Source organism: Solanum lycopersicum, chromosome 11, assembly GCF_036512215.1.
Source record: "Solanum lycopersicum chromosome 11, SLM_r2.1".
NCBI classification, from domain to species: domain Eukaryota; kingdom Viridiplantae; phylum Streptophyta; class Magnoliopsida; order Solanales; family Solanaceae; genus Solanum; species Solanum lycopersicum.
This window is the reverse complement of record NC_090810.1, coordinates 2,957,920-3,060,148: the sequence shown is the minus strand read 5'-3', so window position 1 is coordinate 3,060,148 and position 102,229 is coordinate 2,957,920. Positions and strand designations below refer to the sequence as shown.

Sequence of the window (102,229 nt, the reverse complement as noted above, 5' to 3'; positions counted from 1 at the left end):
AAGAGAGGGTATATAATTTAATTTTAAAAATAAGTTAAAATTGACTATTAAAAAACGTAATATAACGACTAGAATGAAACAAAAACTTAGTTTGTTTGACCAAAAATTATTTCTCCATTCACTGAATTAATATAATCTTTGACTATTTAAGTCACTGGATTACATAACATTTTTTTTCTCCTTTATATATTGCAAATCATGGAAAAACAATTTACAAGCATATTAATATTCAAATTCGAAGTATTTATAAATGGCAAAAATTTCAGCCTACTATTCATGTCTCCTAATTATCATTCTGTATGTTTCTGCATTTAAACTCTCCTATTTTATTTTTTAAAGTTATTATTTTTCATAAGTTATACTTTATATATTTATTTTATTATTCATTTGATTCTCATCCGAACGCAAGTACTATGTATTTGTTCAACCGATGTAAAAATAGCCATTACTATAAATTTAATTATATTTTATGGCTATAATTTGCTAATTACGATTCTTAGTTAGAGGAAGGAGAAAGGTGAGCGAGATTGAGAGAAGCGAGAGAAGACCGAGAGAGAAAAAAGGTGAATTTAATATGTATATCTGTCAAATAATTTTATATATACAACCGATATACATATATGTATTTGTATACCTAGTGATCGAGATTGGGAGAGGATGAGCTGAGATATAAGCGCGAGAGGACAGGGAGTGGATGTGTGTATATATATATATATATATATATATATATATATATGTATTATTTGTATTTCTATATGATAAAAGAGGAGAGAAACGAGAGAGAGAGGAAGAGAGGAAAGAGGCGGTGTAATTATAGTTTAATGATAATAAATGACAATTAGAGTTATATTAGCTAATTAACTAGTATATATTTATTTATCTGCGTAACTTCTCAAAAAAGAAAAACTACAAATTATTTGTTTTCTTGAATTTGATTTCTTCATTAGTTTTTTTTTAATAATAATAATAATATATATATTTTTTATTGTTGTAGTTGTTGACCCAACAATGGCTGAACGTAGGGTATGCCGTAACGATTATCACATGGTAAAATGTACTTTGAAAGAAGAATGCAGCTATATTTGCCTCAGAAAATATAAAAGAAATTTAGTTTATTCAGATTGTATCATTAAGAAAACTGTTCGTCTTGGTCATTGTGTTTGTTGGTACTATTGTTAAATAAATCGGAATATTTTCTGTATCGAGAGATAAAATTTAATCGAAAGATATGTCATTTTTCTTGATCGATCGAATTATAAGTAATGGTTGATTCAAGATTTTATGAAGGGCTTTTAAAAAGTGTAGTGCCTATGATATGAATTCTTTTTATTATTCTGTCAACCTTTAATTTTGTGTTTTGGGATTAAAAAAATAAAAATATATGTATTGTAATTTATTGTTAAAATGTGTAATATTTTATGCATCGACAAATTACTCGTTCTTCGTTTCTATTGAAGTGACAATAATAATGTTTCTCTTTAGATTTTATTTAAATATAACAAGATTTATCATTTTAAAAAAAGATGTTTATATAAATGATTAATGAATTAAATTGATTATTGAAAAAACGTAATATAATAACTAAAAAAGAAATAAAAGAATTTGTTTGTTGACCAATCAATAGCTGAATAACTTACAAGTGTAAATTTTTTATAAAAATGAAAGTTATTACGATTATATTCACTGAATTAACATAATCTTTTGACTCATTTAATTCACTTGGATTATATGACATTTTTTTTCTCCTTTATATATTGCATATCATGGCAGAACAATTCACAATATTCTCTCAAAAATACAAGCATAATTATTCAAAGTATATAAAAATGGCAAAAAATTAAGTCTTTTATTCATGTCTCATCCTAATTATCATTCTTAAAACTTTCCTATTTTATTTCTCATTATTTTTTTATTTCTAGTTATAATTTGGTAATTACGTTTCTTAGCTACATGTTAGAGGGAGGTCAGCGAGATTGAGAGAGGGCAGAGAGTGGAGAGAGCTAGAGGTGAATTTAATATGTATATCTGTCGAATAATTGTATATATGCAACTGATATACATATATATTTATATATATAGCGAACAAGAATAAAAGAGGAGGAGAGAGGGAAACGATAGAGGCTAATTTTATTCGTATATCTGTCATATAATTGTGTATATATCTGTATAATTTGTATCTATATGTATAAAAGAGGAGAGAGGCGACATAATTATAACTAAAATTAAGCTGTGAATGATAATTTATATAAACTATAGCTAGTGTTTGCTAGTTAACTACTAGTATATGTTTACTTATCCGCGTATTTTTTTAAAAAAAATTACAAATTTATTTTTATTTTCTTAAATTTGATTTCTTATTTTTTAATATTTATATATATTTTTTCTAATTTTTGTAGTTATTGGCCCAACAAAGGCTCAACGTAAGGAATGTAGTAAGGATTTTGACAATGTAACATGTGCTGTTAATGAAGATTGCACCCCTCTTTGCCAATCAACATATATATATATATATATATATATATATCAAAACCTGGATTTGGTTTTGCGGATTTTTAGAAAACAGTCTCGCTACTTCTACGGATAGTGATAAGGTTTGCATACATTTTATCCTCCTCACACCTAACTTGTAAAATTTTACTGGTATGTTGTTGTTATATTAGAATTTACCAAAATGTATGTTAATCTTGTTGTTACAAACATATAATGTGGAAAATTAAAATTAAAAAATTGCTAATTCTTTTTTAAATAGATTAAAAAGAAAAAAATAACAAACAAATTGAAAACGAAGAAGTATTATCTTTTTCTTCAATCAAGAATGCTTCCAAAAAACCATTTTAGTACATGACTTTTTTATTGATAAGTAATTTTTAATTTTCTTAATTCGACATCTATTAGATATAATCTCTATATTTTACAAAGATACTGGTGATGAGACATCCTCTTCCGACCTCATTTGTAAATTGTAATTATAAAATTATACTGAATATGTTATTATTGTTATATTGATCCATGAGAAAGACATTAGAAATCAATTTACAATATAATATTATCTTTTTAACATAATTTTGTTCTTAGATACATTTGAGTTATGATTTCATAGGCAAAAATATATATGTTAATTGTTAATATAAGAATTTTGTGAAATATAAGTAAAACTTCACTTTTCTTTTCATCATATAATATTTGGTTATAATCAAATCAAAATAATTTAAAAATAAGTATTTTCTTTGAGTCAAACTTTAGATTTACACAACAGTTTGAGTAACGTTTTAAATAAGATAAAATAAAAAAAGTAATAAAATCTACATAATTAAAATATAAACCTCACCTAAAACATATTTTGACAAAAAATATTTAATGTTACTTTCCTGAACATTTTATAGGAATAATAAAATGGACTAAATGTAATAACTCTATCTTAATCCTAATTAAATCATAAAACTACCCAATTTTTTTTTTATATAAATATTATAACCATGGCTAGATAATTCATAACATTTTCTCAAAAACACAGACTCAATATATAATCAAAATATAAAAAATGGCAAAAGTTTCAATTTACTACTGTTTTCTTCTTATTATCACATTTTTGTCAGGTTTGTGCATTTACACTCAATTTTTTAAAAGAAAAAATATATTTTTGGTTTTACATTTTATCTATTTAATTATTAATATTACATTAATTGAAAAGTTAGTACTATCTTTTGGAGATTTATTTATGTTGTTTTTATTACACATATTATTTTCTTGAGTTGAATTCTTTAATTGATTTTTTTTTTTGGTCATATAGTTCTTAACATGACAATTGCTCAAGAGCATCAAATTAAAGATTTGCAATGTGCTACTCCAATTTACGATATAACATGCAAGGTGGATGAAGATTGTATGCCTAGTTGTAAGGATAAATATAAAGATAGATTCATGAGCGCGGGTTGTATATTAAGTCCAGATAAATCTGATCGTATCTGTCTCTGCGGTTACTATTGTTGAATGTGACCAATAATAAGGGTTTATGTAGCCAAAATAATATAATGGGAATCAATTTAAACAATATAAAATAATAAAAAATTATATCGTATTTGTCTTTGTGGCTACTATAATTGAGTAAGGGTTCGTATAGCCAAAAATATAATGGGGAATCGGTTAAAATAATAAAGAGGTATATATGTTATTAAATTATTTATATTTTATAATTAATATGGACTATAAGCAGGGGCGGAGCTACATTCCATGAAGGGGGTTCTCCTTCGACGAAAAATTATATTATTCATATAAGATTAAATAAGTTTATAAGTATATATAATAGATGTCGAACCTCTTTCAGCTATCGATTTCTACATATTATGAACCCTCTTATTCTGAAAATTTTGACTCCGTCTCTAACTATAAGTGTTTATTTTATATATATATTTAACAAATAACTGATATATTTGTATGATCCAATGCAATTGTATTCTTTTTTTTCCATCACTAGTAAAGGAATTATGATCCAATACAACCATGTTTGATCGAATACTTATTTATATATACATAGAGAGAGAGGTGCTTAATTAGAATAAACAATAATTCGAGTGTTTAATTAATAAAATTTATTGACAAGTTTATTTAAAGGATTTCGCCGAATCATTATTATTGAATTGACAAGAATGCTTTGATTATAATGAAAGACAATAACTAATATATATATATATATATATATATATGGAACAATTAATGTATATAACATCCTCTCTTTTTTTTTTTCAAAATCAGAAAATTACGTATATAAATTAAAAGAAAAAAATTTAAAGACAAAATAATTACATAAAAATCAACATTAGCTCTAGACTCAACAATAAAACTCAAAACCCTAAGATAAAAAAAAGTAATTAATTAATTAAAAGAAAAAATATGTCTTTTATATAAAAATCACAAGTAAAACTTGAAACATAATTCTTATAACTTATAATTATACCAGTTATAGGTGTCCAAAATAAAATATAAACTTAATCATAATGAAAGACAATAACTAAAACTTAATTTCAAACCTAAACATTTTATTCTATATCTTTTGAGATATTTTTTTAAAAAAATTGTTAATGGAACAATTAATGTATATAACCTCCTCTTTTTTTTTTTTTTCAAATTACGTATATAAATTAAAAAACAAAAATTTTAAAGACAAAATAATTACATAAAAATCAACATTAGCTCTAGACTCAACAATAAAACTCAAAACCCTAAGATCAAAAAAAAAATTAATTAATTAAATAAAACCTAAAAAAATCTAATCAAGAGATTCATCAATGTCTTCTCCTTCATAAGCCCAATTATATTCTTGACGATGCATTTTTTCTTCCTCCGGCGTATAATCACTCACCACACCCAATATCTGACGCATAGCATTTAAAGACTTGTTCTTAATTCTATCGGCTATCGTCTGGCACAACAAATCATTCAAATCGCTAATATCAAGATATTTTACCGCAGTTACAAGTTCAAACATGTTTTGATAGCTCTTACCCTTCAAAAGTTGCTTATCAAATTCCTTAATTTCTTCTTCGTTTGAATCCGTCTTCTCTCCATGCTTCTTCATGTACTCGATAATTAAAATTAGGTTTTGAGTATTCACGTTAGGCAATGGGACGAGGGTATAACCGTCCTCGATAATATATTTTATCGTTCCAGATTGAACCGCAATCGATTCTTCAATCTCAAATTCATCACCATCCGATGATTTCAAGGTCAATTTTTTTGAAGCCATTGAACTTTTGGAGAATAAAAAATTTAATTAAATTGTGTAGAGAAAAGGCTGTGTGTATTGGTGTATTTATAGGGGTGATTTTTTAATTATTTTGGTTTACTACTTACCTTTTTTTAATTGGTTTATAAAAAAACAAAAGGAATCCTTATAGAATTTGTATTAATTAATTAATAAAGTTTAGGCGGTAGAGTAAAATTTATTCAATAATTCAATTTGGTTTAGGGAACCGAATTTATTGGTTTTGCATATTCAAGTATAACAATAAAATATATTTGAACTTCTATTTACTAAGTAACGTAAAATAATCTTTATATTTTATTGCAATTATTGTTTATTTTTAGGAGTGTTTTTACAAAATAGCTTTTCATAAAAGTGATTTGAAAAAAAATAATGTGTTTGATAAATTCATTTGAAAAGTATTTTTGATAGGTAATTTGTGTTTGACTAATTTTTTTTTAAAAAAATTGAGAGTCAAATTATGAAAAGGGCAAGTATTAATGTGTTTTTAATATTAAAATTATTTTATATAGAGAAACTATTTTAAACATCTAATAAGTAAACTTTAATTATATTTTTAATTTGATTATTTAAAATGTATGTATTCAAATTTTCAATCAGTATTATTTACATAGATTAATATTGTTGAAAATATTGAAAAGAATAATTATTTGTTATTTGTTTCCTATTTTTTGGGTTCAATCTTAGCTATTATCCTTCTTTTGGTTATAATACTCCAAAGTATTTAAAAATATAAATAAAATAAAATAATACGTAAATTAAGAAAAGAAAAAAAAATATTTGTTATATCTTTGGGAGGTCTAAATCTTTAATTCTTACTTCTTGCTTAATCCTACAAAAATATTTCTGTAAAATAATACTAAAGTAATTTATACAATATAATATATAAATAATATGAAACATAATGCAATAATTTTTTTATTATATAAAAAAGATCTCGAATAAATCTCTGTCCTCTCGCGCTCGCCTCTTTCCTTTGTCTCTCACTCTGCTAGCCTCTTTCCTCCCTTGCCCAAACTCGCTCTTCAGATATAAAGTACATATGTATATCAATTACATGTATATAATTATTGAAAGATATACACATACAATTCGTGTCTCTCCACTCTCTGCCCTCACTCACTCGTCTCGCTCATCTCTCTAACATGTAGCTATGAATCATAACTAGCAAACTATAGCTATGAAGTATAATTAAATTATTTTTGAGTGGCTATATAAGTATACGGAGAGAATCGAAGACCATAAAAAATAAAGTTTTTTCATAAATAACTTTGCATTTCAAAACAAAAAAATCTTTGACATGAGGCTACTAATTAGCTATGCACTTACTAACCTAATAAACTTTCAAGAAAAAAAAGATGTGTAATCGCTAAAAACAACAATATCATAATGTTAGAAAATGAAATTTAATCCGCTTATTATTGTCATTATTAAGAGCAATGAATGTGTATATATTAGTTACATATATATAATTATTTGACAGATATATACACACATTAATTCACATCTCTTCACTTTCTGTCTTTTCTCTCCTCCCTCTAACATTTAACTGAGAATCGTAATTAACAAAATATAGTGATGAATCTCTTAAATATTTTTTAATATAAATCATAAATAAAACTTAAAACGCAATTCTTATAAGTATATTAGTGATAGATGTCTAATCATTAAAGGGATAAAAACAATTAAATCCAACTTAATTTCAAACCCACACATTTTTCACACACATAAATACAATTCGATTTTTTTTAAATCAGAATTAATTTAAAATTTGATTTGATTTAATCCGAATAATACACACCCCTACATTAAATTTTTAAGCGTATATTCTTGAGTTAAAATCGTAAATTCTTGAGTTTAAATTTTAAATCTTAAATTGAATTCTTATACTTATATACTTGAATTGTAATTTACGTTCTTAATTGCTTTCCAACTCACATATTTATTTATGCACGTATAAAACAAGGAAGTGATTAATCAATATCCATAAAATAATAAAGTCATTAATTAACGAAGCATGAGAAAGGCTGAGATAATTTTTTTAAATTGTTAATGGGACAGTATTATATATATATTTTTTTAATTTTCGAAATCAGAAATTATGTATAGATATTAAAACACAAAATAATTAATAAAAATCTAACAATAGCTTAAAGCTGAAAACCCTAGACCCAAAAAAAATAAACAATAGTTAAACCCACTAAATTAAATCAAACCTAAAAATCATAAACAAATCTAATCAAGAGATTCATCAATTTCTTCTCCTTCATGTGCCCACTTATTTTCTTCACGAATATTTTCTTCTTCCTCTGAAGTAAAATCATTGGTAATACCAAATATCTGACGAATAGCAATTACAGACTTGTGCTTAATTCGATCGGCTATCGTTTGGCATATCAAATTCATCAAATCGATAATGTGAAGATAATTTGCCGCAACGATAAGATCAAACATGTCATTGTATCTCTTATCCTTCAAAAATTCCTTATCAAATTCCTTAATTTCTTCTTCGTTTGAATCCGTCTTCTCTCCATGCTTTTTCATGTACTCGATAATTAGAATTAGTTTTTGAGTATTCACATTAGGCAATGGGATGAGGGTATAATCGTCCTCAACCATATTTTTTATCGTTCCAGATTGAACCGCAATCGATTCTTCAATCTCAAATTCATCACCATCTGATGATTTCAAGATCAATTTTTTTGAAGCCATTGATATTTTGCAGAATAAAAATTTAACTAAATTGTCAAGAAAATAATAGAATGTGTTAGCAAAAGTAGTGTATTTATAGGGTGATTATAAATTTTTTGGTTTACCACTTCCCTTTTTTTAATTGGTTTATTAAAAAAAAAAAAAAGAATCTTTATAGAATTGGTACTTGTTAAACTTAGGCGGTAGAGTAAAATTTTACGTGTAGTTATTCAATTTGGTTTAGGAAAAACTACCTAATTATATATTTATTAATTTTTCTTGTAATTAGAAATAATTACATATTATCATAACTTAATAATTATATAAAATATGTTAAGTTAGAAATATTTATATACATATATTTTTGCTATCGAATATAGGGAGAAGGACGAGTGAGATAGTAGGGACACTACGTCAAAATGACTTTTAGAGACAATTAGTACTCGTTGTAAATTTCTCTAAAGTTTATAGCGACACGAGATCAAATGAAAATTAACTAATGTCAGTAAATTGTTTTAGCACTCTGTTAACGAGTCTATTTATTGTCATTTAAAGTTATTTTTGTTATAGTGGTCGGAGGCGAACGAGGTCCGTAGATACATGTGAATCATCTCCTAATGTATAAAACAACACTGAATAGAGATACCAGACATGAAGAGAGGCAGTGTGAGAGAGGAATGACGAGTGAGATAGGAGAGAGGAGAGTGAGACAACCATATACATGTGCATTCACTTAAATACAATATATTGAGTAAATTATATTTAATTTTGACTCTATGGATCTGAAATAAACGTATATGAACGCACCAAATCTATACGGGATTACACTCTGATTGGACGCACCTAAATGGAAGAAAATCCCCAAAATTAGTGTAATTCTTTTGGTACTTTTTGTACCACATCGATGGCTAACACTAAGAAATTTATATATTTATATAAATTATTATAATTTCATTTGCTAACCCATTATACTAATATAAAAACCAAAGATTAATATGTCTAGAATGAATTTTAGATCGGTCCGATTTTGTTTTTATTTTTATGGGATAGAGATCATGTTTTCAATAAATCCTCACCTAAAAAAAATATTTCGATAAACACATAAAATACAATAAATGACAAAAATACATCTAACAACAAAAATGAAACAATATATATATATATATATATATATATATATATATATATATATATATATATATATATTTGTGTCATAAATCACAAGATACCATATGTTACATTCTATAAGGCACAACAAGTTATGAAATAATTCAATTCCTATGAAACTTATGCCACAAGAGGCAAAAGTTCAATTAAAATTTCACAAATTATGTCCTAATAGACATTATTTAATTATTAATAAATTTATAAAATGCTCTAAATTTTTGTCCAGTGAATTATGTTAAAAAATACCTCACAACTCATGTTGCATATAAATTTACAGAACTTATATCGGTTAAGACTAAAGTACTCTAAACTTATATCAAGCAAATATAATTGGGGTCATAAATAAGAAAACTTTAATTTACAATTTTTATTGAATAAATATAAAATACAAAAACTAAAAAAGGAAAAATAGTAAAGACCCCCCCCCCCCCCAAAAAAAAAATTAAAAAAAATTGGGTCAACCCATGGAAAAACTTCAATATTTTCTTGCACAATTAAAGTTTGATATCTAGTTTAAATGATATCCAATAAAAAAAATTTAATCTCTATTGGTCAATGGTCATAGGTAATTAACATCAAATATATTAGAAACTAACTAGTTATTTTCTTATTTAATAGAAGATTGTTTTCTTAAATTCATAAAATAATGTAATATTGACTGGATTATCATAATAATTATTTTTACTCCTATATATAGATTGCAACCATGGCTATACAATTCATTCAACATTCTCTTTATAATATAATAATTATCAAGTAGAAATGGCAAAAGTTTTAGTTTACTACTATCTCCTTCTTGTCATCACATATTTCTCTGGTTTGTACATCAAAACTCCTTTTTTTACAAGTTTTATATTTAAATTTAAATTACTTTCTGTTTATATTTTATCTATTTTATCATTAACATGATTTTCAGAATATCTTATTAGATAAATTTTATCTGTATAAATACTACTTATATTTAAATATAATCACAATTTAATGAGCGTTTGAATATAAAAATCATAAAATCCGAAGAAAATATATCCTGATATTTGTTTTCAACCTAAGTGGAAAATGATATTCGAAAATCAGAGTAGATTGGATTTTAGCGAGTGATTTCGATCGTGAAAACAAACTCTTTTGGGGTTTTTCAACCTTTTAAAAATTCTAAAAACTTATAACAATTCTATATTCAAAACAACTTTTCGTAACAAAAAATTGGAAAAAAAGTAAAAAACTATTTTATTTGTAATACTACTTGTGTAATACAATCACAATTTCTTCATAGATAGAATGCTTGTGTCTACATTATTTTGTGCACGTTTAATACTGAAAGTCATAAATCTCAGACAATGTTAAATGATATATTTATGTATTCTGACGTTTTTTTTTTGTTTTTTTTTTTTTAGTTCTCAACCCTACTATTGCTAAGGAATGTGATACACCAGTTTATGACATACAATGCAAAGACACCAAGGATTGTGTGCCAATTTGTGATGAGAGATTTCCTGGTCCAGTATTTCCCAAATCTTGTATGGGGGGTGGTTCAGTTTGTATTTGTGCCTATAATTGTTAAAAAGGCTTATTTTAAGTGGATGAATTATTCAAAATATTATAAAACTCATCATTTATTTGATTTAATAAATTATAAGGTTAATGTTTTATGATCAAAGTTTATTATTATTTAATTTTACAACAAGTTATACATCATACTATTGTTATCTTCTTATTAATTGATGGATGTAGTGTATTGGGTGTAAATTTTTGATATATGAATATTTTGGTTCGAATTTATGGAAATTCAGTAGAAATCTCTATTTATAGTAAGAAATTATAAAATACATTGTACATTAACAACTAAATTTAATGGAAATTAAAGAAAAATAATCTTTAAATTTATTTGTTGTTAATGTAAATAATTATATTTGCACTTACTTACCTTTTACTACTATACTATTTTGTTTAATTAATTTAAGCCTCTCAATTTTATTTTTTATTAGACAATAGCATTTTAATTAACATATTCAAAATGATTTAATATGATGAGTTTGCAGCAAAAAGTGAAGCTTTGACCAATACAAAAGTAAAATAAGAGGTAAAAATATCCCTAACATTGAAAATCAAACCATTTTTATGAGTCATTCATAGATATATCACATGTTATATTGTATTTCAAAACTCATAAATTATATTAATTTATGAGGCATAATTAAACGATAAAATTTATAAAGTTTTCTAAACTTATGACGATCTAAATAATTGTGCAAGCAAATTAGAGTTATAGATCACTTTTAAAATGTTTTCTTGTCTCTATTGTTTTCACAAGTTTCACACTTCTCAAGTCGTCTATGACACCAAAATGCTCTAAAAATATTTTTAGTTCACAAATATTTATTAAATAAGCAATAGATACAAAAATCAAAGCTTATGATATTTAAGGAAAAATATTAAACACCACCAAAAATTGGGTCAATCCGCGGAAGAACTTCAATATTTTCTTTCACAATTAAAGAAAAACTTCAATATTTTCTTGCACAATTAAAGAAAAATTTCAATATTTTCTTGCAAAATTAGAAAAACTTCAATATTTTCTCATACAATTATAGAAAAACTTCAATATTTTCTTGCACAATTAAAGTTTGATATCTAGTAAAACAATGTGACTTTGACCGAATTATACTCATCCCGTCCATTTTTATTTGTCTGTTGCTCTTTTTCAAAGTAAATTTGACTAATTTTCAAAGTTAAATTAGATTACATTAATTTGATATTTTAAACAAAAAATTTAAATATTCAAAAACTATATAAAAGTACTATAAATTGCAATATTCTTTATATCAACATCATGAAAAAATACATCTTAATTAAACTGTTGGTCAAAGTTCTTATAGTTTGACTCTAAAAATAGACAAATAATAGTGGACGGAGGAGGGTGTAACAATTTGATTAGTTTAACACTATATAAATAGTATATATATTAGAACCATGGCCAAATAATTCATAATATCCTCTCCAAAAGCAAAAGCACAATTAATCAAAGCATAAAATATGGCAAAAGTTTCAGTCTACTACTCTCTTCTTCTTATCATCATGTTTTTGTTAGGTTTGTTCATTAACTCTCTCATTTTTATTTTTATTTTTTAAAAATATTTTATCATTTATATTTTAGCTATTTTTTGAGTCGAACGTTTATCAAAATTGGATTTTCTTTAATTGATTCGATAATATTTTTTTTTTGTTATAGTCCTTGACGGGACGATTGCTCAAGACCATCAAGTTAAAGATTTGCAATGTGCTTCTCCAATCTTCAACATAAAATGCAAGGTGGATGAAGATTGTATGCCTAGTTGCAAGGATAAATATAAAGATAGATTAATTAACGCAGGTTGTATACTGAGTCCAGATAAACCTGATCGTATTTGTCTTTGTGGCTACTATTGTAGAAGGCTTTTGAGAAATTAAGAATCCAAATGTTCAAAACACATATGAAACAACATAAATGTTACAATAGTTTCTTTCATCAAAATGTCAAAATGAATACATTACTAATTTAATTGCATGCAAATGCTCTTGGTATTATCCTCCTTTTATTTAGTGAATGTGGAGCATGCTCTTTTCATTTTATTTTTGTTTTAAAAAAAGTTAGGGATGTTAAATAAACGGATTTACGAATCAAAATATGTTTTTGAGTTAATAATTGGCTAGTCATTCTTTCACTTAGAAATTATGAGGAAGGATTTACGAATCAAAATATGTTTTTGAGTTAATAATTGGCTAGTCATTCTTTCACTTAGAAATTATGAGGAATTATCTAATCGTACAGATATTTTTATCATATTTAATAATTCTTCCTATAATTTGAAATAATTACATTTTATCTCTTTAATTAAACTTCATAACATATTCAGTAGACAAATACATCAATATATATATATATATATATATATATATATAAGGAGCCGAGCAAGATTTATTTATCTATCTGAGATACATGTGAATTATACTATATATACATTAGATACATATACGAGATACATGTAAGTTATACTACATATGTATTAGATACACATCGAAAAAAGCAAATTGTTGATACAATATAACCACTCCAAAAATATACTTAATCATAATGGTGTAATAGCATAATTTAATTTGAGGGTGTACACTTCTACTTTGAACAAACGATTTGTATATTTTTAATATTACTTTACTGATGATATGTTACTATATTTAATAATGTCAAATAGATGTTAACGAATGCCATTATTTTAAGTTAAAATTGCTAATTAAAATATTGAGTTTAAAATATGCCAATTCTAAATAACAGATGTATGTTCATGTCAATCTTTCACCTTATACAAAACGAGTTTAAAAAAAGAAAAAAGAAAAACGGGTCACAAAAAATGTTCGATTCTTGAATTAACAAAATATTTATTGGAATTTCGTCATGAATAAAGTTGAATTTTGATCACGATCGTAAATATATAAAACCCCTTTATATAGGTATATATCGTGACTTGGAGGTATTTTGGTTTCCAAGTAATTCTAGTGGATCGTAAACTTGAAGAAAATTGATTGAACCTCTCTTGTCAACTTAACATACTAATTCGAATATAATAAGACAGATCTAAGTCATATAATTTTAATTTAAACATTAACTCAATTCTATTAACCAATAATTTGACCAGACTAATATTCACAAATTCATAATTTAATATAGATTATGATAAATATTTGATGAAGTTAAACAATATATTTATCCTAGATCTTGTATGGGAGGTGGTTCTGTTTGTATTTGTGCCTATAAATGTTAAGTGAATTAATTCAACAAAATGTTACTAAACTAATTATTAGTATCATATTATAAAGTTGATGTCCTATGGTTAAAATGACTATTATTATTATTTAATCTATTGTTATCTTCTTATTTATTAGTGGACGTAGTTTTCAGAAAAACCACTAATTTTTTATAAGTAGAATAATTCAGTTGGAATAGAAAAAGGGGATTAATTAGGTTTGAAAAAAATAACCTGTATTATTTAAAAATTACATAAGAAACATATACTATAAATCACAAACAATAGAAATGTAATTGACTTTTGAAATTAATATAATTGACTTTTGAAATTGTATTAATGCCACATAAACTAAAAAGATAAAACATTATTTCTTGAAAATTATGTAAAGAGTGTTATAAAATCACAATAATTAATAATTTAAAATATTTTTATAAATTATATAAATATTTAGATAACTTACAAAATTTTATTTGTGTCACATAAATTAAAATAAACAATGTAATAAGTACTCTCTATGTCTCAATTTATACGACACATTTCATTTTTCGTGAATCAATTAATTTAAATTTGACCAGGAATTTGCGCATAAAATGTCCTTCTTTTTGCAATACATTGAAAACTACAGAAAAAAAATGCATTAGTCACAATAATAGACAATTCTAAATATTTAAAAACTCATAAAAAATAAAATTTATTATTTTATTTATCAAATGTAAATTTGTTTAAAACATAAAATTCAAAATATTTTATATAAATTATATCAAAAAAATAACATATATTAAATTCGTAATAATATATCATGTCTTATCTTAACTATAGGAAAACAAACACTAAGTATGCCTACCACATAATAAAAATTTGAGACCATAGTATATACAGACATTTTTATTTTTCAAATAATATTTGATACTCGATATTCGACATTCATATCGAAAACTCGAAAAGGTTAAAAAGGAAACACCAAAGTAAGAATAGGGTTTTGTGAAGAACCCCACACAGCGAAAAAAATTGAAGCAGTTCATTTGCAATAGAGAACCCAGGTATATATATATATATATATCTTCGTGCGTAATTGGAGTTAGATTTTTGTTCAATTTCAGCTCAATTGATTTCTAGGGTTTTAATTTTTCTGTTAAAAATGGTATCTTTTGTTCAATTTCAGAAAAATGTCAGGAAAAGACCATGATTATCGTATATTTGTTGGAGGTTTAGCTTGGGATGTTACAGACCGTCAACTCGAAGGAGCTTTTGGCCGTTACGGCAAAATTATCGATTGTCAGGTTCGTAGTTTTCATAAGATTCAGTTTTCATTGTAATTTATGCGAAAAAAATGCAATTTTTAAAGGATTTATTTGTCTATGTATGTGTACTGTGTGTTCTTATGCTGATTTAGATCTTTTGATGATGTTTTTGTAGATTTTTTTTTATGTATACACATTTTTTTTCAAATTTATTGTAGTTTTTTAGGTTCTTTTTCCTGCATTTTTTGTTAAAAAAATCATGTATATCGGAAACTGCCTTTCTACCTTTATAAGTTGGTGTAAGTTTGTGTATGCACGTCCCTCTTCAGGCCCGACCTTGTGTGATTTCGTAGGTTATGTGGTAATGTTGTTGTTGTACTTTTTTATGCATTTTGAGCAAGTTTGGGAAAATAAACTACCTTTGGGTTTTTCTATGAAGATTATGACCTTTTGGTCTAGTATGCAGGGGTTATTTTTCCTGAAAATGAACTTCAAACATAATTTTTCCGGAAAAGAACTCCTTTTTCGTAAAGCTTGGAACGAACAATGTTAAGATAATAAAATCTTACTAGTTTGTCTAAAAGAAAATAATTTGTATGTATTGTAGGAACCCTGAACAGGTATTTGTGGAATGATTGCAAACTTTGTTTGTCTGAAGTTTGATGTATACATGAACTTAAGCACTAAAGATAGTTTTGTGTTTTTCTCTCTTCATATGCTTTGTGGTGCTATGCTTTATGGGGGAGTTTGTTGGGTTAATCTTCAACTTTGCAAATCAATTGTATTGCTTCAAGTTGATGTTTACTCATGTCTATTTCCAACTTTTCATTTCATTTTAATCATTTATTAATTAATTTTTTCCTTTAATATTTCTGGATCTGGTTATGCCAGTTAATGGATTTGAGGTGCTTTAGATGGAATTGTATGAGGAAGGATTTTTGTTCATTGGAATGTGAAGTTGCTGGACATAAATACTTGATTCCTTCAGCAGCTTGATTTTGAGGTTTCACTTGCTAGACTATCCGAAAATGCTTAGATCAGCTGCATGTTAACAACGTGAAGCACTATTGGTTTCTATTGCAGCAGTGATTTGCTCAGAAATGCGTCTCTATGTTGAGTGCTGCTGATTCACAATTCTGCTCTGGTTCAGCCATTAGCTAATTGTATGGTGTAGTAATTTCAAGGGACATTTGTGTTTTGGACTTCATGGAAAATGATTGGAATATGTGGAGACTGAGTGCGCATCATAGGTGGTCTGTTTGGTGGAAGCACCATTAATTTTAAGACTTTTTCCTCAATTAATGTTAAACATATAGGCATAGCATTCAAGTGGCAGTAACTATCCTCTAAATATGTTTAATTTCGTGACACATGTCAAATGGGGGCATAGAGGAGGTAAGTTAGCTCTTGATGTAAGGTGCTTAAATTATAAGAGGCAAGTTAGCTCTTGACACGTATCAGTTGCAAGCAACGGTGGCATTCCTGCTAATAAGAGGTTAAACTAAGAGATGAATTTTGAATATGCAATTTAGCTCAGAGTCTAGTTCCCATATTTCTTCAAGTTAAATTGGTTGACAGTTTCTGTGAACGGGGCATGTTGTTCTTGAAAGCTAGCAGGACCAGTCTGATCGAAGGTTAATGACATTCTCTTACTAGAATTTCTATGTCAATTGTTATGATGAGCGCCCACCAGATATATAAGCCCCCAAGTGCCTTTGCATGGTAGCAGCACTTTCTTTTTTAGTCAATCTTCCAACTACGGTTTGCTACGTTGTTTCTAATTCGTGATCTGTGAGGTGTATTTGTAACAGTAAGACGTTCTTTTGAATGGTCAGTGGCATACATGAGATAATAGCTTGGGTACTGGAATTCATGAGAGAAACACAACAACCTTCTTGTGTTTCCTGTAAAATTACTGGAATGTTAAACTTCTACTTTCCCATTTATAACTACGACAGTCGACGGATCTGTATTAGACGACATCCAGCGGTACCTGTTCTTTGCTCTACAGAAGTTTCAGGGAAAGAGGTGAGAGCTATGTGGTACTTAGCTGATCTCCTGCCTTCACGCGAGCCACTTTCAAGATTGAACTTGATTCTCTATCCATTTGAAGACCTTTCGAAGCTGGTGTACACAGAATCTTGATGCACTTCTGTTTCATTCCCTCTTGATTGCTCATTCTGTTTCACTTGGTGGTTTGCCACTGTCAGGATTGAATGTGATTCTTGATTTCTTGACCTTCTTGAAGCCCTTTAGAAGCTGTTGCGTGCAGTATCTGGATTCACTTCTGTTTCATTCTCCATGTAGCTAGCTCTTTCTGTTTTATTTGGTTGTTGAATGATCGGTTTGCTCTTGTGAGATGTTCTTCTCTTGAGCAACTGCATTGTCTTCCATATCGTGGACCACCAGATGACGCCTCTGAAGACTCAGGAGTTGCGTTGCTCAGCCAAGTTAGCAGCTTCAGAGTGTTAAGTTTCATGGATTATTGCTATAGATTAGTTTATTAAGATTTTGCCCTGTTCCCCCTGAAATGCATTTCAAAGGCTCAAAGTGGGATTAGTTCTTTTGAGTTAGCTTTATCTGCTTTGATGCCTTGCTAGCAGATGGCGTAAGTGGGAAGGTAAAAAGTTTCTAGTAGGGTTCTCCTAATCAGGATTAATTGAGGCTTGTGCTGGAAAGGATAGCTGAATGAAGATCAGTATTTTGAACAGTTACTGAACAAAAAAACAAATGATGTTCATGAGAAGTTTTCCCAAGGAAACTTTTGCAATATGCTTTGTCAGGATGGTCAACTCTTTGAGTGGTAAGCTGTGTTTGTATGGTTAGCCATCTGTTCTTAGACATACGCCTGCGATACTTTTGCTCGTTACTCATTAGTCTGGTTGAAATATATGAAAGAAGTTTATGGATCCATCCCAATTGGCATAGTTAAGATTTATCCAAGAGGTTAGGAAGCCTTCTTGTTTGGTTTTGTTGTTTTAGCTGTTAATGGTACTGATTATTCTGGATACATGTGGTCTGAGTGAAATAATCTGCAGACCTGCAGATTTCTGCTGCCCAAGTAAGACTTCCTCCGCCAAAGTAACTTTATATTCCTAATCTTGTTTAAAAATATGCTTTAACTTCTCTCCTTTTCATACTAATTAAGTGATTAAGAAACTTAACAGCAGTCCGGGTTTACTACTTCTCATTTGCTTACCTATGCTTTGCGCAGTTGCATGCGTAGTTGTATAGTTGGTATTAACTGGGGAATTGGAGTATATATTGAGTAATGTAAAATATTTAAAGTTGAATGCCAAGTTTACAAGCAACCATGAACTGGAAGAGCTGTCTAATGACGTCACTCTAGCCACTAAGTGGGCAGAGTGATGCATTAATAAGATGTGTGGTGTTCATTATATATATACGTGATAAATATATCATCTAGAAGAAGATTTCATGTGATAATTTCAACACTACACCACAATATCATGACATTCTTTTTTGGTTAAAAATATTAAAAAGAACATATAATTTGATTTTTCCATGTGAATAGCTAGAATATCATGATATTGTGATAATGTGTTGAAATGTAGCAATGATGAGAGTTTGTTGCCTTGGAAGTTCTAGCATACCTTGTCATGCATGACCAAAACCAACCACTTTCTCCATTCAAACTTCACTGCATTAAATGTAGATCATCAAGTTGAAAGTGGAGGGATTTAATAGAGATCCCTGGAAATGGTCTGAAGCATTAAGGAAAGGAATGTACCTTTCATTTTGTTTTCATAATTAACTTTTGTAACTGTTGTGAGGTGCTCCAGATTGAATCTTCCTATGACTATTGGAGTTCTTTGTGTATTTTTGCGTTTTTTGGACTTAAATTTTGAGTTGAATTGTTGGCTACTCAATTTGAACTATTGCTCTTGCAAGGTTTAGATCATGTCAAAGAATGCTCTATTTTGTTTTGCTATCATTTTGCTAATTGAGAAATCATCAATAATTCTGGTCAGTAATTTTCACTGTTTAATTCTCCAGAATTTGCATGTGAAAGAGGAAAGGTAAATGAAACTCCTCCTTTAGTGTGTGTTATATCTGAAGTCCTTCTCCACGTTATCAATTTGATTTTGTTCCTATTAGATATCATTGGATGTCGTGTGCTTGTATATTACTACAGGCTTCTAAGAGAGTTAATCTTTAGCTTGATGTGTTTGTCCTGTCCTAGTCTCTAAACTGTTAGCACTGTAGGTTATGCTGGATAGGGATACAGGGCGTCCTCGTGGATTTGGGTTTTTAACATTTGCAGACCGTCGCTCCATGGAAGATGCAATCAGAGAAATGCATGGCAGGGAGATTGGTGATAAGGTGATCTCTGTGAACAAGGCCCAACCAAAGATGAGTGGTGAGGATTCTGACCATGGCTATGGCGGTGGCTACGGAGGCGGTGGCAGGGGTAGCTACAGAGACAGTGACAGGGGTAGCTATGGTGGTGGTGACAGGGGTAGTTATGGTGGTGGTGACAGGGGTAGGTACGGTGGTGGTGGTGGTGGCCGTGGTAGCTACGGTGGTGGTGATAGGTCAGCAGGGCAAGACAATTGCTTCAAGTGTGGCCGCCCAGGCCATTGGGCTAGAGACTGTCAACAAGAAGGTGGTGGCCGTGGTTCACGTGCATTATCCCCCCCTCCTCGATCAAGGTTTGGTGGAGGTAGTGCACGTGAGGATCGTTATGGCAGTGACCGTCGGTATACAGATGATCAATACGACAGAGGCCATTATGTTGATAAGGAGCGCTATGATAGCAAAGATGATAGATATGGAAGCCGTGATCGATTTGCCAATGACAGGTGTGATATTTTCTCTATTCTTGCTTGGTGCTACAGATCTAATCCCCCCCCCCCCTCCCCCGCCCCCACATGTTACCAAAAGTGACTTCTTATGATATTTAGGCACCCTGCTGGTGGTGATCGTTTCGCGGACAACAAGTATGGGGTTTCTGACCGATATGCTCAGAACGGTTCAGGCAAAGAGAGGGGTTTCGACAGGGATGTAGGTCCACGATATGGTGACAGATACTCCAGTGGAGGACCAGCACGCTACGAGGGGAAAAGCATCAGAGACAGAGCAGGACCATATGATCAACCTCGTAGGGGAGGAGGACGTCCACCCGCCGCTGCCTTTGACCGTTATTGAAGTGCTAAATCGTTGATGTATTAGACTATCCATGCATGAATTTTAGCTGTCCTTTTAAGTATCTTGCACCTTTGGTTAAGTTATCTCTTGAGATGTAAAAATGTTGAAAGTTGTATCAACTTTGGTAGGGGAAAACTATATCTTCGTTTTATATTATATTGCTAGAAAAAACCTTCTGCATTTTTGTTTTTTACTGTTAAACAAAAATAACTCCTCCGTGTCTATCGAAAACAGTCTCTCTACCTCACAAAAGTAGGCGCAAGGTTCGCATAAGTTTTATTATCTTGATTAGTATGTCTCTTTTTCTTGTTTGTCTGATGGAATATTACTTTTCATGTTTGGTTTAAAGAGCGCTCTTTCCGTTGAATGCAAAATAACGGATAGCTATGAGATGGTTGAGACTTCAATAACTACTTAACGATATAGGAATAAGTTGATAAGATCTCTATATACTTTATCCTTTGGAGATTTCATTCGTAGAATTTTACGAGATATATAATGTTCAAATGCATACCAAGTGTTGAGGAACATATAGATAATATATTATCACTTATTTAATCTTGGGTAAATTGATTAGAAACTAGTAAATATTAGTGTATTTAGTAGTAATGTGTAACTGTTACTTCTAGACATTTTGCTTTGTCTAACAAGTATTTGTATTTCTTATTGAATAAAATTTGATTAGATAAAAATTAGGTGTTACGTCCAGCAAAAGATTACGTGAAAGAAAAAATAAATATTAGAAGACTTGTATTACTTAACATTACTCTGTTCATCAAGATTGAAATTGTAATTTGACCTAGTACAACTTATATAAAGAGTTCCAATTTTATTAAAGAACCTTTTTAACATGTTTGGCAAGAAGTTTCGCATTCAAGTTTCAGAATAAAATCGTTTTTGATAAAAAAAAATGTTATCTCTTTGGTGATATTTTCAATGTAAACTCAAATTAATTGAACTTTAAATAGATACGGAACATCGAGTGAGATGAGAAAAAAAAATTAATATAAAAAAATACAAAGTATAATGCACATGGATACCTAGTAAACTATCATTTTTTTAAAGTGTGAATTAGTCACTCTCAGAGAGTGAACAAGTTGACAAGTGTATATAGACTATATATTATATACAGAGTGTTTGACTTGCTTCAATCTTGTTCTAATTACTATATAGAGAGAAGCGGAGTTAAAAAATTATACAAATTTTGTAATCAAAACATGATTTTTTAACATACATCAAAATTTTGTAATCGAAACATGATTTTTTTAACATACATCAAAATTAGTGGATCATGTAAATTTCGTAATCGAAATGCTATCTTCATCATCGATAATTATGCAAGTAGGCAAAGCAATATAGTCCTAACATAAAGTTTGTTTTATCTCCTAATAAAAGTTTGAAATATTAGGTCTTGCAACTTTTGAAATATCAAATTCAAAAAGGATACAACTAGAACCATATTATTATTATTATTATTATTATTATTATTATTATTATTATTATTATTCTTGGAGTACATCATTTTCTATTTCAAAAATGGAAAATATATGAATATAAAGCTAGGAATATTTTCCACAATTGCTGCAAAAGTTGTGTCTATATATCAAATTCAAAAAGGATATCACTAGAACCACTTTATTTTTTACAATATTTTCAACTTTTATATATATATATATATATATATATATATATATATATATATATAATATGCATGTTTTGACTCAATGTATTGTTTACATTGTGTATATATATATATATATTTGTATTTATCCTTATATTCCTTGTATTTTTCCTAGTGGTCCATTATATGTTAGTGGGGTGGGGTGATTCCATCTCCATTGGGTAGCCCTTCAAGTGCTGATAGATCGCGAGTTTCTTTATTTTTTATTAGCATGGATCGAACATGATCTTCAGATTGCGAGCTTCTCTATTTTTTTATTGGCATGAATTGAACATGATCTTTAGCTGAGTACATACATATGTTGACTTCGAAAAATCTTAGTAGGATGGTTTAGAAAAGATGCAGTGTGCTTAGCTTTTTCGAACTATATTATGTAAATATAGATTTTTAAATGTTATTCAAATATAGATTTTTAAAATACACTCACGCGAACTATGTTAAACTCAAAATCTAATGTTTATTTATATATTACTCAATTTTACAGCTACAATATTAGACTTACGTTTAAGCTTTGCAATAACTTAATTTACAAAAAATTAGAGTGAAGTCTAACGCTTTTTCAAGTATAAAATTTTTAGTTTGATTCAAAAGAGATGTATAATTTAAAAGTTCATAAATTAAAAAAAATAAATCATTTACTAAATAATTAATTTTATTTATTAATCATGTTACTTGTTATTTTCATTTTATTTGATATGATGAATGATGATGCTATAATAACATCATCTTTTTGTATGTTCTTTTACTTCCTTGGACTACTATATACTAAAATTGCGTAACTACTAGGGCATTGACTATGTAGAAGAAAAATAATACATACATTATAGTATTTTTATTATTTGTTTTAGAGATTCTAAGTACTTACTCCAGGAAACAAATTCAATAAAATATTAAAATATTTTGATTCCTTGTTAAAATATGTGGCTGCTAATTTTATTATTAATTAGACATAACAAAACTACTTCTCAAGGTTTGATCAGATGACAACCTAATCCTTAATTAACTTGATTAATTATAGTAATTATGGATCAATTATACAACTAAAAAAAATCTAATCTACTTTATCTAAACTAAGGGTGTGTTCGGTACGAAGAAAAATATTTTTTCTACTAAAAAATTTCTGTCTAGAAAATATACATGATTCGTAGTTATTTTTCTTGTATACGATATATAATTTAAACAAATACTATGAGAGCTAAGAGTGTGGGTGGAAGAATGGATATGAACAGTGGTGTACGCATAATTTTTCATAAACGGTTAATAGGGTTGCGCACCAAAATAGGATTATGTATCGATCGATTCGATTTGATTTTAAAGTTTATCGATTCGATTTATTGGTAATTGGTATGAAGACGAAGTCATGCTTGTTGAATGGTGTGGAGGATAAGATCAACGTGGTTATGAAACTTATTTTTCATATTTTTGTTATGAAAATTAATTTTCTTAATTTTAAAGACTTATTTAGAGAAAAAAATACTCTAATAAATGAAACATGAAAAAATTAAAAAAATATTTTATTTACGAAAAACACCCTATCGTGTTTTCAAACATCTTAAAACCCCACTAATTATAGTCACATGTAGACATAGATAAGATCAATTTGACCCAACAATAGGAATTAGTAAGCTAAACAACTTCATTAGGAAAAGTAGTTAACTTCTCCAAGAGAAATTAATTAAGTAATTAAATGATTGTATTTTAAAATAGAAATTTGCTTTTTCCCCTACAAAATAGGAAAAATGTTTAAATAATTAATTTACTTGACCGACCATTGGGTATATGGGAGTTGAATGACAAATTGACAACTCTTTTCCAGCAATGTAGCAAATTATATATATTGTTACGCGGAATTCGAGATAATACGAAAAAATATAAATGCGAAAAAAATAAGATAATAGATTTACGTGGTTCACCAATAAATTGGTGACGTCCACGGGAAGAGAGGGAGCAGTTTTATTATGGAAAGGCAAGAACAGAATACTGAATAGGGTTTGTCATAGCGTCTATATATAGTGCTAAGCTACGATCTAACAGGCTTGAGCCCAAAATACAGAATTGACAGATAATTAAGAAATATTGGAAATTAAAGAAATATTGGAAAATTATATTAAAATATTAGCAATATTGGAAGGTCAAGAAAAAAAATGCTCTTATTTTAAGAAGAGTATTTCTTTTTATATTTTTTTACAATTTTATCAAAATTGTGGAACCCGTTTTATATACACCCTAATAGTTTTAAATTTTATAATTATCATTATAAACAAATAAATAATAATCTTCAAGTGTATTTATACAATTACATAGAGGGTGCATTACAAAACAAATTATCTAAATATAACATAAACCTTTGAGATTATGAAGAAAGCTATAAAGGTCGGATGGAGTTAGAAGTTTAAATATGAGTTCAATTAAATTAGTATTATATTAAAAATATTTTCTAATCTTAATTAATTAAAAATAATAGTTTAAATTTTAATTTCTTAAAAAAATGAACATTTTTTTATAAATATCTATAAACTTTATAAATATTAAATACAATAATAATTAACTATGTCGATAAGACTTAACTAACACATCTTTCTTAATACGCCTATTTGTTAGAGCTAAATATAATATATTTATATTTTAAAAAATATACATCTATAAATATTAAATTTTAAACTCAGTGATTATTAAGCATGTAATCTTTTTTGTTTGATCTTTTACTTCCTTCGACTATTATTGTGTAACTATTAAGGCATTGACTATATCTATAAAAAAAAAAATTATACGTAAATAATATTTGTTAGAGATTCTACCAAATTATAGAATTTAATATTTTTGATTCCTTGCTACTAATAGTCTACATGTAGGTCATAATGGAATTTAAAATATGTAGCTAAAAATTAATTAAACATAACATGATTCATCATAAACAAAAATATCAAATTTGGAGTTGATTTAGATCAATTTGATTTTATGATTCTTTTTTAAAACTCTAAATAATTTTTCAGAATTTGTAAACAATTTAATTCATATTTTCAAAATAAATATATATTAAAAATAACTTATTTATGGTTGTATTAGGTATAATATAATTTTGGTATTATATAATTATGGTATGAATATTGCAACCTAATTTGAAGAATCATTCACATGACAACCGATGTGAATGTGACCAACAATCTTTAAAATCATAATTAAGACCAAACTAAATGAATAAAAAATAATTATATTTTAATCAATTTAATTAATTAGGTGTAGATTAATCCAACCAAATACACAGAAAATTAATATTATGTCTTTATCTATGTGCTGTATCCCAGATTTTTTGGGATAATTATGAGAATCATTCAATTAAAAATTTCAGTCTTATATCTTTTTTTGGAAAAAAATCATATATTAATAGTTTGTTTAGTCATTAAAAACATCACATCAATAATTATCGCATAAACAGAATATCCAATTTTATAGATTGGATCCTAATAAATGTATGAACCAGTAAATAATCTACCACCTATTTAATTAATAAAATTAAGTCGCACGTTGGACAAAGGTTTATTTTGGATAGCAGATCAACAAATGAAAATCGAGGCATCACCGTTTGCGGGAGCAGTAGAGATATCAATATGATGTCTGCTGACTTAAGGAAATTGTCTGAACCACAGAAAGGATTGGAAGCGGCTGAGCACATTCCATCCCACAAGAGTCAAGCCCTTCAACGGGTTGCAATTTCATAACTTATTAAAAATAGTGATATTTTTAATCGTAAAGGACAATCCGTGTTTAATAGGTCAAAAAAATAGAAATTTTTATCCGAAAATTAATGTAAGGATAACTAGGGTCCAATATATAAAAAAAGAAGGGATAATGCACATTCGAGACACCCTTATACTATACTAAGGTCCTATTATCCTAAACTTATTTTATAAATGATTTTCTATCCCTTTTCCGCCTACGTGACACTATCTTGTGGGTCCAACATGTGTTGACATTTTTTTTCAAACTAGTGTTACATAGGTCAAAAAGGAGTTAAAAATTATTTATAAAATAAGTTCAGGGGTAATAGAATCTTATTAAATGTATTTTTGAAATTTCAGACATATATTGAAGAATATTTATACATTTTCCAAAAAAACACAAATTTAAGTCATTTTCAATACATCAGTGATAATCCATTTATATTTTTAGTTACGATCATTGTAAATAAAATAAAAATGAAAATATCTACTTTGTTAGGGGGTTTTAAGTCTAAAATTGTTTCCAAATAATTGACTATTTTATGATTAGTTATTACAAGGACCAATTCAAAATCACGTGTATGATTCATAAACTTAATCTTTACTTTTAGTCAAATAATACATATCTTTGAATTTATATTGATAATACTTTATACCACAAAAAGTATAAGTGATGATACGTATCGAATATGTGTTTTACTTGTCAATCGAAGGCTAGAAGAGGACGTGCTAGGTCCAGAGACCGATTCACAATTTAAAAAATATATATATATATAATTAGAAGGAAATTTTAGAACTTTTATAAATTTAATTTTTAGATTCTTACTGTTAACTTTTTTTACCTAAACAAATACAGGTTAACGATTAATTTTTTAAAATTATTTTAATGATTTTCATATATATATATATATATTATATATATATCCTACTGTGTTGAAATTCGAAAATAATGTGATTAGTTAAGTCAGTTGATTATATGATACATGGTCCACTTCTATTACTTTTAATATGTGTATATTTTGCCTAAATATATAAACTTTTACAATACTAAAAATAGAATATGAATTAAAGCAGGTCAAATTCAGAGATTTTGAAAGAACAAACCAAATAAAGAAAAAAGCAACACATAACAGTAATATTATAAGGGTATAGTTGCGTCGATGAAATCTAACAAAGATAATATATACGCAATAATTTATTAAAAAGTTATACGACCAATTTTAGCAAAGATCTTTATATTAAGACAAACATAAAAGATCGATGATATAAAATACAATAAAGTTGTTTATTTTCTATTCAAATTATAATTATGAGTTATTTTGTACTTGGTACCACTTCATCCAAGTTGTCTAAAATTGGAAATTAGCTGCCGACTTATGATTTGATAATTAATTATTTTTTGTGTTTTGTATTTATATTGAAATTGATTGAATTTAAATCATACTAAAAAGTTTCATATTAAAGGTAGGGGAGGAGTAAAATTTTAGTTAAGCGGTGTCAAAATATAAAAAAGTAAAATTGCGTAAAAGTCAAGAAATAACTATATATATATATTATTCAAGCTCTTATTAGTTTGTCCACTACAACAAAAATAATTATTAGCGATAATTAAATATTAATTGCTGCTAAATATGTATTTTTAGCAGCAATTAACACTCTTTACCTATGTCCCTAAAGTCTTTAGCGACATTGATTCTAATGACACTTAACTAATGTCGATAAAGACTTAAGCACTCTTTATTTTTAATATTTAATGCCGCTAAAAGTTATTTTTATTATAGTTAACCACTGATTAAAGGGTAAAACGCTTCCTAACAATTATCCGATCTCATATTTTCTAAGTGTAATTTGCTAATGAATATATGATTTTTAGAAGCATTGCATTTTAGCACTACTATAACAATATTATATCTAATGACAATTAAGTAATACTAATATTAATATTTTCTTTTATTAATTTAAATATTTATTGTTACGAAAAATTACTTTTTATGACAGTGAGAGCATATATTGCCTACAAATGAGATAGTACTAATTAATTAGTCGTTTTCTTCAAGAGATAAGTTTTCGACGTTTAAATTAAATGATAAAACGTAACAAGTTGATTGACCCTTAGATCTTTTTAAATTTTATTTTTATGGCCACATGTTCGATCAATAATGGACATTATATAATAGAATTTGTATATAATTTTTTTTTAATTTTACGTTTAAATAAATGAATGACACTTTTATAATCAAGATTTATAATAATGAAACTAGAACTACTTACAAGTTGCACATGTAGGGCACATATAGTTTTCATTGGTCGATGAGTATAACTAATTAATTACCCCACAATATTAAATATCCCGTATTTCATGATCATCCAAATAAAAATATATATAAAAATTGAGATCTCTTATCGACTTATAATTTAATCAGTATAATAAATCAACACATTATAAGTTGTTGTGATGATCTTCCATATAAAAAAAATCCTATAATATATCTAAAATCAAATTTTGTAATACTCATTCGAATAAAAATATATTATAGAAAATGAAATCTCATGCCAACTTATAATAACGATATAAAAAGTCAATTATTGTGTTGATCTTCTATATATGCCAAGATCATCTAATATAGCTAAAATCATATTTTTAATGAATTACAATATCAAATATCTCATATAAAATAGAATTGCTTCAATTATTTATTAAGACTAATAATTACAATTTTATCCTTCAATTTGATAGATTTTTTCTAAAATATATCTTTCTTTGTCCACCCTTCTTTCCAAGAAACTAGCTCAAGTCAACTATAAAGTCTATGTTTTGGACTACCCCACCTCCACCCCACCCCACCCCCACCATTAATAGGGTAATGTTGTATTATTATTATTTTAGGTAGGTTGTGGGGGGTGGGGGTGGGGGGGTTGCATGACTAGGGTAGGTGTTATATGAGGTCTATATAAACATGCACAATTTCATGTATACAACTACAAATGTGTGTGGCCAAATTTTAAGCATCTATAAATATCAATTCGATCAAAATATTCATCGATCATATTACAACATGACGATGAACTTATCTATCCGAGTCCTCGTGAGCCGATGGTTCATGGTGTTTGGAACCATGTTGATCCTATCAGCCGCGGGTGCCACCTACATGTTCGGTCTATACTCCGGTGACATAAAATCTTCCTTAGGATATGACCAAACTACCCTCAATCTACTAAGTTTTTTCAAAGATTTAGGGTCAAATGTTGGTATTTTATCAGGTTTAATCAATGAAATTTCACCCCCTTGGGTTGTTCTTTCAATTGGTGCTATATTAAATTTCTTTGGTTATTTTATGATATGGATGGCCGTTACCAAAAAAATGTCAACAAAAGTTTGGTTAATGTGTTTATATATTTGTATTGGTGGTAATTCACAATCTTTTGCTAATACTGGTGCACTTGTGACATGTGTTAAAAATTTTCCAGAGTCACGTGGTGCTGTTCTTGGATTACTCAAAGGTTTTGTTGGTTTAAGTGGTGCAATTATAACACAAATTTATCATGCAATTTATGGTAATGATTCTAAGTCATTAATTTTACTTATTGGTTGGTTGCCAGCTGTTATTTCTCTAGTATTTTTACGTACCATAAGGATTATACAAGTCGTTCGAATCACACACGAACTTAAAGTGTTTTATAGGTTTTTATATATGTCGCTTGTTCTAGCTGGATATCTCATGGTGATTATCATACTTCAAAAGAAATTTAATTTCACACAGATGGAGTACGGTTTGAGTGCAGCTCTAGTGGTATTCTTGCTTTTCCTACCACTTGGTTTGGTTATAAAAGAGGAAATCAATTCATGGAACGCGAAGAAATTAGCCTTGGATAGTATTTCCAAGGTCAAAGTTGTAACTGAAAACCCTAAAAGTGAGGGTCCTCAATTACCACTGCCAGCACCAGCATCAGCAGCAGCATCGGTTATTACTGACACGACTTTTGAGAAACAAGATTTGGATGGTATTGTTGAGGGGAAGTCAAAAAGTAGTTTTGATGTTGACTTCAAAGATTCAGAAGTTTCGATTTCTTGCTGGAAGACGGTTTTTCAACCGCCAGCTCGGGGCGAAGACTTTACTATACTCCAAGCTCTATTCAGTCTAGACATGTTGATACTATTTGTTGCTACAATTTGTGGAGTTGGAGGGACATTAACAGCTATAGACAACTTAGGTCAAATTGGGACATCACTAGGGTACCCTAAAAAAAGTATTAGTACATTTGTGTCCTTAGTAAGTATATGGAATTATTTAGGTAGAGTAGTGGCTGGTTTTTTATCTGAATATTTTTTGAAAAAATACAAATTTCCAAGACCTTTAGCCCTAACCATAACACTAATAGTCTCATGCATAGGACACATTTTAATTGCATTTAATGTGCCTAGTGGACTATATATTGCATCTATAATTATTGGATTTTGTTTTGGTGCACAATGGCCATTACTTTTTGCAATAATTTCTGAACTTTTTGGACTAAAATACTACTCAACATTATATAATTTTGGGTCAGTAGCAAGTCCAATTGGTTCATATGTGCTTAATGTAAGAGTGGCTGGTTATTTATATGATAAAGAGGCAGAAAAACAATTGAAGATATTGAGAAGAATAAGAAGAGAAGGTGAAGATTTGAATTGTGATGGAGTTGAGTGTTTTAAATTAGCTTTTATTATTATAACATTAGTTACTATTTTTGGGGCTTTTATTTCAATTATTTTAGTGATTAGGACTAGGAAGTTTTATAAGAGTGATATTTATAAGAAATTTAGAGAAGAAGCTAATAAGAATCTTGAGATGGAAATGACATTGGGACAAAATAGTACTAGTAAGGGGTAGATTAGGAATGAAGACAAAAATGTTGAATAGAAGAAAATGAAATTAAAGATTTATATAGCTTCTTTTTTTTGTAATATATAGTACAAGTATGAAATATATTTTTGATATTTTCCCTCACATGTATTTTCATTTACTTAATTTTGTGTATGTTGTATTGTTATAGCATCTTACGTTCGAACAAGTTATAATAATATCATTATTATTAGGGATAATGCCCAAGTACCCCCTCAATCTATGCCCAAAATCCCAGAGACACACTTATACTATACTAAGGTCCTATTACCCCTGAACTTATTTTATTAATCATTTGTTACCCCTTTTCGTCCTACGTGGCACTATCTTGTGGGCCCAACGATGGTTGACTTTTTTTTCAAACTAGTGCCACGTAGCCAAAAAAGGGGTAGAAAATTACTTATAAAATAAGTTCAGGGGGGAAAATAGGACCTTAGTATAGTATAAGTGTGTCTCTGAGATTTTGAGCATAGGTTGAGGGGTACTTGTGCATTATCCCTTATTATTATTATAGAGTACGAAATCAGTTCAGATTGAAAATTATTTCAAACAACATACTTAATCTTTTTTCTCAACGAAAAAGGAAAGGTTAACAACTCAGACTAAAAATATTGTTAGTGATTGACCGAAATAGAGAAAATTAAAATAAACTTGGTAGGTAGGCTTTAAATTTTTATTAAAAAAAGATTGTATATATATAATATATAAATTAAATGAAAGTGAAATGCAAGCTAACCCCTTTATTCCATTGCCAATTTTATTTAGTGACGAATTATAAATAATGATTTATTATTTACGAGCTAATTATAAATCTTAATAATTAGAGTATTATAGTTTGACTTGTTGAAATTTGTGTGGAAAGAAGAGCTGTTTTGTTTGACCCAAATACGTGGTGTTTGAATTATTCGAAAAAAGTAATAAGTAATCACTAAAATAATTATTAAAGAAATATAATCATAGAGATGAAAAGATCTCAAATTTAAGTTCTAAAAATTTAATTCGTGTGATAAAGAAATTAATTTTATTTATTGTGATTGATATATCAATTTTGATATTTCACCATTTATTTTTGGAGGCTTTCACTTTAAAAGGCGATAAGTATAATTAATTATGAGTACGTAGCATTAGGCATGCCAACTTTCTGGTGCAATAAATATGACTTATAAATAACTAATTTACTTTGGTAGGTGATGAATATTTTATTTTTCGTCGTAATTAAAAGTTTTAAATTTAAATAACTTCTCGATATATGCCTTTTAAGTAACTGTTGTTAAAGTAGTCCTAATTTGTTTCTTTTTTAGGAACGAGGTCCCCTCCCTTTTAAGAGGATTACCAATAACTTTGCATTTCATTAGGTATCACTATAACTTAATTAAGAACAATAATATAATTATCGTTATTAATATATTTTGTGACAATAATATAACGTGGGAATTTATAATTATCACTTCATATATAAATATTGTTTAAGATTGTAGAGATTCTGAATGCAACGATATTAACATCTTTTATACGTGTATAAATATCGCTTAATAATTTTTACGTGTAATGATATTGACTCTATTTGATCTTTTTTATTTTCATGTATGTGGAATATAATGACTCATCAATTATGAGTTTCTAATCAAAATGGTTCTTTTAAGTGGGAGGGATGAATTTAAAAGCTAGATTTAATTTTTAAATTTTTTGTGATTGAACTTCTTGTACTGTTAAAATTATGAATTCATATTTAATATTTATTAAATTTTATATAAAAATTTTATACTATGGTATAATTTAGTTTTCTTCATTCTCATGTTTAACATTGTGCATAAAACAGTTTCTAAACTTATTACGTCTTCACACTTTGTCCATCTTGTAAGGGAGACAAATGAAATTTTTATTCATTTAATCATATAATTGAGTGATATATTTTTAATATATAACTATACATGTAGTATTTTTTATCATTCACAAGATAATTATCAATAAAAAATTATGATAAGCTTCACATATAATTTTTAAAAAGTAAATTAAAATATTGAACCCATAAATTTTAAATTCCTCCACAACATTTCTAATTCTTTTATGGTAGTAAAATTTGTTGAATATTAAATTCCCTAATTTAAAGGATATTCCCTAATTTTTAGAGGAAAAAAGAATTATACTCCATGAATAATTAGTTCTTATAAGAAATTTGTGCATGTGTACGACGCTATTCATAGAAAAAAAATATTTATATCCCCCGTTAATTAAATATCAAATCAAGTAATTTAATTTACTGATTATTAATAAAGTAAAAATATATATCATTTAATCATTCTAAAATACTTATATGCATATATACGTCGTGAATATACAAATATTTGTAATTAAATTATGATATATCAGACTTTATTTCTATCTTTATGAAATTAACGTAAAATCAATAAATTAATATGAGTACGATTATGTTATGTAAATATCAAATAACACTTCATGTCAAGTCATGAATTATTATTGATACATTATCTTATTTATACCAAAGACTCCATAAACTCAAAAACTATATCAACATTATCCTTTATTATCCGATAATGTAATTAATATAAATATACAGTGACATTTTAATTATTTCCCTCTTCTAACGAAATCACACTACTTAATAAGTATTTTATAGCCTTAATAAAACTAACTAAAATTCCCATAAATAAAACCTTTATAACACTCATTTCACCATAGTTTAAAACACTTCAAAAAATATGGGTCGAGATTTTGAATTATGCAATTTTACTTTGCAATTTCTTCGTGGAAGATGGTTTATGATGTTTGCTTCATACTTGATCATGGCTGGTGCAGGTGCAACATATTTATTTGGTGTTTATTCGAAAACTATAAAATCGACACTTGGATATGACCAAACTACCCTCAATCTTCTTAGTACATTCAAAGATTTGGGTGCTAATGTTGGTGTCCTTTCTGGTCTTTTAGCTGAGGTAACACCTACTTGATTTGTTCTATTAATTGGATCACTAATGAATTTAAGTGGATATTTATTAATATGGCTAGCCGTGACCAAAAAATTGCAAAACCTAAAATATGGCATATGTGTTTGTACATATGTGTAGGTGCAAATTCACAAAATTTTGCTAATACTGGTTCACTTGTTACATGTGTTAAAAATTTCCCACATAGTAGAGGGATGATGTTGGGATTGATGAAGGGTTTTGTAGGTTTAAGTGGTGCAATATTTACACAACTTTATTTAGCTATTTATGGTAATGATTCGAAGTCGTTGATACTTTTAATTGCTTGGCTACCTGCACTCTTATCGATGATTTTTATATTTAGTATTAGGGAGAAGAAATTTTCTAGACATCCTAATGAGGTGAAAGTATTTTATGTGACACTTGTAATATCAATTGTATTGGCTTTGTTATTGATGGGGATTACAATTGCACAAAAGTACATTGAGTTCTCACACATTGGTTATGTTGCATGTGCTACTATAGTTTGTGTGGTGTTATTTTGTCCATAATTTGTTGCAATAAGGGAGGAGTATGCAAGTTGGAAGTTGAATAAGAAAGAATTGGAAAGTGTACCTTCTAGGGTTATTGTTGAAGAACCTCCTTTGCCGATATCTAGGGCGCGGGTGTCGGAAATCGAGTTGCCGGAATATTCTTCCATGGTGAAAGTACAAGAGAAGAAGGAAGTTGGATGCTTTAGTGACATATTCAAGAAGCCAAAAAGGGGTGAGGATTATACTATATTACAAGCGTTATTGAGTATAGACATGTTGATATTATTTGTGGCAACTTTTTGTGGACTAGGGTGTAGTTTTAACATCAATAGACAAATTGGTGAGTCCTTAGGGTATCCACAACATACCATTAGCACATTTGTGTCCCTAATGAGTATATGGAACTATTTTGGTAGTCATATATATTGAATGTGCAAGTTGTTGGGAGATTATATGATAATGAGGCATTGAAGCAACTAAAAAGTAAAGGGTTGACAAGATCAATGGTGAAAGAATTAAACCAATGTTATAGAAATTCTTTTATTATATTAGCTTGTGTTAATTTATTTGGAGCTAGTGTTTCTTTGATTTTGGTTAAGAGAACTATGGATTATTACAAGAGTGATGTTTATAAAAGGTTTAGAGATCAAATGGAAGCAAATAAAAAGGAGGTGAAGATGATTTCTACTACTGAAAAATAAGTGTATATTGTGAATTTATAGTTTGGAATTAATTATTCCAAAAAAAAAAACTAGTTTTTTTTATTTCTCAACTTAATTTTTAGTTTTCTTTTGTTTGATTTCATATGGTAAATTTTTATGTGAAATATTTATTGGTGGATATTTTACTGACCCATTGCAACTCTTACTCTTATATTATATTTTATAATTAATTAATCTAAATAATCATTCTACCTTAACTATTTTATAATTATTTTCTTTTTTCAGAAATACCTCAAAATAGCTTCTGTCGTTACTCAATTTTGAAGAGTTAATATAGAGACTATTGAAATATTTTATAATATTTGATATTACGTTGTAAACATTAATTTATACGCATTTTAAAATTTATATCAAATCAATGAATACACCATATATAATATATAATGTGTATACATATATTATTCACTTAATTTGATTAGTTTGAAATTAATTCACGTTTAAATTTTGAACTCTTCTAGAACTTGTGACATGTTGTGGACAATATAACTCATTGGACTAGTAGTGGGCTACGACAATTGGACTAGTAGTGGGCTACGACAATAGCCCAACATCAACGTTCATGATAAAATCTTCAAGATTTTGAAAAAAGTTATTCCTTTTAAAACGCTTCGAAAAATCGAGATTTCAATTGAAATTATTATAATATCATTCTAAGATGTGGGTCAATTTTAATAGAATTGATTTTTCAATTATATTTGTCTATAATTATTACTTATCTTTCAATTACATTTACTGAAAAATGTATATTTATGAATTCTACTTGTATATGTAATATTTAAAGTCTAGTCAATTTCAGAAAGTATTTAAATTATAGCCTGAAGAGGTCAATTTGATACAAAACCTTTTGTTGTTCTTTTCCTCCTTGGTGAATGGTGATGTGCTTAAGAACTAGCAATGTGACAAACATTTCTATTTTGTCTCCCTTTTTGATAATACAACATATATAAGCTTAGCCTACTAGCAATTATAGATGAAGAAAGTTAAAAAAAAAAAAAACTATGCAAAGAAAGACAAACTTTAGTTCGGAAAAAAAGTATATTTGAATTTCGTAAGATTTGAATTGTGAATGAATTTTAACTGAAATTTGATTTTGATTTAGATATTTTTAATTAGATTTGATCTAACTTCGATAATTTTAATCAGGGGTGACAATGAGGCGGTGTGGGGTGAATTGAGCTTTACTCGCAAAAAATTTAATCTGCCCTGCCACGTAACAGCTTTTTTCATATTCAACTCGTCCCACCCACCCTACATAATTTTTAAAATATTTTTTGTAAAAATTTAAGGAATCCCATAGTGTAATTCAATAATTACATTCTGTCCCGACAAGTTTAGTAATTACAAAAAATCCCTTAAAATTACTGAGCTGTGATACTTTAGAATGTAATTATACATGATAAATAATACATGGTAACTTAAAACTGTTAAGAAAAAATAGGGGATAAAAACGGTAACTTTAATGTTGTTACTGAAACAGCTTAATTTGTGGTAACAGATCATTAATCAGCATTAAATAAGCACTTAATTGGATATTAATTTCAAAATTTGAAAATCAAAGATTGTATCAGTTATTTTGAAAATAATTTTTTTTAAACAGTCTGTTAAAATTGGAGCTACCGAAATTTTGTTGTTGTTGCAGTGGGTTTTTGAAGATGAATACTTCGATTTTGATGAGACATTCCGGAATTTGGGTGAACGAATTGCGGTATGAAAGTTACAAAATTGATGGAATCGTTGTTGGAGATTCAATTTCGTTTTCTAATCCCAAAGCAACAATTGCGGCCGAGTTGGATATTGATGTATCAAGGAAAGAAATTGAAATTCGATACATTATAGAAGGTAACTCCTGTCCGATGAAACTTAAGAACGATATGAGTGTTAAACTATATTTTGAACTGAAAAAAAACGAGCCTGGATTTTTAATATATCCATTATGTATTGACACAATTGAGAAGAATAGTGGTACTGTACATAACTTTGATGGAAGAAGTGGAGAAATAACGTGTGTAGAAGGCACAACAAATGATACACAGGCTTTGGCAATAGTTGAAAATAGCTTATTTGAGTCACATGAAAATGCAGAAGTTGGAGTTGCAAATGTTATAATCAATTCAGATATCGTTGATGTGAAGACAGGTCAGATATACAAGGATAAAGCAACACTTGTAGATGTGATGACGAAATAGAAGATAAAGAACAACTTCAATTGCAAAGTGAAGAGGTTTGATCAACAAAGGTATGACAGTGTTTTGATATTTTAATGTATCATGTGTTGTTTTATAATTTAATTAGTACATGAAACATTACTGTTCTATATGAAAACCTGCATGTTTCATATGTTATTTTATAATCTAATGTATCATCATTTCAGGAATTTGTTTTTGATACATTGAAATAACTATATTTGATACTTGAAAGTACTACTACTGATATAATAAGGACTGTATCAGTTTAAACAGTCATATCACAAATAGTGGATAATTTTCATTAAATTTTGATACTTTTCTTAAAAATTGATTGATACTTTTCATGTGATTCATTGTTTGATTACTTTAAACATTATTGTTGAATATATTATATATGATGCATTTTATATGTGTATTAATATGCTTAAAAAATGTACGCAGCTATGTGTTGGTATGCTTTTCAGACAAATGTGGTTGGACTATGAAGGCGTCGTGTAGGAAAAAATCTGATATATTCATTGTTAGAAATTTCAATAGTGAACATACGTGTCCGATGAGGGAGAGGGTATTAACCAAAGTCCAAGCAACAGTGGGATTTGTAAGTGGAGTGACAGCTCCAAAATTGGTCAATTATAAACGAATTTATACACCAAGGGATGTAATTGATGATATTAGAGAATATTATGGTGTTGAAATATCTTACCAGCAAGCATGGCGTGCTAAAGAACGTGCACTCTCCATGATTAGGGGAAAACCATCTGCAGGATATAGACGGATGCCGCGATACATACACATGTTAAAAACTGTGTATCCAGATTCTTATATAAGAATGCATAAGACTGAAGATGATGAATTTATGTATCTGTTCATTGCCTTAAGACCATTCATTAGGGAATTTAAATACTGCAGACCAGTAGTTGTTGTGGATGGTGCACATCTGAGTGGAGCTTACAAAGGGACATTTGTATCAGCAAGCACACTTGATGGCGCAGGTATTTTTTATTTATAGTAATGATGTCTTTTTATATATTAAGTATCAAATAATATAATGTGTGTGTAATCAGGTTGCATATTTCCATTGGCATATGGTGTTGTTGACACCGAAAATGATTGTTCGTGGACATGATTTTTCGAACAGTTCAAACATGCATTGGCGATAGAAAAGATATGTGTGTTGTTTCAGATAGAAATGAGAGTATCATGAAGAGTGTAAGGATTGTGTTCCTCGATGTACCTCATTATGCATGCATCTGGCATCTTTGGAAGAATGTATGTGGAAACTTCAAAAGGAGCAAAAAGGTCATAAGTGATCTATTCTACTCTATGGCTAAGGCATATAGAAAGGAAGATTTTGATAAGTTGATGGCTAAGGTTGATAGAATTGATCACAGGGTTAAGGAGTACCTTGAATATGCAAGTTACGAAAAGTGGTCAAGAGTTCATGCAACAGTAAACAGAGGTAGAATGATGACTTCAAACATTGCAGAATGTATCAATGGTTGTCTTGTTGAAGCACGCCAATTAACTATATTAGAATTCTTGGAAGAGGTTAGAATTCTTTTTGGATCTTGGCATTGCAAAAACATAGAAGTAGCCTCATACACAAAGGACACATTAGGTAGAAAATTTGAGGAATTGTTGATTATAAACGCGGCTAAAAGTTCAAAAATGGAGGTATGTATCATTATATAATACTTTATATTATATGTAACTAATTGTGTGTATCATTATGATTTTTTTAACATGATTTGATTTTTAAAAGTTATATATTTAAAATTTTTAATGTACACAGGTTGTTCATCATCTGAGTTTATTTTCTCAGTTTATGAAAATGGAAGAAAATATATTGTTTGTCTTGAGTGGAAAGTGTGTTGTTGTGGTAGATTTCAACTAGATGAGATACCTTGTTCACATGCAATTGCTGTATTGAAAAAAAAGAATGTCACTGATATGAATCCGTATTGCTCTGATTATTACAAGCCTGATGCGTTGGCAAAAACATATGAAATTCCAATGGTGCCAATGCCAGATAAGAAAGATTGGTCAGATCCTAAACACGTGGTAGCTGAAACTGTGTATCCACCTAGATACAGAAGATCATCTGGACGACCAAGAAAAAGAAGAAGAAAGAATGCAGATGAAAAGATTTCGGTGAACACAAATTGTTGTGGACAATGTGGACAAGAAGGGCACAACAGAAGAACTTGTACTTTCTACCCAAAAGAGAAGTGAATTAGTCGTAATATTTCTATGATATCAAGAATAATTTATAACGTAAACATTTTAATGAATTTCAGTTTTCATTAGAACTGCAAAATGAACACTTTGTGTTTAGATAAATAAACGTACAAACATGTGGTAATTAAATTTGAAGTCGTGCTTATGATTATAAATACTTTTTCTTATTGTTGGTGTTGATAAATATACTTGTTTCAATATTTGTTTTGAATATATAAATCTTATGCTACAGTAAGATAAATAATTTAAGAATTAATAGGTAACATAATGTACATGATACATATGGTTTATCTAGTGTATCATGTACTTTTATTGTGTGTTTTTGGTACACATTGTTTATATAATGTATCATGTACTTTTAGTGTGTATCATTGGTTTGCACAATGATACATCTCCATTAGATAAAAAAAATAAAAAATTGTTGAGGTTATTGTGTACTTTAGAATGACTATAAATCATGTATCATGTGAATTTATATAATTTAACTTGTGTAATGCTTTTTTTTGTTATGCTTTTATTGAAATATACAGTAAATAACTTTCCTTTAAAAAAATAATACCAATTCATATGAATATGCTATTCAATTTACCTAAATATTTTGTAAAATTTAAGGATTAGAGTGTAACATATTGTACATTATACATATGGTTTAATCAATGTATCAGTTATTTTTAGTGTGTGTTTGGTACATATGTATCATTTGGTTTTGGCAGTGTATCATGAAAACATTGTTCTATCATGAAATGCTACACTATGTGAACTAAATCTTCTTCTGGTGGTGGTGTGACTACGCCCCTGGATTTTGGTGGATCATCATTGTCGCTAACATATCCGCACTTAGCCTTCTCACTTCCATAACTCCACAGCAATGATCCATATCTTTGACGCAGGTAATTGAGATTAAAATCAGCATAAGATATATTGATTTGGTCACTGATATACTCAGCAAATGCAGTAACATATAACCTACAATCTCTACAAAAAATACAGAATAAATTAAAAACTTAATGATACATTAAAAAGGGCAAATGAAAAATTCTTGATACTTACAGGCTATCGCTTTCCTGTGTAGGGATGTCTTGTGCAAATTCTATCATGAAAGGAACTTGAGGCTCCAGAAGTGAGCCATTATTGTTGTCAGCAAATTTTGTGCGTTCATTTTCTTCAAAAAATCCACTGTCAAGTAGGTATGAAGGAAGCATTTTAGACAACATCTTGATCTCATGAGGAATTGTTTGTTTCCTTGTGCTAATTGATGAGTCAAAAACCCTTATCAACCTGTTTTTTAACTCAACAACAGCCAACACCCAATGGAATTCTTGATCACAGTTAATTGGGATGTAGACCTCATCTACAAGATGTCATGGTAAAGCAGCTGGTATTCCAAACCCTTTGATGATGTTAATTATTGACCTCTCATGTACAGATACAACTGAAGTGCGATCAATATGTTCTTGTGTAGTAAGACTATCATCATCATCGTCCATGTAATATCTATCATAACAGTTTTTTACATGTGACATGAACAAACAGTGGGTTGTTGTGTATCTATATTGATCTATGCTGCAAAGTTTTGATTTTTTACGAAGGTAGTAAAAAATCACATCGATGTGCTATAAACAAAATGAAAACAGAGTAAGAAATTATTTACATCTAAACAATATAAAAAAAGAAAAATAATTATGTGAATATAGTATGATACTTTTGCAAATTAAATAGTATGATACTTATACAGAATGTATCATTGCTAATTAAATAGTATGATACTTATACAGAATGTATCATGATGTTATAATATAGTTATGACTGATACATATTTCATAAATAGTTTAATATTTTACCTCATCAGACCAACATTTGTTTGGCTGTGACATGACATAAAACCAATTCTTGTTCATTGGAAAAGCAACAACAAAGTCCATCATCGTAAATCCAATACATGATACATAACACTAACTTATTTACAGTTTTTATATAACAAAGTATCATGAATTAATTGTATATAAAATGATTACTCCTAACACTGAGAAAAAAAATGTACAAAACTTACTTATTGTTATGATTTTTTAGAAGCCCCCTCAACAACCAATTCATGTAATCCTCAATAAGTTTCGGTGAAACTTTATCTGCAATGCCACATCCTTCGAACGGGAAATGGAGTCGAGCCATATCTCAATTTCTCTTTTCCCTTCTCGCTTGACCCAAAAGAAGTACAATATGGATATTGAATCCTTCTCGAGGGTATTCTATTTCTATGCGCAGGAGTGACTGCATCAGTTTTAACAGCAATCTTCGTTATTGGAATATCAGTGGATAATTGACTGTCGGTCAACAAGTACTGGCTACTAGTTATATTCTGTGGATCGTAAGAATATAATGGCCTAGCATTGGTAGCATCTTTACCTAAAACTTTGATAAGCGCATCTATTGCTGCTTGAGTTGATGGCGATATTGTTGTTGAAGTTGAAGAATCCTGTATAATATGAAGTAATGATTTTTAGAATAAATTTGTGTGTAATGAAATTGTGTGTCATAAATCAAAATTGAAAAATGTACCGATGAATCCGTTGTTGTTTTTTCGGGCAACACATGAGGGATGTTGTGATGAACATTGTCATCAACGGCTTGGTCCATGATATGTTCCTTTAAATCTTGGTGCGACTGATGTGCGTCACCATCCTGAATATGCAGTTTTGAAATAAAAACTGTTAAAATAATTTGTGCTGATACGTAACATTGATTACGATCACATGATACATAGTATTAAGTAAATATGCATGATACATGACAGAATATAAAATGATAAAAAAAATGATCAAGATACAAAGCATTGACTATATGTGCATGATACACAACATACCCAATGTATCATAAACATTACCTTTGGATTATCACTGACTATTTGTTCACCCTCATTTACGGAAATACCAACACCATCCATATCGACATCCCCTGCATCGTCGACGATATGATGCTCACCATTTTTACCAGAAAAACCACCACCATCCTCAGCTACGCCACCCATATCATCGAAATCAACTGGTATTTGCTGAGATGTTTGTTTGTCAGACTGAAATGTGCTTGTATCAGCCTGAAAATTGATGTTCTCTTTGCTAATAGATTGCATCAGCTGGGAGTGATTTGCTTTTATCAAAATAATCAGTTCCTCAAATTTCTTGTCAACCTAAAAATTGTAGATACATTTAGGATAAATAAAAGTTTGTTTAAAAATAATAAAATAATTTACTTACGTAAGTTTTCAAATGTCCTTTTAACTCTTCAATATGAGGAATTATATTGTTGACATTCTGTGAATCTGCATATCCATGAACATCAGCAGCCGGGTTCTGAGAAACGTCTGGAACAGAACCATGTACATCAGCAGCCGATTTCGGTGACACTTGTGGAACAGAACCATGTACATCATCAGCATTCGAATGTTGAGGCAGACTTGACATGGAAACATGTACATCATCATCCGGTGTCGGAGACACATTTGATTGATCAGACTATTTCTGTTCTGACACCTTCTTTTTTTGAATAATCAATTTTTTTCTTCTTTTTGGCGGTGGTGGAGGAGATGTATCAGACACTCTAGAATATGTCCTCAATAACTGTTCGGGCGGTTTTGTGGTGAAATCATCTAAATCATCTTCCTCGTTTGGTTATACTAATGGTATTGATGTAGAATGAGCATGTTCAACTTGAGCAATATCAAAAGCTTCAATTTCCTCTGCTGTTGGGACAATGTTTGAACACGCATTCTAAATGTATCACAAACACATAAGATAATTTAACTGTTAGATACAGTAATAATTCATAATATATCACAAAGACATAAATAACGATATTCCATATACAAAAATAAAATTTTACCTCTTGAAAAATGGTAGACATAAGCATTTCAAACTTTGCCTTTTCAGACACAACTCTCCAATTGCATATTCTTGGGATGACATTGCGTTCTCTCACAGCTATTTCTGAATTTAAATTGGATGCACATTCGTAGATCCAAACATTTAGTGCATATAGCATCCCATATAATCGGTACAACTTTTTACTAACGTCAAAATCCTGTCTAAGTGAACCCATTAGTTTGGAAAATGATAGCTGACCCCAAGGAAAATGTTGATATCTACCATCTTCAACCATTAGAAAGTTGACAATAGATATCGCTGTATTATCAAGAGTAGCTAATACAAATGTATGAATAAAGAACAGTATAGACATTTGGAGTGCATCCTGATTGCTTTCCCAATTACCTATCTTAAACCTTTGAACTAGTTGATGCTTTGTAACACTATTGACTGCACCAGAGAAATACTTTTTAAAAAGCATACAATCAGTTTGTTCTGGGTATTTGAAATCATTGGTATTTCCTCTTACCTTAAGTCCTGTTAATAATGCAAATTCATCCATACCAAATTTCAGGACACACCCGTTGGAATGTCTAATATGCAACACATTAGGGTTGCTTTGTTCCAATTCTAAAAGCAATAAGCACTTAGTTATTTGGCCCTGAAAATTACATTTAGAAATGTCTAAAAAGGGTCCAAAAATTGTATCCTTAAACATTTGGATAACATTGTCCCCTACGTATTTTTCAAAGTCCTTTAGGAAATTGTTGTTAAAATTGACAGCAAACCTTATGGGATGTGTTGTATCTTTTTAATCTTGTACTTCAGTGGCTGCAATTTGAAAATAAAACCGCAAATTAAAACGATATAGAAATATAACTACTAAATAAAACAACTAATAACTTACTGATACATGGTTTCAGTTTTCAGAATTTCATACTACATGAAAAACATGTGATACATGTCTATAACATGTATCAGTGAATTAAATAAAACATTATAACATGTGATACATGTCTAATACATGTATCATAAACAGCGACTAAGCAACATACACAAAGAATCTATATGTATCATCAACTATATCTGATGAATCATTTATTAAAACTTAGTGAATGATACATTATAACAAATTTCAAAACATGTATCAGTACATCAACTAAACAACTAATACCTTACTGATACATTATATCATTCAGGAATTCATACTACATGCAAAACATGTGATACATAGCTACTACATGTATCAGTACATTGACTAAACAATGTACACACAGATTCTACATGTATCATCAAGCACAATTTATACTTTACTACACTTATTGAATGATACATTATAATAATTTTCAAAAACTTAATGATACATATAAAATATTATGAAACACAACAAATTCACGTATCAGTTGACCATCTAAAACACTATACACCCTTTTTCAAATGTATCAGCAAGCACACTTGATTCCTTAAAAATTTTACTAATTTAAACAACATCATTTTTAAGTACCAAAATACTAACCCGAGATAATGTAGGCCTAACAACAGTGTTTGCTGCTTCTTTTTTCCTTTTTTGTTGTATTTTTACAACCTTTGATGTTTCGCCATGGTCTTTGTTTGAATCCTTTTGAAGATTCATAGGATCATGCAAAGACTTTTTCCTATTTTCTTTCCAATTATCATCGTCGGAATCATATATCATTCTATTAATTGACAGATCCATTACTATGATGTAATAGAACAATTAACAAAAACAAAAAAGAGAAGAATATACGAATTGATGATGGATTAACTATAAAAAGGGTCTGGGTTCATACGATTCAAGATTAGGAAGAAATAGTCGAATATGGATTAATAATAAAAGAAGAAAAAAAAAATATGCTGGGTTGAGAAGATTCAAAAATAGGAAGAAAGAGTGGAGTGAAGACGATTAAGGAAAAAAAAGGAAGTGAAAGTTGACGTTGGTAAGAACAAAAGGGTAGAAGGCACTGAAGATACCCTGCTTCCTGATTTTTTGAATTTTGAAATTCAAAATTTCAAAATTTGTTCTTCTATTAAATTTAATAATTCAAAATCAAAAAGGTGATTAAAAGGTTAAGTGTTTAAATGGATAAAATTTAAAATTAAAAAACTGATTTAAGAGGTTGAGTGTTTTAATGGAGAAAAAATAGGCATTAAAATTGGTAAATGTGTATTATAGGAGAGAGTGTAATGTATCTAAAAACTTACACTAAAATAAAAAAAATAGGGAATTATGTAATATTTAAAAAAAGTAGGGAAAATTGGAGAATATAAAAATTATAGTTGTGTATTTAAGTAATTTTTTCATATTTTTTTCTAGATAAATTTGATACTCCTATTAAAAATAAAATTCATAAAAATAGTTCTTCTTTTCATTAAGTTGTATTAGTTTGATAGGACTTAAAATTTTAATTTTTAGATGTCAATTGAGAATCATGTAAGAAATTATATTATTTTTTATTAAACCATTTTTAGTTACTATCTTGAATATTTTAGTAGTTTTAAAGAGATTATCTTGATAAATAATATTCTATCACTCTTACAACATATAAAAAAAATATAAAATAAGTTTGAATCTATTATAAAGTTACATATACCTGCAACCTGTCCTGCCTTGCATTAGTTTTAAAAAAACTCACCTCTATCTGCCTCACATCTCACCCGCCCCATACAACCTTAAACCAACTCCGTCTCACATAGTCTTAAATCCACTCCATAGTGCATTCGTCTTGCCCCATTGTTATCCCTAATTTTAACTTTAGACACGAAGGGCTGAATTTGAAAGTTATGCCTATAATATAAAACTCCAATCCTGTATATTTAGTGTTGATTCTAAAATGGCTAAATTTTAAATAACTTATAATAACTTTTAACATCTTAAAATATAATGATCCACTATTTATCCATTGCCCCATTTTCATACCCAATTATTTAGTGTTGTTTATTTAATTGTTTGTTATAAGGGTAAAATAGGAGTATAGCCTATTTCAAAACTCTTTGTTTAAAGCATAGTCAAATAATTTAGGGAAAATCATGTGAATGAAAAAATATATACTAGTTAATTAGGGAACATAATTATAGTTTGAAATAATTATGGTTTTGACTCAATTTAGTTGTTATTATGCGTGCCTCTTACCTCTCGCCATGCTTATACATATATAAAAACAAATTATACATATTAAATATACAATTATATGATAGATATACAAATGCAATTGCCCATCTCCACTCTCTCCCTCTCTCGCTTGATTCTCTCCTTCCTCTCTCAATTTCACTTGCTAAATATACAAATATGTGTATATCAGTTACATATATATATATATATATATAACAGATATATACATATACTTTGACAAATATACATATAAAATTCACTTATCTCTACTCACTTTCTTTCACTCGCTCGTCTCTCTCCTCTCTCTAACATATAGTTATAAATTATAATTAACAATGAAACTAGTTAAAATTATTTTAATGGCTATCTGTGAAAATTGCCTTAATTTATCATATTTCTTTTGCATGTTCGGTTGCTTTAAATTTAAAAGCTTTCGTCTGAAATTTGGCTTGCCAAATCAAAATTCAAATAATTTGGTAATAAGTTTATAATGAGATTACAATATCAATATTAAATAATGACGAGGTTATTCAATGGATAGATTTTTACGATTCATTGAACTAATAGTGAATGTATAAGATATAACTACACATTTGATTTAAACAAATTAAAATTAGAATATACTCTTATTTTTTAATATACTAATAATATTTTTCACTAAGAACTTTAGGTTAAGGAAAACCATTATTTTTTCTGATTTTTATCTCATACTTACTAATCTCTATAGATAAATTTCAAATTAAATATCTTATGTTAAATTTGTTAAAATGTGAATACATAAATTATTATTGTCATTTTTCATTTTTAACGTGTAATAAAAATTTAGTGCATCAGATAATTATACAATAAATTCTTATAGTTCGATCCTTTTTCAAATTTAGCTCATAACAATGACTTAGCATTGAGTTGTGCATTAGAGATGACATGTTATAAATACGTAACTATCATGAATATCTTAGCTGTTCTTTCTTTTCTGATCGCCTGGAAGGGGCAAACGAATTTTTTTATTGTTTCTTCAACAGTCTAATTAATTAGAAACAATGAAATTAAACTACATGTGATAGAAAATCGTATAAATCATCACACATATTTGATTCATACGATTTGCATGAGTCGTCACACAATAAATTTTTTGCAATTCGATCATTTTTCAAGTTCGCTACTTGACAAAACTTAGTGCATCGAACTGTTATAAAATAAACTTTTATAATTTAATTATTTTTCAAACCCATCGCATATAACGATAAACCTAATATGTCGAGTTGTCATACAACAAATCTTTGGCGTCCGATCCCTTTTCAAATCCGTTACAAACGAGAAATTAGTATATCGGACTGACATTTTTTTTATCGCTAAATATGAAAATAAAAATAATTAATAATTTATCAAAAAATAACTCCGAATATAAAGGTGTTTTTGGGAACAATAGACGTGTCATTTCAGTGATTTCATCGTTTCACTTTCTTTCTCACACTCTCTCTGTGATGCTGTAGAAGCAAAAATGGGGAGAAAATCGGTTTTACAAAAGGGTAAGGAAAAAGTCACTGACGGCAAAGCTTCGTCGTCGGCCGGAAAACGTAAGCGTAATTCTAGCGATGATTTCAATGACGATAAAACCGGTGGTCGGAAAAGAAAAGATCGCAGTGTTCTTCAGTTCGTCGATGACGTTGCTTACGAGGTCGATGACGACGACGACGATGACTCAGATTTTGACTTCAGTGACTCTGACTTCTTCGAGCAAGGTATACGTTACAGCTGACACTCAACTCCTTTTCAGATTTTGAATGTCTAGCAGAAATGACTGAGAAATTAGGGATTTTCAGTAAATCGGTTGGTTTAGAGCTATACTGGTCTGCATTGATGTAGATTTTTTTGACCATTTGTTTGCATGTTTGAGGTTAGATAAAGGTTTTAAGAGTCAATGGTTTGAAGGAATAACTGTGAAATGTTGTTTGAAGGTATATGAGACAGCGTAGCAGTGGCCTAGTTCCGTTTTGCTTTGTTATGTGTATTCGTGTTTTGGATAATTCAGAGAACTGTCTAAGGAATTAGGGATTTTTGGTAAATCTGTTTGTGTAGCTGGTCTGCATTGTCACAGATTTTTATTGACTGCTCATTTGCATGTTTGAGGTTTAAATAAAGGTTTTAAGACTTTAAGCTTTTGAAGGATTACTTGTAAAAAGTTGTTTGTAAGTATACGATATAGCATAGCAGTGACCTTGTTCCTCTTTGATTTGTTCTGTGTAATTGTGTTTTGGATAACTCAAAAAACTGATGAGAAATTAGGGATTTTGGTGAATCTATTTATTTAATAGGCTTAGTATGCATATTTACACACTTGTGGTTTTCTTTTGCATGTTTGAGGTATGATAAAGGTTTTAGGATTTGAGAATTTTGAAGGATTAGCTGTAAAAAGTTTTTTGAAGGTGTATGAGACAGCATATTAGTAACCTAATTCCTTTTTTGCTTTGTTCTGTATGTCGTGTTTTGGTTAATTCAGAAAAAAGACTTTGAGAAATTTTGGATTTTGGTGAATCTGTCTGTGTAATAGGCTATGCTAGTATGTGTTTTCAGTTTTCACATACTTGTGGCTTTTTTGCATGTTTGAGGCCCTTATGAACTTTTTGAGAACCTAGACTTTTAAAGATAAAATTTGCGGTTGAAAAATTATTCTGAAATTGCACCCAGTGGTGTAATTTTTTTGTTCATTCTTTTTTTGGTTTCACCGATTAACGTAGCATGGAGGTCTTGTTTAAAATTTACTGATTTTGTTGCCTTATAGCAAATGAACAAAGAGAAAAGGATTACATGTAGGAATTTATTATGCGATCTTGGAAGTTATTTGTTTGAACGGGATTCACTTTTCTGTAGTAAACTTGGGTTCTAAAAATCTATGTAAGATAAACCAGAGTCTTGTACTGATTCTGGGTATTTCCCTTTTTAATTTGTATTTTTGATTGTAAATCATTTTGTGTTTCTCAGTGACTGTTGTTCAGACTGTACCCTACATAGTATGTACAAGGAATAAAATTATATTTGACAAATCTATTTATATTTTACATTCCTTGAAGATGCACAGTCCAAAGTGTGGTTGAATATTTGTTTTCTTTTGATTGACATCTTCTGTGTGTATTATTATTTATATAAAAGGGAAACAGGAGCGTGTTTTAAGCAACAGCTCCCTAGTACTATAATTCTCTTGGCCTAGAACAATTAGTATATCATTCTTTCTTATATTAAGCTTCATACTTATAAGCAGCTCATACTCGCTGCTTCTAGCTTGATTTATCCCAATCTTCTCTGTACAGGTGCTTGTTGTTTATTACCTCTGTGATTATCCATTTTCAAATTGTACGCTGGTCAATGCTGCCTCTCAATTTTTACTTGTTCTTTAAAGAATTATTATCTCTATAGATTCAACTCTTACTGATCAACAACAACAACGTGCCCGATGTAATCCCACAAGTAGGGTCTGCGGTAGAGATCTTGTTTCCAATAGACCCTCTGCTGAAAAGAAGTGTAATCAAAGCATGATAGAATCATTTGTTTCTTGTTCTAACAATAACAGCATTGCCTAAGTTGCAAAAAAAAAAAAAAAGGAAGAAGAGAGCTTATGAGCCAACCTACCTTAGCTGCGGCAAGATAAACACTGAGCTTAACATTTTTTTATTTGCACAGGGAGATCAGGGAAGTGGGGAGTGAGTTACTATTATTTTTGGTAGCTCACTCTGCCAGAACTATTTTGAGTTTGTTTATCTTATCAATGTGGTTCTCCCTTTGGTGTAAAAAACAGATTTGCTTGAAGAAGAATTTGGAAGTAATGCTGAAATCAAGAATGAACCTGCGAGAACACCCCAACCCCCAGTGATCAAAGAGGAGGAGATGGATGGAGAAGAGCTAGAGCGGATGTTAAGGGAGCGCTATAAACCAGGTTCTAGTTTTGTTACCTATGCAGAAGATGCTGATGATAGGAAGAGACAGTCTGAGCAGGATACACTTGTGCCTTCTCTCAAGGATCCAACTATATGGAAAGTTAAATGCACGGTATAGTAATTGACATTGAAGTGAAAAGCCATTCATACATATTTGTCAGATTGTTGTCATTTAGTTCTTTCTTATTGTCATTCTGGTTTTACAGCTTATGTTGCTTTATTTTTTGTATTTGCGTTGTTCAATAGGTTGGAAGAGAAAGGCACTCAGCTTTCTGTCTTATGCAAAAGTATATAGACTTGCTTGCTTTAGGAACAAAGCTGCAGATAATATCCGCTTTTGCACTTGATCATGTGAAGGGATATATATATATCGAGTCTGACAAACAATGTGATGTTTACGAGGTCCTACTCTTTTTTTCTCTTTATTATGACATTCTTAGGTCTTGAACTGGCCTTGATGCTTCTGTGGAAGTCTGATCATTCGTTACAGTTTTTTTTTTGATAAAGTATTCCTTAATGACATTCTAAACGGACTAAACTGAGCTCCTTGTATAGGCATGTAAAGGCCTTTGTAGTATATATTCAACTAGAGTGGCACCTGTTCCACTGAACGAAGTTTCTCATTTGATTGCTGTCCGGAAGAAGTCTAGTGGGATTTCTGAGGGCATGTGGGCACGTGTCAAAAGTGGAATATACAAGGGTGATCTAGCACAGGTACTATTAATTCCATCAGCTGGCTGCTACTTTATCTCTCTTATTGTACATGTAGATGCAATATGACTTATGCTGCTTATTGGCCTCAGTTTACTTGTCTAAGAAATTATGCAAGTGCAACAATAATGAATCACCTTCTTTCATGTGCTTGCTAACTGTTTCATCGTGATCTGTAGGTTGTGGCAGTGAATGATTCGCGGAAGAAAGTGACAGTGAAGCTGATTCCAAGAGTAGACTTACAAGCCATTGCTGACAAATTTGTAATAATTTATATTTGATTTTCCGAATTATTTTATGTTTTTGTTAATGTGAATAACTCTTTCTATGTGATGCATAACATGCTACTTCCCATAACATGCTACTCCTTTCTTCTCTTCATTCCCCATCCCAAAAAGAAACAGAAGTAATAGCAAGAGAAAAAACCTGTTTTAGGGAGGGAGGGATGGTGCTGCCCGTGTTTTCTGGGTAATTGTGCATTGGTTATTTGACCTCAACTTTTTAAGAAATGCACATCTTCTTGGAGCTGTTAGTCTTGTGAATTTGTACTTAGTTGGTGGTTCTGATTTGAGTATTTCCTGCACTGCACGGTGTAGATACTTCTAATTTTTTTGTATTATATTACGATTTTAGATCAAAGTAATGTACTTACTCTTCTCTTTGTTTTAATGTTTGCTCCTATGCTCTATTAGTATATATGCTTGATTTTGACTAAGCACTTAACTTCTTTTGGCTAATTATGCACTTAGCAATCCAGATTTACATCTTATTAATCTACTTTCATTTAGCTTAGGCTTATATATATCGTCTGCAGTCCGCTACATAAATGCTGGTTATCATCCTCACTGATAAAAAAAATGCTGGTTATCATCATCAATACACCTATAAATTATAATTTAATTAGTCTTCTTAGAATACATTTTTAAGGGCTTTGGATTTCCTCTTTGCAAGAGTTGAACATCTTTTTGATGGAAGTAAGGTATTTCAATAGACGCATCAAGGAGATGCAAAAATACAGAAGACGCAGATGTTAGCTTCTGTACAGTACATTTCTAAGGACAGGGTGCTAAACAAAAAAACCTAAAACATATGGGGTTAAGCTAAAGTTAGTAAACTGATAAAAGTCTTAAGGTAGGAGCCAAGATTATGTACAGGGGTGAGATTGCTCCAACTAAAGAGGTATAATATGTTTTTGACTTCAGAGATTGGTAAGGGTTGAAATGTCATCAAAACAGTGTGATTCCTCTTGTGCCAAAGACACCCAAAGATGCATGCAGGCATATCATGCCCCCAGCTACTGGGTAGTGAAGGATGGTGATTGAATGGTTTTGAGCTGTCTTGGCACATGTAACATCTATACTAGCTGTGTTGTCTTGAGTTAGACAGGCTCTTGTGTGAGCTGTCCATTTGAAGGTCTCCAATGAGAGAGTGCAAAAACGCAGGGATTTATTGGCTGTTATCACTGGGGAATTGTTATAAGTACATTTTCACCTGGGTTTATGGTTTTAATTTGACTGGTGGAGATTTTAATTCCTTTTTTTAAATTGACGGTTTAAGTTGATCGTAAAACATCTCTATTAGTAGTCATAGACTTCTAATATTGTACATTTGTTTCGTTTGAAACTGTTCAAAGTATGTAGCATATTGATGTTTCCATACCTTTCATTTTTTACTTTCAGCTTACTCAGATAGCTGAGTTTTTAAAATTTATAGGGGGGAGGAGTTGCTGCCAAGAAAGGAATTATTCCAGCACCAAGACTAATTAGCTCTACAGAGCTCGAGTAATATCATACTCCATTTGTTATTACTATTCCAATATAATAGGTTGCAAGTATGTGATGTTTTGCCGTAATTTAACTGCAGAGACTTTCGGCCTCTAATCCAGTACCGGAAAGATCGGGATACAAACCTAATGTTTGAAATTCTTGATGGAAAGATGCTGAAGGATGGTTATTTATACAAAAAAGTGGGGACTGATTCATTGAGCTATTGGGGTGTATTGCCTACTGAAGCTGAGCTTCTGAAGTTTGAACCTTCTAGTAATGATGAACCCCATGATGTAGACTGGCTTACCCAGCTTTATGGTGATCGGAAGAACAAGAGAAATACAAATGATTTTAAGGTTGGTCAGAAAGGAGGTGAGAAAGGGGAGAGTTCTTCAAGCTCTAGTATGGAAAACAATTTTGAAGTAGATGATCTTGTATTTTTTGGGTAGGTTGTCTCTTTACTGTTCACCAATTTAATATTTGCCCCCCCCCCCCCACCCCTTTGTCGTTTTTGCTTAAAAGTTCTTATGTGCTATTACAGTAGGAATGATTTTGGCATTATTATTGGCAAGGAGAAAGATGATAGCTTTAAGGTATATTTGTATCTATCGGCTTTGTTTTGCTTTGGGTGAATGATCTCTTATTTTAAAGTGATTATTTCTCAGATCATGAAATATGGATCAGAGAGACCTGTGGTAGTGAGCGTTCAACTGCGTGAATTGAAGCGTGCATCTTTTGATAAGAAGCTATTCACTGTGAAAGATCAGCTAACTAATGTCATTTCAATTGGTGATGTGGTTAGAGTTTTGGATGGTTCCTTGAAGGTTCGTCCTTTTCTTTTTTTTTGGATGATTGTGGTTGTGTCTGAGTCAAGTTGTGCGCGCGCAACTTATCTAATCCACCAGTGACTAATGCTTCTGCTGGCTTTACGAAATCTTGATTCCCGAGGTTGTTGCCCCACTAGGTTATCCCCTCGGAAGGTGGACTGTTATTCAGGGATGGAGTAACATCATTTTATTTGTCATTAGTCTTCTGATATAATGTAATGGGGGACTAATAAATGCAGGATAAACAAGGATCGGTGAAGCAGATTTACAGAGGTGTCGTCTTTCTATATGACCAAAGTGAACAGGATAATAATGGTTATCTCTGTGTCAAAGGTCAGATGTGTGAAAGAATTGCAAGCAGTGGTGGTGTATTGAACGGGAAGGTCTGTACATTTGTTTTTTTTTAACTAGTCATATTTGTATGCTATACATATCTGTTGCGCTAATATTTTTGTGCGTATTTTCTTTAACCAGGGAAGTGAACCCGGTCCCTCAGGTTTAGCAGATTTCTCATCATCACCTAAATCCCCTCTTTCGCCTGAGAAATCTTGGAGAGCGAAGGATGATAATAATAGCTGTATGTTTTTAGGAGTGCTCTTTTTCTAATTGGTGCCTTGGATCAAGACACTGCTTACTATTAAAATATTGATTCCTTTAAGTTCCGTTTTTATTCTCTCTACAGTCAAGCGCGGGGATGACAATGAAATGTTTTCAGTTGGGCAGTCTCTGAGAATCCGAGTGGGGCCTTTGAAGGGATACCTTTGTCGTGTAATAGCCATACGACGTTCTGATGTTACAGTAAAGCTTGATTCCCAGCAAAAAATTCTTACAGGTTCATACATTTCCTTGCTTTGACTTCTAATGTTATATGGGAGATTGTCACTAAAAAGAGTCTTGTCTTTGTAGTCAAATCTGAACATCTTGCGGAAGTTCATGCAAAGAGTTCTGTCGTATCTCTTGGGTACAATTTCTTTACCTGAACAAATTCAAGGAGAAACTTCCAATTACTTTTTGACATTTTTATTTCTTTTAACACTCTTTACTTATTACTATAGGGTCGATGGTGACTCATCAAAACCTTTTGACCTGCTTGGAACAAAGGATGGTTCTGATGGTAAGAAGAGCATTTTGCTCCTTTTCTTGAATGAGTAGTACTCCCTCCATCCCAATTTATGTGGCGCCGTAAGGGAAGACTTTGTTATGTTTACCAGATTGCCCTTACTAAAGTCACTTTAGTGCTTACTTTTAGTTTTGACTTTTCTTCACAATAAAGTGTTAAGTGGGACCCAATAAGGGCAATGATGGTGCCATTAAATAATTGCCAAATAAAGAAAGGTGACATTATTCCTGGGATGGACTAAAAAGGAAAGTGTGCCACACAAATTGGGGCAGAGAGGGTAGTACTTTTTATTTCAGAGTAAAAGCACCAAATCGGTGCAGTTAGATACAAAAACAAAAGCCTAGTGAGCAGAGGAATTCAAGTAAGTTGGAACATCATACACTGTTATCCTATACCAAAAGCCAAAAGATATAAGCATGACTATTAAGTTTGTGTGTTGAGTTAACTAAGCCTTCAAAGCATCTTCTGTTCCTTTCCGCCCAACTAATCCAACAAAGATGCATGCAGGGATGGTCATCCATGTCTTCCTATTCTGTTATGCATTCTCTTCCTTCCTGCAACATTGCAGTTCGTCGCATATCGATGGCATTGACCATGTTTGATTGTATAAGTTGAGAATCATGCACCACAGTTTTCTGGCAGTGTGTCTTTTCCTCGCATATGGAACCACTGCTGCACAATACCATTCCCACCCTTTGTAGTTCTGTTTGTGTCTAACATGCTTCATTTGCAGTTATCCAACAAGAACTTATTGTGTATGAACTTACCAGCGATTCTTTTTATTTTTCTGGCAGATTGGATGGTTCAAGGGGCTACTGCCACCGAGGGTAACACCGGGAATGCATCATGGGGTGCATCTGGAGGTAGTGATAGAACTGTTGCTGACTCTGGGCAAGATGATGGTTGGGCGAAAGCTACTTCTGCTGCTGCTGCCACTAGTGGTGCGTCTGATGGCTGGGGCAAAAAGGTTGAATCACATCAAGAGAGCACTGAGAAGGTTACAGATGGTTCCTGGGGCAGTTCTGTGCAAAAACAAGGGAATAATGATGATTCTGGAAAAACCTCATGGGGCAAGCAGGACGGTGGATCTTCTTGGGGTAAGCAATCTGATGTAAATGCAGAGACTGACTGGAAAAAACAAGATGGTGGATTGGACAAGACAGATAGCAAAACCTCGTGGAGTCAGCAGGGTGCCGGATCTTCTTGGAATAAAAGTGATGGTGGATCATCTTCAAGTAAGCAAGCGGGTGGATCTTCTTGGGGTCCGCAATCAGATGCAAATGCTGAAACTGGATGGAAAAAGCAGGATGGTGGATCAAATAAGACAGATAGCAAAACCGCGTGGAGCCAGCAGGATGCTGGATCTTCTTGGAAGAAGAGTGAAGGTGAAGGTGGATCATCTTGGGGGGGTAAGCAATCTGATGCAAAGGCAGATAATGACTGGAAAAAGCAAGATGGTGGATCTAGCTGGAGTAAGCCAGAAAGCAAAACCTCTTTTAACCAGCAGGGTTCTGGATCTTCTTGGAATAAAAGCAATGGTGGATCTTCTTGGGGTAAGCAATCTGATGCAAATGCAGATACTGCCGGGGAAAAGCAAGATGGCGGATCTAGTTGGAGCAAGGCTGATGACAGCAAAACCTCTTGGAGCAAGCAGGATGGTGGTTCTTGGAACAAAAAGGATGATGGATCTTTCTCCAAGCCAGCTGGAGGTACTTCTTGGGACAAAGGAAGTGGTGGATCTACTTGGAATAAGAAGGAAGCTGGATCTGGTGGGGGAGAAGATACCAGATCTACTTGGGGTAAACAGGATGGTGGATCTTCTTGGGGTAAAGAAGCTGCAGGGGGTTGGAAAGAAGGTGAGAGTGGGAATAGTGGTGGTACGGACCAAGAAGGAGGGAGCTGGGGAAGGCCAAGAGAATTTGATGGAGGTCGTGGATCAGGTGGTAGGAGAGGACGAGGTGGTTGGCGAGGAGGTCGAGATCAAAGTGGTAGAGGAAGATCCTTCAATCAAGGACGGTCTAGTAGCTGGACTACTGATGGTGAAGATAATAATAATAATTCTAATAATGTATCATTTAAGGGTAACCAGTCTAGTTGGAGTAATTCACAGGAACATGGTAAAAATGTTAATGAAGACACCAGTGGTCCTAATAATCAATCGTCTGATTTCCAGAGCACTGGTGGTTGGGGTGCTTCCAAACCATCAAATGATGGATGGTCTTCTAGTTGGAATAAAAATTCAGCCACGACTGAGGTAGGAAGTTCTGGTGGAAACCAGTCAGATTGGGACAAAAAATCTGGTGAAGTGGGTGGAGCCGCTGGTTGGGACAACAAGATTACCCAGAAAGCTTCAGAAGGTAACAACTCTGCATGGAATAGCAAATCTGCAGTCGAACAAGATGGAAATGGAAAAAATCAAAATGATCCATGGAAAAAGACTTCTGATGGAGATTCATCTACTGGATGGGGTCAAAGTAATTCGTGGAAGAGTGGAACTAATGATGCGGGTGGAACTCAAGATTCTTGGAGCAGCAAAAGTAACTGGAGTTCTGGAAGTGGCTTCGGTGGCAACAACCAGCAATCTGATTCTTACAGTGACAGGGGAAGAGGTGGTAGTTGGAGGGGAGGTCGTGGTAGATCAGATAGGGGTGGATATGGAGGTAGGGGTGGTTCAGATGCTGGTGGCTTTGGAGGTAGGGGTGACTCAGATGGTGGCGGCTTTGGAGGTCGGGGAGGTTTTCGAGGTAGAGGGGACAGAGGAGGTTTTAGAGGTAGAGGATCAGATGGAGGAGGATTTCGTGGTAGAGGGCGTGGAAGGAGGGATGGAAGTGGTGAATGGCAGAATAGAAATGATTCGCAGGAAGATAAACCCTACAGTTGGAGCAAAGGCTCTGGCAGTGATGCTGAGGGATGGAAATCTAATAAGGGCAGTTGGAGCCAAGATGACAATAACAAAGGCAGCTGGAAAAGTGCTGATAGTACAGTTTGTGCTGAGGATGGTGGATGGAAGAAAAGATTCGACTCTGAAAAGAATGCGAGTGGAAGTGGTGCTAGTACTACCAGTTGGAATAGTCCAGGAAATAGTTGGAAAGCATCAACTACTACTACAGGAGGTAATGCTGATGATGGTGGATGGAAAAAAGGATTCGACTCTGAAAAGAATGCGAGTGGAAGTGGTGTTAGTACTACCAGTTGGAATAGTCCAGGAAATAGTTGGAAAGCATCAACTACTACTACAGGAGGTAATGCTGATGATGGTGGATGGAAGAAAGGATTCGACTCCGAAAAGAATGTGAGTGGAACTGGTGGCAGTTGGAAGACTGAAGGAAATAGTTGGAAAACATCTACAGCTACTACGGGAGGTACATCGTCAGGGTGGGGTCAGCAGACAACTGTTAGTGAAAAGGAGGTTCAGAATGACAAGGGAACAAGTTGGAACCAGGGAACCGGTTCAGGAAACGCGAGCACAGCTTGGACTGCAAACAAATCCAACACCGACGATATGAACAAACCAAAAGAAACGAACGACGGACCGAGTGATGCGTGGGGTAAATCAACCAGCTCTTGGGGCAAAGGAAACAGCTCTGGTGGCCAGGGAGGCTGGTGACAGCTTTGGACGGTAATTGTATGTAACATAAACTTGGTTGATATTATAATCTAAATCTTTGCCTTATATGATGCACAGATTCTACTTGCAGATATTTGGGATGACAATCTCAATGTTTTTTTTTTACATTAAAAGATGAACTATTTGAAACTTCATTAGCTGCCGCTATACAATGCTTAATATACTTGCTCGGTTGAGATTGTTATGTTAAATATTTTGATTGTAAACCTACTCCTGTTATGCTCTTTCAAATTGATCTGTTTAATTTAGAACTGGCTAAAATGTTAAATGTACAGGTCCATTTGTATTTGCCAGTTTTCTTGTTGAACATTATAGTAATAATTTTGTCCTTAATTTATGCAGGTTATTTTGCTATGGACGGTCGATTGGGCCATCCATGTAATTATGGTTTGTACAAATAACAGATGACGGACTAGCTCTTGGGGGAAGCATGGATTGGGACTTTAGATGCTTAGATGTATCGTAAGTTATTACTCTTGAATTGCAGGACATAAAACTTTTGGAATGTTGGATGTTTGGTACTCTTCATTTTCAATTTCGAAACTGATAATTGTCGCGGTGCTTGCTTTCGCGATGACTTTAACTGTAGCCTTTGGCATGGATTATGTTTGGTCGTGTTATTTACTTCTGTTTGATACTTATTCTGGGGGTGTCTCCATGCATGTTAGTTCCTTGGATGTGATAATATTTCCGAGTAAATGATGGCTCTGGCATAATCAAATTTGGAGTCTTTAGATGAGACGCTGTGTTGATGTTTTTTGGTGGGTTACTTGTTGGTAAGTGAAGAATAACCGTGTCTTGGAATCTATAGTTCACGAAGAAAACTCGCTTGATAATAATATGTGATCGTTCTATTTGTCCAATATGGTCGGTGAATTGTAGTTTGATGGTAGTAAATAGTTGGCTGTAGTACTGCTATGCTACTTACTACCTGATGTTTTGTTTACTATCTATTTGTCTCTTGTATTTTCATTACTTCTTTTTTAACTTGTTTTTTTTCTTGAGTCGAAGGTTTATCGGGAATAGGCTCATTACCTTACCTTTGAGAGGTAAGGTTTTGTGTATATTCTCAAGTAAAATGCTATTTTGCATTATTAAACTTGAAATGTTGAATTATTATTATTAAGTGAAAAGGATGTTTAGAATTCCTTAAATCACTCGCACATGGAGATTATTAGGAGTAGAAAATAAAAGAACACATCGTATCAATGTGTTTGGTTGAAATGAAAAAGGCTAAAAAGTCATAACTCATAATAGGCTCTGAAAATGATGCATGATCTGAAAAAGGAACCTTGGCCAACCATACTCTTTATCTTTCTAAAATTTAATTATACAATTTTCAACACTATAATTCATCATCATTTAGCACGAAAAGTCAAAAAAAATCCAATAGCCACCAATTCTAAGTCATACTCAAGCTCCCCACAAGAAGAAAATAAATTTTTTAAAAAATAAGTGAAAACAAAGTGGTGACATCGAGTAGTAAACAACCCATAAATACCTCTTATCAGAAAGCCAATCTCGTTTATACTTAAATTACTTCATTTCTTAAGCAGATTCTATTTCTACATCACTTACTTTACTATCCACCATTCTTTTAAGTTTTTGTGTAAAGAATATATGACAATAATTTGTATATATCATATTGTTTAGTCCAGGGTTGAAATTTAAAATTTAAACTATTTTTAAAAATAGAACAACATTATTAAATAAAAAATTGGAACCTAAGAGTGTGACTCAATATCTAACACAACCCCATAAATTCCTCTCTTTGACATTCCTATCAATCAACTTATTATTATATACAAAGAAATAATTGAGACCCTTGAAATTGTCACGATGCAATATTTTTTCTTATATCTTTTGATTCTTTTTTGAATAAATATAACAATATAAGTAAATGCTATAGTAAGATTAAGAATAATTGGTTGGTGTACAAAAATAACATAATTAAAAGAGATAATAAGATAGTATAATGAGTGGTTGATGATAATTTTTGTGGTGCGCCGCTCCCAAACATCATTCCAAAAAAATCACTATCATCGCCGGCGCCGGTGGACCCTCCACCGCCACTCCCGCTAGCTCCGGTGGTGGTCCCTCCTCCATAGGATATACTTATACTTTTATCCCTGTTTTTTTATAATAATGAAATATATTATTAGAAATTGAATCGTAATATTTTCGATATAAATTATAAATGTATATATATAGATGTGGAAGAGTGAGTTACTAGAGATTTAACATATATACATGTAAATAAATTTAAGATTGTAGTATTTGTACCTATTGATAAAAATTATTATAACTTTGTATATGTGTGTAATTGCTAAAATTTGTCCAGCCAATCATAAGAATCAAAGCATCTTTCGAAATTCACAGATTTAACTGTCTTTTCATTTTTTGAGTTTCTCGTATATAATTAAGTATTTCTGCAGTTATTTAGGTTTTTTTTTATCGAATTTTCCAATTTAATATGAGGTTGAGTCATTATTTCTTTTCTATTAAATACCTTGCTCAATTTGCATGATGCAAGCCTCAAATATGTGACCTAAATCACGAGTCTCTCACTCATTGTCACTTGAACTAAGCTCCACCAATTTAAGAATAAATTCATAATTTCAAAAGCATAATATCTTTTGTATTAAATATTGAATATATTTAAATTTTCATCCCCCTTACCACCACCACACACTCCTTTATTTTTTCTTTTCTAATATCATTCAATAATTTTTTTGTTATACAAAGAAAATAGTTGAGAGTAGATGTCCCATTATGGGTCTAATTTTCTTGATAATGACACATTTAAAATTTATTACAAGAAATATGAGAAAGTGAGTAATTTTTTGTTTATTCTTTTTTTTTTGTTTTTTATTTATCAAATATATTAATTAAACGATTCTAATAGGTTAGAAAATGAAAAGGTTTTTTTGACATGACATTTTCTAAGAGTCTAATACATCCAAAAAAAAAAAAAAGAAAGGAGAGGAAATTGTTTATTTACAAAATAACATATTTATTAAATATTGGTGTAAGTACAACAACAACATTCCTAACCTTAATTCCATAAGTGAAGTCCAAAAAGATAATGTACCACATATTTTATCAACGTTTGACTATAGAGTTTGAATTAGGTTTTAAAAAATTCTTCAAAAATCTATTTGGCATAGGTTTTGAATGATAGTTTTAAAAAGATGTCACTGAAAAAAGTTCAAGTTTCAAAAACCAGATAAACTTTTCGGACTTTCACGAATAAAATTTCACGATCAACATAACTTTAAATTTTAAAAAATCATAACTTCAAAAATGAAAGTTAATGATTTCAAACATTCTATCACTAAATAAGAATCTTTATAAAATAGAGAGATTGTTTTCGACACAAGTTAGTCTAATATGTGCTAGTAATTGCATTTTTTCCACTAAATCTTTAATACCAAATTGAGCAACTAGGCTATATGGGCCCTACCTTTATCTTTAGTCCAAAAGGCCCAATTAATATCAAATGTGGGGCCCAAACACTTTATTAAAAAAGTACATGTTGGGCCCACTTTTTTGCATGGGCTGGAATGCATGAACCCAAAGAATCTAACTTCACATCTCTCTCACACTCTTATTAGATAACCTCACATGACCTAATCTTCCCTTTTTGCCCTTCACTAAATTTAATTATAATTATTACCACTATACTATATAGATTAGATACATATATAAAATATAAAGATTCTATCTTGATCTCTTTATGTTGTTAGTAATTTATTAGATGTAACAGTAATTTATAACGTGACTGAAAACTATGAAATTTTAAGATTAACTTTCAGTTGAAGTTAAAATACCAAATGATTACTTATCATCTATCTAAATTCTAAAGTCACACAAAGTTACCAAGAGACATAGTGAACACTTACATATTTAGTTGAGTTAGAACAAAAGTTGACTCGAAAATCACAATTAAACGATAGAAAAAAATAATACATAAATTAATGGGTGACGTTAAAAATGACTAGGTCCACGAGTTGATCAAATACTGGAAAAAAATGGACCCCTTTCTTGAGTAGTGATAATGTGACATCTCCATCACCTTTTAAATTCTCAAATATTATGCATAATATAATATTACTAAAGGTAACTTTACTTATCAATAATAAAATATAGAAATTTCAGTACGAGTGATAAAAATATTATAATTTTTAATAAAAGGTTTTCACACGTTTAAGTCTTTTTGAATGAAATTTTTTTCGTTTTAATTATAGATCTCAAATTGAAATTAATTAAATAAAAATATTTAATATAAACTTTTTCATATAATTTTAATCGATTTTAATATGATAATCAAAAAACTAAATAGGAAAAATAAAGTGACATTACTTAAATCTATATGGACTTGAGTATAGAAAAAGACAACTCAAAGAATACACAAGGCTCTATTAAGATTCTCAACGCACGTATTATCTCGTGGATCCATGTATCATATATACCTTTCTACTTATTCTAACCCTTATATCAAAGTAAAATAAAATAAAACATACTTTCTCCGTTTCGATTTGCTTTTCAAAAAATTAACTTGACATGGAATCTTTTTTTAAAAGAAACTTTCAAAACTTTGTAATTAAAACTAACATAAGTAAAATGTATCAAAATATTTTAATCTAATGCTGCACATAAAAAGTTAAACTTAAAAAATGTCAAAAAAGAAAAGCTTATTTTTAAACGGATGAAAAAAGAAAATAAACCAAAAAAATCGAAATGGAGAGAGTATATTCTTTAGCCTTTAACGAATTCACACTATCTTCTATTTGATCAACGCTCTCACTGCGACATAAGAACAAAAAAAGAAATAGCATTTTTGAAGATTTAAAAACTATAGTAAACAAAAAAAAAAAATTAAAACAAGAATTAGTAGGTTCCTTAATTTTATTCCACCATCACCCCACAATCATATACTTTACTACTGATATTATTCTCTTTCGCTTTTAAGCCTACGCAACAGTAAAATACGTCAAGTATCTAAATTCTATTTTCTAAAACATTCAGCAGCTATCATAACAAGATATCAGATAACTTTATCCTCAATAATTTACACAAATTAAAAAAAAATTCACTAACACTTTTTTTATGTTTACTTGTATTAAGTTATAATCTCCTCAATTTTTTTCATCTATTTGAGTGACCGTTAAATCATTTAGTCTGTCTTTTTTCATGTAATTTCTAATTATCCAAATTTTAAGTATATTAAAATTATGAAATTATTTAAATACTAGGGGTAAAAATGTCAATATTTAAGAAATGTTGGGTGTGTGGGGTGAGGGGGGTTGGGGGGGAAGGAGTTGTGTACCTTGTGGCACCAAAAACACCAGCATTAAGAGTGAGTTGATCAATAATAGCAGCGGATTTGGGCTCCACGCTCGAGGCTTTCGCGTATTGGTTACTGAGTCCTTCACCTGATGGCACAAAAAATGCTCCATTTACCATTATATCTCCATCTGTTCTCCAATTCCACCCACTCCACTCTCCCTCGTCCGTTTCCACGCGCTTTGTCACCTATTAGAAATACAAACATTTTCTTGTTAAGGCGCTTTTCGATCTATAGTTTCTCGGAGCGAAGGGTTGGATGGATAGTATGGGTCCTCTGACTTCTAGCTATGTATTGTGCGGCTTCATTTTATAGATAATTACGTATTTCCACAATAAATAAGACAGTAAAATAGAAAAAAAGCATGTGTTGTAGTCTAGTTAGGGAGGGTTTATTTGTGTAGTTTGAAGGAAAAAAAACACATAAATATGACATTTAGGGAGGGTTTATTTGTGAAGTTGAAAAAAAAAACATAAATATGACATTTAAACTTTTTTCCTTTTTTTTTTTGGTATTCCAATTCAAAATTGGAAACTTGTACTAAATTCGAGTAGCATATTGCAAGGCTGAGATACTCTTCCAACGTGCAAAGCTCAAACACAAAAATTGAGTAAAGATGAGTTACCACTATACCACAACTCATGCTAATGACATTTAAGCTTTGTATAATTAGTCATGTATCTCTTTTTCTTTAAGAAAATGAAGGTTATAGTGTCTGAATTAACTCGTAGATTTTGAATAATTGTATAAAATACTCCTTATTCTTCTGTGCTACAATGATTGAAATTCTTTTATACTTATTAGGAAACGAAGACTCGATATTTTATTGGATGAATAAATTTACTAATCAATTATTCAGATTAATTAAAGAAGTAGATTTCAAATATAAATATTAAAAAAAAGACAAAGAAAGAGAAAAATTACCTCTTTAGCATTAGCATCGACAGGTGCAGTATATCGATTGCCTTGACTATTAATTGTAGGATTAGCACTTCCTCCAATTGCATACATTTGCCATTCAGTAAAATCATTGTTGACTACATGTATATATCCTCTTCTACATCTTGGCATCCTTTGTACTAGTCCCACTCCAAAATGATTAAATGCTATTGTCACCTATTCACAAAATTAATTACATATTAAAGAAAAAATATATATATTATACGAAATATTTTAATTTCATTCTAAGCTTTAGAGCTCTAATATGAAGTATAACGAATGATAAATTTAAACCATATGACTAAAACTAAAAAGTATTGAGTTTGAGAGTTTTGTCTTAAAAGTTTACTCTCTTTGTTTGAAAATAGAGAAAAAAAATTAATTTTATAATCCTAAATTAAAAATATCACTTTAATTCTGTGGCGTTAAACATGATAGGTAGAAAGTTGAAATTAAATTATTTTTATAAAATAAAAAAAATAAGAAGAAAGTAGATCGTTCCTTATGAAATAGAAGGAGTTACTCATTTAAAATCGAAATAAATCAAAATCACTGTAATCCAACATGCATGAACTTCAAATTCTTAATTTGTCTTTAGATAATTTAAAGCTTTGTTTCAGAAGTAATCATATTAAAACTTTATCAAGATGAAATTCAAAATATAATGAACAACTATATTATTTAAACTTTCCAAAAATATGCATAATAAATTGTTTATATGTGTGTATTTTTTAAAAAATTTAATAACGATATAATAATATTTTTTAAAAATTCGAGGAACATAAATCTAACCTGCATTCCGGCATCAGGCGAGTAACTATCATCATGTCCCAATAGCATAACTTCATCATGGTGACTGAAATAGCTATTAGAAATCGTTATACCAGTGGACCCCATAATAGCATCAATTAAGCCATCAGTACAATGCGATAAAGCACAATGATCAATCCATATATTCCGTGACGAAAATATCGAGATCCCGTCGCCGTCCGATCTACCCCGGTGACCGACGTGCGTCGGCGTCGACCGTATGTCAGTATTTCCAGACGGTAAACAATTGTAAATATGAATATTATGTATAATCACATTGCTAATATACTGCAACGTTATACATCCGTTACCGGTGATGTGAACTTTCGCTCCCCGGCCGTCGATTGTTTTGTAACTGTTAACGATGAGTTCGTGTTTCAATTTAATGAACATATCGCCGGAGAAGATGATCCAGAGTGGTTCTTCCTGGATTACAGCGTGCCGGAGTGTTCCCTGAGTTGGATTTACGGTGTCGAGATCTGAGGAATCGGAAACGACGTAGTATTTGCCGTTTTTACCTCCGATTGCGTTCTGGCCGAAACCTATAGCGCAATCGGCTAAACGCTGCCGGTTTTTCGACCAATTTGGATCGCAGCGCCAGCAATCGTCGATTGGATTTCCGGTTTCACATTGAGTAGTTATGGCATTCATGGTGGTGTTCCATAGTTGCCTTCTCGAAATCGATTCATTCACCTTCCTGTAAACAATGAAAAAAATACATTTAACATAGCACTAACGCATCGGATTTCATCAAAACAGTCAAATTTAGTACTAAAATCGATATGAATATGTGACAAGTTTGAGCTCAACCAACATATGCCGTGTGGGGAGCAAGATGAGTGATACATTTGGCTAGCGTTGGTGAAGAATGCAAGCAAAATTGGAGCTCGAGTATAGAGAAGGTCATGTTTGTGGTGAAATTTAGCTATTTGAAGACATTGTAGCGAGATGAGCTTCGTCAATGTGGTAAGTACTCTTTCATTTTTAATCAAAATATTTGAATTCTTAGTTCTAATTGTTGAGCTATTTTTGGTACACTATGTTTTACCTCCAATTTGAGACTTCCTGATACAAAGTCCGATTAGTTTGAGTCCTAAAACTAACATAGAACACCTCAAGAGAAACCAATTGAATTTTGTGAATTTTCTTTTAAAAAAAACAGAAATTGTCAAACAATAACAATAATATACTCAGTGTAATTTAACAAGTGAATTTCAGTAAGATGTACGTAAATCTTACTTCTACCTATGTGGGGTAGAGAAAATATTTCTGATTGACCCTCAGCTCGAAAAAAAACACAAAGATGCTTGTATGAGCAAAAAATACTAAGAATATGAGGTAATGTTGAGCATAAAGTTAGAATCACCTTTGTACTTCTTGAACCACAACTTCAGGGTAAGGATGTTGATGAGGAAGTGTGAGATTAAAGGAAGCTATAATTTGTGGGAAAAAAGATACTAACAAACAAAACAAGAGAATGCATATAAGAGAAAACATATTTGTAAGTGTAACAACAAATTTGATTGAATGAGTTAATATATTCTTTTGTATTTGTTGTGTTTCTTGTGTAAAAGGAACTCTCTCAATGGAGGGAAGAGATTTCTTGCTCTTGAATTATTTTGGAAAACTAAATGTTTTATAATAACAATATAGTTGAGCACTAGTAACAAACTTTTTAATAAAATAATGGTGTTTTTGGACTTTGTAGTAGTATATTTTTGTGTGTATATGCAAAGCCAAAACCCAATACCCACACAAGGAAAGTTTAGTTTTTTTGTGTGAGAAAAGAGGGGAAGAAGCCCTCTTCTTGTTTTGCTCTCTTTCTGCCGCCTTCTTTTGCCACTTCCATAAATATGTCCTTTTTAATTTTCTCATTATACAAATAGACATTTAAATTTATATAAAATTAAATTAATAGACACATATATTTTGTATGACGTAATACATAGAATGTTACGTATGACACAAAATTATCATATTAGTTGATACATAAGATGAATATCAATCTATCTATTAATTTAGTTTTATATAAGTTAAAGTGTTTACTTGAGGATATTTGAAATTAGAAGGTATAAATGTAAATTCAAGTGAAGTTAAAAGACATATTTATATATTATGTATAATTATTTTATACAACATTCATATACTCTGTTCTTCCATCTCAATTTAAGTGTATTATTTTACTTTTTAATCAATTTTAAAAAGAAAGTATTTTCTCTTATTTAGTAATTTTTTTAATTTCTATATTATATTAAGTAACAAGTTTATATGAAAACTATACATATTAAAAGTCTTTGTTTTTTCTTAAATTTTATGTTTAGCTAAATTAAGTTTAGAATAATCCATAGTTGCTCTATCCTAATTTATATTTATATGATATTTTTGAGAGTCGTAATTTAACTTTTGATATTTTAACTATATCATATAAATCGAGATGAAAAAAAATAGGAAGTGGCTTATCCAAAAATGTATCAGCAGCTTCTTGTGGGACAGAGAAGTTGGGATTTTTCTACTTTAGGGGCTGGAGATTCTTTTATTGAAAGGGAGAAAGATATTATTTTTGCTCTTCTTTTTTTTTCATAATATTTATATGCTAATATATGGTATTGTTATTATATTCTTTAAAATCTTTTAACTTTCTAGATCTGGACAAGTGCTAAAACTTTTTTAAAACACGTAATTATGGTTAAAAAGGTTTTGATTTGTGAATGTTAAGATTTGTCTTGAACTAAATTAACTATATAACCTTTTTAAGGTCATAATGTCCTACCAAAAATAAAAACAAGGCCATAATTGCAATAATAAAATGGTAGGTCTCTTCCATTATTTTTATAATAAAAGGTAATTTCTTTTGGTAATTATGTCCTGCCTTTGTCAATTTCAATTTACTAATTATATTAGAATTACTTATAATGGTCTTTAATCTTATTTTGTTGTGCAAATATTTTTATATTATTTTAATATGTAATAATATTAGATTATACCATCGTCTAACATCGACGATAACTTGAAAAACTCACAAAATATTTTTTTACTAAATAATTATCCCAAAGCAAAACAATCGATAAAAATTACACTTGATAAAATCCATATTAGCAACATGCTTGTTAGAAAAAATCTTTAAAAAATTAACATTTGAAAAACATGATCAATGATTTGAAATTGTGTACTATTTATTGCCAACAAACACTACAATTTTCAATGTTACCATTATTATGTTGAATAAGCAAAACACGTCAAGTTCCCCAACCAAGCAAACATCATGAAATTAAAACCTTTAAATTCTAATGAATACTTTAATTGCAAATATATTATATGAGGTTATTGAATTAGATAAGTTTTATATAAAAATATGCTTTGTTTGGCTAAATCAATCTAAAAATACTCTTAACATGTATAATATTAATTATTTTATGCTAGACTTATATGATTTTTTTTCAAGCGACATATACTAGTTAGTAATAACTTTTCGGATTCGCATGGAGTTCCAAAATTTCACAATTAAAAGCTCCATAACAATGTTATGAAATTTCAGATGTAGAATTTTGAATTGCAAATACATGATGTTATTGAATTAGAAATATATAACTAATTAAAAAAAAAGTATTGCCCCAAAATATTTATATCCCCTCAATATATCCAAATATGGAGTCCGAAACTCAAAGGGTACAAAATATTAACAAAAATTCTCAAACGGTATATAAAAATTTATATTAACCAAAACGGTAAAATCGCTGCCGAGGCAGCGATTTACTTCAATTGAAAAAGTAAAATCGCTGCTGAGGTAGCGATTTTGCCAAAAAATTTTTTTTTTAATAAAAAAATGAAATCGCTGCTTGAGCAGCGATTTCAAAATTTTTCTTCTTACAAATCGCTGCCAGAGCAGCGATTTGATATTATTTTTTAATTTTCTTTTTTTAAAAAAATAAGGTATATCGCTGCACTGGCAGCGATTTATAAAGAATTTTTTTATATATATACAGCAGCGATTTACAAAAAACAAATTTTTTTTTTGTAAATCGCTACTCTGGCAGCGATTTATATCAAATTTTTTTTTTTTAATAAATCGCTGCCTAAAAAAAAAATTTGTTATTAATTTTTTTGTTAAAATTATATTGTTAAAAATTAAATTAAATAATTTTTCTCCTTTAATTTTTTATTTAAAAAAATTAATTATTTGAATTCAAATATTATTTAAATTTAAATTCAATATAATATTTTTTTTAGAAAGAAAATATATTTATTACTTTACTTATTTTTAATTTTTTTAAAATAATGTATATTTTCTTATAAGTTATATACATAAATTTTAAAAAATATTATAATTTTTTATATATATAAAAATCGCTGTTTTAAGCGATTTAATAACAATTTTTTTTAAATAAATCACTGCCACGAATTTCTTCATTTAAATGGCTATGTATGTCACCTTTAAGCACGAGAACTTACTGATTAGATCTTAAAGTTTTGAATTTAATTTAGGAAAATTTTTCAAAATGTCAATATTTTAGCATTTAAGAGGACTCATTAGCAACAACTTCAATATTTAGTAAAAATGTCATTTTAGTTTGTTATGTATGTTTTTATTATTTATTTTTATTTAAAGAATATAATTATTTAATAACAAATAAGAGAAAATTAGGGGGGGAATATTTCAAAAAATGGCAAGCATCCTTAATTTTCTCATCAGTTATATTTTCAAATAAAATTTAAATTTTTTTTTCTCCAAAATTTTTACCTTTTTAAAATTATATTCATTCCACATTATATTCTTATATTTATTATAGTTTTTTATTAGTTTGTATTCATTCCAATAGGTATGCCGAATTTATCTATATAGTCATTTAAGAAATATATTTGTATTTTTACATATTTTTTCCCTATATAGTTATTTTTTTCTTCAAAAATCCTATATGTATTCATTTCAATATGTATTTTATTTGTATTTCTATTTATTCTAGTTTTTATTTAGAATTTTGTATAATAATATATAAAATACAAAAAATTAGTATGATGAAAAAGTGAATGAAATATAAAATTGAAAAGAAATAATTGAATATTTGGTGTACTCATTTAGCCAGTTTTATCAACGTGGAGCAACAATTTGTGATTATATGTTGTCTAGTCATTTTGATTTGATCGTAAGACCGCAATACAATTTGTAACGATCGTAGTGAAGTGATAAGTACTTATTCATTTTTAATTAGATTCAATTTAAGAAAAGAATTATAAACGAACGAGCCCATTATTCATTATATTTTGACTAAAAATATCGACATTTAAAGAAGTGAATAAATAATCAAATTAATTATTATTGTGGCTTGACTTCACTTTTCTTCATCTTATCACTTGTCATCAAGTTTCTTTCTTCAGATTTTTCAGTCAATTTAAAATAAATTCATATGCAGGCGTTACATCTTTGTGCAAAAGATCCATACCTCTAATTAGCAAGAAAATTTTATAACTGAGGTTTGAGGAGAAGTATTTGTCTTTACGTCATTTCGCTAGATTTGATTACGTGTCATTGGACCATTGAGACTCCCTTCAACTAAAACTTGTGTATCTATCAGTCGTGAATCTTTCCAAGCGTTTCTTAGATACCAACTCATTCTGCGTAGATTGACTAAATGTAGAAAACTTTTCACGAATAACATGACTAGCGATATATTATTCTGAAATAAATCCTTTTCGATTAATTCACTTTAGTTATCATGGAAGTAGCTCTAGTTTGTTGGTTTATTTAGTTTTAATTAATCAAAATTTAGGTTAAGGGCTCGACTATAAACCAACCTCTAATTATTTTTAAATGGTAAATCAATTAGGTGCGAAAAAACAATTATATAAACTTTAATTTAATAATGGAAATTGCCTAATACCATATAAATAATTAAATTGGTTACAATGATATATTATATTTCCTTCTTTATTCCATATGACGTTAGTTCTCGATTATATATTACTAATTTTTAATTATTGCATTCCCAAAAATATGAATCATTGTACCTACCGTTTCATTCAACCACTCTTGCGTTTTGATCAATACGGTACGTCAAAATATTTTAGCATCTCGTTTATAAATTATGATTTGCTCATTTGGTTAGATTGTATAATAATTGAATAAAATTTTTATAACCTTTAAACTTTTCACGTTTAAAAAAAAAAAATCAATATAAAAAATATAAATTAAACGCGTTCAAATAAAAATTTAATTATATCTAACTGAGGTCAAGTTATGCTAAACATCTCATATTTAGATATTATGAACTAATCACCAAGGTAATGGGATGCGATAAATTGTGATCGCATGATTCTTAATCAGAGTTTTAATATTCAAATCTTATAAGCAAAAAAATTTATAATAAAAAGAACATAAGCTTTACGTACGAATTTAATTAAATTAGGCTATTAATATATACGATGTAAAATATATCAAACATACTATAAAAAAATAAAAAATAAAAAGAAAAGAATTTTACAGAATAATAATATGATTCACTAACTCACCCTAAACCCCACCGTCACCCAAAATACAAAAACGAGTGAACAAATTGTTTTTTTTTCTAAAGACTGACCTTTTCTTATTTATTTATTTATTAAAAAAAGATAATTAAATTATTAAAAATAAAATAATAAAAAAAATAGTTAGCCTGACAAAAAGGATGACCCTGGATCATTTGCAAAGTTAGACCTATAAGCAACACAATGACAAAGAATCTCTATTATATATTATGCTAAAAGATGAAATTTTAATATACTTGCATACTATAGTAATATGATATACTTTCTTTTATTTACTGATAATTTTCGTTTAAACATTAAATGGAATATAATGTGGTGTCTCCCGAAAGACGAATCGATGAGGACAGATTAAGTAAAATTAGTTAAAATTGATATTATTTTGTGTTATTGAATTTATTTGATTTTAGTACTTTCACTAGTGAATCGTAAATCTAATTTATACGTAAAAAATATTATGAAAATTACAACAAAAACCATTCTGTCACTACCCAAATCCGGGCCGCGACTGGCACCCACACTTACCCTCCTATGTGAGCGAACCAACCAATCTAAACCTTAACATTTCAATGTAATATCAACAGTAAATAATGCGGAAGACTCAAACTCATTAAATAAAACCAATCCATTAACTTTTAAAATTCAACATCTATTATTTCCCAAAATCAGGAAGTCATCATCACAAGAACATCTATGATCAAATTACTAGACTAAGAGTATTCTAAAAACTAAAACAAGTAAAAGCTAGTCCATGCCGGAACTTCAAGGCATCAAGACATGAGGAAGAAGATCCAGTCCAAGCTAGAAGCATTAGCTCACCCTGAAGATCCGATGTGACGAAAACTGGCTAGAGTTGCGGTTGAGTTGAAGACGATGGCACGTTTGCTGCACTCCACAATTAACAAAGAAGAAAACATAAAAGTAGGGGTCAGTACAAAACACGGGTACTGAGTAGATATCATCGGCCAACTCAAAATAGAAAACAGTATATATTAAGCAATATAGAAGGGTTTACAATACTACTAACACATATCATTCGCTATTAAGAGTTTACTACGAATAGCATGAAAACCATAACCTACCTCCACCGAAGATTAGTGATCAAGCAAGCAATTTTCTCCAAAGCTTTGTGTTTCCCCTTCTCGATCGACCCTCTCTCTCTCTTCTTGTTCTTTCTATTTTCTTTATTCAAACCCTCTTTCTTTTACCCTAATTAGTATATAATTAAGAATAAAAGATGGCAATAATACCCCACTAATTAACTTAAGGTTAACTCTTTTAACCCCCAAGTAATTAGACTTATTAACATTAACCCACTAACTTTATAATTAAGGCAGGAATAGTAAAAAACGTCCCTTAAACGTAAAAAGAAATCCGACCCGAACTGGGATTACGCAGCCTGTGACGGCCCGTCGTGCCTGCGACGGTCCGTCCTGCTGCCCGTCACAGAGTTCAGAGACTCAATTTCTCTGAAGAGTCTGTGACGGTCCGTCCTGCCATTCCGTCACGAAGTTCAGAGAGTCGATTTTCAGTACCCAATTTCAGATTTTCTAAGTGTTTTGAAACGAGACCCTGCGACGGTCCGTCGTGCCCATGACGGTCCGTCGTGGGATCCGTCGCTTCTGCCAATTTTTTCAGAATTGAAGTCTGCTGCCCAAAACGACTAAACAGGTCGTTACACATTCTGATGCTAAAAATATTAAATGTTTTATTATTATCCTAATTGATAATTAAAATTAGAGAGGCACAACTTTATTCATCATCACATGCAATTTCACCTAAGCATATTATAGCAAAGACATTTAAACTTTAATTTGACATAACATGAGTTGTTTTGAGGATAAATATTGAATCGAATATAAACTTTTTAAAGATTTACCATGCATTTTTTCTTCAATAGTACTTCTTTTATAACAAAAGCTGCAAAAATAAACATTTTACTTTTTCTTTTTGTCATGTGGTAACATGTATGTATGTTTTTTTTTCTATAAACAAAAAAAAATTCCATACTTAGCTGACATGGATCCCATACCCTTAATAATAACAACAAAAAAGTTTGTTTTTTTAAAAGTAATTCAACATTTTAGATATCCATTTTCTATAATCTTAGTAACAATCATTATTACTATGGTTAAAGACGGAAAAAATTGCTTAGTTTTATCTTAAATTTTTAAGACTGTAAATAATTTAAGATAACTATTTTTATGTATTTACGTATTTACGATAGATAATTTGAGATGGAGAAAATTTTAATTAGTTGTGCTAAACACAAAAAGAAAATGAAAAAAGGAAAAAAAAAGGACATAAAAGTCAAGCCACCATCGAACATATATATTATTAATAAGAAGATAATGAAAGATTAATCATCTTGTTTGATTTTGGAAGCAAAATTATACTTTTTTTTAAAAAAAAAAAGTCCTAATAATCCACTCAATGCAAATTACGTAAAGCACTTAATCTTTGATTATTATTTTTTCATGCATGCATTATGAATATGGATGTTTAATTCGTATTTTTTTTCCCTTGGATAATAATTAATTTTAATGCCAAAATATTGGGAGGGTATTAATCACCACGTCATAGTCAAAGTCTCTTTTAATAATTTTTTATAATCCAACATTACACATGTTTTTCATTTTCTTGATAGTTACAATAAATTAAAACGACGGTTAATTAGGACTCTATTAATAGATCGTTTGAATTAGCTGATTAAAAATATTTAAGAAGTTAAAATAATTTTAAAAATAAATAATTATACAATTACGTGAATTTGTTGAACTTTATGATAAGTTAGTCATGTCTTGTGTGTCTGATAAGAGTATTTTAATAAATACTTATTATATTTTAATGATGTCTTTAAATATATTTATTAAATATATAAATTTAAAGTGATTTTATATTAAGAAAAACAAAGGATGGAAATAAAATAGAAAAATAATTAAAAGTTAGTATATTATATGAAGAGTATTTTTTGAAGATTACAAAGGATAATAGAATTAAAAATTTGTAATTATAAAATCATGAGTCGGAGTAATTAGCTTATGACTGATTATAATTTATAAGCACTTGACGAATAAAACCAAAAAAAATTATAATAAGCTAACTAGTTTAATTAATTTATTAATTTATCCAAATAAGCTATTGTATGTTATATTTTATAAGTTTAATCGAATTTAATATTTTTTATATATAAAACTTAATCAAAATTTGTATAAAAATATTAAATTTGAAATTCATATATAAATATTTTCTTCTTTTGAAAAAATTAATAACCCCAATAGAAACAAAAACAGGGCGGTGGAGAATTACACAATACTGACTCATCATTTAGATTCTTTGTTTCAACTTCATGACATTGATGTGTTTTTGACTCAATTAAAGTTTATTTTATTTTATTTTCAATATTTCCCTTCACTATAATTATTGTTAATAGTATTTTCTTTTACTTATTTTTGAAGAAAGTGTCATTACACAACTCCATGAGGAGTTAATTACTTAATTAATGGAATATAATAAAATACTTCAACTACAATATCCCCCTTTTTAGATATCCATAATATGCTGACTATTTATAACGTGAGAAGTAAATGATTAATTATTGATTTATTTTTCAAAGAATATATTTTTTTCAAAAATCCTGCTAGATTTGTTTGTTTTTTTAAGGGATAATGAACAAGTACCCCCTCAACCTATGCCCGAAATTCCAGAGACACACTTATACTATACTAAGGTCCTATTATCCCTCTGAACTTATTTTATAAGTAATTTTCTATCCCTTTTTAGCCTACGTGGCACTAGTTTGAAAAAAAAAGTCAACCATCGTTGGACCCACAAGATAGTGCCACGTAGGTCGAAAAGGGGTAAAAAATTATTAATAAAATAAGTTCACGGGGGTAATAGGACCTTAGTATAGTATAAGTGTGTCTCTGAGATTTCGGGCATAGGTTGAGGGGGTACTTGGGCCTTATCCCTTTTTTTAATACTATACTATTGGATCAACAAATTAAATTAGTTGTGAGTAATCTTTAAAAAGATATGGATTAATAGATTTTGAATTAAGCCTAAACCTAGTTTTTTGAAGTTTCAAAATGCAATGATATAGATCTACTTGACGTAATTAAAGTCCATGGACAATTAGTGTAGTCATTTTCCTATTACCCCACTCCTAAATCTAATAATTATAATATTTCGTTTGCATTATTTGGACCTCATTTATAATTTTTTTAATCTTTTTTTTCCTAATTGTTCTTCTCTTTTTAGTTATGTGGGAATTTTTTTATCAATTATTTCACCTTTTATTATATAAAATAATATATAAATAACTTATACACATATTAGTTATTGTTATTTCGATAATAATATTTCGATAATAAAATAGGGCTGTTATTTCGATAATAATGTTTCGATAATATTTCAATATTTTTGTTTTGTTTGTTTCTTTTAGTTGTAAAATCCTACTGAGTACTCCTTCACTCGTTTGTTCTATTAAGTAATAATCACTCTAGTTTCTAGTTTCAACTTCCCTTAAAATTTATACTTTTTTTTTAACTACGAATCTACTATACTTTTCATCTCTTTCCCTTAGCCTTTTGTTCTTACGAATGATCTTCTTTAACCCCACCCCGAAATTGGTTATTCATCGTTCTTCTTAGAACATTTAACCTGACATAGTCCTAGGAATTTACAGGTTAATCCATCGATATTCATAAGAGGCTAAGAGACTAACCATATACTAGATAAAATAGATTCATAATAATATTTATATCTTTACATGAACTTAAAAAAATAGTTAACACATATTTATATAACAATAATTTTAAACACACATAATTTACATATAGGGGAAGTTTAACAGAAACTTAGATATGAATACTTACATAATTAGAACTGAGTGAAGTTTCCCTTTCGGGAAACCCGAAAAACTTCCAAGCTTACTTCGAATCAAACTTTAAAAACGCTTAAAGAACCAACAACTGAAAATCTTTTTACAATGTTTAAAAGATAAGTTATAAATGAAAAGGTTGTTCTGGAATTTTTGAGAGCTTTTGTAGTGAGTCTTTTCTTGCTTGCTTTCTCTCTTCTCTTTGTCTTCAGAAAGTTTTCTTTTATAATTGTCTTCAGACTTCAAACTCCGGATTTCAAATGGAAAAGGGAATCTTATCACTTCAGCCGGGTACACATCTGGGCCCCATCGTCACGTGAAGTCATTGTCCCTTCTTCTTGCATTATTGTTCCTGGAATCTGATCTGACATCCCTTATTATCTTATCTCTTTTCCTGAATACGACGCGTCCCAATAGTTTTTCCACATGTGTGGTAGTGAGTAAAGTGGGACTCACATATTTGACTAAAGAGGCATCCCTCTTTTAAGTGTACAATAATATGATAAAACGATATTTATATATATATTATCTAATTTTTTTTTATGTGTCTAAATTATGCAATGCAATTGAATCAAAACTTGCTCTTGAATCATCATCATCATTTGGGTCTTGGGCAAATTGCATTGAGTCTTCAAAATTATCTGAATTATTTGGGCTAGGAGTAGAAATTCATCTTGGGCTTTGTATTGGGCTTGGGTTTATATGTTTGTCTTTTTCTTGTTTTTGTTTGAGTAGTTTTTCTACAATCTAGGTTATTAGGAATTCTAACTCTTTATTTTTTTAGGCTTTTTTAACTTTTTGTCTGATTGTCTTGTTAAATGAGAGTGGTAATTTTCTTCTTGAAGATGAACTTTCGTCTCTTTCACTTTTTGGCAAAGTGACAGCCATTAACGGGTTTGAAGTCTTTACCGGTCACCGTTTGAACCGGACTAGCTGTATCATCATCCGATACAGTGGATTTCTTAGCATTCAGTGGGGAATGCACACCCATCTAATCCATTTTTGTTTGGCATGGAAAACCCTGTGTATCTGTCTGAGTTTGTATATTCTTACCTTTGCTTTCCAATTTGCTGAGTCTTTCCCTGAGCTTGGCATTTTCTTCCATTAAAGCTTCATTTTTTAAATTTAGCCTCTTGAATGCTTCAGTCATGGATGAGCAATGGTCGCAAAATATGATTTTGTCTGTGTCTTTTTGGATGTTATACTGTGGGATTTTTTCTGGGTTTTGTCTGAGAGCTGGAGAAATATAATAGTTTGGTCCTAATATTCCTCTAGCATAGTCTAAAGCTTCTGTAAAATCATTAAAACCTTTGAAAAGTGGTTTATGAAAATCTTTGATTGAATCTAAAACTTCTATCAATGTTTGAAACACACCGTTTGTCTTACCATGAATTACTACGTAATATTTAAATTTATTTTCCTTATTTTTACTAGTAAAATAGTATCCTAAAGCATTTAGAACAACAATTATATATTTAGTGTCTTTTTTATTATGTGCTATCCATATGTTATCTATAAGACATGTCTGTTGTTTGTCTAATTGACAGTTAGGTAAATGTCTAAATGTTAAGTTTGACGGTCCATATGCAATTATGTTTTGTACTCCAAATTGCATTCTTTCTATTCTAACATCGTCAATTTTATCTAATGATTTAAAATGTAAATTAGCTAACACTGTCTGCTTATAAGAGTCTGCCAAACCTGAGGTTGAAGGTTGAACCTTTTTACCTTTGTCTGATAGTAGAGGTCTCATTCTGTAAAATTTAAAATTTAATTAGTAATCTACTTAATTGATCTGCAATAGGTTTGGAATCAAACATATTGAATTTCTTCAGCAGCTCTTTGATGTACTTCTCCTGGCAAGTATCCTCTGTAAAAAGTGATGTTTTTAGCTTTCAACAGTAGAACTCCCTTGATGGTTAGAATTGCTGTGCAGGTATCTTTTGTGTGAATGTTAAATATTTGTTCAAGATCATTTTTTTGTACCTTTCGTAGGTATACTCTCAATAGGGACCTGCTCAGCAAAAGAAGAGGCTAGAACAATTAAGGAATGAAATTAGCTGTAATATATGGTTTAGATAGTTTTAGAATTTATATTTTAAATAAACCAGAAATATTAGTAAGAACAGATTGTGAAGCAATAGTAAAGTTTTATCAAAAAATTAATGATAAAACTAGCAGTAGAAGAAGATGGTTAAACTTTTTAGATACCATATCTATTTACCATTCTATAGTTTTTGAGCATATTAAAGGAAATGATAATAATATTGCAGATCAATTAAGTAGATTACTAATTAAAGTTTAAATTTTACAGAATGAGACCTCTACTATCAGACAAAGGTAAAAAGGTTCAACCTTCAACCTCAGGTTTGGCAGACTCTTATAAGAAGACAGTGTTAGTTAATTTACATTTTAAATCATTAGATAAAATTGACGATGTTAGAATAGAAAGAATGCAATTTAGAGTACAAAACTTAATTGCATATGGACCGTCAAACTTAACATTTAGACATTTACTTAACTGTCAATTAGACAAACAACAGACATGTCTTATAGATAACATATGGATAGCACATAATAAAAAAGACACTAAATATATAATTGTTGTTCTAAATGCTTTAGGATACTATTTTACTAGTAAAAATAAGGAAAATAAATTTAAATATTACGTAGTAATTCATGGTAAGACAAACGGTGTGTTTCAAACATTGATAGAAGTTTTAGATTCAATCAAAGATTTTCATAAACCACTTTTCAAAGGTTTTAATGATTTTACAGAAGCTTTAGACTATGCTAGAGGATATTAGGACCAAACTATTATATTTCTCCAGCTCTCAGACAAAACCCAGAAAAAATCCCACAGTATAACATCCAAAAAGACACAGACAAAATCATATTTTGCGACCATTGCTCATCCATGACTGAAGCATTCAAGAGGCTAAATTTAAAAAATGAAGCTTTAATGGAAGAAAATGCCAAGCTCAGGGAAAGACTCAGCAAATTGGAAAGCAAAGGTAAGAATATACAAACTCAGACAGATACACAGGGTTTTCCATCCCAAACAAAAATGGATGAGATGGGTGTGCATTCCCCACTGAATGCTAAGAAATCCACTGTATCGGATGATGATACAGCTAGTCCGGTTCAAACGGTGGCTGGTAAAGACTTCTCAAACCCGTTAATGGCTGTCACTTTGCCAAAAAGTGAAAGAGACGAAAGTTCATCTTCAAGAAGAAAATTACCACTCTCATTTAACCAGACAATCAGACAAAAAGTTAAAAAAGCCCAAAAAAATAAAGAGTTAGAATTCCTAATAACCCAGACTGTAGAAAAACTACTCAAACAAAAACAAGAAAAAGACAAACTGTAACGACCTGTTTAGTCATTTTGAGCAGCAAATTTTATTTCTGGAAAACTGGCAGAGGCAACGGATGCCACGACGGACCGTCATGGTCACGACGGACCGTCGTGGAGGTCTCGTCCCATAACACTTAGAAATTCTGAAATTGGGTACTGAAAATCGACTCTCTAAACGTCACGACGAAATGGCAGGAAGGACCGTCGCAGGCACGACGGCCCGTCACAGGACTTTTTACAAAAATCAAGTCTCTGTATCGTGTGACGGACAGCAGGATGGACCGTCGCAGGCACGACGGCCCATCACGGGCTGCGTAATTCCAGGCGGGGTCGGATTTCTGATTAATTAATTTAAGGGGCATTTTAGACTATTTCCTGCTTTAATTATAAAGTGATGGGTTAATGTTAATAAGTCTAATTACTTAGGGGTTAAAAGAGGTAACCTTAAGTTAATTAGTGGTTATTAGTGACATCTTTTAAAACTTAATTATATGATAATTAGGGTAAAAGAAAGAGGGTTTGAATAAGAAAAACAGAAAGAAAAAGAGAAGAGAACGAGTAGAGAGAGAGAGGAACGAAAAGGATAGCAAGGATTTTGAGAAGATATCTTGTTCATCGCAATTCTTCGGTGAAGGTAGGTTATGGTTTTATGCTATTCGTAGTAAACTCTTAATAGCGAATGATATGTGTTGGGTAGTATTATAAAGTCTTCTATATGCTTAATTGTGTGCATGCATGATGTGATTTTATATATATGATTGTGATGAAATAAGCATGATGAAGCTATTGAATCCCAAATTTTGATAAAAACCTAATCTCTTGTTAATGATGATGCCTTGATATAAAAGAAGGCTTGATGAACTGAAGTAATGAGATGATGATGCCTTGGTATAAAAGAAGGCTTGATGAATTAATAGAATGAGATTAGTGGATCGGAGTGTCACGTTCCGACACATAGAATTAGTGGGACGGGTGTCACGAACTGACACGTAGATGTAGGGGATCGGAGTGTCACGTACCGACAGATAGAATTAGTGGGACGGGTGTCACGAACCGACACGTAGATTTAGGGGATCGGAGTGTCACGCACCGACACATAGAATTAGTGGGACGGGTGTCACGAACCGACACGTAGAATTAGGGGATCGGAGTGTCACGTTCCGACACATAGTAGTAGGGGATCGGAGTGTCACGTACCGACACAAGATGAATAAAGATAATGAATCTTGAAAGATGCTAATATACTCAATCTAAAGAACATGTATCCCAAATGAGTATGGTATGGAGGCTTGAGTCCTCATGTATGAACTTGGCGGTATTCATAAATGATGTTTATACTTGTTGCTATCACATGTTAAGAGTATTAGTTGATTTTATGATGTTATCTGAGATATATTGCTTTCTATTTTGAGTTGGCCGATGATACCTACTCAGTACTTGTGTTTGTACTGACCCCCTACTTTTATGTTTTCTTCTTTGTTATTTGTGGAGTGCAGCAAACGTACCATCGTCTTCAACTCAACCATAACTCTAGCCAGTCTTCATTACACCGGATTTCAGGGTGAGCTAATGCTTCTAGCTTGGACTGGATCTTCTTCCTCATGTTTCGATGCCTTGAAGTTCCAGCATGGACTAACTTTTACTTGTTTTAGCTTCTTAAAATACTCTTAGTTTAGTAATTTGATCATAGATGTTCTTGTGGTGATGACTTCCAGATTTGGGGGAAATAATAGATGTTGAATTTTAGGTGTTATTGAATTGGTTTTATTAATGAGTTTAAGTCTTCCGCATTACTTTCTGTTGATATTATATTGAAATGTTAAGGTTTAGATTGGTTGGTTCGCTCACATAGGAGGGTAAGTGTGGGTGCCAGTCGCGGCTCGATTTTGGGTCGTGACAAACTTGGTATCAGAGCATTAGGTTCGTTGGTCTCATCACACAAGAACAGGTCTAGTAGAGTCTTAAGGAACGGTAGGGGGACGCCTTTACTTTTCTTTGAGAGGCTATAGGACTTTAGGAAAATTCCATTCTTTCTTTCTTTCGTGCTATTACTTGAATTCAATTGGTATCTAGGTGATACAAATTGGTATCTGACCATCTTCACTCTATTTCGCAGATGGTTAGAACTAGAGCAATGAATACGCCAACATCAACACCGGCGGAACAGGGTGCGTCTGAGCCAGCCGGTGGGGCTGTAGCTCGAGGAAGAGCAACGGCAAACCTCGAATGCATCAAACCAACCAATGGGGGACCTACATCTCCTACCATATAGTGCTTCAAATGGAGCCATGTCAATACTCGAGTGATAGCTATTGTGTTATGAGAACTCTGCTAAGGGTAAGAAGCTATCCCAATTGCCACCAAATTCTATCACACACGCACGAAGCATATCCTCCAACACTTGAATTGTTCACTCAGACTGACCATCGGTCTGAGGATGGAACGCGGTACTAAGGTCCAACCTAGTACCTAATTCCGCATGCAATGTTTTCCAAAACTTAGAAGTAAACTGCGTACCTCTATCTGATATGATGGATAGTGGAACCCCATGCAATCGAATGATTTCTGAGGTATAGATCTTGGCTAACTTCTCGGCATTGTAAGTCACCTTAACCGGAATGAAATGAGCAGATTTAGTTAACCTATCCACAATCACCCAAATGGAATCAAACTTACCCAATGTCTTTGGAAGACCAACCACGAAGTCCATTGCAATTCTCTCCCACTTCCATTCAGGAATGGGCATTCTCTGAAGTGTTCCTCCGGGCCTCTGGTGTTCACACTTTACTTGTTGACAATTTGGGCATTTGGCAACAAAATCAACAATGTCGCACTTCATTCTACTCCACCAAAAGTGTTGCCTTAGGTCATGGTACATCTTGGTTGCACCAGGATGTATAGAATATCCGGAACTATGAGCCTCTGTAAGAATAGTGTGGATCAAATCATCAACACGGGGTACACATACCCTTCCCTTAATTCTCAAAACACCTTCCTCATCCGTTATCGCTTCTTTAGCCTCTCCTCGCAACACCATATCCCAAATTCGGCTTAGTTTTTCATCATCAAACTGTTTCCCCTTGATCTTGTCAAGGAAGGAAGATCTTGCCTCCACACAAGCTAAAAATCCTCCCTTCTCATTTACTTTTAATCTCATAAGGTCGTTAGCCAGAATTTGAACTTCTCTAGCTAATGGGCATCTAGAAGCTTGCAAGTGAGCTAGACTTCCCATGCTTCCCGTCTTTCTACTTAAAGCATCTGCCACCACATTAGCCTTTCCCGAATGATACAAAATAGTGATGTCGTAGTCCTTCAGTAGTTATATCCATCTCCTCTGTCTCAAATTCAAATCTCTCTGAGTAAAGACATACTGTAAACTACGATGATCTGTATAGACTTCACACTTAACCCCATATAGATAGTGTCTCCATTGCTTTAATGCAAACACTACCGCGGCCAATTCCAAATCATGAGTTGGATAGTTACGTTCATGCACTTTTAATTGTCTTGAAGCATAAGCAATCACATTCTTCTCTTGCATTAGCACTGCACCCAGACCCGAATAGGATGCATCACAATAGACAATGAAATTCTTACCTTCCACTGGCAAGGTGAGAATTGGTGCAGTAGTCAACAGAGTCTTGAGCTTCTGAAAGCTTTCCTCACATTCATCTGACCATACAAATGGAACATTCTGCTTGGTCAAGTTCGTCAATTGGGAAGCAATGGAAGAGAATCCCTTGACAAATCGACGGTAGTAACTGGCTAAACCAACAAAACTCCTTATTTCTGACACATTAGTAGGTCTTACCCAATTCTTCACTACTTCGATCTTAGAAGGATCCACCATCACCCCATCCTTAGATACCACGTGCCCCAATAAGGACACTGCATCTAGCCAAAACTCACACTTAGAGAACTTGGCATAAAGCTTTTTCTCCCTCAACATTTCCAACACAATTCTCAAATGCTCCTCATGTTCCTTCTTACTTTTAGAGTATTTTAGTATATCATCAATAAATACGATCACAAAGAGATCCAAATATGGCTTAAAAATCCCGTTCATCAAACTCATGAACGCAGCAGGGGCATTCGTAAGACCAAAAGACATCAATACAAATTTGTAATGCCCATACCTGGTTCTAAAAGCAGTCTTTGGCACATCCGTTGCCCGTATTTTCAATTGATGATAACTGGATCTCAAGTCAATCTTAGAGAAGACACAAGCACCTTGTAACTGATCGAACAAGTCATCAATGCGAGGAAGAGGATACTTGTTCTTTATGGTTACCTTGTTCAACTGCCGGTAGTCTATGCACATCCGAAAACTCCCATCCTTCTTCTTCACAAACAAAACCGGAGCACCCCAAGGAGATGCACTTGGTCTAATGAAGCCTTTGCTCAACAACTCTTGAAGTTGGGCCTTTAACTCTCTTAACTCCGCGGGAGCCATTCTATAAGGGGGTATAAAAATGGGGAGAGTACCCGGTTCAAGATCAATACAGAAGTCAATATCCCTATCTGGTGGCATACCAGGAAGATCTGCAGGGAACACATCCAGAAACTCACGGACCACCAAAACCGACTCAATCGAAGGTACTTGAGTAGTGTCATCCTTGAGATGTGCCAAGAAAGCTAAACACCCTTTACTAACCATTTTCTTAGCACGAAGAAAGGAGATGATACGCACCGGATTGGAAGTGTAGTCACCCTCCCACACTAACGGATCTGCCCTAGGCTTGGCTAACGTCACCGTTTTAGCATTACAATCCAAGATCGCAAATTGCGGAGAAAGCCAAGTCATACCCAGAATTACATCAAAATCAACCATTTCTAAGATAAACAAATCTACATAAGTGTTGCTCCCCACAAAGTTCACCAAACAAGACCTATATACCTTTTCAACTACCACAGACTCACCCACCGAAGTAGAAACACGAATAGGCATATCAAGTAATTCACAATGTAATTTTAGACCATTAGCAAATGAGGAAGATACATAAGAAAATGTGGATCCCGGATCAAACAATACAGAAGCCATGCAATCACAAACCAGAAGATTACATGTGATGACAGCATCAGATGTCTCCGCCTTAGATCGCCCAGGGAAAGCGTAACAATGGGCCCTTTCGTTTGTTTGTCCGTTGCCCCTACCATGTTGTGTTGTAATGGCTCCAGTTTTCCCATCACCCTGACCGTTTTGGTGACCACCATTACCTCGGCCACCACATCCTCCAGAATAACGGCCTCTACCATGACCACCTCTGCCTCTAGCTATTGGGGGTCTATAACTCTGTTTTGGACAATTCCTCCTAATATGTCCAGTCTCCCCACATCCATAACACTCTCTGAAGTCGGGCATAGGTCTCTCAGAGAAGTGTTGACCGGTCTGATGTGGACCCCCAACTACAGTCTGTAGTGAAGACTGAATGGGTCGAACTGAGTAGCCTTCGGAACCCTGTCCTCTAGAGTAAGAACCATTAAACTCACCTCCCTTTCGAAACCTCTTTGATGTCGATGCCATGATGAATTCATCTGGCTTCACTCCTTCCACCTCTACCACAAAATCTACCACTTCTTGGAAGGATTTTGCCGTAGCCGCCACCTGTAAGGCTGAAATCCGCAACTCTGACCTCAACCCTTTCACAAAACGACGAATCTGCTCTTGTGGACTGAAACAAAGTTGGGTGGCATATCTGGATAGTGCACGAAACTTAGCCTCATATGCATTGACCGACATCCTACCTTGCTCTAGGCTCAAGAACTCATCCCTTTTCCTATCCCTCAAAGTCCGGGGGATATACTTCTCCATAAACAAGCTAGAGAATGAGGCCCAAGTCATAGGTGGTGCCTCTGTTGGTTGACACTCAACATGTGACCGCCACCACATTTTGGCGTTCCCTTGAAACTGATAACTCACGAACTCAACACCAAACCGTTCTACTATACCCATCTTGTGTAGTAGCTCATGACAATCAACCAGAAAATCGTAAGCATCCTAAGATTCAGCACCCTTGAAGACTGGAGGTTTCAATTTCAAGAACTTACTGAAAAGTTCATACTGATCATTTGTCATTATAGGCCCAGTAGTCAGACGTGGAAACGTGCCTATGTCCAATGAGGCATCCATACGAGGAGCCATAGTGGCTGCATGTTGTACCTTTGAAACCGGAGGTGTTGGTGCAGAAAACACTGGAGGTGCCTGACCCTGATCAGACAACCCACTAAGATAAGCGAGAACCTGATTGATCATCTCTGGGGTAGGTTGGGGTGGCATTTCCTCATCCTGCACTTGTTCATTTTCCCCATCCTCCCCTTCTCCTACCACTTCCTCAGTCGGTGGAGGAGTCACCGCCCTAGTTCCAGATGGGCTAGGTGCTCGTCCTCTTCCCCTAGAGGACATTCTCCCACGACCTCTACCACGGCCTCTTGTCGTTGCTCTTCCTCGAGCTACAGCCCCAGCGGCTGGCTCAGACGCACCCTGTCCCGCAGGTGCTGGTGTTGGCGTAGTCATTGCTCTAGTTCTAACCATCTGCGAAGTAGAGTGAATATGGTCAGATACCAATTTGTATCACCTAGATACCAATTGGATCCAAGTAATAGCACGAAGGAAAGAAAGAAAGAATGGAATTTTCCTAAAGTCTTATAGCCTTTCAAAGAAAAGTAAAGGCGTCCCCCTACCGTTCCTTAAGACTCTACTAGACCTGTTCTTTTGTGATGAGACCAACGAACCTAATGCTCTGATACCAAGTTTGTCACGACCCAAATTCGAGCCGCGACTGGCACCCATATTTACCCTCCTATGTGAGCGAACCAACCAATCTAAACCTTAACATTTCAATTTAATATCAACATAAAGCAATGCGGAAGACTTAAACTCATAAATAAAAAGATAATTCAATAACTTCTAAAATTCAACATCTATTATTTCCCCAAAATCTGGAAGTCATCACCACAAGAACATCTATGATCAAATTACTAAACTAAGAGTATTCTAAGAAGCTAAAACAAGTAAAAGCTAGTCTATGCCGAAACTTCAAGGCATCAAGACATGAGGAAGAAGATCCAGTCCAAGCTAGAAGCATTAGCTCACCCTGAAGATCCGGTGTGACGAAGACTGACTAGAATTACTGTTGAGTCGAAGACGACGGCACGTTTGCTGCATTCCACAAATAAACAAGAAGAAAACATAAAAGTAGGGGGTCAGTACAAACACAAGTACTGAGTAGGTATCATCGGCCAACTCAAAATAGAAAGTGATATATCTCAGATAACATCATATAATCAACTAATATTCTTAACATGTGATAGCAACAAGTATAAACATCATTTATAAGTACGACCAAGTTCATACATGAGGACACGAGCCTCCATACCATACTCATTTGGGATTAGGTTCATTAGATTGAGTATATTAACATCTTTCAAGATTCATTATCTTTATTCCTCTTGTGTTGGTACGTGACACTCCGATCCCCTACTACTATGTGTCAGAACGTGACACTCCTATCCCCTACTACTATGTGTCGGAACGTGACACTCCGATCCCCTAAATCTACATGTCGGTTCGTGACACCCGATCCCCTACTACTATGTGTCGGAACGTGACACTCCGATCCCCTAAATATACGTGTCGGTTCATGACACCCGTCCCACTAATTCTATGTGTCAGATTGTGACACTCCGATCCCCTAAATCTACGTGTCGGTTCGTGACACCCGTCCCACTAATTCTATGTGTCGGAACGTGACACTCCGATCTCCTAAATCTACGTGTCGGTTCGTGACACCCGTCCCACTAATTCTATATGTCGGTTCGTGACACCTGCCCCACTAATCTCATTCTATTAATTCATCAAGCCTTCCTTTATACCAAGGCATCATCATCTCATTACTTTAGTTCATCAAGCCTTCTTTTATACCAAGGCATCATCATTTAACAAGAGATTAGGTTTTTATCAAGATTTGGGATTCAATAGCTTCATCATGCTAGTTTCATCAGAATCATATATGTATATATAATCACATCATGCATGCACACAATTAAGCATATAGAAGACTTTATAATACTACCCAACACATATCATTCGCTATTAAGAGTTTACTACGAATAACATAAAAACCATAACCTACCTTTACCGAAGAATTGCGATCAACAAGCTATCTTCTCAAAATCCTTGCTATCCTCTTCGTTCCTCTCTCTCTCTCTCTCTACTCGTTCTCCCTCTCTCTTTCTGTTCTTTTTCTTTTTCTTATTCAAACCCTCTTTCTTTTAACCTAATTAGTATATAATTAAGAATGAAAGATGACACTAATAACCCACTAATTAACTTAAGGTTACCTCTTTTAACCCCCAAGTAATTAGACTTATTAACCTTAACCCATTACTTTATAATTAAAGCAGGAAATAGTCCAAAATGCCCCTTAAATTAATTAATCAGAAATCCGACCCGCCTGGGATTACATAGCCCGTGACGGGCCGTCGTGCCTGCGATGATCCGTCCTGCAGGTCATCGCAAGGTTCAGAAACTCAATTTCCACCAAAGAGTCTGTGACGGTCTGTCACGCCTATGACGGTCTGTCCTGCCATGCCGTCACAAAGTTCAGAGGGTCGATTTTCAGTACCCAATTTCAGAATTTCTAAGTGTTTTGAAACGAGACCCTACGACGGTCCGTCGTGCCCATGAAGGTCCGTCGTGGGATCTGTCGTCTCAGCCAGTTTTCCAGAAATAAAATCTGCTGCTCAAAACGACTAAACAGGTCGTTACATTATTGTTCCTGGAATCTGATCTGACATCCCTTATTATCTTATCTCTTTTCCTGAATACGACGCGTCCCAACAGTTTTTCCACATGTGTGGTAGTGAGTAAAGTGGGACTCACATATTTGACTAAAGAGGCATCCCTCTTTTAAGTGTATAATAATATGATAAAACGATATTCATATATATATATATATATATATATATATATATATATATATATATATATTATCTAATTTTTTTATGTGTCTAAATTATGCAATGCAATTGAATCAAAACTTGCTCCTGAATCATCATCATTTGGGTCTTGGGCAAATTGCATTGAGTCTTCAAAATTATCTGAATTATTTGGGCTAGGAGTAGAAATTCGTCTTGGGCTTTGTATTGGGCTTGGGTTTATATGTTTGTCTTTTTCTTGTTTTTGTTTGAGTAGTTTTTCTACAGTCTGGGTTATTAGGAATTCTAACTCTTTATTTTTTTGGGTTTTTTTAACTTTTTGTCTGATTGTCTGGTTAAATGAGAGTGGTAATTTTCTTCTTGAAGATGAACTTTCGTCTCTTTCACTTTTTGGCAAAGTTACAGCCATTAACGGGTTTGAGAAGTCTTTACCGGCCACCGTTTGAATCGGACTAGCTGTATCATCATCCGATACAGTGAATTTCTTAGCATTCAGTGGGGAATGCACACCCATCTCATCCATTTTTGTTTGGGATGGAAAACCCTGTGTATCTGTCTGAGTTTGTATATTCTTACCTTTGCTTTCCAATTTGCTGAGTCTTTCCCTGAGCTTGGCATTTTCTTCCATTAAGGCTTCATTTTTTAAATTTAGCCTCTTGAATGCTTCAGTCATGGATGAGCAATGGTCGCAAAATATGATTTTGTCTGTGTCTTTTTGGATGTTATACTGTGGGATTTTTTTTGGGTTTTGTCTGAGAGCTGGAGAAATATAATAGTTTGGTCCTAATATTCCTCTAGCATAGTCTAAAGCTTCTGTAAAATCATTAAAACCTTTGAAAAGTGGTTTATGAAAATCTTTGATTGAATCTAAAACTTCTATCCATGTTTGAAACACACCGTTTGTCTTACCATGAATTACTACGTAATCCTTATTTTTACTAGTAAAATAGTATCCTAAAGCATTTAGAACAGCAATTATATATTTAGTGTCTTTTTTATTATGTGCTATCCATATGTTATCTATAAGACATGTCTGTTGTTTGTCTAATTGACAGTTATGTAAATGTCTAAATGTTAAGTTTGACGGTCCATATGCAATTAAGTTTTGTACTCCAAATTGCATTGTTTCTATTCTAACATCTTCAATTTTATCTAATGATTTAAAATGTAAATTAGCTAACACTGTCTGCTTATAAGAGTCTGCCAAACCTGAGGTTGAAGGTTGAACCTTTTTACCTTTGTCTGATAGTAGAGGTCTCATTCTGTAAAATTTAAACTTTAATTAGTAATCTACTTAATTGATCTGCAATATTATTATCATTTCCTTTAATATGCTCAAAAACTATAGAATGGTAAATAGATATGGTATCTAAAAAGTTTAACCATCTTCTTCTACTGCTAGTTTTATCGTTAATTTTTTGATAAAACTTTACTATTGTTTCACAATCTGTTCTTACTAATATTTCTGGTTTATTTAAAATATAAATTCTAAAACTATCTAAACCATATATTACAGCTAAAATTTCAACATCTATACTAGCCTTATTACCTTTTTCTTTAAATTTTCCACTTTGATAGGCGCATATCTTTTCTTCTTGTTTAATACTATATTTATGTGGTTTTGATTTTAGTACTGCACCCCATCCTTCAAAGCTTCCATCTGTTTCTATTATTAAATAATCTGTTTCTAGTGACATATTTAGATCAGGAATGTTTTTTATTCTTTCTTTTATTTTTTGTACTAATTTTATGTCTTCTATATTAAAATTTCTTTGTCCTTTATTTCCTGTCTTAGAATATAATGGTCCCGCTATTTTTCCTAAATCTTTTATAAAAGGTCTTGCATAATTAACTATACGTAGAAATTTTTGTAAGTCCTTTAAATTATCTAATTTATCTGGCATATCTAATGCCTTTTTAGCTATATGAGGTTGTAATCTAACCTTTCCTTCTCCTAAAATAATTCCTAAAAAATTTATATAATTTTTACATAGTTCCATTTTCTTTTTACTAATTATTATTCCGTTATTAACAAATAGTCTGAAAACTGTTTGTAAATGTCCTAAATGTTCTTTTATATTTCTACTAAATACTAAAATATCATCTACATATACTAAAACAAATCTTTTATATTCTCCAAATATTTTATCCATTTTTCTTTGGAATATTGGAGGTGCTGTTTTTAACCCAAATGACATTACTAACCATTCGAAATGTCCTTCAGGACAGTTAAAAGCAGTCCATTCTATACTGTCTGGATGCATTTTTATTTGCCAATATCCTGATTTATAATCAAATTTACTAAAAATTGTTTTTCCTTGTATTCTATTTATTAATTCTGTTTTATCTGGTAGTTTATATCCGTCTGTTCTAGTGTTATTATTTAATCTTTTGTAATTTATAACCATTCTAGCTTTTCCTCTAATTATTTCATTATGATTTCTTACCATAAATGCTGTTGATCTATGTTTTGAAGTCGATCTTCTTATTACTCCTAATTCTAATAATTCTTTAATTTGTATTTTAAAATCTTCTAGATCTTGATTTGTAGCTTCTATTGAGGCTGTTTTTATTATATATTCTGGATTTATTAAGTCTAATTTACATACTTCATGATTATTTTCCCAATATTTTAAGGGCTTTTCTCCTGTTATTTCTATTTCATCTAGGATCTTTACTATATTATCTAAGTCTTGCTGATTTTTTATTTCTCCTATTCTTTGTATTCCTGTCTTAAAATTATATAGCTCTGTTTCCATTTCTATTAAAACATAATTTTTATTAATTATTTCGTCTTTATCATTCAAGTTTATGTGGATGACATAATTTTTGGAGCTACTTTAGAACACCTCTGTGAAGAATTCTCATCACTGATGGGAAGGGAGTTTGAAATGAGCATGATGGGTGAGTTGACATTCTTCCTAGGGCTGCAAATCAAGCAATCATCAAATGGAATTTCAATATGCCAGGAGAAGTACATCAAAGAGCTGCTGAAGAAATTCAATATGTTTGATTCCAAACCTATTGACACTCTTATGGGAACAAATTCCAAGATGACAGTAGAAGAATTTGATCCCCTTGTGAATCGGACAATTTACAGAGGAATCATTGGCTCCTTGCTATATCTGACTACTAGCAGGCCTGATATTGTTTACAGTGTTGGAATGTGTGCCAGGTTTCAAGCATGTCCTTGTGATTCACACCTGAAGGCTGCAAAACGCATTCTTAGATACCTGAAAAAAACAGGGGACCTGGTTCTCTTTTATCCTGCAGGTGACACTTTTGATCTGGTTGGTTTTGCAGATGCTGATTTTGCAGGTTATCAAGTTGACAGGAAAAACACCTCTGGAATGGCTCATTTCCTTGGATCATCACTTATCTCTTGGGGCACTAAGAAGCAGAACTCTGTGGCTCTTTCAACTGCTGAAGCTGAATACGTAGCTGCTGCAGCCTGTTGTTCTCAATTGCTGTGGATCAGGCAACACTTAGAAGATTTTGGGATCCACATCAAAGCAATTCCTCTAATGTGTGACAACACTAGTGCTGTGAGTATGGGAAAAAACCTAGTTCATCATAAGAGAACAAAGCACATTGATGTTAGACATCATTTTTTGAGAGATCATGTTGAGAAGGGAAATATTGTGCTCACATACTGTCCAACGGAGGAACAGATTGCAGACATCTTCACCAAGGCTCTCAGCAAGGACCAATTTGAGAGAAATCGGCTGAAGTTGGGGATGTTGATCTCCAAGTGATGTTTTTAGCTTTCAACAGTAGAACTCCCTTGATGGTTAGAATTGCTGTGCAGGTATCCTTTGTGTGAATGTTAAATATTTGTTCAAGATCATTTTTTTGTACCTTTCGTAGGTATACTCTCAATAGGGACCTGCTCAGCAAAAGAAGAGGCTAGAACAATTAAGGAATGAAATTAAACTCTATCATGGTACCTGGTACCTGTCCAGGTTAGCATTTTTACATTAAATTTAAACTAAAAAATTTGACCGTTGAAAATGCCACGTGTCAGTCATCGGTTACTCTGATCGATCAGTCCAATCGTTTCTCTCTCAAACGACACATCTAATCAAGGACCTGACACCTTTTCACTTCTTTTAAAAAGGGGTCTTTTCTTCTTGAAACTCTCATCCGTCTCTTAACTTTATCTCTCTCATTTATCACAAAGGCCTCTCACATTCAAAGGCAAATCTGTCTTCATCTTCTTCTTGTTCTTCAATGACCCCTTCCAATATCACCAATATGTCTTATTCTTCATCTTCCTCCAAACAAATGCTGGAAGTGCTTAGTGAAATTGCGCCCCTTGCATTCTATTCTCCAACCCCTGCTCAAGCCAGCATTCCTCCCCCACCCAGTCCTCCACAAAATACTCCAGATAACCCCTTCTTCTCCATCGATCTAAACACTTCTACAGTACCTGGTACATGTGAAGACATGTTGCCTGACAACATGTTTGAGGGAGATCTACCAAAACACAGGGCTTCAGAGTCAAATATCCTGGCAGCGAGTGAGGAACTCGTGATTGAGAGCCTGACAATGATGAGAGAAGAGGCCAGAACAGAACACACTGATGCCCTGGAAAGAGAAGAGGTAAGGCCTTCTCAACCCATTTTTGATAAAACCCCAGATTTAGGGCGGTACTCTTCTTCCTCGTCATCTGAATCTGCAAGTGAGGAAGAACCATTAAAATGGAAGGTGGAGAGTAGAAAGGGGAAGGAAAAGGTTGTGGAGAAGGCTCCTAAGAGAAGACCTAATACAAGGTCTGCTGCACAAAAATTGATGATGGATGCCTTGAAGGCAAGTGCACGATCTGCTGCTGCAGTCAGAAGTGCACGAACTTTCAAGGTATCAAATTTTAAGATACCTAAAGAAAAATTGGTTGAGTTGTCTGGAGAAGAGGTTGAAAAGAAAAATAACAAGAAGAAGTCAGAAAAGAAAAGGGAAAGGGTTACAAAGAAGGTTGAAAAGTCACAGTCAAAAGGGAAGAAAACTGAAAGGAAGAGGAAGCGGACACATGAACCTGGTTCTCAAGCCAGGAAAGTTGAGAATGTCAACATGCAGGAAGTAGGTGACAGTCTGAGGAACCAAGCAGTTCTTGCTGGAAGAGTGTTTGATATGGGGATTATTACTCTTCCGGGCATGGACTCTCTGCACGACATGGTGGAGATCCAGTCTTGGTTGCACCTGTTCAACAAGAAATCCCCCATCCTCCATAAAGAAGAGATTCGTGAATTCTATTACAATGTTCAATTTTTGGAAGATGGGAGTCTCCTCACACGTGTGAACAATGTTGCCATTTCTTTGAATGAAGAGGCGTTGGGCAAAATCCTCAGAGTGCCTACAAAGGGGACTCGGTCCGTGCAGGGAAAAATTTGCTCTTCAGAATTCGCATCACTAATTTCAAAGACTCCCACAACCAAGGTTGCTGGGATCTATAAGAAAATTATGAAGAGTGAGTATCAGCTGGTCTTCGAGTTCGTCAACAAAGTGGTTCTCCCTCGCACTGAAAAGAGAACACTTGCTACTGCTGCTGACTTGTACGTCATGGAGATGCTGTGCAGCTTTGCAGCTCTTAGCCTTCCTTGTCTTATGATTGAACACATTCACAAAACAGTTATCGAGAGGAAAGGAGTACATGGAATAGGGTATGGATACTTTCTCACTAAAGTATTCAAGCACTTTCAGATTCCTCTTGGTATTGGAAAGGTGGGGACAGTTAAACAAACCATCTCTGAGCACACCTTGTTTGAATGTGAGTGTATTGAAGGCAGAGGCTTACTAAAAAGAAAGATGGCTCAACTTCTTGAGGACCTGGATCAGCTTAAACATGAGACTGAATAACTCACTGTGCGGTTGAGTAGTAAAGAGGCTGAAATTGCTGTACTCAAAGCAGAGCTGCTTACTGCACAGAGTGAGGGACCTGGTTCTTCAGTTATGCAAGCCCTGGAGAAAGAGAACAATGATTTGAAGGCGAAGATAACTGCTCTGCAAGAAAAGACCATCAAGGATAATGATGCTGCCAATGCACGAATTACTCTTGTTATCCAGTCCCTGTCCAAAACTCCCCCATCTTCCTAAACTGTCAATCAATCCTTCCCTGTGTCTTTTTTGTTGTGTGGCTAATCATCGCGTTAATGGATTTCTAGTTTGTTTTTAATGTATTTATGTTATAATGGCATGTTGGTTACTTTATTCCTTTGCTGTTCTTCCTATGTTCTTTTGTGAATGCTTTTCCTCTACTGTTTGATTGCCGATTCGCTCTGATCTTGTTCAGTATTTATGTTGACTCAATGGTTTACTGCATATCTTTTTTCTGATGCCAAAGGGGGGAAGTAAACTGTAAGTAGCTAAATAATGGGGAACATACTTTAAGGGGGAATATACAGTAAGGGGGAATACACAGTCAGGGGGAACGATTTTGGTGAAAGATTTTTTTTTCCAGATCATATCATTGTTTGTCATCATCAAAAAGGGGAAAAATGTTATTTGTAGTTTTGATTATTTGACAAACTTACGGACCTCATATAGGTATCGGGTTTTCTACTTGAATATTGCAGGTGTATTGTTCGAAGTATTGCAGATGAAATAAAATTCAGGGACCTAGTAGAGGTACCAGGCTCTCATGATAACGAGTTAGTCAACTGCCAGCTGGAAATGGTGCAGAAAGTAGGTGCACACTTCTCGATGGCGTCAGAAAGTGTGACCTTTCCAGCCAATGGCAAAGAAGTTTAGGAAAGTGACTTGCCCATATAAAAGGCACTTTCCTAAACACTTTTCTTTAGTTTTTGCAACTTGATAAACACTTTTCAAGAACTCTTGCAAAGACTAATAGAAAGCAAAGGCAGAATCATTCCAAAACAACAGCAACATCTGGAGCATTTCGTCTAGTTGTTTAGGAATTTATTCTCTTGTTCGTATATTGTAAACCACTCCTGAATCTATAAAGGACTTGGTGTGTTGTGTTAGAAGTCTAGGTTGTCCAAGTGGGATAGCTTAGTGGGTAGATTGTTTACTACTTAGGCTTGTTGAACAATAGACGACTATTGTTCAACGGTAAGATTGATAACTCATTCTTATGTTTGGTGTAATCGTGTTTTACTTTTGCTTTTGAAGATTAGTGAAAACGATTGAAAATCCTGTGGAACAGGTCGTGGTTTTACTCCCTTAAGCAAGGAGGTTTCCACGTAAAATCATTGTGTTGATTTTACTGCATTTAATTTTCTGGTAATTTTCTGAAGTATAGTAAGGGACCTGGTCCATTACTTGTTAAGTGAAGGCATACATTTTATCACTATCTTTTCTTGTTTTGTATGCTTGAACTAGCCTTTAGTTATTTTATAGTTTAACTATCGTTAAAAGGTCTAAGCATTAGTGTGTACTTGAAGAAATTTTGTATATAAAGTTTTTAGATATTAAAAGAGCATGTAATTTGGTTCCAAATTATTGAAAAGTATTGATGAAGAAAAAGTCAACTCGGTATGACAAAGGCAGATAGTAAGGTCACCTTCTTCTCTTTTTAGTTTAATATTTTTGGCCAAGCCATAATTGCAAATTCAATTATTTGATGGACGCTCAACGCGCCAAGTTTTTCTACTTAACCGCACCGCAATGGAGCTCCGACTAAAGTTGATCGTGCATTTCAACCTACATGTATCATTTTTTGATGACAATATTAACATGATTTTTTCCATATTCATAGCTCAAACTCGAGACATTTGATTAACGATGAAGCAGTCTAATTACATATATGTGTAAAAATTAGTAAATTCATATAAATAATAAATTTTAAATTCATTAAATTAAAAGGATTGTTATAAAACCAAAACACACTACAAGAACCATTTTGGGAACTCCCAATATGATTTTATTTATATCCGGAGCTCAAACTCGAGATATTTAATTAATAATGGAGCTGTCTCATTACTTATATGTGTGAAAACTATTAGATTAATATAAATAATAAATTTAAATTCGTTAAATCAAAACACAAATCCTCAAAATTATGACTAAGCCTTTATTTTCAAAGCATTCAGCACATAAAACGAAAAGAATCTAACCTATTGAAATTTAACGTTCAATAATAAATATTTTACATGTTTTAAATAATACAAACGTCTTCTAGGTATACAATTTTGATGATTGCAAGTTTCTTCCCCCCTAAATGAGCTAGTCTATAATATGTCACGTTTACAGGGAAACAATATTTTATACTAGTAGTCTTTTTGTTGCATATTTATCTCAAATAATAATGTATTTATTATATTTTTCATATGATCAACATATTTTACAAGTTTAGAAATTGATATTGTGTGAGATAAGAAACTTCTTGTAATGAAATATAAGAAATTCTTACGAAACAAATATAATAAACTTATCACATATAATTATAATTATATCTTGTTGTGCGATTATAAAAGAAGAGACTTTGAATTCAATAATTGAATAATACAATTAATTATAATTTATGTTGTCCAATATTGTCTTAATTTATACTCCCTCTATATATAGTACATGTCGTCCAAATTATTAATTTAAATTAAATATTATAGTCATAGTTTATTTCTATTGTAATTCATAGCAAATATTCCATTTATTTTGCCATCTGATTTGGTATATCTTAGTCATTTTCGCTATACAAATGTATAAAATGTGTTTGTGTTTTGTACAAAGCGAGAAAAAAGTACTAATACAAATACATATATTTCATCATATACACTTATGATTATACAAATATAAATCTTATTATACAAATTATAACATATAAATGAATTTATCTAAAACTGAACAATTTATATATAATTGAATGTATCTAGCGAATGATACAAATCAAAAGCTCCATAACAACATAAAATTTGTTGTGGAGCGCAATTATGCAAACTATAACTATAACATACAAATATAATTTTTATGTTTGCTATGTGTGACAGTTGTTTTTAAAAGAAAATAGACGTTCTTTAAATTTATGATCATTTCACAGAATCAATACATAAATAATATAGAATAATAATATTTTTTCTAATTTATTTTTGAGAGTTATTAATCCTGAAAACATGAATTAAGAAAACTTAATGATTAATTTTGTTTGTTGATCAAAAAAATTAATTTATGTTCATTTATTGAAAATTTGACTTCAAATAAACACTAAATAAGAGTACAATAATAAACTTACCGAATTTCTTAAGAGACGTAAAATTTAAAATAATGTCATATAAATAGAAACATAGGGAGTAGTTTGCAAGACCAACTTTTTCCTTCATTAAATATGAGAAAATGAACTGATAAGAGTTTCATAATTTGATTTGTAGAAATGAAGGGTCTCGATACCATAATCTATTTATTTTCATCTATCTTGATATATATTTTTCTCATTTAATTGCATTTAAAAATTTATTCAGCTTTTGACTTAACATGTTCTCAGTATTTAGTATAATATATAGAGAAAATGATTAAAAATATCCTTAATGTATTTCAAATGGTTCAAAATGCCCTCCCTTCATCTTTGGTTTAACAATATCTTTAACATTTTTTAAGGTTTAAAATTGCCCTTTTAAACAGCCTACTGACATGGCAAATATTAAATGGATTTTCTTTACACATTCAAAATATATGACCTACTTTGTCTAAAAATCAATTTCGAAAAATCTGACTCGGTAGGCTGATGTTTTTGGATCTTTTGTTTCCATTAGCTCTAGTTCTCTTCTTTCCTCTCCTTCAATTTATATGTTCTACATTGTCTAGTTAATCGTAAAAAGAAAAAGATCGAAGAATTACAATGTTTGAAACAATCAATTTGCACATGGCTGCACAAAAAATCTTGATTGTGATAAATATCGGATGGAGATTCTGCAGATTTTCTAGTTTTATTGTAAGCAAGTTCTTGAATTCAATTTGTTAGGCATATATGAAGAAGTTGTCTTGAAACATTAGTCGTTTAAAATTCGAATTCCTCATTAAAAACTTGAATGGAGGGCATCATGGTAAGGCAGAGTTATAGCTAGAAGAGAATTTCAAGCATATAACCCTTGAAATGTTTGTGTCGGATATCAATAAACATATAGCTTAATTATTTCTATAATAAGATAGTTAAAGTTGTTAAAAATGCAAGAAGTTGTTATGTTGATGACTTTACTGACAAGTACAACAATCATGAATTTGCCAAAATGAAGCTTATTGAACTCAGCACAATGGATAGGTATAACAAAATCAAAACCACCAGGCACCATCTTGGAAAAGGTTGGCGTTATCCATCCTCGACGACTTCTTAAAAAAGGCTAAGAATCGTGCTAAAATGGAGTTCAAGAATATGTTAGGTTAATATGTAAATGAGTTTGTGGGTGGGTTTGAGTTTTTGTAGCATAGATGAGTCGGATCGTTGGACTAGATTTTTAAAAAATTAGGCGGACCAATAAGTTGAAGATATTTGTCCAATTTAATGACTCATCATTTGCCAGTTCAACAGGTTGTTAAAAAGGGACAATTTAAAACCTTAAAAAGAATCTTGAGGGCATTTTAAAATCAAAAGGTTGATGAAGGACATTTTTAAACCATTTGTGATACGTTAAAGACATTTTTAACCCTTTTTCCTCATATATATGATGCTCCCTTCATCCTATATTAGTTGATTACTTTTCGTTTTACACGGTTCTTAAGAAATAATAAATAAGAAGTTGATTTTACTAATTCACCACTTAAAAAACTTCTTGAAAATTTTAAAAATAAATGTAAGCACTTTCAAAAGAATTTTTTGCAAGGTAATATAGAAAATACTTAATTAATGCTTCTTTACCCCACCCCACCTCACCCCACCCCTAATGTGGAAATTATCGACGTAAATTGAAATTTAATTGGGCTCCAATGTAGGTATCAGACATCGGTTGAGAAACAAAAAAAATTAATTAATGCTTTCTGGATTCAATTGGTAAGATGAACAACTAATACATGACTTCTATTTTTAGTATGATTGTCAAATAATATGAGACGGATGGAGCTTTATTTAATACTCCATTTAACTAATTAGATATTTAATTTAGTACTCCATTTAATTAAATGATAATTCAATTTTACACTTCGAAGCTTCATACTTTCAATAATATTAGTAGTTAGAAACGTGTATTGCACGTTTATCTAAACAATAGTGCATTCGTCACATCTCCTGTACAATCAAAAAATTTAAAAGTTCAAAAATTGATATAGTACAATTTTATTAAAACATTGTTGAGAAGAAATAAAAAATTCTAACCAAATAAATATACTGAATCGTAGAACTTTATCACATATAATTATAGGTATATCTTGTCATGTGATTAGGATTTATGATGCTATCAAAATAAAGAGAGGAAAAAATATGACAAACATAAATACAATTAAATGTAGTAATATACAGATGAAAAAGGACTTACCTAAAAGAAAGAGACATTGAAATCAATAATTAAACACTACTATTTCTTATTACTTTTCTATATGTCAAATGCTTAATTTATAGTCTGAAAGATTAACTTTTTATTTCTTTCAATATGAGAAAATAACACGATAACGAGTTTCTAATTTCAATTTGTAGAAATAATGAATGGTTTTGAAACCACGAACTTTTCATTTTCATCATTCTTAATGCCTTTCTGATTTTGTTGCATTTAAAAGTTGATTAAATATTTGACTTAACACCTTTTAGTATTTTTAAGTAATTAGATACTTTCTCTGTTTCACAAAGAATGACCTAAATAAAGAAGACTTTTGATCATATGGTCGTAAATTAAAGTTATGTCAAATATACAAAATGTCCTTTAATCTTGTAGTCTTAGACATGCCATGTGGAAAGTTACTACCAAAAAAATGAAGAGGTCATTCTTTTTAAAACATACTAAAATGGAAAAGAGGTCATTCTTTTGAAACGGAGGGAGTATTTATTTTAGAGATAAGATGGTAATTCAACTTTGCATTTTAGAGCTTCCCTCTTTTAATAAGATACATGATGATATGATATGATATGATTTGATATAATGATCATGATTGTACACCCAAATAAGATAATATGAGAATAAAATACACAAATCTTATTTCTATTGCGTGAAATAGAAGAGTTATTTTCGATAGATCCTTAATTTCAAAAAAATTAAATAATTTTTCGAAACAGATTTGAAAAGAACTACAAGAGTAAGTAAACATTGATAAAATTATTGAAGTTATAGAAGTATTGATAAAAAAAAAGACACAATAAAGATAACCAAAGTAAAATAACAACAATACTATTCAAATTAAAGATATAAGATTATGTTAGCATAATAATAATAATAATAGGGAAAATGCACAAGTACCCCTTCAACCTATGCTCGAAATTTCATAGATACACTTATATTATACTAAGGTCCTATTATCCTCTAACTTATTTTATAAGTAATTTTCTATTCCTTTTTGGCATACGTGGCACTAGCTTGAAGAAAAAAGTCAACCAGCGTTCGACCCACAAGATAGTTTCACGTAGGCCGAAAAGGGGTAGAAAATATTATTAATAAAATAAGTTCAGGGGGTAATAAGACCTTAGTATAGTATAAGTGTGTCTCTTAGATTTCGGGCTTAGATTGAGGGGAGACTTGTGCATTATCCCATAATAATATGAGAAAACAAATAAAGTGACACAAGAAGTTGTACCAAATTTTCAAAAAGACACATAAACTATGAAAGTGTCTTATTACCCCCTAAACAATTGTGAACTGATATTATTACATCATTTTTTGTTCACCAGGCATG

At 31.3% G+C, this 102,229-nt stretch overlaps 7 protein-coding genes, 1 long non-coding RNA gene and 1 pseudogene across 13 annotated transcripts; 5 read left to right on the top strand and 4 right to left on the bottom strand.

Annotated features, from left to right (window-relative positions):
* Window positions 1-5,266: 5,266 nt before the first annotated feature.
* On the bottom strand, window positions 5,267-5,743 carry SSK3 (SKP1-like protein 11-like). The gene has a single exon (NM_001301433.1). It carries the CDS (start codon window positions 5,741-5,743, stop codon window positions 5,267-5,269), a length of 477 nt encoding a protein of 158 aa, NP_001288362.1.
* Window positions 5,744-7,996: 2,253 nt separating this feature from the next.
* On the bottom strand, window positions 7,997-8,473 carry SSK2 (SKP1-like protein 11-like). Its single transcript, NM_001301431.1, has one exon. It carries the CDS (start codon window positions 8,471-8,473, stop codon window positions 7,997-7,999), a length of 477 nt encoding a protein of 158 aa, NP_001288360.1.
* A 6,784-nt stretch (window positions 8,474-15,257) lies between these two features.
* Window positions 15,258-20,987, top strand: LOC101265498 (glycine-rich RNA-binding protein RZ1C). Of its 3 annotated transcripts, none has more exons than XM_069291334.1 (5): window positions 15,258-15,437; window positions 15,560-15,677; window positions 16,530-18,441; window positions 19,866-20,461; window positions 20,564-20,987. In XM_069291334.1, the coding sequence occupies exons 4-5, from the start codon at window positions 19,869-19,871 to the stop codon at window positions 20,805-20,807; spliced, it is 837 nt and encodes a 278-aa protein (XP_069147435.1). In that variant the 5' UTR covers window positions 15,258-15,437; window positions 15,560-15,677; window positions 16,530-18,441; window positions 19,866-19,868; the 3' UTR covers window positions 20,808-20,987. The 3 variants fall into 3 exon arrangements, with proteins under 3 accessions (XP_069147435.1, XP_004250041.1, XP_069147436.1); XM_069291335.1 differs by having other exon boundaries at window positions 15,292-15,437; window positions 16,530-18,699; XM_004249993.5 differs by lacking the exon at window positions 16,530-18,441.
* An 8,203-nt stretch (window positions 20,988-29,190) lies between these two features.
* On the top strand, window positions 29,191-31,195 carry LOC101265191 (protein NUCLEAR FUSION DEFECTIVE 4-like). The gene has a single exon (XM_004249992.5). The coding sequence runs from the start codon at window positions 29,264-29,266 to the stop codon at window positions 31,076-31,078; it is 1,815 nt and encodes a 604-aa protein (XP_004250040.2). The 5' UTR covers window positions 29,191-29,263; the 3' UTR covers window positions 31,079-31,195.
* A 2,615-nt stretch (window positions 31,196-33,810) lies between these two features.
* Window positions 33,811-35,039, top strand: LOC101254963 (protein NUCLEAR FUSION DEFECTIVE 4-like; annotated as a pseudogene).
* Window positions 35,040-38,799: 3,760 nt separating this feature from the next.
* Window positions 38,800-39,708, top strand: LOC138339658 (uncharacterized). The gene is made up of 2 exons (XM_069291524.1): window positions 38,800-39,154; window positions 39,269-39,708. Exons 1-2 carry the CDS (start codon window positions 38,800-38,802, stop codon window positions 39,706-39,708), a joined length of 795 nt encoding a protein of 264 aa, XP_069147625.1.
* Window positions 39,709-48,014: 8,306 nt separating this feature from the next.
* LOC101254655 (protein RNA-directed DNA methylation 3) lies at window positions 48,015-59,326 on the top strand. 2 transcript variants are annotated; one of them, XM_010314292.4, is made up of 16 exons: window positions 48,015-48,443; window positions 50,495-50,745; window positions 50,880-51,035; window positions 51,189-51,347; window positions 51,524-51,607; window positions 53,058-53,125; window positions 53,208-53,555; window positions 53,652-53,703; window positions 53,776-53,934; window positions 54,177-54,320; window positions 54,412-54,514; window positions 54,620-54,769; window positions 54,844-54,898; window positions 54,993-55,051; window positions 55,852-58,682; window positions 59,028-59,326. In XM_010314292.4, exons 1-15 carry the CDS (start codon window positions 48,203-48,205, stop codon window positions 58,662-58,664), a joined length of 4,842 nt encoding a protein of 1,613 aa, XP_010312594.2. In that variant the 5' UTR covers window positions 48,015-48,202; the 3' UTR covers window positions 58,665-58,682; window positions 59,028-59,326. The 2 variants fall into 2 exon arrangements, with proteins under 2 accessions (XP_010312594.2, XP_010312595.2); XM_010314293.3 differs by having other exon boundaries at window positions 48,063-48,443; window positions 55,852-58,676.
* A 1,190-nt stretch (window positions 59,327-60,516) lies between these two features.
* On the bottom strand, window positions 60,517-67,615 carry LOC101264881 (probable pectate lyase 13). Of its 3 annotated transcripts, none has more exons than XM_004249991.5 (5): window positions 67,148-67,615; window positions 65,764-66,478; window positions 64,957-65,148; window positions 64,015-64,220; window positions 60,517-60,814 (listed from the first exon to the last, which is right to left on the bottom strand). In XM_004249991.5, the coding sequence occupies exons 1-5, from the start codon at window positions 67,276-67,278 to the stop codon at window positions 60,589-60,591; spliced, it is 1,470 nt and encodes a 489-aa protein (XP_004250039.1). In that variant the 5' UTR covers window positions 67,279-67,615; the 3' UTR covers window positions 60,517-60,588. The 3 variants fall into 3 exon arrangements, with proteins under 3 accessions (XP_004250039.1, XP_010312591.1, XP_010312592.1); XM_010314289.4 differs by lacking the exon at window positions 67,148-67,615 and adding an exon at window positions 66,592-67,068; XM_010314290.4 differs by lacking the exon at window positions 67,148-67,615 and adding an exon at window positions 66,596-66,823.
* A 5,292-nt stretch (window positions 67,616-72,907) lies between these two features.
* LOC138339629 (uncharacterized) lies at window positions 72,908-77,416 on the bottom strand. Its single transcript, XR_011212496.1, has 2 exons — window positions 77,175-77,416; window positions 72,908-73,182 (listed from the first exon to the last, which is right to left on the bottom strand). It is a non-coding gene; the product is annotated as an uncharacterized lncRNA (long non-coding RNA).
* Window positions 77,417-102,229: the final 24,813 nt, after the last annotated feature.

What these genes read in the sequence shown, in the direction of transcription:
- SSK3 (NM_001301433.1), bottom strand. Translation starts at nt 5,743, where the DNA reads ATGGCTTCAAAAAAATTGACCTTGAAATCATCGGATGGTGATGAATTT.
- SSK2 (NM_001301431.1), bottom strand. Translation starts at nt 8,473, where the DNA reads ATGGCTTCAAAAAAATTGATCTTGAAATCATCAGATGGTGATGAATTT.
- LOC101265498 (XM_004249993.5), top strand. Translation starts at nt 15,564, where the DNA reads ATGTCAGGAAAAGACCATGATTATCGTATATTTGTTGGAGGTTTAGCT. An exon ending in GCAAAATTATCGATTGTCAG is followed by an intron (nt 15,678 to 19,865) that starts GTTCGTAGTTTT and finishes TTAGCACTGTAG; the next exon opens with GTTATGCTGGATAGGGATAC. An exon ending in GATCGATTTGCCAATGACAG is followed by an intron (nt 20,462 to 20,563) that starts GTGTGATATTTT and finishes TATGATATTTAG; the next exon opens with GCACCCTGCTGGTGGTGATC.
- LOC101265191 (XM_004249992.5), top strand. Translation starts at nt 29,264, where the DNA reads ATGACGATGAACTTATCTATCCGAGTCCTCGTGAGCCGATGGTTCATG.
- LOC138339658 (XM_069291524.1), top strand. Translation starts at nt 38,800, where the DNA reads ATGGCTAAGGCATATAGAAAGGAAGATTTTGATAAGTTGATGGCTAAG. An exon ending in AAGTTCAAAAATGGAGGTAT is followed by an intron (nt 39,155 to 39,268) that starts GTATCATTATAT and finishes TAATGTACACAG; the next exon opens with GTTGTTCATCATCTGAGTTT.
- LOC101254655 (XM_010314292.4), top strand. Translation starts at nt 48,203, where the DNA reads ATGGGGAGAAAATCGGTTTTACAAAAGGGTAAGGAAAAAGTCACTGAC. An exon ending in TTTTGGATGGTTCCTTGAAG is followed by an intron (nt 53,935 to 54,176) that starts GTTCGTCCTTTT and finishes TAATAAATGCAG; the next exon opens with GATAAACAAGGATCGGTGAA. An exon ending in GTGGTGTATTGAACGGGAAG is followed by an intron (nt 54,321 to 54,411) that starts GTCTGTACATTT and finishes TTCTTTAACCAG; the next exon opens with GGAAGTGAACCCGGTCCCTC.
- LOC101264881 (XM_004249991.5), bottom strand. Translation starts at nt 67,278, where the DNA reads ATGTTTTCTCTTATATGCATTCTCTTGTTTTGTTTGTTAGTATCTTTT. An exon ending in GTGGTTCAAGAAGTACAAAG is followed by an intron (nt 66,479 to 67,147) that starts GTGATTCTAACT and finishes CATTGTTTACAG; the next exon opens with GAAGGTGAATGAATCGATTT. An exon ending in TCGATGCTAATGCTAAAGAG is followed by an intron (nt 64,221 to 64,956) that starts GTAATTTTTCTC and finishes TATTTCTAATAG; the next exon opens with GTGACAAAGCGCGTGGAAAC.